This window comes from Coregonus clupeaformis, chromosome 31, assembly GCF_020615455.1.
Source record: "Coregonus clupeaformis isolate EN_2021a chromosome 31, ASM2061545v1, whole genome shotgun sequence".
NCBI classification, from domain to species: domain Eukaryota; kingdom Metazoa; phylum Chordata; class Actinopteri; order Salmoniformes; family Salmonidae; genus Coregonus; species Coregonus clupeaformis.
Window position 1 is genome coordinate 21,407,900 of NC_059222.1, and position 137,276 is coordinate 21,545,175.

The 137,276-nt window shown below is 42.4% G+C and overlaps 3 protein-coding genes and 1 pseudogene across 8 annotated transcripts; all 4 read left to right on the plus strand.

Moving 5' to 3' along the window:
• The first annotated feature begins 11,358 nt into the window (after nucleotides 1–11,358).
• Nucleotides 11,359–25,681, plus strand: LOC123482371 (annotated as a pseudogene).
• Nucleotides 25,682–32,017: 6,336 nt separating this feature from the next.
• On the plus strand, nucleotides 32,018–117,698 carry LOC121547208 (rab11 family-interacting protein 3-like). 4 transcript variants are annotated; one of them, XM_045209801.1, is made up of 13 exons: nucleotides 32,018–33,915; nucleotides 50,328–50,421; nucleotides 60,621–60,697; nucleotides 73,794–73,966; nucleotides 98,891–99,097; nucleotides 101,380–101,517; nucleotides 104,317–104,352; nucleotides 104,471–104,585; nucleotides 104,880–105,124; nucleotides 107,110–107,191; nucleotides 112,523–112,660; nucleotides 115,322–115,618; nucleotides 117,402–117,698. In XM_045209801.1, exons 1-13 carry the CDS (start codon nucleotides 32,245–32,247, stop codon nucleotides 117,516–117,518), a joined length of 3,390 nt encoding a protein of 1,129 aa, XP_045065736.1. In that variant the 5' UTR covers nucleotides 32,018–32,244; the 3' UTR covers nucleotides 117,519–117,698. The 4 variants fall into 4 exon arrangements, with proteins under 4 accessions (XP_045065736.1, XP_041714292.1, XP_041714293.1 ...); XM_041858358.2 differs by having other exon boundaries at nucleotides 104,495–104,585; XM_041858359.2 differs by lacking the exon at nucleotides 101,380–101,517.
• A 6,273-nt stretch (nucleotides 117,699–123,971) lies between these two features.
• On the plus strand, nucleotides 123,972–125,042 carry LOC121548068. The gene is made up of 2 exons (XM_041859462.1): nucleotides 123,972–124,092; nucleotides 124,240–125,042. Exons 1-2 carry the CDS (start codon nucleotides 124,059–124,061, stop codon nucleotides 124,905–124,907), a joined length of 702 nt encoding a protein of 233 aa, XP_041715396.1. The 5' UTR covers nucleotides 123,972–124,058; the 3' UTR covers nucleotides 124,908–125,042.
• Nucleotides 125,043–125,205: 163 nt separating this feature from the next.
• telo2 (TEL2, telomere maintenance 2, homolog (S. cerevisiae)) lies at nucleotides 125,206–136,483 on the plus strand (the record flags this gene model as incomplete). Of its 3 annotated transcripts, none has more annotated exon segments than XM_041858356.2 (20): nucleotides 125,206–125,456; nucleotides 125,730–126,086; nucleotides 126,775–127,055; nucleotides 127,236–127,304; nucleotides 127,417–127,564; nucleotides 127,678–127,780; nucleotides 127,913–127,981; nucleotides 128,061–128,202; nucleotides 128,452–128,588; nucleotides 128,886–129,082; nucleotides 129,221–129,309; nucleotides 132,384–132,475; nucleotides 132,566–132,682; nucleotides 133,340–133,411; nucleotides 133,512–133,685; nucleotides 133,832–133,923; nucleotides 134,130–134,229; nucleotides 134,427–134,491; nucleotides 134,607–134,722; nucleotides 135,856–136,483. In XM_041858356.2, coding segments are annotated over 19 exon segments (2,526 nt in total). In that variant the 5' UTR covers nucleotides 125,206–125,456; nucleotides 125,730–125,742.
• Nucleotides 136,484–137,276: the final 793 nt, after the last annotated feature.

The following is a 137,276-nucleotide window of genomic DNA, read 5'->3' on the forward strand; positions in this document are numbered from 1 at the left end:
CTTTGAAGTGCTCTGTGAGGGACGTCCTTATGCTCCTACAGGAGCTTTTCCAGCAGGGGCGGGCATTCTCCATCCACTTTGAAAGTGTACATGGCCGCTATCCCAACGTATCATGTGGGAATTGATTGAGCCACACCGGGGGCCCACCCTGGTTGTGCGGTTCCTAAAATGTGTCCGGTGCAAGCTTTACGCGCATTCATTGAACATACATTGAACGGACCGGGATATCCAGTTATATGACCAGCTTTTTGTCTATATTGCTAATCCAGCTCCTGGCAGCGCACTCTCTAAGCAGAATCACGCCCAATGGATTGTGGAGGCTATCTCCCTGGCATATAGCAGCAAGGGTTACCTAGTGGTGTACGCGCCAACTCCAGCAGGGGTCTTGCAATGTCTTGGCCGTTGTTTAAAGGGTTGACTGTAGGAGATATTTGTGCTGCGGCAAGTTGGGCATCAACACACACTTTTGTGAGGTTTTATAGCTTGATTGCCACTGCTCCCAGTGTAGCCCACAGTGTGCTTGCGGCTGGGACAGGGGAAAGTCACTAGGCAGCGCGCCGTGTGCTCAATACCCAGACTGCCGCATGGTGGTCTGCCATAGATCATTTAATTTAGTATCCGTTGGGGTTGGCTTGGGGCGTGATTATATTTCCCCGTAGTATGTTGTACCAAAGTTGGCAGACTGAAAGGGAACGTTATGACTATAACTACTGTTCCCTGAAGAAGGAAAACGAGGTACAACACCTGTTTGGACCCACTCCGCCCGTTCCTGGGCTCGGTGAAGAGCGGTACTAAATGGAATAAATGAATCCTAGCCTCATGCTTATCACCTGTGGAAAGCGGGGCTTCCAGCGAGATGCAGATTTCATTCGCCTTGTCAGGCGTGTTTGTAGATCCTTCAACCGAAGTCCTGAGAGTGCAACTCCCCATAGTATGTTGTACCTCGTTTTACCTCCTTCAGGGAACAGTAGTTATAGTCATAACATTACGATTTTCAATTATAGCTTGCGAAACATATAACTACAGAATAATGCTTGATTTCACCTGGTTGTCCAATGTTCATACATCTGGAGATGTTATTGTTATTTAACACTTTACACTGAAAAATGTACAAAAACTAATTTAGTGGAAGAACTGTGCAGAAGCAAACTTTGGTAATGAAATTACAGTGAAATCTCCATCAGGTTTTTACGCAACCACTCTTTCCAAAAACTCTGTTAAATATCTGCTCCAAATGAAGATTCAAAGATGTCTTCAGAAAGAAAGGGGTATCAGCTATGACATGGCACCTTGAGTTTGAAAAAATAAAATATTGTTTTTGAACTACAATAAGTGAAGTGGATTTACACCCGGTAACAGAATTATGGTAACCAGGTTACAACATGGTTCCCTGTTTTGTACTACACAGAAATGCATAACTATGTCATTTTCCTCATGTTTCACAAGTTTGGACAGCACAGCAGAGCAGAGTAGGTTAGGGTAGAGTAGAGTTCACTACAGTGCAGTGCAGTAGAGTACAGTAGAGTTCAGAACAGTGCAGTAAAGTAGAGTATACCTTACTCTACTGTACTGTACTATACTCTACTTTTCTTTACTGTACTCAGTACTGTACTGTACTCTACTGTGCTCTACTCACTGTACTATGCTATCCAAACTTGCTATCCAAACTTGTGAAACATACATCTATGATAGGTTCAGATTTGGTCTGTGGATATTAACGTCAAGTCAAGGGTAGACTGACCAAATTTCGACTACTATTCAAAATCCATGGACGGCCGGTCGGGCAGTGCTCAGTGGGGGAGGGTGCTGGTTAAAGTAAATGGAAAGAGAGGGGGCACATGGGTAGGTGTCACTTAATAGTTCATAAACAAAATTGATATCAGTAGGTCTACCATTACTTGTTACTTCTGTGAACTTTCATTATCCTCCCTCATGAGGGAGAGAAATTAGAAAATATCTTAACAGAATTACAAGGCACTATTTCTTAAATTTACAGAAGGTAAACAATTTCTCGAAAACGAAATATAAGTGTTGATGTTAGTTGGCAAGGGTCTTTATGTCAACATTATTGTGTTTTGATTTAAACCCCTTTTTCTCCCCAATTGGTAGTTACAGTCCTGTCCCATCGCTGCAACTCCCCTACGGAATCGGGAGAGGCGAAGGTCGAGAGCCATGCGTCATCCGAAACACAACCCTGCCAAGCCACACTGCTCGCTTAACCCGGAAGCCAGCCGCACCAATGTGTCGGAGGAAACACCATCCAACTGGCGACCGAAGTCAGCGTGCATGCGCCCGGCCCGCCACAAGGAGTCGCTAGAGCACGATGGGACAAGGACATCCCGGCCGGCCAAACCCTCCCCTAACCCGGACGACACTGGGCCAATTGTGCGCCGCCACATGCAACACAGCCTGGGATCGAACCCAGGTCTGTAGTGATGCCTCTAGCACTGCGGTGCAGTGCCTTAGACCACTGCGCCACTTGGGAGGCCCATTTTGATGTATTTCTGATACCTTTTAAGACTTTTTCTGGTAGATGTTTTCTAAGACCCCCTAAGACTTTCCATCTGTTTATCCAGAAATCAAAGCCTTTGCTTATTCCTAATTTTTAAGATGGTAAATGTTTGAAAAAATGTATCTATGCCGTCATTTACCAAACATATAGACACTTAACTTTCATTTGACACCCAATTTGATATGCTCATATGAACTTCACATGTTGGTGCTCATGGGTCCTTTTCGATGGAAGGACCAATGTCAATGTTAAGTTATATTTGAATGTGGATGAATGATCTTGAACAATTATGTAAATAATCCACCTTTCATGCCCAGATACTCTGAGACAGAATGAAATGGGAATCACTGTTATTAAAACAATCGTTTTGTTATGAATTGAAAACTTGAACATGACTTGAACACACAGGCTGACGCTCATTGCATGTATTGTAATGAGTACTGTATACTGTTGCCTCATCTGGCCATGATGAGACTCAAGGGAAAGGGTTTTCCCCTCATACTAGAGTTGTTTGTCATTGATTATACTATAAGGACGGGCTCATGGTAATGGCTGGAGCAGAATGGGTGGAATGGTATCAAATACATCAAACATGGTTTCCATGTGTTTGATGCCATTCCATTCGCTCCGTTCCAGCCATTATTATCAGCCGTCCTACACTCAGCAGCCTCCACTGGCCTATATAATATAAGCGCTTGGCCCTCAGGACCATACAATTACCCAATTGGCAATTACAACCAATAAACTGGTTCTACAATGTAAAAGGCAATTTCCACAATTGACTGATTTCCTCATATGAACTGTAACTCAGTAAAATCGTAGAAATTGTTGCATGTTGCATTTATATTTTTGTTCAGTGTATATATAACATACTAATAAAAAGACTCAATCAAGTACAAGCCATGCAGATAAAATAAAATAAGATATAAATGAAAATGAAAATAAGATTTTTTTTAAAGAAAAGCCTGTAGGGATATAGTAGGCTATGGATATTGTTATATGAAAGTATACACAGAGTATACAAAACATTAAGAACACCTTCCTAATATTGAGGTGCACCCTTTTTGTCCTCAGAACAGCCTCAATTTGTCGAGACATGGACTCTTCAAGGTGTCGAAAGTGTTCGACAAGGATGCTGGCCCATGTTGACTCCAATGTTTCCCACAGTTGTGGCAAGTTGGCTGGATGTCCTTGGTGGTGGACCATTCTTGATACACACGGGAAACTGTTGAGCATGAAAAACCCAGCAACGTTGCAGTTCTTGACATACTCAAACCGGTGCGCCTGATATCTACTACCATACCCCGTTCAAAGGCACTTCAATCTTTTGTCTTGCCCATTCACCATCTGAATGGCACACATACACAATCCATTTCTCAATTGTTCCAAGGCTTAATCATTCTTTAAGCTGTCTCCTCCCCTTTATCTACACTGATTTGAAGTGGATTTAACACGTGACATCAATAAGGGATCATATCTTTCACCTGGATTCACCTGGTCAGTCCATGTAATGGAAAGAGCAGGTGGCCTTAATGTTTATTACACTAATTTACATTACATTTACATTTACATTTACGTCATTTAGCAGACGCTCTTATCCAGAGCGACTTACAAATAGGTGCATTCACCTTATAGCCAGTGGGATAACCACTTTACAATGTTTTTATTTTTATGTATTTTTATTTTGGGGGAGGGGGGGGTAGAAGGATTACTTTATCCTATCCCAGGTATTCCTTAAAGAGGTGGGGTTTCAAATGTCTCCGGAAGGTGGTGAGTGACTCCGCTGTCCTGGCGTCGTGAGGGAGGTTGTTCCACCATTGGGGTGCCAGAGCAGCGAACAGTTTTGACTGGGCTGAGCGGGAACTATGCTTCCGCAGAGGTAGGGGAGCCAGCAGGCCAGAGGTGGATGAACGCAGTGCCCTCGTTTGGGTGTAGGGACTGATCAGAGCCTGAAGGTACGGAGGTGCCGTTCCCCTCACAGCTCCGTAGGCAAGCACCATGGTCTTGTAGCACTCAGTGTATATGTTTGTCATACTTCTGCTGTTGGGAAAAATAGGATGTTATGCAGAAAAAATATGTTGGTAGGACAAGGCTATGTATGTTTGTGCACATGGAAGTCAGTGATTTATGTTTACTATAGGTTAATGAGGCAATACTAATGTGATGTGACTAAAATATGACTAAAATGAAAGTGCATTTAGTTTACTAAAATGGCCCACTGTTTTCGTCATTTTGACAATAACTAGACTAAATCATTATTCAAATGACAAATATTTGACTTAATTATATTTTAGTCAAAATGACTAAGACTAGACTAAATCTAAGACTAGACTAAATCTAAGACTAGACTATTATTATATTATTATCTAAAAAAGAGTGCCAAAAAGTAACACTGCTCTGCTAGTGTTTTAAAGTGTAACCTGCCAACTAACACCACCTGGAGAGGGAAAAACATTTTGACCGCTTATGAAATGAAGAAAACGGAGATCAAATAAAACATTGTTTAACCCCCTCAGAGCTTCTGCAGGCTCTGACTGTCTCCCCAAAAAATATGTTACTTACCAACCATGTCTTGCGCTCTTGGTATTTGATTGATGTTCTCCTCTAGCATCAATCTCTGCCACATTGTTGCACTATTACATCACATCCCCTCACTCAACTTACTGTTTCCCCAAATTCAAAAATAATGGACCCTTTATCAGGAGACAGAAAACTGTTGATAAAACTGTCCAGGCTGGTATGCATTAATGGATACTGTAGGCATACACACAGCCTAAGTGCTTTGGATGGAATGGCCCTGAACTATGAGGGATCCATTTCACAGGGCTTTTCCTGTCAATAAAATCCCTAAGTACAGATTGAGAGAAAGCCATCCATCATCCTAATGTACTCTGATGCATCACCACTAATGCATCGATCCCGGAAACTCATAGCATTCACCAACTAAATCTGGTGTCAGTTTACCAGCAGAAACACTCCCTGGTGTCATCCCTTTCTAAAAATCTGAGGGTCATAAGAGATGACCTAAGGGATCAATGGTTTTCAACTTCCCTCTGATTTGGAAAAAGGAGTTAATGTTTTTGAAAAGTGGGAGGGAATACCAGGAACACTTTACGTCTGGTTATGAAGGGCCATAGGCCCTGTAAAAGATACACTGTTATACTGCGCTCCCTAAACATGCATAGATACATATATACTGAACAAAAAAAATTACGCAACATGTAAAGTGTTGGTCCCATGTTTCATGAGCTGAAATAAAAGATCCCAGAAATGTTCCATACGCACCAAAAGCTTAATTCTCTCAAATTCTGTGTACAAATTAGTTTACATCCTTGTTAGTGAGCATTTCTCCTTTGCCAAGATAATCCATCCACCTGAAAGGTGTGGCATATCACGAAGCTGATTAAACAGCATGATCATTACACAGGTGCACCTTGTGCTGGGGACAATAAAAAGCAACTCTAAAATGTGCAGTTTCGTCACACAACACAATGCAATTGGCATGCTGACTGCAGGAATGTCCATCAGAGCTGTTGCCAGAGATTTGAATGTTAATTTTTCTGCCATAATGTCGTTTTAGAGAATTTGGCAGTACGTCCAACCGGCCTCACAATCGCAGACCAAGTGTAACCACGCCAGTCCAGGACCTCCACATCCAGCTTCTTCACCTGCGTGATAATCTGAGACCAGCCACCTGGACAGCTGATGACTGTGGGTTTGCACAACCAAAGAATTTATGCACAAACTGTCAGAACTTGTCTCAGGAAAGCTAATCTGTTTGCTCGTCGTCCTCACCAGGGTCTTGACCTGACTGCAGTTCGGCGTTGTAACCGACTTCAGTGGGTATATGCTCACTTTCGATGGCCACTGGCACGCTGGAGAAGTGTGCTCTTCATGGATGAATCCTGGTTTCAACTGTACCAGGCAGATGGCAGTCATGGCGTCGTGTGGGCGAGCGGTTTGCTGATGTCAACGTTGTGAACAGAGTGGCCCATGGTGGCGGTGGGGTTATGGTGTGGGTAGACATAAGCTACGGACAACGAACACAATGGCATTTTATCGATGGCAATTTGAATGCACAGGGATACCGTGACGAAATCCTGAGGCCCATTGTCGTGCCATTCATCCGCCGCCATCACCTCATGTTTCAGCATGGTAATGCATGGCCCCATGTTGCAATTCCTGGAAGCTGAAAATGTCCCTGTTCTTCCATGGCCTGCATACTCACCAGAAATGTCTACCATTGAGCATGTTTGGGATGCTCCGGATCGACGTGTACGACAACGTGTTCCAGTTCCCGCCAATATCCAGCAACTTCATACAGCCATTGAAGAGGAGCGGGACAACATTCCACAGGCCACAATCAACAGCCTGATCAACTCTATGCGAAGAAGATGAGTCGTGCTGCATGAGACAAATGGTGTTCACACCAGATACTGACTGGTTTTCTGGTCCACGCCCCTACCTTTTTTTTAAGGTATCTGTGACCAACAGATACATATTTATATTCCCAGTCATGTGAAATCCATAGATTAGGGCCTAATTTATTTATTTCAGTTGACTGATTTCCTTATATGAACTTAAACTCAGTAAAATCTTTGAAATTGTTACATGTTGCATTTCTATTTTTGTTCAGTGTAGATTTTTTTTTAAATGCTTTGTATTCGTGAGTGTCCACCCAGAATATGATGTTACTGAAACACTATTGACAATGAGAACAATGACCTTCTTGTTTGTGTTTTTATCTGAAGGTCCTGTAGTCTCTCTAGAGACAGACCGGTTGCCTCCCACAATGTAACAATGTTCCTGCTCTTGCCTAGGTCTGGGGTCCCGAGACTAAAGGTCCTGCAGTGATTACATGTATTCATTCTGGCCTTGCGGGAGAACTTAGAAACATGTCTATCATGTCTGTGTGAGCCTTGAGGCATTTGTAGTTTAAGCATTTTGTAAAAAGAACACTAGATATCCTATCTCTGCATTGCTATGAATAAGCAAGGAACACATTTTCTATCCCCTGCATGGATGGGAAACTATTGTACAGCATGACAGCATGAGTGTGACATTTTTACTTTTGAACAGACCCCTCTCTCACAACATTTCCCCAAATGCACTTGTTGTCCTTTCACAAAAAATAGGTTTGACGTCAGGGCCGGATTAAGAAATGGTAGTCTCCGGGGCTTGTTTATGTATTTTTGCCTTTAAAAAATGCATTTCATGCAATTCTACGTCATTTACATGACAGAAGACATTAGCTGAATCTCTTTTAATACCACACAAATGACCAAAATGAGTGGCTACTCTGAAACTGACTAACTGAGATCAATCTGGTCTTGATTTCAAACAAATAGCCCAGGCCAATGAAGCGACACACAGATTGTACAATATTAGGAGGCAGAATATACAGTGCATTCGGAAAGTATTCAGACCCCTTGACTTTTTCCACATTTTGTTACGTTACAACCTTATTCTAAAATGGATTAAATCGTTTTTTCCCTCATAATGACAAAGCAACAACTGGTTTCTAGAATTGTTTTCAAATGTATTAGAAATAAAACAAACGGAAATATCAGACCCTTTACTCAGTACTTTGTTGAAGCCCTTTTGGCAGCGATTACAGCCTCGAGTCTTCTTGGGTATGACGCTATAAGCTTGGCACACCTGTATTTGGGGAGTTTTTCCCATTCTCTCTGCAGATCCTGTCAAGCTCTGTCAGGTTGGATGGGGAGCATTGCTGCACAGCAATTTTCAGGTTTCTCCAGAGATGTTCGATCGGGTTAAAGTCTGGGCTCTGGCTGGGCCACTCAAAGACATTCAGAGACTTGTCCCGAAGCAACTCCTGCGTTGTCTTGGCATTGTGCTTAGAGTCATTGTCCTGTTGGAAGGGGAACTTTCGCCCCAGTCAGAGGTCCTGAGCGCTCTGGAGCAGGTTTTCATCAAGGATCTCTCTGTACTTTGCTTCGTTCATCTTTGCCTTGATACTGAGTAGTCTCCCAGTCCCTGCCGTTGAAAAACATCCCCACAGCATGATGCTGCCACCACCATGCTTCACCGTCGGGATGTTGCCAGGTTTCCTCCAGACGTGACGCTTGGCATTTAGGCCAAGGAGTTCAACCTTGGTTACATCAGACCAAAGAATCTTGTTTCTTATGGTCTGAGAGTCTTTAGGTGCCTTTTGGCGAACTCCAAGCGGGCTGTCATGTGCCTTTTACTGAGGAGTGGCTTCTGTCTGGCCACTCTACCATAAAGATCTGATTGGTGGAGTGCTGCAGAGATGGTTGTCCGTCTGGCCTTGGCCACCTCCCTGACCAAGGCCCTTTTCCCCCAATTGCTCAGTTTAGCCGGGCGGCCAGCTCTATGAAGAGTCATGGTGGTTCCAAACTTATTCCATTTAATGATGGAGGCCACTGTGTTCTTGGCGACCTTCAATGCTGCCGGGATTGTGCCTCCGACACAATCCTGTCTCTGAGCTCTACGGACAATTTCTTCGACCTCATGGCTTGGTTTTTGCTCTGACATGCACTGTCAACTGTGGGACCTTATATAGACAGGTGTGTGCCTTTCCAAATCATGTCCAATCAATTGAATTTAACACAGGTGGACTCCAATCAAGTTGTAGAAACATCTCAAGGCTGATCAATGGAAACAGGATGCACCTGAGCTCAATTTCGAGTCTCATAGCAAAGGGTCTGAATACTTATGTAAAATAATAATACATTTAATAAATTTGCAAACATTTCTACAAACCAGTTTTTGTTTTGTCATTATGGGGTATTGTGTGTAGGTTGCTGAATAATTTGTTTATTGAATCCATTTTAGAATAAGGCTGTAACGTAACAAAATGTGGAAAAAGTCAAGAGGTGTGAATACTTTCTCCATCCTGGACAAGCATGCCGCACCCAGCTGCATAGCCTCCTCCTGAGGCGTCTCCTCCTTGAATCGGCGGAAAGCCTCCGGGCTGATCTTCTCCAAGTCATTAAGGTTTTGAGGCTGATGTTTGGCAACTCGAACCTTCAGCTCCCTCCACAGATTTTCTATGGGATTAAGGTCTGGAGACTGGCTAGGCCACTCCAGGACCTTAATGTGCTTCATCTTGAGCCACTCCTTTGTTGCCTTGGCCATGTGTTTTGGGTCATTGTCATGCTGGAATACCCATCCACGACCCATTTTCAATGCCCTGGCTGAGGGAAGGAGGTTCTCACCCAAGATTTGACGGTACATGGCCCTGTCCATCGTCCCTTTGATGTGGTGAAGTTGTCCTGTCCCCTTAGCAGAAAAACACCCCCAAAGCATAATGTTTCCACCTCCATGTTTGACGGTGGGGATGGTGTTCTTGGGGTCAATGGGCAGCATTCCTCCTCCTCCAAACACGGCGAGTTGAGTTGATGCCAAAGAGCTCAATTTTGGTGGACGTGTCTTTTATACAGGTAACAAACTGAGATTAGGAGCACTCCCTTTAAGAGTGTGCTCCTAATCTCAGCTCATTACCTGTATAAAAGACACCTGGGAGCCATAAATCTTTCTGATTGATCAAATACTTATTTCCCTCATTAAAATGCAAATCAATTCTGGATTTTTTTGTTGTTATTCTGTCTCTCACTGTTCAAATAAACCTACCATTAAAATTATAGACTGATCATTTCTTTGTCAGTGGGCAAACGTGGAGCAGTTACGGGCCGGGCCGGACTGGGAACACGCACCACTGGCCTGGTGCGGGGAGCAGGTATGGGGCGTACCGGGCTGGCGACACGCACCACTGGTTTGGTGCGAGGAGCAGGCACGGGCCGTACCGGACTGGGAACACGCACCACTTGCTTGGTGCGAGGAGCAGGCACGAGGCTTACCGGACTGGGAACCGGCGCTGGAGGTCTACGACTGTACCAGTCCTTTACTCTCCGCGCCCACTCCTCCTTGAGCCCCCACGAGTGCAGCGGTCGGGGCTCTTCTCTATCGATCCCCGACCACCCTTTTAGCCTCCCCCAAAAAATGTATTGGGGCTGTCTCCCGGGCTTCCTCCTCGGCCGACGCCTTCTGTGTTCCTCTCCTGCCTGGGCCTCCTCCTTCGCCCAGGGTCCTTTACCTGCCAAAATCTCCTCCCATGTCCAAAAACTCTTCCCCACCTGTGTCCAGGGTGTCTGCTGCTCCTGGGCACGCTGCTTGGTCCGATCTTCTGTCAGGATCGTTGAGAGACGGGTCAGACCAAGGTGCAGCGTGATATGCGAACATGTTTATTTACTCAATAAACATACAACAAAACAATAAACAACGGAACATGAAGTCCTCCGGCTATACACATACAAGCCAACACGGAACAAGATCCCACAACTAAGGTAGGCAAACAGGCAAACATAGAAATACAATACCTAGAACATAAACATAGAATTTCTAGCATAGATTCTCACGCCCTGACCAAACCAACTAAAGACGACCGGCCTCTCAAGGCCAGGCCGTGACAGCCTACTCTATTTATTTCTCAACTTTCCTAATATTAAGCACATTGATTATCTTTACAACAGGAGTATAGCCTACCTGGCTGGCATGAAAATAAACCACGGGAAAAACGTCCTCCATTCGCTATTTAAGTGCATAGATGACATGTATTTTTTCCCCTGCCCCTGTTTCGAGACAGGTGCATTATAATGGTCCATTCTAAATCAAAACACATTTCACACAGTGCATCCGGTCATCGAGAGATGTGTCGGTGTCATTGCACAGCATGCATCTTCCACTGCAGTCTGCAATGCATCATATATCCCAGCGATAGCTACATAGGAAACAGCACAACATTTGTGCCTTTAAAGTGCCTAATGTCTTTCATTTTTGTTCCAGCCAGGCTCCTTTGGATCAGTATGGCAGAGCCACAGAGGGTGGGAGATTTGCCAGAGGATGTAGACACAGATGACTGCATGACTGCATACACTCACATTTGCAGTCCAGATTTGCTCAAGTAAGTGGAAATACAACCTACATGTACCAACTCTACTTGAGCTGTGCATTGTCACTTGGAACAAACCAGTAGCCCTTGATCATGACTCTCAGTTCCATTATATTACACATAAATCATTGGACGAAGGCGTCTTCTCTGTACGGGGGAGTTTTGTTAAGAGCCCCTACCCTCTAATCTTAACATTAACATGCATCCCTTGCGGTACAGTTTTGGAAGCATAAGGACCTTATCTTTCATATCAACGATAAATAATTTTCAAAAAAACAAAAGTTAAATTGATACCCTCCTTGATAGGGTTATGGTTAGTGTTCCCACTCGGCCATATCTCCATGTTACAGTGCTTGTTTACGGAAGAAAAGAGGCGACCACCTGTACTAACTAGCTGTCTAGCATGCTCCGAACACCTGTGTGTAAGCGTAACTCAGCAGAACTCTGGAAGTGTATGTTTGTTGGATGGAGGCACCCATTGCTGTATGGATCTGTGCAAAACTGCTACAGTAAGTATATCTTTTTTATTTGAAGGATTCTTTCTCGCTGATGAAAGATGAGGGCCATATGTTTTGAAAACCATATCGCAAGCGATGATTATTGATGTTTCTAAACGTTAAAACACAGCGTCGGGATTGTAGTTCACATGAGGAAGTCGTGGGCGAAGCTAATGGCTGAGAACTGTAGGGCAGCAGTTCCCAAACTAGGTGTTGCGACCGCATGTGGGGTCGCCTGATATGAAAATGGGGTTGCGGGAGAATTTCCTAAATCCTTAAAAACTAAAATAAAAAAATATATAGATATTAAAATATTGTCTTTGTATCTCAAAATCATTGTAATGTGGTTAACCTTAAAAATCTAAATGAAAGTTATTCAAATCTAAAAGATACAATTCAACCAGAGAGTATCCTTAGATGATGGGGAAAGGCAGCACTTGACCGTTGCACTTCAATCATTCCCACAGATACGCTATGAAACCATAACAGAGACTTTGATATTACCGGCCGCAATTGATATTGTGAAAATTATGTGTGGGGAGGCAAAGGCACAGAAACTCACATCAATACCGTTGTCAGATAACACTGTTAAACAAATAATTGATGCTATTGCTAGAGTGATTTTCTGTTTCTGCTCTCCTATAAACCAATTTCGGTGTTCATGCAAGTGACTGATTGAACGAATCCTCACTATCAGTATCTGCAATTTCGCAGTACACCCAGAACCTTGTTTAGAGAAAGGGATATCTCAGTTTCAAGGTCTCAGCATGGAGAGAAGAAGCCTTGTGAGGTATTGGTCTGTCACATGAATGACCCAGTACTGGTCATCACATGAATTCAGCAAACATGAATTATGAAAGATGAATAAGCTAAATGATGCAAATATAACTTGTCAGTATATAAGGGAACTAACGGGACTGCCCCGTTAGCGCTCCTGACAGATGTTTACTATGGCGCATCAAGTTTGTTGGAACCTCTCCAGCGCTGATAATAAACAATGATTGATTGATTTCGAGTGTCCCTGTGTAGGAATTTCCACAACAATTTGTCGTCAACGAAGAGGATGATTGATTCTGCCTGCGGAGCTTTCAAGTGGGGGTCTGCGACAGTGGTGCATTTTATGAAGCGTGAGGGAAATTCCCGTCTGACCAAAAGACGACGAGAGCCGCCCAGACCAGACCCTTAATGTGAGCTGCCCAGGAGGAGAAACATCATCTGCGAACAATTGAGGGACGGCAACTGATTTCAGTAAGTCAATTTAAATGAATTTGTATTTTGAAAATATACAGTGGGGAGAATAAGTATTTGATACACTGCCGATTTTGCAGGTTTTCCTACTTACAAAGCATGTAGAGGTCTGTAATTTTTATCATACGTACACTTCAACTGTGAAGTCACATTGTATGATTTTTAAGTAATTAATTTGCATTTTATTGCATGACATAAGTATTTGATACATCAGAAAAGCAGAACTTAATATTTGGTACAGAAACCTTTGTTTGCAGTTACAGAGATCATACGTTTCCTGTAGGTCTTGACCAGGTTTGCACACACTGCAGCAGGGATTTTGGCCCACTCCTCCATACAGACCTTCCTCAGATCCTTCAGGTTTCGGGGCTGTCGCTGGGCAGTACGGACTTTCAGCTCCCTTCCAAAGATTTTCTATTGGGTTCAGGCCTGGAGACTGGCTAGGCCACTCCAGGACCTTGAGATGCTTCTCACGGAGCCACTCCTTAGTTGCCCTGGCTGTGTGTTTCGGGTCGTTGTCATGCTGGAAGACCCAGCCACGACCCATCTTCAATGCTCTTACTCAGGGATGGAGGTTGTTGGCCAAGATCTCGCGATACATGGCCCCATCCATCCTCCCCTCAATACGGTGCAGTCGTCCTGTCCCCTTTGCAGAAAAGCATCCCCAAAGAATGATGTTTCCACCTCCATGCTTCACGGTTGGGATGGTGTTCTTGGGGTTGTACTCATCCTTCTTCTTTCTCCAAACACGGCGAGTGGAGTTTAGACCAAAAAGCTATATTTTTGTCTCATCAGACCACATTACCTTCTCCCATTCCTCCTCTGGATCATCCAGATGGTCATTCGCAAACTTCAGACGGGCCTGGACATGCACTGGCTTGAGCAGGGGGACCTTGCGTGCGCTGCAGGATTTTAATCCATGACGGCGTAGTGTGTTACTAATGGTTTTCTTTGAGACTGTGGTCCCAGCTCTCTTCAGGTCATTGACCAGGTCCTGCCGTGTAGTTCTGGGCTGATGCCTCACCTTCCTCATGATCATTGATGACCCACAAGGTGAGATCTTGCATGGAGTCACAGACCGAGGGTGATTGACCGTCATCTTGAACTTCTTCCATTTTCTAATAATTGCGCCAACAGTTTTTGCCTTCTCACCAAGCTGCTAACCAATTGTCCTGTAGCCCATCCCAGCCTTGTGCAGGTCTACAATTTTATCCCTGATGTCCTTACACAGCTCTCTAGTCTTGGCCATTGTGGAGAGGTTGGAGTCTGTTTGATTGAGCGTGTGGACAGGTGTCTTTTATACAGGTAACGAGTTCAAACAGGTGCAGTTAATACAGGTCATGAGTGGAGAACAGGAGGGCTTCTTAAAGAAAAACTAACAGGTCTGTGAGAGACGGAATTCTTACTGGTTGGTAGGTGATCAAATACTTATGTCATGCAATAAAATGCAAATTAATTACTTAAAAATCATACAATGTGATTTTCTGGATTTTTGTTTTAGATTCCGTCTCTCAAAGTTGAAGTGTACCTATGATAAAAATTACAGACCTCTACATGCTTTGTAAGTAGGAAAACCTGCAAAATCGGCAGTGTATCAAATACTTGTTCTCCCCACTGTATGTGGAATGGTATCAAATACATCAAACACATGGCTTCCATGTGTTTGATGCCATTCCATCAACTCTGTTCCAGTCATTATTATGAGCCGTCCTCCCCTCAGCAGCCTTCACTGACATGTACTGATGTATATGTGTATGGTACCTGTTAGATATTGGGGGCATCCTGGGATGTGCTTTTGTATGTTATTCCTGTAAGAGCAGGTTATCTACCATGCTCTAATGGTCACATTAACTCCCTGCTAATTCAGTTATTTCCATGCTAACAGACGAATCACAAATCTACAGCCATCAACATACTGTTGTCCTGTACATCTAATGTGCTTCCTTCTGTCTATCGTCAGGTACTTACATTTATTGTATTTTGTAATATCTTTGCCATTGTTATGTTTGATTACAAAATACCCAGTCTGATATTGACATGCAAGCGACGAATCACGACTCTACAGCCATCAACATACTGTTGTCCTGCACATCTAATGTGCTTCCTTGTGTCTATCGTCAGAATAAACACCAATCAACTGGGCTCGCTGGCTGGACAGTCCTTTCTTTAAAAACACAACGCAAGAGAGTTACAAAGTACGATCACATCTGTTACACTTGACAAACAAACATTGTGCCCTCTGTATATTACCAGTACTGAACATAATTTTTTAACAATATCTTTCCACAGAGACCAAGTAGCATTAATAACTGGAGGGGGATCTGGAATTGGACTACGCATAGCTGAAGTGCTCACTGTACCTGTAGTGCCCGACGTACTCCCCTATGCTCCCTGAGACTGTACTTTAACCATATGGTTGTGATATCACAGCCTGTGTCTGCCTATCTTCTCACCTCTGACTGAAGACATTGAATGGGGCCTGTCAACTTTGACCTCTTGGTACATCACGTGTAGGATAGGAGAGGAAGTGGAGATGTAGGTCTAGGAGAGGAAGTGGAGATGTAGGTCTAGGAGAGGAAGTGGAGATGTAGGTCTAGGAGAGGAAGTGGAGATGTAGGTCTAGGAGAGGAAGTGGAGATGTAGGTCTAGGAGAGGAAGTGGAGATGTAGGTCTAGGAGAGGAAGTGGAGATGTAGGTCTAGGAGAGGAAGTGGAGATGTAGGTCTAGGAGAGGAAGTGGAGATGTAGGTCTAGGAGAGGAAGTGGAGATGTAGGTCTAGGAGAGGAAGTGGAGATGTAGGTCTAGGAGAGGAAGTGGAGATGTAGGTCTAGGGAGAGGAAGTGGAGATGTAGGTCTAGGAGAGGAAGTGGAGATGTAGGTCTAGGAGAGGAAGTGGAGATGTAGGTCTAGGAGAGGAAGTGGAGATGTAGGTCTAGGAGAGGAAGTGGAGATGTAGGTCTAGGAGAGGAAGTGGAGATGTAGGTCTAGGAGAGGAAGTGGAGATGTAGGTCTAGGAGAGGAAGTGGAGATGTAGGTCTAGGAGAGGAAGTGGAGATGTAGGTCTAGGAGAGGAAGTGGAGATGTAGGTCTAGGAGAGGAAGTGGAGATGTAGGTCTAGGAGAGGGAAGTGGAGATGTAGGTCTAGGAGAGGAAGTGGAGATGTAGGTCTAGGAGAGGAAGTGGAGATGTAGGTCTAGGAGAGGAAGTGGAGATGTAGGTCTAGGAGAGGAAGTGGAGATGTAGGTCTAGGGAGAGGAAGTGGAGATGTAGGTCTAGGAGAGGAAGTGGAGATGTAGGTCTAGGAGAGGAAGTGGAGATGTAGGTCTAGGAGAGGAAGTGGAGATGTAGGTCTAGGAGAGGAAGTGGAGATGTAGGTCTAGGAGAGGAAGTGGAGATGTAGGTCTAGGGAGAGGAAGTGGAGATGTAGGTCTAGGAGAGGAAGTGGAGATGTAGGTCTAGGAGAGGAAGTGGAGATGTAGGTCTAGGAGAGGAAGTGGAGATGTGGTCTAGGAGAGGAAGTGGAGATGTAGGGTCTAGGAGAGGAAGTGGAGATGTAGGTCTAGGAGAGGAAGTGGAGATGTAGGTCTAGGAGAGGAAGTGGAGATGTAGGTCTAGGAGAGGAAGTGGAGATGTAGGTCTAGGAGAGGAAGTGGAGATGTAGGTCTAGGAGAGGAAGTGGAGATGTAGGTCTAGGAGAGGAAGTGGAGATGTAGGTCTAGGAGAGGAAGTGGAGATGTAGGTCTAGGAGAGGAAGTGGAGATGTAGGTCTAGGAGAGGAAGTGGAGATGTAGGTCTAGGAGAGGAAGTGGAGATGTAGGTCTAGGAGAGGAAGTGGAGATGTAGGTCTAGGAGAGGAAGTGGAGATGTAGGTCTAGGAGAGGAAGTGGAGATGTAGGTCTAGGAGAGGAAGTGGAGATGTAGGTCTAGGAGAGGAGGATGTTGTGAAGTTGTGTTGTGAATACTGTTAAGACGCTAAGTACTGTATGTCCCTGCACCTCTCACCCATCATTTATCACTTTCCCATCGCCTTGTACCCTGCGTACACCTGGGACTTCTCACCTTACGCCACTGTGTTCCACCTATGCCCTACTTGTGTCATCCACAAATCACAATTAGAGACAACTCAAACATGTCATCACACACAGAACATCTTGCCCCTCACCCCTAACCTCTCACCTGTCATCAATCACATTTATTTATAAACGCCCTTTTTACATCAGCAGATGTCACAAAGTGCTATACAGAAACCCAGCCTAAAACCCCAAACAGCAAGCAATGCAGATGTAGAAGCACTGTGGCTAGGAAAAACTCCCTAGAAAGGCAGGAACCTAGGAAGAAACCTAGAGAGGAACCAGGCTCTGAGGGGTGGCCAGTCCTCTTCTGGCTGTGCCAGGTGGAGATTATAAGAGTACATGGCCATTAAGGCCAGATTGTTCTTCAAGATGTTCAAACGTTCATAGATGACCAGCAGGGTAAAATAATAATCACAGTGGTTGTAGAGGGTGCAACAGGTCAGTACCTTAGGAGTAAATGTCAGTTGGCTTTTCATAGCCAAGCATTCAGAGGTCGAGACAGCAGGTGCGGTAGAGAGAGAGAGAGAGATCGAAAACATCAGGTCCGGGACAAGGTAGGACGTCCGGTGAACAGGTTAGGGTTCTATAGCCGCAGGCAGAACAGTTGAAACTGGAGCAGCAGCACGAACAGGTGGACTGGGGACAGCCAGGAGTCATCAGGCCAGGTAGTCTCGAGGCATGATACTAAGGCTCAGGTACTCCGGGAAGGGAGGGAGCATACTTAAATTCACACAGGACACCAGATAAGACAGGAGAATTACACCAGATGTAACAGACTGACCCTACCCACCCAGCACATAGACTATTGCAGCATAGGTACCCACCCACTTTGCCAAAGCACAGCCCCCACACCACTACAGGGATATCAACAGACCACCAATTTACTACCCTGAGACAAGGTTGAGTATAGCCCATGAAGATCTCCACCGCACAAGCCCAAGCGGGCGCAAAACTGGACAGGAAGATTATGTCTGTGACTCAACCCACTCATGTGACGGCATGGAAGAGCACTAGTAAGCCAGTGCCTCAGCCCCCGTAATAGGGTCAGAGGCAGATAATCCCAGTGTAGAGAGGGGAGACGGCCAGGCAGAGACAGCAAGGGCGGTTCGTTGCTCCAGTGCCTTGCCGTTCACCTTCGCACCCCTGGGCCAGACTACACTCAATCACAGGACCTACTGAAGAGATGAGTCTTCAGTAAAGACTTAAAGGTTGAGACCGAGTCTGTGTCTCTCACATGGATAGGCAGACCATTCCATAAATATTTAGCTCTATAGGAGAAAGCACTGCCTCCAGCAGTTTGCTTAGAAATTCTAGGGACATTAAGGAGGCCTGCGTCCTGTGAACGTAGCGTACGTGTAGGTATGTACGGCAGGACCAAATCGGAGACATAGGTAGGAGCAAGCCCATGTAATGCTTTGTAGGTTAGCAGTAAAACCTTGAAATCAGCCCTTGCCTTAACAGGAAGCCAGAGGCTAGCACTGGAGTAATATGATCACATATTTTGGTTCTAGTTAAGATTCTAGCAGCCGTGTTTAGCACTAACTGAAGTTTATTTAGTGCTTTATCCGGGTAGCCGGAGAGTAGAGCATTGCAGTAGTTAATCTAGAAGTGACAAAAGCATGGATTAGCTTTTCTGCATCATTTTTGGACAAGAAGTTTCTGATTGTTGCAATGTTACGAAGATGGAAAAAAGCGGTCCTTGAAATATTCTTTATATGTTCGTCAAAAGAGAGATCAGAGTCCAGAGTAACGCCGAGGTCTTTGTTTCTTGGGACCTAGAACCAGCATCTGTAAAACATTTGCCGCCATCCACTTCCTTATGTCTGAAACACAGGCTTCCAGGTTAGGCAATTTTGGGGCTTCACCATGTTTCATCGAAATCTATAGCTCTGTGTCGTCCGCATAGCAGTGAAAGTTGACATTGTGTTTCCGAATGACATCACCAAGAGGTAGACTATATAGTGAAAACAATAGTGGTCCTAAAACGGAACCTTGAGGAACGCCGAAACTTACAATTGATTTGTCAGAGGACAAACCATCCACAGAAACGAACTAATATCTTTCCGACAGATAAGATCTAAACCAGGCAAGAACTTGTCCGTGTAGACCAATTAGGGTTTCTAATCTCTCCAAAAGAATGTGGTGATCGATGGTGTCAAACGCAGCACTAAGGTCTAGGAGCACGAGGACAGATGCAGAGCCTTGGTCTGACGCCATTAAAAGGTAATTTACCACCTTCACAAGTGCAGTCTCAGTGCTATGATGGGGTCTAAAACCAGACTGAAGCATTTCGTATACATTATTTCTCTTCAGGAAGGCAGTGAGTTTCTGCACAACAGCTTTTTCATTAATTTTTTTAGAGGAATGGGAGATTCAATATAGGCCGATTGTTTTTTTTACATTTTCCGCGTCAAGGTTTCACTTTTTCAAGAGAGCCTTTATTACTGCCACTTTTAGTGAGTTTGGTACACATCTGTTGGCTAGGGAGCCATTTATTATGTTCAACATAGGAGGGCCATGCACAGGAAGTAGCTCTTTCAGTAGTTTAGTTGGAATAGGGTCCAGTATGCAGCTTGAGGGTTTATAGGCCATTACTATTTTCATGAATGTGTCAAGAGATACAGGATTAAAAAACTTGAGTGTCTCCATTGATCCTAGGTCCTGGCAGTTCTGTGCAGACTGAGCTTTGGAGAAATACACAGGTTCAAAGAGGAGTCAGTAATTTGCTTTCTAATGATCATGATCTTTTCATCGAAGAAGTTCATGAATTCATCACTGCTGAAGTGAAAGCCATCCTCTCTTGTTGAATGCTGGTTTTTAGTTAGCTTTGCGACAGTATCAAAAATACATTTTGGATTGTTCTTATTCTCCTCAATTAGGTTGGAAAAATAGGATGATTGAGCAGCAGTGAGGGCTCTTCGATATTGCACGGTACTGTCTTTCCAAGCTAGTCAGAAGACTTCCAGTTTGGTGGAGCGCCATTTCCGTTCCAATTTTCTGGAAGATTGGTTCAGGGCTCTGGTTTTTTCTGTATACCAGGGAGCAAATTTCTTGTGACAAATGTGTTTTGTTTTTAGGGGTGCGACTGCATCTAGGGTATTACGCAAGGTTAAATTTAGATCCTCAGTTAGTTGGTTAACTGATTTTTGTACTCTGTTGTCTTTGGGTAGGTGGAGGGAGTCTGGCAGGGCATCTAGGAATATTTGGGTTGTCCAAGAATTTATAGCACGGCTTTTGATGATCCTTGGTTGGGGTCTGAGCAGATTATTTGTTGCGATTGGAAACATAATAAAATGGTGGTCCGATAGTCCAGGATTATGAGGAAAAACATTTAGATCACAATATTTATTCCATGGGTGTTACGCCCTGACATAGAGTTCGCTAGTTGGTTTGGTCAGGGTGTGAATATCTATGTGATGTGAATATCTATGTTTGGTATTTCTATGTTGACCGGGTGTGGTTCCCAATCAGAGGCAGCTGTCGATCGTTGTCTCTGATTGGGGATCATACTTAGGTAGCCATTTTGCCTACCTATGTTGTGGGATCTTGACTCTTGTTTGGCTTGTAGCCATTGTGAGCGTCACGTTACGTTGCATTTGTTGTTTTGTCGTGTGTTAACTTAGTGAATAAACATGTATGCATTCCACGCTGCGCCTTGGTCCAATCCTGTACTCAACGAGCGTGACAATGGGACAAAGCTAGATCCAGGATATGACTGTGGCAATGAGTAGGTCTGGAGACATGTTGGACAAAACCCACTGAGTTGGTGATGGCTCCGAAAGCCACCAACAATGTGAATATTATCTGCCATGACTACAAGGTCCGATAGGAATTCAGGGAACTCAGTGAGGAACCCTGTATACGGCCCAGGAGGCCTGTAAACAGTAGCTATAAAAAGTGATTGAGTAGGCTGCATAGATTTCATGACTAGAAGCTCAAAAGACGAAAACACCGGGAAAAAAGATTGTACATTGAAATTTGCAGTCATAAGTTTTAGCAACACCTCCACCTTTGCGGGATGCGCGGGGGATATGGTCACTAGTGTAACCAGGAGGAGAGGCCTCATTTAATACAGTCAATTCATCAGGCTTGAGCCATGTTTCAGTCAGGCCAATCACATCCAGATTATGATCAGTGACTATGACTGCCTTGGAAGTGAGGGATCTAACATTAAGTAGCCCTATTTTGAGATGTGAGATATCACAATCTCTTTCAATAATGACAGGAATGGAGGAGGTCTTTATTCCAGTGAGATTGCTAAGGCGAACACCGCCATGTTTAGTTTTGCTCAACCTAGATCGAGGCACAGACACGGTCTCAATGGGGATAGCTGAGCTGACTACACTGACTGTGCTAGTGGCAGACTCCACTAAGCTGGCAGGCTGGCTAACAGCCTGCTGCCTGGCCTGCACCCTATCTCATTGTGGAGCTAGAGGAGTTAGAGCCCTGTCTATGTTGATAGATAAGATGAGAGCACCCCTCCAGCTAGGATGGAGTCCGTCACTCCTCAGCAGGCCAGGCTTGGTCCTGTTTGTGGGTGAGTCCCCTCTTTGTGCCCCCCCATCTTTTGGGAGGAGCATAAAACAGTTTTCAACCAGCGATTGAGTTGTGAGACTCTGCTGTAGAGCTCATCACTCCCCCTAACTGGGAGGGGGCCAGAGACAATTTCTCGATGCCAACACATCGTTCTAGCTAATTTACACGCTGAAGCTATGTTGCGCTTGGTGACCTCTGACTGTTTCATCCTAACATCGTTGGTGCCGACGTGGATAACAATATCCCTATTCTCTCTACACTCGCCAGTTTTAGCCTTAGCCAGCACCATCTTCAGATTAGCCTTTATGTCGGTAGCCCTGCCCCCTAGTAAACAGTTTATGATTGCTGGATGATTATTTTTAAGTCTAATATTGCGGGTAATGGAGTCGCCAATGACTAGGGTTGGGAGGCTTAACGGGTGGAGGAGAGACCTGAGAAGGCTCAGCCTCTGACTAGTTGCTTAATGGGGAGAACCGGTTTAAAGTTTCTGTCGGCTGAATGAGCGACACCGGTTGAGAATGCAGACAGCATTTCTTTCCAGAAGCCTTGAGAACATTGTCCGGCTGCGGGTGCGGGTGGATTTATACTACTATCTGTACTTACTGGTGGCACAGACGCTGTTTCATCCTTTCCTACATTTAAATTGCCCTTGCCTAACGATTGCGTCTGAAGCTGTGCTTGCAACACGGCTATCCTCACCATAAGGCGATAGTTTTCCTGTATATTATGAGTACAGTGACTGCAATTGGATGGCATAGTGTTAATGTTACTACTTAGCTTTTTCAGCTAAAGTCCAGATAAAGCGTCCAGGGTGAAAAAGTTGAATGAGAAAAGTTGAGCGAGGAAAAAACTAAGACGTTGGTAAATGTATTCAAATTAAAAACCGAAAAGTTTGGCAGATAGCCAAGTTGCAACAAACAGCACAGCAGCACAGAGACAAGTGGCACAAGTCCGGAAGTGACATCTCTTTCAGGCACGGCTGTGACACAGTGATCGCCAGCAGAAACATGGAAAAGATTACAGATATTATGTAATAAGTAGACCAAACAAAAAACAATGTTGATTTTATGCTGAATAAACTTTAAATAAATGTTGATTTATAATTCTGATGTATAATCTGTGTTTTCTTCCAGGCTACTAAGTAGCTGATGGCAGCGACGGGACGCCACTGTCTCCCTCTGACCATTGACGTGCGACAGACGCAGACCATCTCCGCTGCAGTGGACGAGATGCTGAAGGAGCCTGGAAGGATTGATGTCCTCATTAATAGTATGTAGAACACACGTGTGCACAGACAGACATGCACACACACACATTTCAATCTTGGTTTAGTTTTAGTCTTTCTTAATCTGAATTTACTCTGCATTTTTACATGTTCATTTTAATACCCTATTTCTAATGGAAACGTGTTTAACATTGGTTGTTTGAAATATGTCTAGCACTCAATTTTATAGATGCTGTAGGAAACGTCCTGTGCCTTGCGAACTCCCTCTCCTTCAATGCCTTCAAGACAGTCCTGGAGATTGACACCATGGGTACGTTTTACACCAGCAAGGTGGTCTATGAGAAGTGGTTCAAGGTACAGCACACTCAGTATGCACTGAGATTTTTCAATCAATTTCCTTTAATCTAACTACCTACCTATTTGCGTGACTTGCATGGATATTCCTGTTTGTTTTTCATTGCTGTGCTATTACCTAAAATAGTCTTACACTACATGACTAATAGTATGTGGACACCTGCTTGTCGAACATCTCATTCCAAAATCATGGGCATTACTATGGAGTTGGTCCCCCCTTTTCTGCTATAACAGCCTCCACTCTTCTGGGAAGTCTTTCCACAAGATGTTGGAACATTGCTGCGGGGACTTGCTTCCATTCAGCCACAAGAGCATTAGTGAGGTCGGGCACTGATGTTGGGTGATTAGGCCTGGCTCGCAGTCGGCGTTCCAATTCATCCCAAAGGTGTTCGATAGGGTTGAGGTCAGGGCTCTGTGCAGGCCAGTCAAGTTCTTCCACACCGATCTCGACAAACCATTTCTGTATGGACCTTGTTTTGTGCACGGGAGCATTGTCATTCTGAAACAGGAAAGGGCCTTCCCCAAACAAAGTTGGAAGCACAGAATCGTCTCGAATGTCATTATATGCTGTAGCTTTAAGATTTCCCTTCACCGGAACTAAGGGGCCTAGCCCGAACCATGAAAACCAGCCGCAGACCATTATTCCTCCTCCACCAAACTTTACAGTTGGCACTATGCATTGAGGCAGGTAGCGTTTTCCTGGAATTCGCCAAAACCAGATTCATCCGTCAGACTGCCAGATGGTGAAGCGTGATTCATCACTCCAGAGAACGCATTTCCACTGCTCCAGAGTCCAATGGTGGTGAGCTTTACACCACTACAGCCGACGCTTGTCATTGCACATGGTGATCTTAGGCTTGTGTGCGGCTGCTTGGCCATGGAAACCCATTTCATGAAGATCTCAACAAACAGTTTTTGTGCTGACACTGCTTCCAGAGGCAGTTTGGAACTCAGTAGTGATTGTTTCATCCGAGGACAGAACATTTTTACGCATTACGCGCTTCAGCACTTGGCAGTCCCGCTCTGTGAGCTTGTGTGGCCTACCACTTTGGGGATGAGCCGTTGTTGCTTCTAGACGTTTCCACTTCACAATAACAGAACTTACAGTTGACCGGGGCAGATCTAGCAGGGCAGAAATTTGACGAACTGACTTGTTGGAAAGGTGGCATCCTATGACGGAGCCACGTTGAAAGTCACTGAGCTCTTCAGTAAGGCCATTCTACTGCCAATGTTTGTCTATGGAGATTGCATGGCGGTGTGCTCGATTGTATACACCTGTCAGCAATGGGTGTGGCTGAAATTGCCGAATCCACTAATTTGAAGGGGTGTCCACATACTTTTGTATATATAGTGTACTTCTGGTATAAATGTATGGATAGATACAATTGATCATGTCTGATGTTTGCGTTCAGGGTGCCATTGTGAACATCTGCCACCCTTGGCTACAGGAATCAGGCTCTCCAGGTGCATGCTGGCTCTGCCAAGGCCGCCAACGGTAAAAACATGACTATGTTACAAGTATATGATTGTTACTATATTGTTTTGTATTTATTTGATTCTATGTATTTGGTAGAAATGGCTCTAGTCTTTTAGTTTCACCACTATTTCTCGGATATAACCTAGCCCACTGATAACTTCCCTTCTCTTTCTTCATCCCACTCCCCTTTTCCTGTCCAAATCTCTCTCCCTCAGATGCCATGACCAAGCACCTGGCCGTTGAGTGGGGACCAAGTGGGTTAACACCCTGGCACCAGGTCCTATTTTGGGCACAGAGGGCTTCCGTAGGCTGGGTAAGGATCTGTGGCTGCCTGGCTGGGATTTGATAAACACGATTGATTTATTAAGCCGTGTGCCAAACACACACATGGCCACACATACTTTTTAGTGATTAATCTTGCCACTCTTCTCTAACTTTTAGTTAAGTAGGTTTTAGTATACACTTGATTAAGTAGGTCTGGGTAATGATGCGTTATTTCTATGCTAGTGAGGTCAAAGTTATCAAGAGCAGAGCCTGAGGAGAGGTAAACTAAATGAAGTCCTCAGTCTCATTTCTCTTTGCCCCAAATTCTGTTTCTCACCCCCCTCTCTCTTGTCCTCAGGTGGCAACAGAGCAGAGAGCATGGATGCCTTCTTATCCATCCCACTGCAGCGGGCAGGCAACAAGATGGAGCTGTTCCTGACCAGCCGCGCCTCCTCCTATTGACGGGCCACATCATGGTGGTGGACGGTGGGAGTTGACTCACCTCGGCCAATGATGTATCCATGCTGCTCGGTACAGATCCCTCTCAATCCGCTAAACTCTGACACGGACCCTCCCCCCGTCCCAGGTGTGTAGGACAGGAGAGGAAGTGGAGATGTAGGTCTAGGAGAGGAGGACATTGTGAAGTTGTGTTGTGGATACTGTCAAGACACTCAGTATAGTGCATTTAACTTTCATCTAGAAATACGTTTTTCTGGCGCAGTGGCATAGTTATAGGGGTGGTGTTTTGACCTGAGTTTGATCTAACTGATTTCCTAATTTGTTCCATTTCCTGCTGTGGCCTTGGATACATTAGATAGAGAAGCATTGACTGTTATTATTTAATATGCAGATACTATTAAATCAAATTGTGTTTATTTTTGTTTCAGGCTATTGGTCATTTTAACTGAAGAAAGACAAGTAGATGGTGAAGATAAAGTGGCAGATTATGAATAATCTGCAACGTATAAATCAAAGGATTTGCCATGTACAATCTTTGAGACTGGAAAGCTACCATAGCTGATAGTGGTTACGAGGAAAATAGGAGGTAAACACTCAAATATTGCCTAAAAAACATTGACCTAAAAATACTTCACATCCACATGTTGAAACTGGATAAATGGTTGGGTTTCAAGTGTTGGGTTAATTTGAGTAAATCCACACCAGTTTTAGATGATAGTTATTCAACAACTACTTTGGATTAAGAATCAAAATGTTGATGAACTCTTATAGTGATTAGTAAAATCGCCTTCTGTAGTATTTCATTGTAAAGCACTTACAATTTCCACATACAAAGTACAGAACTTTCCTAATAAACCTTTTTATAATGACACTTAAAAACTGTGCCTGCATATTGAACATCATAACATTTTCCCAACCTCTTAATCGGCGGTTGCAGTCCCTGAAAGTTATAATAATAATAATAATAATAATATGTACTGAGTTTGAGTATTGATACGGTAGAAAATTACTCCTCCAAGCAAACACTACGTTTTTACATAGGCCTGCCCTACACTATGTCCATATTGATCAAGATAAAAAGTGAAAGAAACAGTAGCACCAATAGTATAGCCAGAGATTATACAGATTTTGGTGTAGCACCTTTTCTTTCGTTAAATGAATATGCATTAACGCAAACCCACCTGAGGGGGGCGCCAATGTGCAATGCAGTTTAAATTGGGTCTTTCACCTTTAAACCAGGGAGAGGAGAGGTGGTTAGGCTGCAATGTGTGTAGATCAGTGGTAACCAACACTTTTGGGGTACTGTACCCCTGCCTGAAGTACCCCCTCATGCGCATGCGACCAGCGTGATTCCTAAATTAGGTGTACATTTGACAAAACATTTCTTTACGCACCCAGTCAAGATTGGCAGACTTGTTTTCAATGTCAGGGAAGTAGAAGTTGAGCTCACTGTTGAGTTTGGATAAATGTGAGCTTACTATTTACACCATAGGAGCTCTGTCAACATCACCTGTAAAAAGGTAAGCGTCAAGCTGCTGGAAACAACTTATATTCCCATCTTCACATTTCCTCTCCCAAAGTTAGTTATTCTTCATGAATCCACACACTTTGTCATACATGTAGAATGTGTGTCTTTACCTTGGAGAGTTTAGTGAACACATCAGCAAGATGAGCAAGGCGGGATCCCCAGTCTGTGTCCTCGAACACAGCCACAAGGGGGTGTGAGTGCTCAGACAGAAAATCACTTTGGCATGCAGCTCAAAAAGCCTTTGTAACGTTTTCCCTCTGGTTTGCCAACGGACGTCGGTGTGAAACAGTAGCTGCTGGTGCTCAGTCCCACTGTCATCACAGCGTCTGCTAAATGACTAAAATGTAAATGTAAATGTGATTCAGAGGCCTGGACATAATAAAGGCAACCACTTTTACTGCGTCATTCAAAACATAATGTAACTCAGGACTCATTCTCTTGCTGGCCAATGCCTCTCTGTGAATGATACAGTGGGATATACCTTTTTTATGTGGGCAATTTATCATTTCACTCTCACAGGCATTGATGCAGCACGATCCGTGCATACATAAACACAGGATTCCCAATCCTGATTGTGCTCTGATAAAAAGATGTCACCAACGTGAAACACATCCTCACCTGTAGTTCTCCCCGTTAGCTTCTAACAGAACAGAATGTGCTCATTCATTTCCGAAATGTCTCTGTATCACACAAACGCAATCAACTTGGCTTCCCCACTGACATCAGTCGATTCGTCCAACTGCAGAGAAAATGGACAGGATTTATAACTTTTTTTTCTCACCAATTGATCAACAATATCAACGCCCGTGTCATCGACCCTACCGCACACAGTGTTATTTGACAATGGTACAGTCTTCAGTGCATCAGCTGCTGTCTTATCAATCATAGTTTCAGCGAGGATAACAGCAACAGGCACTCTAGCGCACAGCGCAAAGGATCACATGCACTTGGCACGAGAAGAGGATCAAACATTGAGCCAATTTAGCGACTTTGTCGCTATATTTAGCGAGTTGTCAGACCCCTCTAGCAAAACATTTTCAAAAAAGCGACTAGCGACAAATCTAGCGAATTTTTCTGGTGTTATTGGAAACTTTTGGAGACTCTGATGTGAAAGCACGTATCGTTCATACTCTTCTCAACGAGCAGGCGGCCCAGTCCTCGCACAGCAGTCCCTCCCAGTCAGAGCAGGAGATGTTCACCCCTCCGCGTCCAGACTGCAAATGAATCGCGCATGTGTAACAGCGTTGCTTCCGTCCCTCTCCTCGCCCCTACCTGGGCTTGAACCAGGGACCCTCTGCACACATCGACAACAGTCACCCTCGAAGCACCGTTACCCGTCGCTCCACAAAAGCCACGGCCCTTGCAGAGCAAGGGAAACAACTACTTCAAGGTCTCAGAGCGAGTGACGTCACCGATTGAAATGCTACTAGCGCGCACCGCTAACTAGCTAGCCATTTCACACCGGTTACACATGCGGGAAGCCGCCGCTGGCTGATCCCGCCCTGAATGTACATGCTTACATTCAGGGCGGGATGTAAATGTAGGGTGTTTTTCACTTACTTTTTGTCTCTCCCACAACGTAATTCCTCTCTCCTACAGCGTCCATCACAATTACATGCACATGGCAAATTATGCAAATGAGGTGATGACGTCATGTAGCGACTTCTAGCGACTTTTAGGACAGCCAATAGCGACTTTCCTTACTGAGGAGTTGGCAACACTGCGGGCGGGCGTGCAGAGGCCAAGTAGACAGAGAAAAGCGCACATACCGAAACTGAAGTAAAAAATGAGGCCTATAAATATAAAATAACTAGAGATTTCACACCAGTGTCCTCAGTAAATGTTTTCCTGCCTATTAAAATTGAAATGACGTAAATATATATTTTGGGGAGGTTAATATTTTTCCCAATCTTTTTTTTCTTCGTACCACCGGTTGGGAAACACTGGTGTAGATAATTGCCTATTTTTGGTAGACACTAAAGTAAGACATCACATTTTGTGTTGCTCAGATGCTGAACTTCATTCTCAATATACCCTTTACATTAATCGTTCACCATTATGAGAAAAAAAAAGCCTAAGAAAACCACCAAGAACATCAAATGTATTATTTAGATGAGGAAGACAGGGTACCACTCACAATCACTGTTTGTGTTATTTTTTATTCTGGAGAATGAGCATAACCCCATGGATGTACAAATATCAGATAAACAATGGTTAGACAATGCTTTTAAAAGCCTACACAGAGGTACACTATATATACAAAAGTATGTGGACACCCCTTCAAATTAGTGAATTCAGCTATTTCAGCCACACCTGTTGCTGACAGGTGTATAAAATAGAGCACACAGCCATGCAATCTCCATACACAAACATTGGCAGTAGAATGGTCTTACTGAAGAGCTCAGTGGCTTTCAACGTGGCACTGTCATAGGATGCCACTTTTCCAACAAGTCAGTTCGTCAAATTTCTGCCCTGCTAGATCTGCCCCGGTCAACTGTAAGTGCTGTTATTGTGAAGTGGAAACGTCTAGAAGCAACAACGGCTCATCCCCAAAGTGGTAGGCCACACAAGCTCACAGAGCGGGACTGCCAAGTGCTGAAGCGCGTAGCGCGTAAAAATGGTCTGTCCTTGGATGAAACAATCACTACTGAGTTTCAAACTGCCTCTGGAAGCAACATCAGCACCAGGACTGTTCGTCAGGAGCTTCATGAAATGGGTTTCCATGGCAAAGCAGCCTCACACAAGCCTAAAAGATCACCATGCGGAATGCCAAGCGTCAGCTGGAGTGCTGTAAAGCTCTCCACCATTGGACTCTGGAGCAGTGGAAACGTGTTCTCTGGAATGATGAATCACGCTTCATCATTTGGCAGTCTGACGGACGAATCTGGGTTTGTTGGATTCCCGGAGAATGCTACCTGCCTCAATGCATAGTGCCAACTGTAAAGTTTGGTGGAGGAGGAATAATGGTCTGTGGCTGTTTTTCATCGTTTGGGCTAGGCCTCTTAGTTCCAGTGAAGGGAAATCTTAACGCTACAACATACAACGACATTCTAGATGATTCTGTGCTTCCAACTTTGTGGCAACAGTTTGGGAAAGGCCCTTTCCTGTTTCAGCATTACAATGCCCCCGTCCATACAGAAATGGTTTGTTGAGATCAGTGTGGAAGAACTTGACTGGCCTTCACAGAGCCCTGACCTCAACTCCAACCAACACCTTTGGGATGAATTGGAACGCCGACTGCGAGCCAGGCCTAATCGCCCAACATCAGTGCCCGACTCACTAATCCTCTTGTGGCTGAATGGAAGCAAGTCCCCGCAGCAATGTTCTAACATGTATTGGAAAGCCTTCCCAAAAGAGTGGAGGCTGTTATAGCAGCAAAAGGGGGACCAACTCTATATTAATTGCCCATGATTTTGTAATGAGATGTTCGACGAGCAGGTGTATTTTGGAGACTGCGGTTCGTTCTATGCGCGTGCGTGAAACATCACTGCTGTATGCGGCTGAGGGGGTTGGCAGGGGCATTTGCTGCTGATGAAAGTGTGAACGGCCTCTGTTGTACGCTAGCTAAATATTGGCAACATATTTTGTATATTTGACACATTCCGGAGCATCTTCTGACGGACATCATGTCTTTGGAGAGCGTTAGGATGGTAAATACATTTCGGGAGGCCGGGAATAGCTGAAGAAATTTTAAGCAAGCAGACTGAATTTGTTCCTGACACAGGTGGATGATTCTTGGAATAATGTTAAGTTAGCTATCTTGGATTCGAAACATCTGGATGAAAACACTAAACGCGGATGTAAATCAGAATTATTGACAAAACGGACAAACTAACTTTACTGGGAAGATTAAATTAGCTACATGTCCTCATAGCCAGTCTAATTTAGTTTCAGAATCAGAGATGGACGATTTGTCTTGTTAGCTAGCTTCTAGTTAACAAGCTAACGTTTCTAGCTAACTAAAGCGTCCTTCAGATATGAGACTGGTGGGGATGTTCGGAAGCGTTAACGTAACGTTAAATCAATGTTAATATTACATTATTAAACATGTTGTCAGTCAGCAAGCAAGCCTAACTATTTCAATCGTATGTAAAAAGAGTCACGCGTTGCTAACTAGCCAAGTTAGCTAGCAAGCTAACGTTATTTATTTACTTCAAGGTTGGCGTATTATCATCCTCTGACAAGCCCTGACGCATATCACATTGGCGAAAAGCTAGCTGGCTAGCCTGTTAAAACGGTCACACTTTGCAACCAAATTGTGGATAATCTAGGGCTAACATTTTGGACCTTGTTAGCACATGTTAACTAGTTAAAAGAACTTTAACGCGTTGGTGGTATTTATTAAATCCAATTGATAGCATGAATCCCATGTGCTGCTTAATATTTTCAGACTGAAGTGTTAGGCAGTCAGCTGTGTAAGCAAGAAGGTCCCCTCGCATTAGTCCCAATGCTGGAGATGGGGACAATTAATGTGTGTTTTAGATAACACGCCGTGTTTCTCATTTACTTCCTTTCTCCTTGGTCAGGTTTGACCATTTTCTAGCACGCTAAACTGATCAAGTCACTTACTATTACAGGAACTCATCTTTTTGTGTGATATCGCATCAACTTTTTTGTGTGAATCATATACATTTTATGACGTTAGCCTGTTGTTGCCTCAGTAATATGTTGGTTCTTAGAACATTTCTATTTAGTTTTAGCGTTATTTTGGTAAGTCACATGTCACCAATGTATTTGTTGCATTCCAAAGTAGAAATCAAAGTTCATAATCTGAAAATACACATTGGTTTAGTTGTTGATACCATTTAAAAAGTGCATGCTTAGACGGGGTAAATGCATGAGTAGTGGATTATTTAGGCAACAACAATTATGGCAAGTAGACAAATCAATAAATATGGGGGGGCTACACTAGTTGTAAGCACTAAGGCATTTACACAGTGCTAAGATTTCATAAATTAGACAGTGAAGGCAGGTGTTTTATTTACCATCATGCAAAATCTGCCCATGGATCTAATCAAGGATGTCGACTACCATGTGTAGAATAACAACAATATTGAAACTGAGGAAGAATTGGATGTTGACTTTGAAATAAAGGAATTATAATTTTCTAATTTGCTCAGGAATTAGCTATCTACTTAAATGGAACAGACTCTGATGTCTAGCCCTCTGGGGCATTCAGAGTGGGATCCAGAACGCATACCCTCCCATGGATTCCTCCTCATGGATTCAGACAAAGGAGCCATACTGCCTCAGAGAGAAAGTGGTCAGACAGGTTTGGATTTCCAGAAAGTCGACCAGGGTGTATCTCTAAGCCTGGAAGAGCTTTTTCAGGAGAACGCCTTAAATTTAGACAGCCTTTTCAGGACCTCCAGTTACTCTGGTGGAGATCAGATCTTGCCATGGAAGGGATATCAATCTAATCATTCCCAAGATGTTCCCCTGGGTAAACCTGCAGAGGTATCGCCTCTCAAATACAAAATTGAGGAACATAACAATGTCAGTGACAGTCCTCTACCTGGGCTGTTATTCTCCAAAATGGCTAATTTGTTCAGGGACAACTCAGCCTGCGAGGAACAAAATCCACCTGTGGGTGACAGAGACCCTGTTACCTGTCACAGGGAGCTGATAACACTCAGTAAACCTCCTTCTACTGTGAAGGTTTCAGATAGGACTCCGGATACCAACGCTGAGGCTTCCTCTTTATTGGTAGATCACCTCTCATCTGAACACTCCCCTTTTTCCCCCGGCCCTGCTCCTTCAGGTGAGGTAAACCCACAGGGTGTCAGTGAGAAGCTTTTATTCCCGTCAATGGATGAGGACAGAGGCCTCCCTCCTCCCTTGCAGGGTGGGGAGTCTGTGCCACCTGAAACCGGGGACAAAGGTTTATTCCTGGGACCTGTGACTGATCTGCCCACGGTCAGTAACATTACCGCAGAAGGTTTACCTGAGAGCAGCCTCTCACAAAACGCCATCCCTTTTGATTGCCCTAGCCTATTGCCAGAGGTTCAGGTGGGATCTGTGCCTTTGCTGGATCTGGAGGTTCCCGACTGTGGCCTCAGCCTCTGCCCTACTCATCTCGACTCACCTACCTGCACAGGTGCTACATCAGATTCACCTGCAGAGGATTCAGAGCAGGAACACACGCTAGCTACTGCAATCCTGACTCTCTCGGACCACATAGGTGAGGGGGACTCGTCCCTCTTTCTGAACTCCTCACCATTGATTGAACCCCTGTCACCAAAAGTCCTCTCCGACAGAGATGCTTCGATCCTGGGTCACCTGCCCAGTGGCTGCAGCTCGGAGGAGAATGGCCCCCAGGATTTGATGGAAGACAAAGTGATCTTTGATGTTACCAAACATGAGGGAGAGGAGGAAATGGCTCTGGATCAGTGCATTACCTCAGATGCGCTGCGCGATGAGGAAACTTGGCACTTGAAACCACCCGAGGCTATACAGGGTGACTGTATTCCTGCTTTACAAACTGAACAGAGTGATGGGGAAAGGTTGGCAGACTTGGACCTGTTTGCCGGACCCACGGATTGTCACAAACGGGATAGTTTTGATTACCCTGTTCTGGAGTTGAATGGTTCGTCTTCTGAGTCTGGATGGACTAGTGAACAAGCAGTGGAGAATCTGTCACTCTCTAAGATGGTGGGGTCTGACTCCATGCCCGTGGTTCCCATAGTGAATCGGAGAGAGAAAGACCCGTCACCTCTGATGGCCGTGTTTGACGCTCTGGACCAGGATGGGGATGGATTTGTACGCATTGAGGAGTTTATGGAGTTTGCTGCTGCCTATGGGGCTGACCAGGTGAGACACACCTCTTTTAGATTTTTGTCTGTGTGTTGTTTTTGCTATTCAGCTCCCAGTCAGTTGACAATGGAGTATAAGGTCATGGTGAATTGGCAATCTGAAAGGGTTCGGTATGCTTGTTAACCTAGAGATCATGAGGCTCATTCTGTCTAAATGACTTACTATTGATTTTCCACGTTACTTTAGAGAGCTTCCTTTAAAAGCTTAGTTAATTACATAAACTGAAATCCATCCCTCAGATGTCAGTGTTTCCTCAAAGGGTGAAAGGCTTTTATTTGTAGGCTATTTTGTAACAAAGACTAGGCAGCCAAGCAAACTGGTAGGCGTCTGCTAATGCTCATTATCACAACCAGTTTCAGATAGAGTAAGAGGTGCCTAGATTATAAGCTTCAGGTAACATTTTCTCACAGAATAGGCATATACGGTACTCTTATTCTTATTTATTCTTTTCCTTGAAGAGGTAGCTCACTGGGGGTTTACGTTACCCAGAAATGCAATAGAACCACAGAAACCTGAGCACTAGGGCTTTGCTGAAGAACATTAGGCTATTTTATAATTCAAACCCTAAACGCAAACCTCCAGCTTTGCATTTATTTTATCAGCAATAATAGTAAACTAGGCTACAAAGGGTTTGTGAACACCCTATTGAAACATGATCAGACAAGGCTTGAGAATATTTTCATGCTCTATAGCTTGGGTTTGACGTGAATTATGTGAGGATGGTCAGTGTTCAAGAGCTGGGATTTGGCATGAACATAGTGATAAGCCTGAAGGAAAACATGGGCTGAAATGGCCTGGTACCTTCATCCCTCTTATTCAACAAAGCGAGGCACGAAGATGACCACGTGCTGCTAGGTAACATACCTCATCCCATTGTACTGGATAATCAGATGCGAAATCTGCTCCATCCTGTGACCTTCACCCATTCTCCAATCCCATCCCAGGGATCTTGCGTTACACCCAGGCCTATCACTTCAATTATGTGGTTTTACTTAGGAAGTGTTGCCATGTCAAGAAAAACATACAAATGCCCTCCACAGCTGTTGGGCGTGAAAGGTGTCAAATAATTTGATTGGCATCCCTTTTGTGAAAATAATTGTACTTTGGGTGATGTGGGTATAGAGTTTCCCCTTTTTTTAATAGTCCTTTAGTTTTACTCAGAACCCACCCTGATTTATTCCACTGCAAGGCCATGGAGGCCATTTTATTATTTGGTCAAGAGGACAGGGCTGTGCTAAGGTTTTGGATGTGCTATTATCTGTACGCCAAAATCTTGGTTTAGTACATAAACAATAAAGTAAATAAGGTGTCAGGTTCCTCTGTTGTCCAACATTCTTGCCTTTGTGCCAGTCTCAAAAGTCTGTTCATAACAAGTAGACCTAGGCCTACTTCCAGTAAGCACCCAACCTTTCAGTTGCCAATAACAGGCGAAAGGTTGGATGCAAATACCAGTGTAACTGGTGACACATATGCGGTGCGTCCATTAGGCTAGGGGAAGCTAAACTTCTCCTACATTTTATTTAATTGCCGAAATTATAACCTAATTAGCCTACTCCTGTCTATACATAAATAAAATCATAAAAAATAGGCTTCTACACCAGAAAGCATGATTTGGCCACAGAGGATCATTAGCTTATAACAACAACAAAAAAGCTGGATTGTTTTAAATCGCATTTCCTACAGACGGAAGGGCCCGCAATTTGGGCAGCGTGGAGTGGCAAATAGCAAGATGATGGAGTTGTGACGGTCAGTGAAAAGTAGAGGCCCAGCCAGGCACATCGCAATGTTTCAAAATACAATCGCGGGAAAACACAGCTTTGAAAGCAGATGGCTATTGGTGTAAAGAGAAGACAATGACAGACTAATCTGTCTTTTAGTTATCAAAATTCTGAACTTAATTTGAGTGAACAGTAGGCCTATAACCTACACTATCTCTCTCTCTATATATATATATATATATATATATATATATATATATATATATATATTACACAGTGAGGGAAAAAAGTATTTGATCCCCTGCTGATTTTGTATGTTTGCCCACTGACAAAGACATGATCAGTCTATAATTTTAATGGTAGGGTTATTTGAACAGTGAGAGACAGAATAACAACAAAATCCAGAAAAACGCATGTAAAAATTTTTATAAATTGATTTGCATTTTAATGAGGGAAATAAGTATTTGACCCCTCTGCAAAACATGACTTAGTACTTGGTGGCAAAACCCTTGTTGGCAATCACAGAGGTCAGACGTTTCTTGTAGTTGGCCACCAGGTCTGCACACATCTCAGGAGGGATTTTGTCCCACTCCTCTTTGCAGATCTTCTCCAAGTCATTAACGTTTCGAGGCTGACGTTTGGCAACTCAAACCTTCAGCTCCCTCCACAGATTTTCTATGGGATTAAGGTCTGGAGACTGGCTAGGCCACTCCAGGACCTTAATGTGCTTCTTCTTGAGCCACTCCTTTGTTGCCTTGGCCGTGTGTTTTGTGTCATTGTCATGCTGGAATACCCATCCACGACCCATTTTCAATGCCCTGGCTGAGGGAAGGAGGTTCTCACCCAAGATTTGACGGTACATGGCCCCGTCCATCGTCCCTTTGATGCGGTGAAGTTGTCCTGTCCCCTTAGCAGAAAAACACCCCCAAACCATAATGTTTCCACCTCCATGTTTGATGGTGGGGATGGTGTTCTTGGGGTCATAGGCAGCATTCCTCCTCCTCCAAACACGGCGAGTTGAGTTGATGCCAAAGAGCTCGATTTTGGTCTCATCTGACCACAACACTTTCACCCAGTTCTCCTCTGAATCATTCAGATGTTCATTGGCAAACTTCAGACGGGCCTGTATATGTGCTTTCTTGAGCAGGGGGACCTTGCGGGCGCTGCAGGATTTCAGTCCTTCACGGCGTAGTGTGTTACCAATTGTTTTCTTGGTGACTATGGTCCCAGCTGCCTTGAGATCATTGACAAGATCCTCCCGTGTAGTTCTGGGCTGATTCCTCACCGTTCTCATGATCATTGCAACTCCACGAGGTGAGATCTTGCATGGAGCCCCAGGCAGAGGGATATTGACAGTTATTTTGTGTTTCTTCCATTTGCGAATAATCGCACCAACTGTTGTCACCTTCTCACCAAGCTGCTTGGCGATGGTCTTTTAGCCCATTCCAGCCTTGTGTAGGTCTACAATCTTGTCCCTGACATCCTTGGAGAGCTCTTTGGTCTTGGCCATGGTGAAGAGTTTGGAATCTGATTGATTTATTGCTTCTGTGGACAGGTGTCTTTTATACAGGTAACAAACTGAGATTAGGAGCACTCCCTTTTAAGAGTGCTTTAAGAGTAATCTCAGCTCGTTACCTGTATAAAAGACACCTGGGAGCTTTTTTTTTTTCACCTTTATTTAACCAGGTAAGCCAGTTGAGAACAAGTTCTCATTTACAACTGCGACCTGGCCAAGATAAAGCAAAGCAGTGCGATAAAAACAACACAGAGTTACATATGGGGTAAAAAACATAAAGTCAAAAATACAACAGAAAATATATATACAGTGTGTGCAAATGTAGCAAGTTATGGAGGTAAGGCAATAAATAGGCTATAGTGCAAAATAATTACAATAGTATTAACACTGGAATGCTAGATGTGCAAGAGATTATGTGCAAATAGAGATACTTTGGTGCAAAAGAGCAAAATAAGTAACAATAAAGGGATGAGGTAGTTGGGTGGGCTAATTTCAGATGGGCTGTGTACAGGTGCAGTGATCGGTAAGGTGCTCTGACAACTGATGCTTAAAGTTAGTGAGGGAGATAAGAGTCTCCAGCTTCAGAGATTTTTGCAATTCGTTCCAGTCATTGGCAGCAGAGAACTGGAAGGAATGGCGGCCAAAGGAGGTGTTGGCTTTGGGAATGACCAGTGAGATATACCTGCTGGAGCGCAGACTACGGGTGGGTGCTGCTATGGTGACCAATGAGCTAAGATAAGGCGGGGATTTGCCTAGCAGTGATTTATAGATGGCCTGGAGCCAGTGGGTTTGACGACGAACATGTAGTGAGGACCAGCCAACAAGAGCGTACAGGTCACAGTGGTGGGTAGTGTATGGGGCTTTGGAGACAAAATGGATGGCACTGTGATAGACTACATCCAATTTGCTGAGTAGAGTGTTGGAGGCTATTTTGTAAATGACATCGCCGAAGTCAAGGATCGGTAGGATAGTCAGTTTTACGAGGGCATGTTTGGCAGCATGAGTGAAGGAGGCTTTGTTGCGAAATAGGGAAACCGATTCTAGATTTAACTTTGGATTGGAGATTCTTTATGTGAGTCTGGAAGGAGAGTTTACAGTCTAACCAGACACCTAGGTATTTGTAGTTGTCCACATACTCTAGGTCAGACCCGTCGAGAGTGGTGATTCTAGTCGGGTGGGCGGGTGCCAGCAGCGTTCGATTGAAGAGCATGCATTTAGTTTTACTAGTGTTTAAGAGCAGTTGGAGGCTACTGAAGGAGTGTTGTATGGCATTGAAGCTCGTTTGGAGGTTTGTTAACACAGTGTCCAATGAAGGGGCCAGATGTATACAAGATGGTGTCGTCTGCGTAGAGGTGGATCTGAGAGTCACCAGCAGCAAGAGCGACATCATTGATATACACGGAGAAAAGTGTCGGCCCAAGAATTGAACCCTGTGGCACCCCCATAGAGACTGCCATAGGTCCAGACAACAGGCCCTCCGATTTGACACACTGAACTCTATCTGAGAAGTAGTTGGTGAACCAGGCGAGGCAGTCATTTGAGAAACCAAGGCTATTTAGTCTGCCAATAAGAATGCGGTGGTTGACAGAGTCGAAAGCCTTGGCCAGGTCGATGAAGACGGCTGCACAGTACTGTCTGTTATCAATCGCGGTTATAATATCGTTATTTCTGATTGAGAGGGGGTCAAATACTTATTTCCCTCATTAAAATGCAAATCAATTCATAACATTTTTTACATGCGTTTTTCTGGATTTTGTTGTTATTCTGTCTCTCACTGTTCAAATAAACCTACCATTAAAATTATAGACTGATCATTTCTTTGTTAGTGGGCAAACGTACAAAATCAGCAGGGGATCAAATACTTTTTTCCCTCACTGTGTGTGTGTATATATATATATATATATATATATATATATATATATATATATATTACACAAAAGTATGTGGACAACCCTCAAATTAGGGGATTCGGCTATTTTAGCCACACCCGTCTCCATAGACAAACATTGGCAGTAGAATGGCCTTACTGAAGAGCTCAGTGACTTTTAATGTGGCACCATCATAGGATGCCACCTTTCCAACAAGTCAGTTCATCAAATTTCTGCCCTGGTAGAGCTGCCCCGGTCTACTGTAAGTGCTGTTATTGTGAAGTGGAAGCATCTAGGAGCAACAACGGCTCAGCCGCGAAGTGATAGGCCACACAAGCTCACAGAACGGGACCGCAGAGTGCTGACGCACGTAGCGCTTAAAATCGTCTGTCCTCGGTTGCAACACTCACTACCGAGTTCCAAACTGACTCTGGAAGCAACGTCAGCACAAGGACTGAGTCGTGGTCAAATGTTTTGAGAATGACACATATTAATTTTCAGAAAGTCTGCTGCCTCAGTTTTTATGATGGCAATTTGCATATACTCCAGAATGTTATGATGAGTAATCAGATGAATTGCAATTCATTGCAAAGTCCCTCTTTGCCATGAAAATGAACTTAATCCCCCAAAAACATTTCCACTGCATTTCAGCCCTGCCACAAAAGGACCAGCTGACATCATGTCGGTGATTCTCTCGTTAACACAGGTGAGAGTGTTGACGAGGACAAGGCTGGAGATCACTCTGTCATGCTGATTGAGTTAGAATAACAGACTGGAAGCTTTAAAAGGAGGGTGTTGCTTGAAATCATTGTTCTTCCTCTGTTAACCATGGTTACCTGCAAGGAAACACTTGCTGTCATCATTGCTTTGCACCAAAAGGGCTTCACAGGCAAGGATATTGCTGCTAGTAAGATTACACCTAAATCAACCATTTATCAGATCTTCAAGAACTTCAAGGAGAGAAGTTCAATTGTTGTGAAGAAGGCTTCAGGGCGCCCAAGAAAGTCCAGCAAGCGCCAGGACCGTCTCCTAAAGTTGATTCAGCTGCGGGATCGGGGCGCCACCAGTGCAGAGCTTGCTCAGGAATGGCAGCAGGCAGGTGTGAGTGCTTCTGCATGCACAGTGAGGCAAAGACTTTTGGAGGATGGCCTGGTGACAAGAAGTGCAGTGAGGAAGCCACTTCTCTCCAGGAAAAACATCAGGGACAGACTGATATTCTGCAAAAGGTAGATGGATTGGACTGCTGAGGACTGGGGTAAAGTCATTTTCTCTGATGAATCCCCTTTCCGATTGTTTGAGGCATCCGGAAAACACCTTGTCCGGAGAAGACAAGGTGAGCGCTACCATCAGTCCTGTGTCATGCCAACAGTAAAGCATCCTTAGACCATTCATGTGTGGGGTTGCTTCTCAGCCAAGGGAGTGGGCTCACTCACAATTTTGCCTAAGAACACAGCCATGAATAAAGAATGGTACCAACACATCCTCCGAGCGCAACTTCTCCCAACCATCCAAGAACAGTTTGGTGACGACCAATGCCTTTTCCAGCATGATGGAGCACCTTGCCACAAGGCAAAAGTGAAAACTAAGTGGCTCGGGGAACAAAACATCGACATTTTGGGTCCATGGTCAGGAAACTCCCCAGACCTTAATCCCATTGAGAACTTGTGGTCGATCCTCAAGAGGCGGGTGGACAAACAAAAACCCTCAAATTCTGACAAACTCCAAGCATTGATTATGCAAGAATGCACTGCAATCAGTCAGGATGTGGCCCAGAAGTTCATTGACAGCATGCCTGGGCGGATTGCAGAGGTCTTGACAAAGAAGGGTCAACACTGCAAATATTGACTCTTTGCATAAATTTAATGTAATTGTCAATAAAAGCCTTTGACACTCATGGAATGCTTGTAATTATACTTCCGTATACCGTAGTAACATTTGACAAAAATATCTAAAAACACTGAAGCAGCAAACTTTATTCTCAAAACTTTTGACCACGACTGTATACAACAGGCACGATAACAGCTGAAAACTCCCTCGGGAGGTAGAAGGGTCAGCATTTGACCATGAGGTATTCCAAGACTGGTGAACAGCTGGTCGACACTTCCACCGCTTTTGAGTCTGCACACCAGCTGTTGTTGAAGGGGCAAACCCCTCCCCTCTCGATATCCCTGACTCCACTGTCCTGTGTATACAATGCATACATATCATGTAATTTTACTGTATATTCCTTATTATTTAATTTGAATTATCAAACTTCATCCAGATATTACACTGTTGATGTGCATGGCGTACAAAATTACTAGCTAGCTTGTATTCTCCGAACAATAACACTAGTGTAATATAGGTTATGGTCAAGAGAGGAGGAAGTGGTGGCTTGTTAGAGCACAGACATGGTTCTAATTTCAGTGGTACTCATGAGGACCCCCATAACAATTGAAATGTCAACGTGGCCCCCCCCCCCTGTTGGATAGGACAGAATATTACTCTGCTAAACACAGAAGTGCAAAATGTAGGGATTAACAAGTTTCACTAGCTATATGTGCCCAATCTCATCTAGCTAGCTAGCGAATTAAATCATAATTATGTTTTGCCCTTACAACTTTATCTGAACTATAGTTTACATGTTTTGATATTACTTGTGTATGTACTTGCAGTATGTTGTATCACATTTACCATCAAGCACACATTCCCTTTGACAGCTAGGTTTATTACTGTAGACACCTTGCAGTTTTGGAGACACCTATGTGTTTGGTCAAATAAAAGCACTGCAGTCACGTTAGTACTGGTAAAGCAGTGATTTACTCACTGAGATATATAATGAACTTAGCTACTTCATATGGATTTACTTCACCGCACAGTTACCCATACTATAGCTAGCTAAACATGTTAATGACCCATAGGCCTACTCTTGCTGCTACTGTAGCGCTGCCGTGCATAACATGTCCCCAGAAACGGCTATGTATCCCAGCTGTGTTGACATTTCACCTATCCACGTCTTCATCCACTTTTGATGTCACTAGCTAGCTATCCAGCTAATGTTATCTAGGTGACGTTAACCATGAAGCTAGCCAACGTGTGCCTTGCCAGGCTGCATACTATAGCCAAGTGAACGTCAGTAGCTCATCAGAATAATATTAGCTTTTTACTCACCGTTTCAGTTAGACCATCCAACAGCTCTAGATTGAACTAAGTGCATTATAGACAGCAGTAAACTGTAGCACCAGGTTGTAAACAGGAAATAATTAGTCCACACGTACATGTTTTTTGTAGGTGGTTCCAAATTAACTAATGCCAGCCCTCACAAGACACGTACAGTGCCTTGCAAAAGTATTCATCCCCCTTGGGGTTTTTCCTATTTTGTTGCATTACAACCTGTAATTAAATAGATTTTTATTTGGATTAGTAATGGACATACACAAAATAGTCCAAATTGGTGAAGTGAAATGAACAAAAGTAACTTGTTTCAAAAACTCATAAAACATAAATAACAGAAAAGTGGTGCGTGCATATGTATTCACCCCCTTTGCTATGAAGCCCCTAAATAAGATCTGGTGCAACCAATTACCTTCAGAAGTCACATAATTAGTTAGATTGCACACAGGTGGACTTTATTTAAGTGTCACATGATCTGTCAAATGATCTCAGTATATATACACCTGTTCTGAAAGGCCCCAGAATCTGCAACACCACTAAGCAAGGGGCACCACCAAGCAAGCAGCACCATGAAGACCAAGGATCTCTCCAAACAGGTCAGGGGCAAAGTTGTGGAGAAGTACAGATCAGGGTTGGGCTATAAAAAAATATCAGAGACTTTGAACATCCCACGGAGCACCATTAAATCAATTATTAGAAAATTGAAAGAATATGGCACCACAACAAACCTGCCATGAGAGGGCCGCCCACCAAAACTCACGGACCAGTCAAGGAGGGCCTTAATCAGAGGCAACAAAGAGACCAAAGATAACCCTGAAGGAGCTGCAAAGCTCCACAGCGGAGATTGGAGTATCTGTCCATAGGACCACTTTAAGCCATACACTCCACAGAGCTGGGCTTTACGGAAGAGTGGCCAGAAAAAAGCCATTGCTTAAAGAAATAAAATAAGCAAACACGTTTGGTGTTCACCAAAAGGCATGTGGGAGACTCCCCAAACATATAGAAGAAGGTACTCTGGTCAGATGAGACTAAAATTGTAGCTCAGTTGGTAGAGCATGGCGCTTGCAACGCCAGGGTTGTGGGTTCGTTTCCCACGGGGGGCCAGTATAAAAATGTATGCACTCACTAACTGTAAGTCGCTCTGGATAAAAACGTCTGCTAAATGACTAAAATGTAGATGTATGTAATCTGGTCAGATGAGACTAAAATTGAGCTTCTTGGCCATCAAGGAAAACACAAACCCAACACCTCTCATCACCCCGAGAACATCATCCCCACAGTGAAGCATGGTGGTGGCAGCATCATGCTGTGGTGATGTTTTTCATCGGCAGGGACTGGGAAACTGGTCAGAATTGAAGGAATGATGGATGGCACTAAATACAGGGAAATTCTTGAGGGAAACCTGTTTCAGTCTTCCAGAGATTTGAGACTGGGACGGAGGTTCACCTTCCAGCAGGACAATGACCCTAAGCATACTGCTAAAGCAACACTTGAGTGGTTTAAGGGGAAACATTTAAATATCTTAGAATGGCCTAGTCAAAGCCCAGACCTCAATCCAATTGAACATCTGTGGTATGACTTAAAGATTGCTGTACACCAGCGGAACCCATCCAACTTGAAGGAGCTGGAGCAGTTTTGGGCAAAAATTCCAGTGGCTAGATGTGCCAAGCTTATAGAGACATACCCAAAGAGACTTGCAGCTGTAATTGCTACAAAAGGTGGCTCTACAAAGTATTGACTTTGGGGGGGTGAATAGTTATGCACGCTCAAGTTTTCTGTTTTTTGTCTTATTTCTTGTTTGTTTCACAATAAAAAATGTTTTGCATCTTTAAAGTGGTAGGCATGTTGTGAAAATCAAATTTAATTCCATGTTGTAAGGCAACATAATAGGGAAAATTCCAAGGGGGGTGAATACTTTCGCAAGCCACTCTATAGTCGGATCTAAATGTACGTAATTTTATCAGGAAGCACACAACATGGATTTCTCTGTTCAAGCCCAAATACATAATACTTTGACGAAATGTATTGACTTAAATCATTTTGCAACATCATGGGTAAGCTCTGGGAATAGTCTTTCAGCTGAAAAAAGTGGATTTTTGCTGGTGTCGGCATTTTATGAACTTCCATTATAGGGCAATTCCATGGTAACGGAATTACTCCAGGCCTCAGATCTTTCACTTTAAAATGTATACCAAACAAAAACCATTGATTTCAAAGTTTAATAAACCATAGAACTCTATGCACAGGAGGTTGTTTCCAACAGGAATGGGATAGATTAGCAGGCTCTGTTGCTGGCTGACTAATTGCCTCTTTTAATCCCCTTCCCCCATTTTAAATTGCCCCTGTTCGGTCCTCTACACCCCCGTAGGCATCTATGGCTCCCTAGGCGGAGTGGTTAGGGAGGATTAAGAGTAGAATGTATCCGCCTGAGTCAGAGGGGCTGTAATGGGTAGGGTACCGCCACCTGCCAATGACCCCGTTTTCTGAGAGGGAGGGGGGCTGCTTCACTCTCGACCATCACTGTGAGGTACCATATTGTGTTTTTGTGGCACAAGATCAATTAACATGACATTTTGTAAACCTTCTCAGTTCGCTGATGTGGTCTAACGTAGTGTTATTCCATGGTGTTTGGTTTCTGATAGACTCTTCCACGTGAAGCTACGTAGTATCCTTGTGTCCATGTTTCTCAAGGATTTGTTTTGGATTGTGAACCAGATTGTGCAGATTGATAACCTCAGTGTCTCTCAATGAGCTGTGGTATTTACATGTCTGGTTTCCAAGAGCTGTGGGCAAGTTTGTGCCCTTCACAGCTAATTCAATTGCTGCTCAGATGTCCGCCTGGCCTATCGTGACTAGAGAAAGAAAGATAGGCTCAGACTTGTTTGCTTTCTTCATTTAGGAAAGTAATCAAGCAGTAGACATACCTCCAGAATTTCAATAATGATATGTAATGACCTTTTGAGTAGATTTGGGGTTAGTTGATTCATGGACTGTATGGTATCTGGCCTAGTTAACACAAATTCTCCACCCCGTAGGCTGGACAGCCCTATAGAGCCCACATAACCTAACTTTATAGCTTAGCTAACAAGAGTTAGTGATATCACAATGCAATTTTTGTTTCAGTAAAAGGACAATAGGACTAGGCCTAGGCTATAAACAGATAAAGCTTAGTTATTCCCTACTTGCTCAGCGGTAATACAAGTTTCTCAGTAATTAGGTTGCAGAAATGCAATGCTCTTTCTGGTGTCTGCACCATAATTAATGTGAATGTGTGAAAGGTGCCATGCCATGAACAAAATATAGCCTAAAAAGGTCCATACGGGACATAAAAGCATTAAGCATAACAGTATGGGCCTATAAAGTTTGTTTACAGCAACTTAGTTTCTGAACGTGGTAAATGTTGTTGTTCCTTGTGGCTTTTTATTGTGCCTGTAAGCTTCATAAATAATTGTATTTTCCTTGTGTGAAAGCTCTTGGCAAGTCTCTTGTGTGTAACTATAAACGTTTCACAAGTAGGTCTGAGCAGAGGAGAATTAATTTCTAGCCTAGCTAACTTCACACTGCTCGGCCTGTATAGGACATTCCCTGAATTGATCTTTGTAGATGGGTGAAGAAATTGCATGTACGGTGTGATATCTGATATTTGCATGGATGTCGTGATCCTTTAATGAGGCCTCAGAGTTGAATGCAAATCCCATCCCGGAAGTATTCCAGGAAGAGGAGCTAGTGATCATGTGGTGTGACAATCAGGCAACAGTGTGGATGAGTGGGAGGAGAGAAAAGTGAACAAGAAGAGGACAGATAATACAGTGCCTTCAGAAAGTATTCACACCCCTTGACTTTTTCCAAATTCTGTTGCGTTACAGCCTGAATTTTAAAATTGATTAAATAGAGATTTTTTTATCACTGGCCTACACACAATACCCCATAATGTAAAAGTGGATTTATGTTTTTTGATACTAACCTAATTGACAGAGTGAAAAGAAGGAAGCCTGTACAGAATAAAAATATTTTTTTTTTATGCATCCTGTTTGCAACAAGGCACTAATAATACTGCAAAGATTGTGGCAAAGCAATTCACTTTTTGTTCTCAATACAAAGTTATGTTTGGGTCAAATCCTATACAACACTGAGTACCACTCTCCATATGTTCAAGCATAGTGGTGGCTGCATCATGTTAGGGTATGCTTGTAATCGTTAAGGACTGGGGAGTTTTTCAGGACAAAAAATAAACAAGAATGGAGCTAAGCACAGGCAAAATCCTAGAGGAAAACCTGGTTCAGTCTGCTTTCCACCAGACACTGGGATATTAATTCACCTTTCAGCAGGACAATAACCTAAAACAAGGCCAAATCTACACTGGAGTTTCTTACCAAAAAGGCAGTGAATGTTCGTGATTGGCCGAGTTAGTTTTGACTTAAATCTGCTTGGAAATCTTTCGCAATACCTGAAAACGGTTGTCTAGCAATGTTCAACAACCAATTTGACAGAGCTTGAAGAATTGTGAAAATAATAATGGACAAATATTGCACAATCCAGGTGTGGAAGCTCTTAGAGACTTACCCAGAAAGACTCACAGCTGTAATCGCTTCCAAAAGTTAGTCTGTATTGACTCGGGGGTATTGACTCAGGGGTGTGAATACTTTATGTATATTATTTTATTTCATTTTCAATCCATTTGCTAAAATGTCTAAAAACATGTTTTCACTTTGACATTATGGGGTATTGTGTGTAGATGGGTGAGAATAAAATCAATGTAATCCATGTATTGACTCAGGAGGTTTAATACTTATCTAATCAAGATATATTCGTTTTATTTTTCATTTCATGTTTTTCAAAAAAAAAAAAATCGTCCATTTTGACAGAGTATTTTGTGTAGATCGTTGTCAAAAAATGACAATTAAATCCATTTTAATCCGACTTTGTAACACAAAGGAAAGGGGTGTGAATACTTTCTGAAGGCACTGTATATGCTAGAGCAGTGTTTCCCAACTCTGATCTTCGAGTACCCCCAACAGTACATATTTTTGTTGTGGCCCCAGACAAGTACACCTGATTCTACTTGTCAACTAATCATCAAGCCCTTGACAAGTTGAATCAGGGGCTACAACAAATGTGGGCTGTTGGGGGGGGTACCCAAGGACCGGAATTGGGAAACACTGTGCTAGAGGAGGCCCAGACCACTGAAGAAGGGTAAGGTTAGTTAGTGCAAGGGACTCAAATGGAACTGGGCTGAGGAAGAGGAATGAGAAGACATCGCCTTCAGGAAGATCCTGAAGAGAGGAGCAAATGAAGGAGATGAGACGGAAGGCAGGGATTCAGGATGTAGCCAGTCTAGCCAGCTCAGCCTTTTAGTCAGTCTCGCAGTTGATGTTTTGATTTCCCTGATCAGCAGATCCTACAGTAAATAAGTAGGCTAACTGATGTTGTGTAATGTACAGGAAGCCCTCCTTGCAGAAACCCAGCCATCAAGAGTCTGCAGCGTGCTCTGTTTGTGAATGATAGCTTCTCAGCCACAACAAAGCCTGCTGCGTATTTTTACACAACTCAGTCACAATCTTAACTCTCCAAAGTATCGCACATCGATTACCCTCAAAATAATTGCCCCTTCCAGGAGGTCACCCCAGGAGAGAAGACATGGCAGTATCAGGGAATGGGAAGATCACAAATTGGACAATGTCTTTTCAATCAAGACTCTAGTGGGTTTTGGCCCTATTTCCACAAAAAATCCTTGGCCCTGCATTGTGGTGGTGGCAGCCAGCTCTTGTCAATCCATCCACCTCCCCCTCCCTTCAGCCTCCCTCCCCTGTCCTACTTTTTTGTACAGCCCCACTAATCCTCAATGGAATTTCCCCTGCCCTGTCCCAAACCCCCCTCCTGTGTGTGTGTGTGTGTGTTCATGTCTGTTGTATTGTTGTTCACAAATAGACTTCCGTTAGCCCTAACGCTCTAGGCTATTGTTGATGAAGTGTCAGTAATAGTTATTCGACACTGTAGACTGTTTGGGAGGAGCTATTGTGAAACCCCCCCATAGGAAAAAGTATCTCACCGCCGGCATCCAACTCCCTGGGGTTCTGCACAACTGTGGTCTGTGTGGAGGCAGTCAGGCGTGCCCCAGCACTGATTAGACACAAATGGAGGAAACACAGCAAAACCACCATCCATCCTCACTGCCATACAATATGCTGGGGCCTTTCTCCCCTGCCTTTTTTGCTGTCAACCCTGTCATCACAGGACTACAAAAGCACAGCACTGACAGTTGTGAATCCCCCACCTACATGTGCTGGTCTCACCCACTCTCTCACTGGAGGTGTGAAGGGAGGTGTTTCCTGTGTGCTGTGTTGACCCTGCCCTCAGGTCGACTGTGGCCTGTTCTGAGGAGAATCAAGTAAAAAGCTCCATTGCAGGGGAACACCCACTTTCACCTCTGAAATGTCAACCTCCATGTTATTCACTGCGGTTAAAAAAAATCTGCAACCGCTTTAAACCACCCATCTATTCACTACCACCCACCCCCTGGCCAACCTAATTTATGGAAGATTTGAATAGCAGAGACGGGGAGCAGGAAGAGCTTGACTATAACATTTAACCTGAACTCTTACATAATTTTAGTGTTAAACCACAAACAAGGCAAGCACCTCCCATCTGGCCTCTAAAACGTCAGCTGAGTTGAATCGACTAGCAGGAAACGTATGTCGGTCTATCACCTTGAGGGCTGGAAATCTCAGGCTAAGTCAATCCACAGTCGGCTAAGAGTTTCAGCTGCTCCCTCTCTAAGCTGTTAGAGATGGAGCTCATGGTTGCTAAGCAGATTGACTGTTTGGGTGTATGTAACCGATACAAAAGTGCAGAACAAGAACGCCTGTTCACAAAGTTAAAGCCTCTGTTGAATGGCCATGGTAAACCCAGTCAGAGTTGTACTTTGGTTTTGTGTCATGTACTTTCATGTTGACGTTGAAGGTTTTCCCAAGGCCTCAGCTTGTGTTTTGCCCACGAACTTCCCTACCCTCCCAGCTAATTGTAAATGATACATGCATGGAATGACAGCGTAATAAGGATGGGATGTGTAATTGCAACATACCACATTTGTCTCTCCCATTTCTAGGAAAAGCCTGATCACATTTTGGGTTGCCAAGGGCACCACGGGTAATGCTCCAGGGAACGGCTTTTAAACTTAACCCCAAAAAAACTAGGAATGATTCTTCTTCTGAGCCTATTCTTAAGAAACCAAAACAATGAAGTGCATTCCATATTACACATTTCAGCCCCAAGACAATGTTTACAATGCTCTTGAGGTCTAGGCCTGTTACATCATCGGGGTGTAAAGCACACACACTTGTAGGCCTATCTCCTTGGATACCACCTCACTTGTTGCCAGGTTACCCGGGGAATGGATGTGGGACATCAAGTAACTGATTGATTGTGTGCCGGGTTAGGTGCAGTCTGTCTCTGGTTATATACATCTTTATTGCTGCAAGTTGTACATTTCATGTTGTGTAGCAAGGTTTTGTTTGTTTTAGGTAGGCCTAGAAGTGTTGGCCTTGTGTTGAGGGAGGCGACACACTTGGAGCTCAACCGACAAGCTCACCTTGTCTGAGGACACTGCAACCCTGTAAAATTGACGCACATATTTCTATGTACCTTTTATAACAGAGTTAAGAAATCCAAAATACTGTATGTCTACATACAAATTATGTTGTGTAGGTCAGAGCACTTTTTATTGGTTCCTATTGTCTTGTCTTGGAAAGAAACATACCAGTTGAAGTAGCCTAACCACAGAAGCCTCAGTGAGACCGTTTTGTGATTTCGCTGATTTTCAAGGATGTTTTTACAGTCCTAGACATATTTCCATGACGTGACTGAGCTCAATGAAATATCAGTAGTTTTAGGTAGTCCATTTTCAGATGTACTCAGAGTTAGCAAAGCCACAACCTTTCAATTTAAATGCTTTCCCCTGTTCCTTAATTCAATTTGCTCAGTTTTACCCTGTGTGTTCATTACCTGTTACGTCGTGTTAATTTGGACAGAATGCAATCTGATTTATTCATAAAGCACTCAGGCAACACAGCTGATTGAATTATAGTGTGAAGTGAGCTTTATGATTGATGTGTCTGTGTGTTTGAAAGGTCCCTCATGGTTGTCTCTGTATTACAGGTGAAGGATCTGACCAAGTTCCTGGATCCTAGTGGGCTGGGGGTGATCAGCTTCGAGGACTTCCATCGAGGAATCACGGCCATCAGCAATGGAAGTTAGTCAGAGGATCTTCCTTTCAAAGCTGTGTTGACCATGATTGCCATCATAGTTTGCACTTTTATTTGGAAAATTAGGCCTGTGTACTCTGACTGACATACCCCATTTTGTCCAATTGTCTTGGCATCTTTTGTCATACCTAGGGCTGTGGTGGTCATGATAGTTTGTCAGCCGGTGATTGTCAAGCAAATAACTGCCGGTCTCACGGTAATTGACCGGTAATTAACATAAACACATTTAGCATCTCCTGGCTTCCACACATAGCCTACAAGCCACTGATGCAGACCTACATTTTAAAAAGTCTAATAAATCTATGTAATATAGCCTACACCATCACAATAAATCCATTATTTATTTTAGACAGGTCCAAAGAAACATGATATGATGAAAATGTAGTCTATTTCAGAAGAACAGAATAGCATACTCTGAGTTGGCTATTCTGTGTTGAGTGGTTAACAAAGAAACAGGTACTCCTATATGCTTAATTTTGAGTTATTTAACAAGTGTGACAAGCACTTGATAATGCCTCGAATTTCCCAGCTGCATCCTCTTTGTGTGGCCGTAACACCCCCTAAAAAAATCCATGCCTTTTGCTGCCAGTGGCCGTTGTGCCTTTGGGCTGAATATAATAATTATAATTCCCTTCCCCAGCTGCGTGCCGAAGCACCTCTCACTCACATGGCTCTCAGTATGTGACCGGGTCTTTCTCACAGGCTACAAGTGAAGACAGACACATCGGGGACGCATCTGCGCGTGTCCTTATCCAATTCCGTGGCGCATATTGAAGATATTTGAAGAACTGTCCACATTTACTTTGTCAGCCAACAAGATGAGTAGGCCTAATGAACAGCAAAAGAACTAGCCTATGTCAATGTACTATCCCCCATAGTACAAAAGTTAATCTATTCTGTGCGAGAAATAAATATTCCAAACAGTCTGGGACAGTTGTGGGATGCGATAGATCCCAAATTAATACAACCACTAGCATCAAAAAAACTGTTTTAAGCAATGAGCCTGATGCAACAGATGAGAACATTTAGCTTAAAATGTTGATAAACTATTACACTATTTCTTCACATTAGCACAGCAATGCGCACACGGCAGTAGGCTATAAGCACGTATGTTCCATTAGCAGGAAAACACCATTCTCAAAAGTGACCACAAATGCGATTATGCATGTAATGCTTTTATTATAAAGGTGCATTTTTATGGTGAAAATGATCTTCCCCAAACTTGAAGCTCACGCGCTGCGTATGTATGTCAGTTAGGCTCTACACCCGTTGTTAAGCAGATTCATATGCTTCATTTTAAGAATTTATTTGGCCACTTTTTAGTTGTGATACAAACCTTATCAAAACATATAGGCCTATGGACTAGGCTACATGAGGTGTGTGACTATGATTTGAAAAAGTTGCAAAAAAAAGCATGCGCTGTTTGCCTTAAGCTGGGCATCATAACCAAGTGATAATATATCATTCACAAGTGATAGGCTAATATTGTCACATTTACATTACATTTACGTCACCCATCACACTATTCTTAATTTAATCTTGTCTTTACATATACAAAATAATATGTGTGTGAAATTTGTTATGATTTAGAATGGACCATTATCATGCACCTGTCTCGAAACAGGCGCAGGGGAAAAAAACATGTCATCTATGCACTTAAATAGCGAATGGAGGACGCTTTTCCGTGGTTCATTTTCATGCCAGCCAGGTAGGCTATACTCCTGTTTTAAAGGGAAGCAATGTGCTTAATATTAGGAAACTTGAGAAATAAGTATAGTAGGCCTAGCCTATAGAAAGCTGATGGGATCCTCTTTTTAATAGAAGCCCATCACTCTGTTTTCTCACTCAATTGCAAAGGCTATAGAAATGTTGCGCAACATCAGCTCATGGGCTCTCATGAAGTGTTTGATTAGATTTTCCTTACATTTGCATTTATGTCAGAGTGATTAGAGGGACAATAGAGTGCTGAGTACCAGGCAGTTAGCAAGTTTGGTAGGCTACTAATGACATTCAGCAGCATCAGTGCTTGGAGAAGCCTAATTACCATGACTAAACGGTCATGTGGAATTTGACTGCTGTCATGACTCGTGACCGCCGATGTGGCGGTAATACGGTCAAAGTAACAGCCCTAGTCAATCCGTAAGTATCCGTTTTGTTGACCGACTCCAATACACCATTTAAACTATTTGCAATTTCTGTCATCTCACTAAGTCTGCTACTTCTAACAATATGGAGAGCTTTGACGTTTTAAGATCAGGGCCTCCAGACCAGTGCCGTATGTTGGTCCTTTATCAGGCTCTGGCTATCAAATCAAATTTTATTTGCCACATGCGTCGACTACAACAGGTGTAGACAATGCAGTTTTAAGAAAATAAAAAAAGTGTTAAACAAAAAATTGATAATTAAAAAATAAAAATGGCAAATAATTAAAGAGCAGCAGTAAAATAAAATAACAGTAGGGAGGCTATATACAGGGGGTACCGGTATAGAGTCAATTTGCGGGGGGACCGGTTAGTCGAGGTGATTGAGGTAATATGTACATGTGGGTAGAGTTAAAGTGACTATGCAGAAATAATAAACAGAGCAGCAGCAGCGTAAAAGAGGGGGTGGGGTGGGAGGGACAATGCAAATAGTCCGGGTAGCCATGATTAGTTCAGGAGTCTTATGGCTTGGGGGTAGAAGCTGTTAAGAAGCCTTTTGGACCTAGACTTGGCGCTCGGGTACTGCTTGCCGTGCGGAAGCAGAGAGAACAGTCTGACTAGGGTGGCTAGAGTCTTTTTTTAGGGCCTTCCTTTGACACTGCCTGGTATAGAGGTCCTGGATGGCAGGATGCTTGGCCCCAGTGATTTACTGGGCCGTACGCACTACCCTCCTGTAGTGCCTTGCGGTCGGAGGCTGAGCAGATGCCATACCAGACGGTGATGCAACCAGTCAGGATGCTCTCGATGGTGTAGCTGTATAACTTTTTGAGGATCTGAGGACCCATGCCAAATCTTTTCAGAATAGGCTTTGTCGTGCCCTCTTCACGACTGTCTTGGTGTGTTTGGACCATGATAGTTTGTTGGTGATGTGGACACCAAGGAACTTGAAGCTCTCAACCTGTTCCACTACAGCCCTGTCGATGAGAGTGGGGGCATGCTCAGTCCTCTTTTTTTCCCCCTGTAGTTCACAATCATCTCCTTTGTCTTGATCACGTTGAGGGAGAGGTTGTTATCCTGGCACCACACGGCCAGGTCTCTGACCTCCTCCCTATAGGCTGTCTCATTGTTGTCGGTGATCAGGCCTACCACTGTTGTCATCTGCAAACTTAATGATGGTGTTGGAGTCATGCCTGGCCATGCAGTCATGGGTGAACAGGGAGTACAGGAAGGGACTGAGCACGCACCCCTGAGGGGCCCCCGTGTTGAGGATCAGCGTGGCAGATGTGTTGTTACCTACCCTTACCACCTGGGGGCGGCCCGTCAGGAAGTCCAAGATCCAGTTGCAGAGGGAAGTGTTTAGTCCCAGGGTCCTTAGCTTAGTGATGAGCTTTGAGGGCACTATGGTGTTGAACGCTGAGCTGTAGTCAATGAATAGCATTCTCACGTAGGTGTTCCTCTTGTCCAGGTGGGAAAGGGCAGTGTGGAGTGCAATAGAGATTGCATCATCTGTGGATCTGTTGGGGCGGTAGGCAAATTGGAGTGGGTCTAGGGTTTCTGGGATAATGGTGTTGATGTGAGCCATCACCAGCCTTTCAAAGCACTTCATGGCTACAGATGTGAGTGCTACGGATCGGTAGTCATTTAGGCAGGTTACCTTAGTGTTCTTGGGCACAGGGACTATGGTGGTCTGCTTGAAACATGTTGGTATTACAGACTCAGTCAGGGACATGTTGAACATGTCAGTGAAGACACTTGCCAGTTGTCTTCACTGACATTCTGGCAGGTGTTCCAGCTCCTTCTGGGGGTAGCTGCCATTGTTCATATGCCCACATCCATATTTTAGCGAAGGTGAAAGGTTTCGATAAGTAGCCATTTTAATTCAGGCTGCACTCAAATCACATTGTTTTTATTTCGCAGAATGTTTTCCTCTTCACCTCAGTTAATGAGCTGACAAGAAGTGGGAAGGTATACAAAGGCCTAGCCTATATACCTTTCTTAACAAAGCATGTGCCTGACTACTGAGTCATCAGATTTCTGGAGCGGTGTTTCCTGAAAAGCTTGCACAGGTCGTAGGGGGCAAACGAACGAAACCAGTGGCATCTTATGAGTCACTGTAAAGCTCTGATGAATTTATCCATCCCCGAAGTACCTCAAGCGTCAGTAATATTTCCATCATTATGCAAAGAATGTCACCCTGGTGCTATGCTGACATAATCATACAGAGAGAAAGTGTTGACATCACACGCTAGCTGTGTTTACATGCCGCACAGGTTTGTGTTGATGTCATCGCAATAGTGGGTTGCTGCCCTGGCTGCCACCACAGCTCTTTGCTTTGCTGTTGGTTTGTGTTGTGGAGTTTTCCCCCTGTGCTTTCTGTGTTACAACAGCCCCAGTTACCCGGATCGTTAATAAGTAATGTGCTGGAAAGCATGAGACACGAGGCACATGGACTTCTGCTAGGCCAGGTTTTTTGGGGGAGGGAGGGAGGGAGGTAGAAAGAGACTGGGCTTCAGGGTTGGGCGATGTCAACCTTTGTCCTTTCATGATTAAGTACCCTAAAAACATTGCGATATACGATGGTATCGCGCGCTATTGGCTGCCATTGGCCACCTACCTTGCTAATTTATTAAAAATAAAAAAAGATACCTTATTTACATACGTATTCAGACCCTTTGCTATGAGACTCGAAATTGGGCTCAGGTGCATCCTGTTTCCATTGATCATCCTTGATGTTTCTACAACTTGATTGGAATCCACCTGTGGTAAATTCAGTTGATTGGACATGATTTGGAAAGGCACACACCTGTCTAAGGTCCCACAGTTTCTTATATGTATTGAAATGGGTTATACATTCGATAGCAAAGGAATAGGACACTTGACATGGCCCTGTTGTGGGCTGCCCAGTCAGGTCTTTACTGTTTGGTGCCAATCAAGTTGAAATGGGCTATACATCGTCTGTCACATCACAATGTCGTCACCATCGATGATGGCTGTCAATCATCTTCGATATCCGATACTATTGCAATCCTACTGGGCTAAGGCAGTTAGGTCTTATTCACCTGAATAATTCAGTGTTTCTCTGTCACTCTCTCTTTCGCTCTCTCTCTCTCCCTCCCACTCCTATCTGATCGTCTCTCTGCCTATCTCCTGTCCCACTTCAAAGTTTCTCTCTACTGCCGCCAGCTCCTTATCAGTTTCAGGAGACCTCACACAGGACAGGAGAGAGAGACGGTAGTCAGGCCATGTGAACACTTTTCTAGGCTCACTGTAACAAGTCCATGATTTAACCTAATTATTTTCTGTAAACCTTGTCAAATTATTTATTATGAATACCTAACCTAGCTAATCAATCTGTATTTAACTGTTATGAATTTGAGTTGCATTGAGTAGGAGTGGGTGTTTTGTTTGGAATCAAGACTCTAGTTTGCCATGAATGTGTGAAGATCAGAGCACTGATGTAACTTCCCAGGCCTCTCGCACTTCCAGTCCATCTGTCTGTATAGGCAGCATGGTGCTTTTAGCGAACCTAGCGCAGGGCTACCAGTATTCAGCACCAGTCACCCTCACCTTGTTTCCCTGGAGTCACATCAGAAAACCTGCTATTCCAGCTCCAACTGTTCTGCCAGTTCAGTTTCAATATTGACTTACTTTAATGCACCTCCAACTTGGTTTATCTTTGTCATTTCTCTGTCGGTTACTGGCTGGAGGTGCCTTTTTAATAAAGAAAAGCCTGTTGGCAGTGGAAATAACTTACCCCCTGGTGTGCCAATGGCATGTTTAAAATAGCTAAGCCAGTCTAGCACAGGGAGACGAGTTGAATAAAGCCAGTCAACTCTCGGTCCATTGTGACTCGAGCACTCTGCAGCCCTATACAGAGGGACAGGCAACCTTCTCAAGCGAACCTCCGCCAAGCACAAAATGAGACTTTTTTATATTCTACATAACTGCCCAGTAATATGTACCAGTCTTGAATAGCAGCAGCCATTATGTAAGAGCAGGGTACAGCGGCCGCTGCTGTCAAGAGCACTGTTTTGTGTTTTTAGCTCAGCAGCAGGATGCTATTCAGAGCTCTGTTTACTAGATACAAGAGCCTGCCCGAGTGGCTGCCGGGAGTCTGGCCAGACGCCCTATTGTCCGCTTCCGATTTATCCGTTTTGGGTTTCACAGCACTTATCTGCAGGTTCTTTCACAGGAGGCTCTAAATTGACACATCTGAATTTGGTGTTGTTTTGTTGTTTGATTTATCTGACACACTTAACACATCACATTGTACACGGTAGTCCTTGAAATGTGACTGTTACATAGTGGTCATTATCACTTGTTAAATCCACTTCAGTTAGTGTAGATGAAGGGGAGGAGACAGGTTAACTAAGGATTTTTAAGCTTTGAGACATGGATTGTGTATGTGAGCCATTCAGAGTGAACGTGCAAGACAAAAAATGTAAGTGCCTTTGAACGGGGAATGGTAGTAGGTGCCAGGTGCACCAGTTTGTTTCAAGAACTGCAACGCTGCTGGGTTTTTCACGCTCAACAGTTTCCCCATGTGCATCAAGAATGGTCTACCACCCAAAGGACATCCAGCCAACTTGACACCAGAGTATGTGAGACGAGCGTAGTAGGAGCGTAGCGAAGCGTGCCCAATTTCACTGGAGCGCGGCGCAAGTTTCCAAACGCGTCAACCTTCTCGCCTGCTCCAATTTCGCTCCAGTAGTGCTCACTTCACGAGCTCAGGGCATGCCCGGCCCAGCATGCATTTGTAGGCTACTTGTGTGTTGCTATAGCCCCTTGCTTTAGCTACTGTTATGGAGTTCGCTAAATATTTTCATTAAGAAACTGATAAAAAAACATAAGTGCAAAATCAAGGTGAGTTACAAAGATGAGGACCAAGAGAAAGAGAGGGAGTGCAGTGATGTAGTATCCACAACTAAAGAATCAATGTAGAATCTGAAAACTAAAGAAACGTATGGCCTCCATCATATCAGAAAGGAACGAGGTGGGTAGCAAGGTATTTATAAACAAAAAATCTGATCTCTTAAAAGTTTTCATTTTCGTTCTATTATTTATACAATAGGCTAGCATTGATTTTTGCCTAATAGGCCTGACATATGACCTCCTTCAAGGAACTTTCCGTTTTGATAGGGTTATTTTGCCTAAAAACCTTTAGGCCTACCTAAAGAAAAAGAAAAAAACAACTCCACATCCCTGCCCAACCCGGCAAGAGTGGCTCGAAGGGTGTTTAGCTTCCCCAGTGGCTCTGCAAGCACGGAGAGGGTATTCTCCGCTGCTGGCCTGCTCTCTAGGCACCATCGCATGAGCCTGAAGCCACAGACTCTGTCCAAACTCGTGTTTCTAAAAGTTAATTCAAAGGCACTGATCCTAATAAGGCATTTTTTGTTTTCATTTGTATTTAATTCTAAGTCAGTCAGCCTATATGCGCAATTTATAGACTAATGATTTAATAAAACAAAATGTTTAAATGCTGAGTGCTTAATGTTCCTGCCAGCCTAGTGTGTCGCACTCACATATGCTTAACCATTTATTTAGTTGTAGACTATAAAATTGAAATAATAGGCTAATAATAATATAGCCTAAATAAATGTTAGTTACTTCTTAGGCCACCTGTCTGGTTCCTAACCTATTTAGAGTGTTCATATGCTGTTTTAATAGATGTAGCCTATTTGAAAGGATGAGTGCTTTTTACAGTCACCTTTTCATGTTTATTAAAATACTTTGTATTCAAATCATATGGTTTGGTTTCAATACTTCAAAACCAAATGGTAGGTCCAGGTAGTCACAAAATAGATGGTTGTTAAATGGTGAATTTGGAGCAGCGTTTTTTTTTCTCCTGTGAGCGAGGAGGGGTTTTTAGCGGAGCAGTTGGAAAGGATGTGGAGCGGGAATTCCGACAGCTCAACTCTGCTCACATATACTCTGCTTGACACAACTGTGGGAGGCATTGGAGTCAACATAGGCCAGCATCCCTGTGGAATGCTTTTGAGAGTCCATGCTCCGACGAATTGAGGCTGTTCTGAGGGCAAAAGGGGTGGGATGCAACTCAATATTAGGAAGGTGTCCCTAATGTTTGGTATACTCTGTGTATACCTTTAAAGTTTGCACTTGTAATAAAAAAAGTTGAAATCCTTTTTTTATGCACTTGACTTAAACACAATGCAGCCTATTTTTCATTCTCTAACTCTGTGATATTTCTTCTTTTTTTAACCAAAACTTTAATAATCCAGATTATTGTATGGGACAATATACAAACATTTTTGAGAAAGATAATTTGAGAAAAAAAAAAATCTATTGAGTAAATGTATGTATTGGATTCTTTTAATTTAAATTTTGATAATTCTTTCCATTGTGGTTATTTGTTGAAAATGTAAGGTTGTGTCATTAGAGTTGGGGTGTTGTCGCAATAAATTTTAGCGGAAAAAATGGGCTCTTTCCGCTGAAAAGTTTGAATACCATAACTTACACTACCAGTCAAAAGTTTGGACAAACCTACTCATTCAAGGGTTTTTCTTTATTTTTTACTATTTTCTACATTGTAGAATAATAGTGAAGACATCAAAACTATGAAATAACACATATGGGATCATGTAGTAACCAAAAGTGTTAAACAAATCAAAATATATTTTATATTTGAGATTCTTCAAATAGCCACCCTTTGCCTTGATGACAGCTTTGCACACTCTTGGCATTCTCTCAACCAGCTTCACCTGGAATGCTTTTCCAACAGTCTTGAAGGAGTTCCCACATACACTACCGCCATTCAAAAGTTTGGGGTCACTTAGAAATTTCCTTGTTTTTGAAAGAAAATCATTTTTTCTGTCCATTAAAATAACATCAAATGGATCAGAAATACAGTGTAGACATTGTTAATGTTGTAAATTGCTATTGTAGCTGGAAATGGCAGATTTTTAATGGAATATCTACATAGGCGTACAGAGGCCCATTATCAGCAACCATCAGTCCTGTGTTCCAATGGCACGTTGTGTTTGCTAATCCAAGTTTATCATTTTAAAAGGCTAATTGATCATTAGAAAACCCTTTTGCAATTATGTGAGCACAGCTGAAAACTGTTGTGCTGATTAAAGAAGCAATAAAACTGGCCTTCTTGAGACAAGTTGAGTATCTGGAGCATCAGCAATTGTGGGTTCGATTACAGGCTCAAAATGGCCAGAAACAAAGAACTTTCTTCTGAAACTTGTCAGTCTATTCTTGTTCTGAGAAATGAAAGTTATTCCATGCGAGAAATTGCCAAGAAACTGAAGATCTCGTACAACGCTGTGTACTACTCCCTTCACAGAACAGCGCAAATAGTACCCGCAAAACACCAGTCTCAACGTCAACAGTGAAGAGGCGACTCCGGGATGCTGACCTTCTAGGCAGAGTTGCAAAGAAAAAGCCATATCTCAGACTTCCCATCTTTTCTTTTTATTGGCCAGTCTGAGATATGGCTTTTTCTTTGCAACTCTGCCTAGAAGGTCAGCATCCCGGAGTCGCCTCTTCACTGTTGACGTTGAGACTGGTGTTTTGCGGGTACTATTTAATGAAGCTGCCAGTTGAGGACCTGTGAGGCGTCTGTTTCTCAAACAAGACACTCTAATGGATTTGTCCTCTTGCTCAGTTGTGCACCGGGGCCTCCCACTCCTCTTTCTATTCTGGTTAGAGCCAGTTTGCGTGTGTAAAGCAGTCAAGGCAAAGGTTGGCTATTTGAAGAATGTCAAATATAACATATATTTTGATTTTTTTAGCACTTTTTTGGTTACTACATGATTCCATATGTGTTATTTCATAGTTTCGATGTCTTCACTATTATTCTACATTGTAAAAAATAGTAAAAATAAAGAAAAACCCTTGGATGAGTAGGTGTGTCCAAACTTTTGACTGGTAGTGTAAATCTTTGTTTAATTTGAGTTGACCCTATTTACTCTGTTTACCTAACTACATCTGTGTAGTGGCAGTGTTCTATTGTTTTTGTGGCATATTGGCTCTGTCTTTACAATAGCATTGTGTTGACTTTGTTCTGTATGTGTTTGCAGGTACAGAGCCCCAGCTCTACGATGTGCACTTCAGCCCAGGGGACGGAGCAGTGGGCTGCCCAGAGGAGTACGATGAGGTGGGTGATGTTATTGGATATAGTCATCACAGTTATTGGTTACATTAGTTAATACTGGTAATATGACCACTCAACACATACTTAACTACATTATAATAGCAGTGTGACTGCACAGCATATGAATGAACCCCCAACATAAAGCAGCATGATATGGGTGATCTAATATGAATGAGCAGTCCTGTATAGTGGTATAGCATGGTATACCACTGTGATTGGCCATTTGTAATTTATTATGACCTTGTGTGGTCCAGTTCCCATTGTCCCTTTGAATACAGAGTTCCCAGGCTGAACTCTCTGTGCCCACACACATCCCACAGTAATTCAGTGAGTGGCCAGCAAAGCTAGCATTACCACTCCATGAATATTCCGCATGCTGAACACTACAGTTTGGCACCGGTCGTATGACATCTGGCTGATTTTTCACATCGTATTTTTCTTTCGACCATATATTGAATGGTTAGAGTTTCTGGTCGTACTTTACACATGAATGCTATTATGTTTTTTCAGCTGCGGTGAGCATATCTGAAATTCCTGGCTCATCTCGTGCGTGGACTTTAACAATCCTTTCTGCTGCCTCCTCAAGATTAAACCTTTTCTTTCGACCGTTATTCAGTCCGTTTGCTTTGAGCACTGTAGTATGAGTGCACTGTATGCTGCCTAAGTCAGTGAGACGGCACACTGTGCAGATTCAGCGCCCCCCATTGGTATGGCTAATTAGTGCAGTCTGTAGTCTCAGTACAGTAAACAGCCTTGGTAGGGCTGTCCGACCCCAAAAAATATTGGTCAACTGAAAGTAGTCTGTTTTTTTGACCAAACGATTGGTTGAATTTTTAAACGTGTATTTTTCCATATATAGACACATCCTATGTGTTTTAATAAAATCAACTATATATGCATTGAGCTTGTCTGATGCTTTAAGCTCACTGTTTGATGAAATAAGACACAAATTATTCAAGAGGGAGCCAGAGATAAAAAATAATCTTAACCTGTCCCGACCATCCTCCTCCTGCTCCTACTGGCTTTCTCAGATTCTGCCATTTATCTCCTGAAGTTTCCGGTAATAGGCTACACAAGGAGTCGGCAAACTTTCTCATGTGGAATGCCAATTTATCTTACCTTTTCTACCGATCTCCGTGCCAGTTATGTTTTCATATGCACATTTTCATGTGGTTAATCAAAATTCTATCCAAATGAAAATGATAACCTAAAAAGTAACTTCCATTGCCAACTAGGCTATGTAAAAAAAAGCCTATAATGCCAACAAATTAAAACATTGCAGCCTGCAGGTAGAAGATATCCAGATTAAAAATAAATATCCTATAAATCACATTGGCTACGCATGGCCTGTCAGCAACACACTTTAAACATTGTATCAACTATTAACTTGGGTCCGGCCTGAAGCTCCTTGCTACATTGTATAAAATATTCTGGGCCCTAGAGTTTCCAGCGCCAGTGAGTTTGGGACAGACACAGCTGTAGGCTATTTGCGCAAGGAATAAGAAGTAATCAGGTAGGCCTATTTTATGACGTTTCCACTGAATCAGAGCATGACATTTTTGGTTATAGAAAGGAAGAGAGCTGGAAATATTATTATTGTCTTAATGGATGTAAAATCAGACTTCATTTGCTTGCGGTTTGAGGTGAAGAAAACATTACTTTGAGAAGCTCCACATTTCATCAAATCCCCAAATGTTCAAAATGATTTGCCTACATTTGTGAGCAGGCCAGGTAGCCTATAGGCCTACTTCTATGCGTAATCAGGTGCGTGTCCTTACTCAACATTGACAGGAGCGCTCCAAACAAAAGACTGACTAAATTGATAAAACTCGTAAATGGGATTAAATAAACCAAAACTTGTTTCTCACAAGTGTAGCATAGGTTGTGCGCTTTGCAAACAATGTGTCCACTCCAACAATGAGAACGGTAAAAGACTGGAATAATAATATATTGAATGCATTAACAGCCATTACCGTAACCAAACAAACACTGTAGATTAGAAATTATAGGAATTAACGGTAAATGTACTACTGGGGATATAGCCTATTTAATGGGGAATTAATAGACACTAACAATCAAACGCAAACAATTCACACAATGAAGTTATGAAACAATGAATGTGCACAAATTGGCGGGAGAGAGCGCATTCTGGAGAGAGACGTGCATTGTGCAGCCACACTCCCCTTCTTCTTGGACTGTGCCATCCCCGCGGCCTCCGCAATGGATTAGTTCACTGAGATGGGTGCGAATAAGACAGGTGTCTTGTGTGCCATAAAAACAACAACAATAAATATATATATATATATATATATATATATATATATATATATATATATATATATATACACACACACACACGGTACCAGTCAAAAGTTTGGACACACCTACTCATTCAAGTTGTATTTTTTTTTTATATAAAAAACGACTATTTTCTACATTGTAGAATAATAGTGAAGACATCAAGACTATGAAATAACACATATGGAATCATAAAGTAACCAAAAAAGTGTTAAACAAATCAAAATATATTTTATATTTGAGGTTCTTCAAATAGCCACCCTTTGCCTTGATGACAGCTTTGCACACTCTTGGCATATGTATATACTGTATTCTATTCTACTGTATTTTAGTCTATGCCACTCCAACATTGCTCATCCTAATATTTCTAATATTTATATATTCCTTAATTCCATTATTCTACTTTTAGGTTGTGTGTATTATGTGTATTGTTGTGAATTGTTAGATATACTGCACTGTTGAAGCTAGAAACACAAGCATTTTGCTACACCCGCAATAACATCTGCTAAACATGTGTATGTGACAAATACGATTTGATTTGATTAACCTGTGTATCCACTTATCCTTCAGACAAGGAGGTGACTGAAAATGTTGTGTTGTTTGATGCAAAATAACACTTTACAATATAAATGCATTATTATTCCCATACCATTATTACGGAGAATCAGGCAAATTATGCTACCCTCTGCCTATTGGCTACTTTCTCAAAACACCACACTGCCCCTTTAAGACATCATAAAAGCTGACTGGCTTTTAAAAGATGGCTAGAAATGCACAAATGTTGTGCTCTTGTAGGAAGCAACCACTCCCCCATTGTTGACTAGAAATTTGCTATAACTGGGCTAATAACTTACTAACTAGTAAATAGTATGAACAAATGTGCACAGGTGGCTACATGTAGCTCTCGCTTTGATCTCAAAATAATCACATCTACTAGCAACTGCTCATGCTGTAAACACAGTCCAGTTCAAAGTGAATGGCACTGCAGTTTAGAGGGAACATTTGCTCCAACCCAGCACTAAAACAATTTGGTCTTAATAGCTAGAGCCTGGAATTGCCACGATACAATATTATCACAATGCTCAGGTGCCGATACGATATGTATTGCGATTTTCACAATTCTATATGTACAGTGCATTCGTAAAGGATTCAGACCCCTTCACTTTTTCCACATTTTGTTACGTAAGTATTTTTCTAAAATTGATTAATTTACACACAACACCCTATAGTGACAAAGCAAAACCAGGTTTGTAGACATTTTGGCAAATTTCTTACAAATAAAACACAGAAATACATTATTTACATAAGTATTCAGACCCTTTGCTATGTGACTCGAAATTGAGCTCAGGTGCATCCTGTTTCCATTGATCATCCTTGATGTTTCTACAACTTGATTGGAGTCCACCTGTGGTAAATTCAATTGATTGGACATGATTTGGAAAGGCACACACCTGTCTATATAAGGTCCCACAGTTGACAGTGCATGTCAGAGCAAAAATCATTCCATGAGGTCGAAGGAATTGTCCATAGAGCTCCGAGACAGGATTGTGTCGAGGCACAGATCTGGGGAAGGGTACCAAAAAATGTCTGCAGCATTGAAGGTCACCAAGAACACAGTGGCCTCCATCATTCTTAAATGGAAGAAGTTTGCTTCAACAAAGGACTGAGTAAAGGGTTTGAATGCTTATGTAAATGCAATATTTCGGGGGGGGGGAATTAAACCTGGAGAAAAAAAATTGAGAATATTGAATTTGGGAAAAAATTCTAACAGATTTTATAGGTCCTTACTTAGGGTGTACAATTATAAACACCTATTTTGACCAATGGGTAAAGTAATATGTTAATTGTGTACATAATCCTCTAACAAACCTCATGTCTCTATCATAATCCGTTCAAAAGTTATTGGAGTTGTTACCCTTGTAGGATGGCCAAAATTCGAGGCCAGAAAACAAAAGTGGTCAGAAATTACATAGCATCACGTCAACTAGGCTGGATGCTGTGTGAGGCTACCTGACAGGCTCACTTTCCCGTTGAACTCGACATCTTTCTTCTAGATTCCGCAAGACATAAAACAATATAGAGGTAAAATAGATATTGAATTTCAGACATGACAGGGTATTTTCATATTAATGCGAAATTCCTTTTTCTTTTTAGAAGATTTCTCACAAAAACAATCAGTGAAATGTCAACGGAGCACTGATCGCACCGCAAGCTTTTTATTTTCAAAGTCTTTTACATTTAATTCAGCTCGTGTCATGGTAATTAAACTTTTTGCGACCTGGAAAAACAGCTTTGAAAACGACCACCACAACATGTATATCCTCAAAGGTTGCTGCACTGCTCTGTCAATCTACATCATTATAGGATGTATTGGGTTACGAAATCTGACTTTTTACATATACTGTTAATTAAATGTTAGAGAAAGACCCCATTGAACGATTCAGAACATGAATAATGCAAGTGAAATGCTAGTTTTCACCCACTGGGCAGAGTGTGTGGACACCCTACCCTACTGTAGTTATTGCACACAACTCAACAAAAACACAGTGAAGTGAGTTACAGAAACTGGTCTGTCCTCTCCATAACATTGAACTAAACATAAACTGCTGCATCTCTACAGTATACATTTTAATCAAATCTACTGCCCTAAGAAATAGCAGTAGCTGAATTGGATAGTTTGGGGAGAGTTGGTGCTTCTGAAGTCGACGCCACACCTGTGTCCCTTAACTCGTTTTTCCCCCTGGGGTCCGGGCAGTGAAGGTTCCTCTCTCAATGGCCACGCTGTTCTAGGCTCTCAAAACAGGAGAAGTGAGGTAGCTGGGCGGAGGACCTGCTTTCCTTGAGAAAACCAAAGGCCCCACCCTCCTTCTCCTACTTTTCCTCTTCCTTTGCCTTCCCGCTCTCAAACAAACACCCAGCCAGTGTGTTGTTACCCCCTGTCATTGTGAGAGAATATCTCTCTGCCAGGACATAGTCATTGTATATACATACATAGCCCCTCTCCTCAGCCTCCTCCCCAGCCAAAGGGCTCCATCTCTAAGCTTATGTCATGCTGGTTTTGTCTCCTTAAGGTAAACAGTGAGTTTATGGCTATGCACATACAGTGAGGGGAAAAAAGTATTTGATCCCCTGCTGATTTTGTACGTTTGCCCACTGAGAAAGAAATGATCAGTCTATAATTTTAATGGTAGGTTTATTTGAACAGTGAGAGACAGAATAACATCAAAAAAATCCAGAAAAATGCACGTCAAAAATGTTCTAAATTGATTTGCATTTTAATGAGGGAAATAAGTATTTGACCCCCTCTCAATCAGAAAGATTTCTGGCTCCCAGGTGTCTTTTATACAGGTAACGAGCTGAGATTAGGAGTACACTCTTAAAGGGAGTGCTCCTAATCTCAGCTTGTTACCTGTATAAAAGACACCTGTCCACAGACGCAATCAATCAATCAGATTCCAAACTCTCCACCATGGCCAAGACCAAAGAGCTCTCCAAGGATGTCAGGGACAAGATTGTAGGCCGACACAAAGCTGGAATGGGCTACAAGACCATCGCCAAGCAGCTTGGTGAGAAGGTGACAACAGTTGGTGCGATTATTCGCAAATGGAAGAAACACAAAATAACTGTCAATCTCCCTCGGCCTGGGGCTCCGTGCAAGATGGAGTTGCAATGATCATGAGAACGGTGAGGAATCAGCCCAGAACTACACAGGAGGATCTTGTCAATGATCTCAAGGCAGCTGGGACCATAGTCACCAAGAAAACAATTGGTAACACACTATGCCGTGAAGGACTGAAATCCTGCAGCGCCCGCAATGTCCCCCTGCTCAAGAAAGCACATATACATGCCCGTCTGAAGTTTGCCAATGAACAACTCGATGATTCAGAGGAGAACTGGGTGAAAGTGTTGTGGTCAGATGAGACCAAAATGGAGCTCTTTGGCATCAACTCAACTCGCCGTGTTTGGAGGAGGAGGAATGCTGCCTATGACCCCAAGAACACCATCCCCACCGTCAATCATGGAGGTGGAAACATTATGCTTTGGGGGTGTTTTTCTGCTAAGGGGACAGGACAACTTCACTGCATCAAAGGGACGATGGACGGGGCCATGTACCGTCAAATCTTGGGTGAGAACCTCCTTCCCTCAGCCAGGGCATTGAAAATGGGTCGTGGATGGGTATTCCAGCATGACAATGACCGATAACACATGGCCAAGGCAACAAAGGAGTGGCTCAAGAAGAAGCACATTAAGGTCCTGGAGTGGCCTAGCCAGTCTCCAGACCTTAATCCCATTGAAAATATGTGGAGGGAGCTGAAGGTTTGAGTTGCCAAATGTCAGCCTTGAAACCTTAATGACTTGGAGAAGATCTGCAAAGAGGAGTGGGACAAAATCCCTCCTGAGATGTGTGCAAACCTGGTGGCCACCAAGTACTAAGTCATGTTTTGCATAGGGGTCAAATACTTATTTCCCTCATTAAAATGCAAATCAATTTATAACATTTTTGACATATGTTTTTCTGGATTTTTTTGTTGTTATTCTGTCTCTCACTGTTCAAATAAACCTACTATTATATTATTAGACTGATAATTTCTTTGTCAGTGGGCAAACGTACAAAATAAGCAGGGGATCAAATACTTTTTTTCCCTCACTGTACAGTATATGGCATTCTCTGTCCAATCATACAAGCCTATAAATATTGGTAGAAGAGGCGGTGGCTTAATGATTCACCCTGTCAAATTTGTCCAGGAACTAGAGTCATTGAAGCGGAAAAATGTAAAGGGGACATTGCTCCCTCTGTTTCATGTGACATTTTGACCATCAAATTCAGTGAGAGGAGTAGATTAGGTGGTAGTAGAGGTACCGTAGGCTATACTGTTGCCTTCCCCTGCCCTTCGGACTCTTTTCAGTCTCCAGACTCCACCCCTTTAGAGAACCCACTGGAGCTGACATAGGTGTTGGGCATTCTATGTTTTTCACTGTATTCTGAGAGTGAAAGGGAGGAAGCGCTAGTGGGAAATTACGGGGGGTCGGTCTCATGACAGGCCAGTCTTCCTGCCTGTGAGCCCCACGCAGACATCATGGTTTTGGGCATGGTGGACAGCCCTCTGGGCCCGGTTCCTCCTGGAGCAACACAAAGACAGGTAGGGGAGGCTCTTTGACTATTGTCCTTATGTCCTCGGTCACCTAAGCTAAAGTTAGGCCTGATTATGAATAACCAGACAATGTCTATGAAACCAGGCAACATGTATTTATTGATTATAATGTGAGATTAGCGATGTATTAATTGTTGATCAAATGCAAACGAGAGGAGACGTATGAGAGTTTGTGCGTGCAAAACCTATTGTTGTGTGTTGCCCAGTATATAACGTTGTTCATTTATTTAGGATCAGGAAGTACAACTGTGATGTAATCATGTTTGACTATTACATCGTGAGGGTTAAGCTTAAATGTAGACGCTTACCTTGTTATCCTCGTTTATTGAAAAGGATTTTGTTCATTTCCTGGTCTGAGAATTGATGGGCAAAAGGGGTGCGTTGAGCGCATACTTAATGAATGGTACAGGTGAAGCAGTAGCTTATCCCGGGGGACGTACATCTTTATGTCCCAGGTTGTATTTATGCTTAAAAGCATGTGTGGCACCTTTATTGATATGTTTGCTGGAAGTAATTCATGTATGATTGTGATTTTGATTTGTATACTGAGTAAAAATGTTAATTGTATTTGTTGTCTGTAGCTTATGCCTGCCCAAGCCATAATCCCACCGCCACCATTGGGCACTCTATTCATAACGTTGACATCAGCAAACCGCTCGCCCACACAACACCATTCACGTGGTCTGCGGTTGTGAGGCCGGTTGGACGTACTGCCAAATTCATTAAAACAACATTGGAGGAGGCTTATGGTAGAGAAATTAACATTCAATTCTCTGGCAACCGCTCTGGTGGACATTCCTGCATTCAGCATGCCAATTGCACTCTCCCTCAAAACTGGAGACATCTGTGGCATTGTGTTCTGTGACAAAACGGCACATTTTAGAGTGGCCTTTTATTGTCGCCAGCACAAGGTGCACCTGTGTAATGATCATGCTGTTTAATCAGCTTCTTGATATGCCACACATGTCAAGTGGATGGATTATCATGGCAAAGGAGAAATGCTCACTAACAGGGATGTAAACAATTTTGTGCACAACATTTGAGAGAAATAAGCTTTTTGTGCGTATGGAACATATCTGGGATCTTTTATTTCAGCTCATGAAACATGGGACCAACACTTTACATGTTGCGTTTTTGTTCAGTGTATATATATTATACGGTTTCGCTGGCTATATCAATTCTTAACCTTCTAAATTAAAAGCCTCACTTTGGCAACAAAAAAACATTGACTGTTAAAATCCAACCGCTGTTTGGACGCTGCTCTAATATGGTCTGTTCTGAAAATAGGCTACTCTTTCTTTCCTCATTAACTGTCGATGATTGGTGATATTACACTGTGACGTGAAAAGAGTCAGTTTAAAGTAATTTCCAGATTTCTATAAAATATGACCTATAATGAATTGCAATGGGTGCTGCCCATCTGAGCCCTATTCACATACACTGACTGTTCAATAGATCATCTCTGGCTGATGGAGAGACGTGATGGAGAGTGTTTTTGGTGGTAATCAGCTTTGAAATCAGCATATTTTGCATTATGGTTTGCATATCATCACAAACAAAGTACTACAAGTAGTGAATTGATGTTAGTTTCAGTTGTAAGCTAGGTATCTTCTTGCATTGCAAAGTGTTGTAGCGTGCATGCACATTGTTTTGCAAACAGTAATTACGTTTCTAAAGTTGATCTGTTAGACACATTTTCACAGAAGTACCGAAAGTAACCAAAATTCTAGTACGGAACCATTTTTCTTGTTCTAGTATCGAAAAAGTACAGAGGTTTCGGTATACAGTGCAACACTACTACCGGTCATAAAAAATATTAATGCGAGTAGACTGCTGATTGGCCAGCTCTTCCTCCTCAGGAGGATGACATCATCTTCTGAGGAAATAATTAGGGTTTTTGAAACGGTCTGTTTGCGATACAAGTTTGAGGTTTTTGTGTGTTACGTGTTTTTTTTCTCTCCAATTTATGCTTTGGTCACATGCGAGTATAGGAAGAGTCAACAACATTATTTGGTTATGAGTTAACAGAATATTACGTTTTAAAAGTGAGATTTTCACTGGACAGTTACTTTAAGTCTTGTCAGTGCAGCTACATTATGTGATGCTGTAAAGTTTAACAGACTTATCTCTATATTTGCACTTTGGCCTCTAAGCAATGCACAATGTCCATAATTCATCTGTGCTGCTTCATCTGGTTTCATTATACAGTCAGGTCCAAAATTATTGGCACCCTTGAAAAACATGAGCAAAAAAGACCCCTTGACTTTTTCCACATTTTGTTACGTTACAGCCTTATTCTAAAATTAATTAAATAGTTTTTTCCCCTCATCAATCTACACACAATAACCCATAATGACAAAGCAAAAACAGGTTTTTAGAAATTTTAGCTAATTTCTTACAAATCTAAAACTGAAATATTACATTTAAATAAGTATTCAGACCCTTTACTCAGTACCGGTACTTTGTTGAAGCACCTTTGGCAGCGATTACAGCCTCAAGTCTTCTTGGGTAAGACGCTACAAGCTATGCACACCTGTATTTGGGGAGTTTCTCCCATTCTTCTCTGCAGATCCTCTTAAGCTCTGTCAGGTTGGATGGGGAGCGTTGCTGCACAGCTATTTTCAAGTCTCTCCAGAGATGTCTGGGCTCTGGCTGGGCCACTTAAGGACATTCAGAGACTTGTCCCGGAGCCACTCCTGCATTGTCTTTCTTGGCTGTGTGCTTAGGGTTGTTATCCTGTTGGAAGGTGAACCTTCACCCCAGTCTGAGGTCCTGAGCGCTTTGGAGCAGGTTTTCATCAAGGATCTCTCTGTACTTTGCTCCGTTCATCTTTCCCTCGATCCTCACTAGTCTCCCAGTCCCTGCCGCTGAAAAACATCCCCACAGCATGATGCTGCCACCACCATGCTTCACCGTAGGGATGGTGCCAGGTTTCCTCCAGACGTGGCGCTTGGTTTGTGGTGGTGGCAGCATCAGAGTTCAATCTTGGTTTCATCAGACCAGAGAATCTTGTTTCTCATTGTCTGAGTGTCCTTTAGGTGCTTTTTGGCAAAATCCAAGCGGGCTGTTGTGCTTTTTACTGAAGAGTGGCTTCTGTCTGGCCACTCTACCATAAAGGCCTCATTGGTGAAGTGCTGCAGAGATGGTTGTCCTTCTGGAAGGTTCTGCCATCTCCACAGATTAACTCTGGAGCTCTGTCAAAGTGATCATCGGGTTCTTGGTCACTTCCCAGGCCGTTTTGTCATTATGGAGTATTGTGTGTAGGTTGAGGGATTATTTATTTTTTAAATCAATTTTAGAATAAGGCTGTAACATAACAAAATGTGGAAAAGGGGAAGGGGTCTGAATACTTTATGAATGCACTATATATAATACAAATGCTGACCTATATTGTGTGCTCATGACGATTCACCGATACGACTCAAATGTTTAAGATATGACTGCATCGTTCCGCGGACCCTAAACCGATCCAAATGTAGTATGCATTGGTCAGAAAATGTATTCAAATGTTACGAATCACAGATTCACTGAAATGTTTTGCTCATATGACTTTCTTTCTTCCTTCGGAAAATACCTAATCTTTTGTGACAACTGATGTGTCCTCTCCTTCAGTGTTGAACTAAGCATGTAATTGTGTTGACAGTCATTGATCTACAAGTAATTTTTCATGCCGTCCAACCCCAGGGAATTTAAGTAGCCTAGTCAAACTGCACACTGTACCCAGCTTCACACGCTGACCAACATGATGATCAATTGAAACAGGATGCGCCCAGCTTCACAGGCGGCCTGTTCCTGATCTTGCACATCTGCGTGGCACCTTAAGCATTCAAATGCTAAAATGGCTTGCGTGATATTAATCTGAGAGTGTTAATGGGGTGATAGATGTCTAGTCTCCCTTATGGCTCAGATCAGGTGCCTACGCAGTACATACACCATAAACATGCTTAATCTACACACGCACACAGTACATACACTATAGACATACATCATTTACAAACACACACACACACAGAAAAGTCAGCTCAGACAGAATATGAATGTGTTTATGTAACAAATGTTAGTGCATCGAATTGTATTGCATTGAACCGCATCGCATTGATTAATTCTCTAATCACACCGAATCGTTTCAAACTAAAACGTATAGTTCCATGTATCTAGATAGGTATCGAATCGTCTTCAAAGGGAAAGATGCACATCAGGCAGGCCAAAACTTGTTTTTGACTGCACTGGACCTTTAACAAGTTATATAATTTCCCCTCAAAGATAAGGGTCAGTGATTGCACTCCTGTTTTCAATACATTTTAGTACCTCACCTTGCGAGGATAAGAGCACTGAGCCTTTTTCTTAAATGTTTTTTGAGATTGGAGAACACATTGGGCGTTCCTCCATACAGAATATTTCCAAATCCGACGCCAAACCCACCACTGGTGTGCGTGGCCAAATAAATGAAACGGCATTGGCACTTGGATTAGAACCAGTGCTATGGTCAGATGAAAGGAAAATAGAGCTCTTTGGCGGTGCACACCAGTGATGGGTTTGGTGTCGAAATAAGGATCCATAAACAGAAAAGAACCCCATACCTACTGTAACATATAGTGGTGGATCTTTGATGTTATGGGGCTATTACACCTGCCCCAATGCGTAGTGCCAACTGTAAAGTTTTGTGGAGGAGGAATAATGGTCTGGGGCTGTTTTTCATGGTTTGGGCTAGGCCCCTTAGTTCCAGTGAAGGGAAATCTTAACGCTACAACATACAACGACATTCTAGACGATTCTGTGCTTTCAACTTTGTGGACGGCAGGAAGCATGACAATGCCCCCGTGCACAAAGCGAGGTCCATACAGAAATGGTTTGTCGAGATCGGTGTGGAAGAACTTGACTGGCTTGTACAGATCCCTGACCTCAACCCCATCGAACACCTTTGGGATGAATTGGAACACTGACTGCGAGCCAGGCCTAATCGCCCAACATCAGTGCCCGACCTCACTAATGCTCTTGTAGCTGAATGGAAGCAAGTCCCTCCAGCAATGTTCCAACATTTAGTGGAAAGCCTTCCCAGAAGAGTGGAGGCTGTTATAGCAGCAAAGGGGGGACCAACTCCATTCTTAGATTAATGCCCATTATTTTGGAATCAGATGTTCGTCGAGCAGGTGTCCACATACTTTTGGTCGTGTAGTGTATGTCATAACAGGTCAAAATGTGTCATGACAGTGTTATGACCATATTATAACAGGTTATGACCGTGTCAATGTGTTATGACGTTGGGTGTCAAGTAAAGTTTTACCTGTATTATGTGTAGTTTATAATGAGTCATAATTTATATCAAGTCTGTCAGCAAAGTTACAGCTAGAAAAAAAGTAAGGTGTAACATTCAAACTGGTGTACAATACAGTCTACAGAATGTAGTCATCAGCTCTCAACTGGGTGTGTTTACAGTTGGTTAGCTAATACATAGTCCACCCACACATCGGCTACTGTACCAGCCCTCATACTGCTATTTTTAGTCACCTGTTAATGATTTCTCAAATCAAACGATGTCCATTTAACTCTCTCTGTGTCCCAGATACTTTGGACCACTCTTGTGAAGTTATAGGATTCCCAACTTGATCTAATAAGATAACAAAAATGGTCCTATTTCCCTCCTGTAGCAGAACGAGGTGACGGATAGTGCCTACCTGGGCTCGGAGAGCACCTACAGCGAGTGTGAGATGTTCACCGACGAAGACACGGGAGCCCTAGTCCAGCCAGAGATGCACGAGGATGTGGAGACGGACAGCGGCATCGACGCAACGCTGCACGACCCCGAGGACAGCAGCAACAGGTCAGTTCTGACCTCTTTACTCCATGTGGAGCATAAGGCTGCATGTCCTTTGTGGTTTTCTTTGCTTCTCCTCAGGAAAGGCCCATGGCCCAATAGTCAGTCCTGACCGTGACCTCTAATCTTAACCCCGATTCCTTAACCTGACCCACATACTGTAGGCCAAAGTCGAACCCTAAGCCCATACCCCTAACCCTCCTACTTAGAACTACCATAAACATTAACCTTGAGGTGATGTTTTAATACCACCTAAGTTGAGGTGAGCCAGATGAGGCAGAGGTGGGTCAAAGCTGTTAGTGATGCGCGGGTTGACTCATGTCCCGTGGTTATATCCGTGGGGCGGGCGGGTGGGTTTAGGGTCATGAAATATTGTGTGGATGAAGGGCGGGTGGGTAGCGGGAAGCTTGAATAAAGAGAAAACAATACATAAAAAATACATTTGTAAAAATCTTGTGAAATTTATATCTATAGGCTACATTGAGATCTTTCTTTAATTGTTTTTAGGCTATCTGGCATTAGTGCATAAGAGTATAAGCTTTAGTTGCCCAACTGTACACTCGACAAATAGCGTACACGCAAATGCTTTTGGGAAAGGGTAGAAAATGTAAATGTTGATCCACTGAGGCAAATGGGACAATGTCAGAGTTTAATTCAATAAGAGAAAAGCTACAAAATGGAGAGTTGAAAATAATGAGAAGGCAGTGCCAGAAAAGTAATGTTTGCGAAGGATTTGGTGAAGTGGTAAGAGGATGATAGCAGTGCTTCCTATGTTGTGTGTGATGATTGTGAGATGCTATACAAATTCAACAGTCACAAGACGGGGACTTCAAATAGGCCTATGGCACATCAAGGGAACTGTAGCCTACTATTCAGATGTTTTTAAATGGAAACTGTAATCTGGACACTGACTGTAGGTCTGTAACCTTTCACATAGCCTTAATATTAACTCATGCAGAATTAAGCATTTCTTGCAGCAAAATTATACACCAAATGTGACCTGTTTCAGGAAGCTAGGCGAATGTCGCACGTCACTACTTCACAGGAGAGGCTTTTGAACAGAAATGCCTTCTGGAACATGTGAACTTTCATGTGGCTTAATAACAAACTTGTATTCCATCTGTAAATACGAATACAATTGTAAAATTAAGAGCGTAGTTGGTTTAGCCACGGAAAAAGACAGGAATCTTGATTGGCTGCGCTAATGGATGGGCTGGACATGCCGGGAGATGTGTTTGGATTTGTCTGCCATGTAGAATGCTTCTGTCTATAATGTGAGCTGCTCAGTATGTTGATAACCCTTTCTACCGCATATTTTTTGAAAGATATAACGTTAGCCATCGAGAACTACAAAAGTTTTGCTACTTTACTCAACAATATTGATGCCCTGAATTTAGCAGGCACTATCGACAGATCTGTTGGAAAAAGTTGTGATGGGCTACTTTCTGCACATGCCATGGTCAGTGTGAACCAGAGTGACTTGACACAACGCTGGCCAAACAAGATGGAGTTAAATGGTTCCAGTCTGCCGTGAAGCTTTCATCCATAATAATGTTCAGATGTTATGTTTCAAATTTTGTCAACGTTGTTTTCATTGCAAGTTAAAGCATACTGTTATGTGTATGACCTGTGTAGTAATATTTTTCTAATCAGAAATCCATTTGCATTGCTAGTTATAGCCTAATGTTAGCTAACTAGCTAACATTGAACCTAGTTGGTTAGCTTTAGCTACCTGCAGATTCATACTACAGCTATGACAATCAGTTTGTATTGGTAGTAGTATGAGTTGAGATTTTGCCGGTTCATTGTTTAGCTAGCTAGATAAATGTCTAAACAAAAGACTCCACTTAGCCAGATGATTACATGACCCATCAAATTAGCCAGGTGTGTCTGGGGGAGATTACGGCCATCTATTGTATTTCATGAACATGTGTACACTACCGGTCAAAGGTTTTAGAACACTTACTCATTGAAGGGTTTTTCTTTATTTTTACTATTTTCTACATTGTAGAATAATAGTTAAGACATCAAAACTATGAAATAACACATATGGAATCATGTAGTAACCAAAAAAGTGTTAAACAAATATATATATATATACACTGCTCAAAAAAATAAAGGGAACACTTAAACAACACAATGTAACTCCAAGTCAATCACACTTCTGTGAAATCAAACTGTCCACTTAGGAAGCAACACTGATTGACAGTAAATGTCACATGCTGTTGTGCAAATGGAATAGACAACAGGTGGAAATTATAGGCAATTAGCAAGACACCCCCAATAAAGGACTGGTTTTGCAGGTGGTGACCACAGACCACGTCTCAGTTCCTATGCTTCCTGGCTGATGTTTTCGTCACTTTTGAATGCTGGTGGTGCTTTCACTCTAGTGGTAGCATGAGATGGAGTCTACAACCCACACAAGTGGCTCAGGTAGTGCAGCTCATCCAGGATGGCACATCAATGCGAGCTGTGGCAAGAAGGTTTGCTGTGTCTGTCAGCGTAGTGTCGAGAGCATGGAGGCGCTACCAGGAGACAGGCTAGTACATCAGGAGACGTGGAGGAGGCCATAGGAGGGCAACAACCCAGCAGCAGGACCGCTACCTCCGCCTTTGTGCAAGGAGGAGCAGGAGGAGCACTGCCAGAGCCCTGCAAAATGACCTCCAGCAGGCCACAAATGTGCATGTGTCTGCTCAAACGGTCAGAAACAGATTCCATGAGGGTGGTATGAGGGCCCGACGTCCACAGGTGGGGGTTGTGCTTACAGCCCAACACCGTGCAGGACGTTTGGCATTTGCCAGAGAACACCAAGATTGGCAAATTTGCCACTGGCGCCATGTGCTCTTCACAGATGAAAGCAGGTTCACACTGAGCACATGTGACAGACGTGACAGAGTCTGGAGACGCCGTGGAGAACGTTCTGCTGCCTGCAACATCCTCCAGCATGACCGGTTTGGCGGTGGGTCAGTCATGGTGTGGGGTGGCATTTCTTTGGGGGGCCGCACAGCCCTCCATGTGCTCGCCAGAGGTAGCCTGACTGCCATTAGGTACCGAGATGAGATCCTCAGACCCCTTGTGAGACCTTATGCTGGTGCGGTTGGCCCTGGGTTCCTCCTAATGCAAGACAATGCTAGACCTCATGTGGCTGGAGTGTGTCAGCAGTTCCTGCAAGAGGAAGGCATTGATCCTATGGACTGGCCCGCCCGTTCCCCAGACCTGAATCCAATTGAGCACATCTGGGACATCATGTCTCGCTCCATCCACCAACGCCACGTTGCACCACAGACTGTCCAGGAGTTGGCGGATGCTTTAGTCCAGGGCTGGGAGGAGATCCCTCAGGAGACCGTCCGCCACCTCATCAGGAGCATGCCCAGGCGTTGTAGGGGAGGTCATACAGGCACGTGGAGGCCACACACACTACTGAGCCTCATTTTGACTTGTTTTAAGGACATTACATCAAAGTTGGATCAGCCTGTAGTGTGGTTTTCCACTTTAATTTTGAGGGTGACTCCAAATCCAGACCTCCATGGGGTTGATACATTTGATTTCCATTGATAATTTTTGTGTGATTTTGGTGTCAGCACATTCGGCTATGTAAAGAAAAAAGTATTTAATAAGATTATTTCATTCATTCAGATCTAGGATGTGTTATTTTAGTGTTCCCTTCATTTTTTTGAGAAGTGTATATTTGAGATTCTTCAAAGTAGCCACCCTTTGCCTTGATGACAGTTTTGCACTCTCTTGACAACTGCATTGTATTATATACCATTTTCTAGCTCTAAGTCTACTTTTATCCAATGTAAAAAAAAAAAAAAAGAATCCAGGTGGTGGGTCACAAATGTAAATTTTGACTCGGGAACAGGAGTGGAGAAATATGATTTATTTATTTCAGCATCTTCAGCGAATGTAAATGCGCAGTTAGGGATGTCTGTAGAGGTGCTATCTTTATCAGCATCATAAAAGCTGATATTTCAACCACGTAAAATATGCATCCAAGCCGAACTTAAATATTATCAGAAACATGTTGGGTCATTTTCACAGCTTTCTATTTCCTTAAAACTGGTCAAACTGATGTAATTTAGAAATATTGCACATAAAATCGTTCGCATTCTTTTGGGGGGTTATTGCATTTTCTCCTCTGTGCCTAAATGTCTTTGCTCTGCGAAAGAAGCAGAGATGAAAAGAACTAGATTGAAGCATTCATTCTATCGATTTATGACATTCTGGTGACATTCTGGTGAGCAAGGGCTTATTTAGTCTTCTAGGGCAACATATAATGACAGAAGAGAAGCTGCTTGTATCTAATGATAGACAGTTGCCTAACAAATCGAGATCTTGAGACTATAAGGTTCTATCTGCAAAAAGATGATTCTGATATAGTTGGCTTTAAAGTTCCGAACTCTCATTGGTTTGAATTGTGTCAGCAATTTTTATCTTGTATTCTTTGAAACTTATTAACATGTATTGGGGTATTTAGTGTACTATATAGGTAGAGACCATTGAACAGAACAAGGCTGTGTCAATAACACATTTTTGACAAAAATCTAGATCGAACGTTATAGTCCCAAGCTCTCGAAATAGCCTACAAAAAATGTGGAAATTTTAAGCAGAAACATATCTAAGTTACGCAAAAATAATCCTGCACCACCTGTCAAAAAATCGTTCCGCTGTCTCTGACTGTAGGCTACAGCACATTTTCTATATTAGCGGGTTAGGGTCGGATGCCGGTCTCAGATTTTCACTTTATCATATATAGTTGGCGGTTGCGGATGGGTTATTAGCAATTGCGGTGCGGGTGAGCAAAAGCTGACCCACGCACCACTAAAAGCTGTCCTGAAACCACGATATCATTGTTCATCACTCAGACACCAGGGTTTGCACTGTAACAAATAGGGTTAGTATGAGGCCTTTGACTAAATACTAATGGTGACCAACTGGGATAAGTCAAAGTAATGCTAGCTCCAGCCATCACAGCCTATCTATCATCAAGCCTCTGTATCTCATCATAGATTCTATAGACGACTTGGAGTCTATTGCTGCTTTCACATAGGATATATATATATTTTTTTTACCACATTCTTGCCTCCATACGCCTTTTATACCTTCCGTGTGCATGCCAGTGACTAGTGGTAGTAGTGGTATGCAGATGTGGGCGTCTATTTCAATAAATAGACTAATAGACTGATTTTATGTTACGTCCAAATTAATGAAATCAATAGTCCATTATTTTGTTCATTAAACAGACAAGACACACCTACCCGATCACAGTCAACACACATATATTTTGTAGTAAGAATATAATGAAATTTAACAGAATAAAATACAAATAATATTTTTCACACACAACTTGCATCATGGCAATGTGTAGAACCGCTGTCATATAAAAAAGTGATATTTTGAAACGGAGCCCAAGGCAAGCCCATGCTTTTTTTTATCCACGTTTCATCCCTTAGGGAGCAGGCATAGGGTGTTACATTGAAAGTATCTTCATCATGAAACCGAAAAATAAAATAAAAAAAAGCAATCTATATTGTCAAAAGCATGTAAGTCTCGTGTTATAATCTAAAAAATAATCTACTTGTTAAGCTTCATAACATGCTGACAATGTTCTAATCAGTGCTAATAATTGAGCCAACTAGACGAGATGACCATGAACAGCACTCACCTCCATTTAGCTAACATTTCTACAGCCTAATTGTAGCCTAACCCAATATCCAAACCGAGATTCAGTGAAACAAAAAATCGGACATTGATTGATTTATCAAGATGAGTCCCCACGCTTGTCTCAAAGCAGCATGATATGGTGCTGAAATAGTTGAACACACGCGAATAGGCTATTGCTTCAAATGTATTCTAATAATTGGATGACTTTTGGAGTTTCAGTAAGCAACAATTTCATGCCTTGTTTATTCCAATATTTCTGTCATTTAGTGATATTTATTCTGTGTAATTCTTTTATGGATCCATCCAGTTGTGGTTAAGAAAACAGTGCATGTGGTGGGCTATTCGAAGAGATGGGTGAGGTGACATGCCTCAAAGTTTAGAACTGGCAAGAGGACAGTAGTAATGGGTGCTGCCTAGCAACCATCAAGAGCGTAGTGCGTGCCAATGCCGCCTCAGCATTACGGCTACATTTCATACTAAGCCGTAGGCAGAACTTTACCGCAGTCATGACTAGGGGTGTTGGCGAAAATACAAGTAGAGGCTTTGCCGCCGGCAATACCTTTCATATGTAAAGAATAGTCTGCAAAAACGTATTCGTTTGAAAGGTATACAGTGGGGGAAAAAAGTATTTAGTCAGCCACCAATTGTGCAAGTTCTCCCACTTAAAAAGATGAGAGAGGCCTGTAATTTTCATCATAGGTACACGTCAACTATGACAGACAAATTGAGAAAAAATAATCCAGAAAATCACATTGTAGGATTTTTAATGAATTTATTTGCAAATTATGGTGGAAAATAAGTATTTGGTCACCTACAAACAAGCAAGATTTCTGGCTCTCACAGACCTGTAACTTCTTCTTTAAGAGGCTCCTCTGTCCTCCACTCGTTACCTGTATTAATGGCACCTGTTTGAACTTGTTATCAGTATAAAATACACCTGTCCACAACCTCAAACAGTCACACTCCAAACTCCACTATGGCCAAGACCAAAGAGCTGTCAAAGGACACCAGAAACAAAATTGTAGACCTGCACCAGGCTGGGAAGACTGAATCTGCAATAGGTAAGCAGCTTGGTTTGAAGAAATCAACTGTGGGAGCAATTATTAGGAAATGGAAGACATACAAGACCACTGATAATCTCCCTCGCAAGATCTCACCCCGTGGGGTCAAAATGATCACAAGAACGGTGAGCAAAATCCCAGAACCACACGGGGGGACCTAGTGAATGACCTGCAGAGAGCTGGGACCAAAGTAACAAAGCTTACCATCAGTAACACACTACGCCGCCAGGGACTCAAATCCTGCAGTGCCAGACGTGTCCCCCTGCTTAAGCCAGTACATGTCCAGGCCCGTCTGAAGTTTGCTAGAGTGCATTTGGATGATCCAGAAGAGGATTGGGAGAATGTCATATGGTCAGATGAAACCAAAATATAACTTTTTGGTAAAAACTCAACTCGTCGTGTTTGGAGGACAAAGAATGCTGAGTTGCATCCAAAGAACACCATACCTACTGTGAAGCATGGGGGTGGAAACATCATGCTTTGGGGCTGTTTTTCTGCAAAGGGACCAGGACGACTGATCCGTGTAAAGGAAAGAATGAATGGGGCCATGTATCGTGAGATTTTGAGTGAAAACCTCCTTCCATCAGCAAGGGCATTGAAGATGAAACGTGGTTGGGTCTTTCAGTATGACAATGATCCCAAACACACCGCCCGGGCAACGAAGGAGTGGCTTCGTAAGAAGCATTTCAAGGTCCTGGAGTGGCCTAGCCAGTCTCCAGATCTCAACCCCATAGAAAATCTTTGGAGGGAGTTAAAAGTCCGTGTTGCCCTGCGACAGCCCCAAAACATCACTGCTCTAGAGGAGATCTGCATGGAGGAATGGGCCAAAATACCAGCAACAGTGTGTGAAAACCTTGTGAAGACTTAAAGAAAACGTTTGACCTGTGTCTTTGCCAACAAAGGGTATATAACAAAGTATTGAGAAACTGTTGTTATTTACCATAATTTGCAATTAAATTCATAAAAAATCCTACAATGTGATTTTCTGGAAAAAAAATTCTCATTTTGTCTGTCATAGTTGACGTGTACCTATGATGAAAATTACAGGCCTCTCTCATCTTTTTAAGTGGGAGAACTTGCACAATTGGTGGCTGACTAAATACCTTTTTCCCCCACTGTATATGTGGGTCACCAGACAGAGAGATTAAAGAGAGGCACTAATAGCCACTATTAATTATAATGTCCCTGGGCTTGAAATACCCTCAGTCTACAGAGAGAAGTAAGTCTTATCATATCAATCTAACTGAAGGTGCCTTTTGTTTAAGGTTGCTCCTGCCTGGTCCTCAAGTGCATGTGGGCGCTCACATCCCTCTAGTCTAATTAATATGGCTTGTATTGATCAGTTGACAAATTGCATAGATAATGGTATTTTCTTACTATTGGACAATTACTGTTGGCCAGATGTTTTGGAATCTTGAATTTGAAATGGGACCTTCAATACATGTCAGAAAACGTACAGGCCTAGATAAATAGTTTAGAAGTGGTTATTGTGATGAAATACAGCACATGGTTATTTGAGGAACAAAGCCTGAAGATCCTAGTTATTTTCAGTGACAATTTAATTTATTTACTAAGGACCAGATGGTAGAGAGAACTTAGGTTCTTATGTCGTCATCATTATTTTCAAAGGCGTAATAGATGAATTATAGAGTTGAAAATGAACTGGCTTATCCTACTGTTAAACTATGCTGGGGTTGTTGAACATTATGCCCTTGTTTTTTGTTCTGGTGCTGCACAACACTTAGATACAATGTAAAACCCAGAAGTGGAAAAACAGAGATACTTCTCTGTTACAGCCAGTGTGTGCCCTGATCTATCCACTGTATGTTTGAGTTTGTCTTTGGGTTGACTATGAACTTTAAAACCAGTTAATCTTTAATGGCCAAGAGTTATGTGTTGCTGCAATGAGTTAATCTTCTATAATGACCTTTAGGCGGTAGGCCAACGCATCGTATCTGCTTTAGTTTTTGAGATGATTGGTCCCTGGCGAGGGAGGAGCCGGTTTTTACATATTGTGTATATTTATTTCTTCTGAACACATTTCCGTTTGTTGGAAAATTTTGTCAAAATAATTACTTTTATGTTCGCTAGCTGGACAGGCAAGTACTAAACAGTAAACGCTGCCAAGTACTAAACAGTAAACCAATCAAAACTCATGTACTATCCAGGTACCATCTCTGCTGATCATGTCTGCCAATCACGTTCTCCGTACCTAAAGCACTAAACACACCGTCCGACAAACTGCTATCAGGTAAAGTATTTTTTACATGTGTAATCTATTTAGTTATTGAAACGTGCTACCGTCAATGCAAGCTGTAAAATAACTCCCAACTATATTTAGAACGTAGCAACCTTAGCAATGTAGCTAGCTAGCTACACCAAGTAGTCCTGTTGCTAGCTAGCAGAAGCAGATAGCTTTATCACTAGCATGCCGTTCTGGGACATAGCTTTAGTTATCATTATTCAAAGTAGTAATTTATGTCTACAAAAATATATAGGACAAGTATTGTAAAGGTAATACAGTCATCAAGGCAGGACTCACTCATTTCATTCATACTGACAAATAAGAAATGCCACATTATCCCTGTCAATAGGCCTAGTTGGAGTAAGATGCAGAGCACCCTGCCTCTTTGCCAAGTACCTCAACTCCTCCACAGAGTTGATCGCAGACTAGAGTTTTTTTAATGAACCTCCGACTCCTTTGAGTCGCTATGTGTAGATACTTAAAACATGTACCTTCTTAATCCTTTACTGTGTACCTATGTTTGCCTTTCTTTGTTTGCTGAAATCCGTACTTTTAATAAAACGTAAATCAAATGCAACCAACAACTCTTTCCTTGTTGAGATTCAATTGGCACTTGCGCATTCGTACTGAGATTGGTAAAAATCTAAAAAGGTGACATACATTGAATAACCCTTTAAGCATGGTGAAGTTATTAATTACACTTTGGATGGTGTATCAATACACCCAGTCACTACAAAGATACGTGTCCTTCCTAACTCATTTGCCGTAGAGGAAATAAACCGCTCCAGGGTTTTACCATGAGGCCAATGGTGACTTGAAAACAGTTAGAGTTTAATAGCTGTGATAGGAGAGATCAACATTGTAGTTAGTCCACAATAGTAACCTAAATGACAGCGTGAAAAGAAGGAAGCCTGTACAGAATAACGAAATATTCCAAAACATGCATTACTGATTACCACTCTCCATATGTTCAAGCATAGTGGTGGCTGCATCATGTTATGGTTATGCTTGTAATCATTAAGGACTGGGGAGTTTTTCAGGATAAAAAAATAAACGGAATGTTAATCCTAGAGGAAAATCTGGTTCAGTCTGCTTTCCACCGGACACTGGGAGATTAATTCACCTTTCAGCAGGACAATAATCTAAAACACAAATCTACACTGGATTTGCTTACCAAGAAAACGGTGAATGTTCCTGAGTGGCCGAGTTACAGTTTTGACTTAAATCTGCTTGAAAATCTATGGCAAGACCTAAAAATATGTTTTCAGTTTGTCATTATGGGGTATTGTGTATAGATGGGTCAGAAAACATTCATATTTTATCAATCAATTCAGGCTGTAACACAACAAAATGTGATAAGGGGTATGAATACTTTCTGAAGGCACTGTAGGTACACGGTAAAGGTTTAAGAAGGTCAGAGGTTCATTTTAAAAACTCTAGTCTGCGCTCAACTACATGGAGAAGTTGAAGTACTTGGCAACCTGCTTCTATCCTTATTCTGGTAGCCTAGTTGTTATTTTTTAGACTGTCAGGATGTTCATTTCTAGCTCAAACTACAATCCTTTGCTGTGGTGATTTCTTTGATTCATTCCGGTCTCTCACTTTTGTCTCCCATTATCTATTAATCTCTCCTCTTCTGTGTCCTGCTCCCGGAGATCAACCAAGTGCTATTCACCAAGCATGGGCTCAGCTGATTCACTCACCTGTGAGGAGAACTATCCTACTGCAGTTTGAACTAGCCCTGCCGTCATTATTAGACATTGAGACCACATATGCATTTTCCTGCAGGGCTCAAAACTGCAACAAAAACACTCGCTTTTGCGACCCTTTGACTTGGCACTGCAACACCAATATTTAGTGTGTCGCTAGTGTGCCAGTGACATTTTTTTGCTGGTCACGTAAAATTTTTTTTTAGCATGATTTATTCAAACAATGTGCATGCAATTGACCAAAAATAAACCATATGAAAGTATCTGCCTGTCCCTGTTTTGCTGTTGGTTGAAATCTGAGCGAGCCACTCCCTCTCCCTACTCTGCGCACGGAGGAGAGAGAGGTGCATTCTAATAAGCACTGCTGCTCAAAATTCAGTTGTGGGATAAATACAGTTTTCAAAGCAACTACTGTTCTAGTTACAAAGAGGATAGTCACAGCTTTCTGTGAGTATAATTTATTTCTCACCTCAATATTGAGTTCATAGCACCACTTTACAACCAGAGTACACTATGTAGTAAATGGCTTTTCATGCGCCCACGGAGCTGAACCAAGGGGAGTGCGCCATTTGCATTTAAAAGGCCTACATCAAGTAGCCTGTATAGGCCTAGCGCTGGAAAGTTTTTGTAGGACATTACATTTACTGATAGATTAATCAATTAGCCTACATGGCTATCTAGCAACATGATCATATTTAGAGTTAGCAATCTAGCTAAGTATTTTGAGTTCCCACTTCCTCAGGTGGTAAATAATAGATCCCATTTCGACAGATTGCAATTAAAATATAAATCATGCATTCCCTGGATGGCTTACTTTTTTAATCTTACCATCTCAGTTGTCTTACTTGTCACTGGAAAATAAATGGTCTACTGGCTACTGATGTTAGTCTACAAAAAGAAAACTACAAAAAGACACCTAGCATTCATCTTGGCTAACAAACTGTAGACATATCAATATCACATTTGGAAAGCAGTCTGTCTTAATGGGGCAACATCTTATTTTGAGATGTAAAAAATATCTTAAAATGACAGGCCTACTTTAGAAACAAAAATGTATGCAATTAATGCAATGCAATTCTAAAGAATAGAGTAATGTCAAATGTAGTCTATTACTAACTGAATATAGAGAGAGCATGCACCCCAATGCATTTATAAACTACCAGTGTGTAAAAAAGTGAAGGTTGAACCCTGAGTAAATCTATCCAAATCAATGTAAGAACACAGGGGCATGCTTATTTAAAGGATGGCTAGTCATTAGTTGCCTGGTTCTGTTTTGAATGCAGGTACGTTATGGGACACAGGCAGTGTTCAATTTGTAAGTCTTTTTAGATTTAGTCTAGTCTTAGTCATTTTGACGAAAATATCAAGTCTTAGTCACATTTTTGTCATCTGAATAATGATTGTCTAGTTATTGTCAAATATAGTTTTCTGCATAACATATTATCTTCCCAGCAGCAGAAATATGGCAAACATATATAAGAATTATATTATATAAGACTTTACGCACCAGCCAAGCTTCTGGGAGAGTGCGATGGTTCTCTTTTGATTAAAAATGATCTGGCCTGTAAATTCCTAATTCAGCCAACATGGATATTGCACATTACATACAAAATAAACAGAGACACACAAGCACACAGAGAGAGAGTAGCACAATCTCTAGTTTTGGCAAAGGAGTAAAGGTTGCACCTTCATCACTCGGTCGCGTCATTGCCATTGTTATCAACGTTCCACAGATGCTGCAGCAACATTAATGTCCAAAAGTAGAACGGGGGCTAATGACTGTTTCAACCAGTGATGTAGTCGAATCACTACACCTCGTCCGAATTGGGTCTCAAGTTCCCTGTGCTCGAGTCCGAGTCCAAGTGTCAGTCACCAATGGTCAAGTTACGAGTTGAGTCACGAGTCCCTATGGCTGAGGTCTGAGTCCCAGTGCTCGAGTCTTGGTCCAAGTGCTCAATTCTGAGTCACTGGGTCCACATTAACTCAAAATAAAGTTATTTACCCAGTCAGATATAGCGTAGTGGCAAGAGGAATTTAGTCAAATTGTTTGCTATCCCTTTTCCTTTCTTTTTGTGCCATCAAATGTTTGCATATTACCAGGGCCACGTTCAGTGGAAAAATGCTCTTGAACGTTGCAGATAGAAAACCATGAATAGAGTTGACATTATTCCTTCAACATGTCAGAGGCATGTTTGTTCTACATAGCATATTTCTATCTGAACGTTCCAAAACGTTGCGTCTTACTGAGCGTGCCCAGGTTGTTAGCTATAGCTAGCTAATGAGGTAACATGACTGAACAAGGTGTAGTCTAAACTAGGGCTGTCCCCAACAAATAAATATATATTTGTCGACCGAGAGTCGTCTTTTCTTTCGACCAATCGATTGGTTGAAATTTTAAGACTTTTATTTTTCCATATATAGACACACCCTATGTGTTTTAATCAAATCAACTATGTACTGAACTTGCCTGATGCTTTAAGCACACTTTTTGATTAAATAAACAAGACACACAAATGACTCGAGGGAGCCAGAGATCAAGATAGCCAAACCAGAAGGGGGAACAAAAACTGTTCTCAATCCACCACCTGCTGCTGCTGGCCTTCGCAGATTCTGCCGTTACTCTCCACCTTTTCCTTTGGGAGTGCCAATTTATCTTACCATTTCTACCAATCTGCGTGCCGGTTTTCATATGCAAATTTCCGTGGAACAGTTTCATTTATAATAAACTTTTTATCTCAAAATCATTGTCTGTTGTTAATGATACAAATCTAAAAGTAACTTTTATTGCCGTTGCCAACTGTGTAAAAATAGCCTACATAAAGCCAACAAATAAAAACATTGCAGCCTGCAGGTAGAAAATATCCTGATTTATAAATATATATATCCTATAAATCACATTGGCTACGCATTGGCCTGTCTGCAACGAACTTGAAACATTGTATAAACTATCAACTGGGTCGGCCCGAAACGCGCGCTAGCAAACTTGAATAAAATATTCTGGGCCCTCAGTTTCCTGCGTCAGTGAGATCAGGATAGACACAGCTGTAGGCTATTTGTGCAAGGGATAAGAAGTAATCGGGTATTTTATGATGTTTCCGCTGGATCAGTGTATTACATGCCGAGTGGTTATTGAAAGGGTGAAAGCTGGAAATATTTTTTCAAGAATATTTGTCATTCTCAATTGATTCTAAAAACATACTTTGTTTACTTGCTGTTTGAGGTGAAGAAAACATTTATTTGAGAAGTTCCACAGCTCGTTAGTAGTGGTAAGTTAAGACAATCAGAAATACTATCAGACATCCCCAAATGGGGATGGCCTACATTTGCGCGCAGGCCAGGTAGACTAGTCCTACTTCTATATGCGTAATCAGGTGAGCATCCTTACTCAACATTGACAGGAGCGTTTCAAACAAAAGACGATTAATACATTTACAGAACTCGTAAATGGAATGTAATAAACAAAAACGTATTTCTCACAAGTGTAATATAGGTTGTGAGTTCTGCAAACAACGTGTCCACTCCGACAATGAGAACGGTAAACGACTGTAATAATAATATATTTAAATTACTGTAACCAAACATTGCAGATTAGAAATTATAGGAATTAACGGTAAATGTAGGCTACTACTGTTGATATATGTAATGGGGAATTGATAGACACCGCAAACAATGCACACAATGAAGTTATGAAACAATGAATAGGCACGTAATGGCGGGAGAGAATGCATTCTGGAGAGAGACGTACCTTGTGCATCAGAGCCACACTCCCCTTATTCTTGGACCGTGATATTCCTGTGGCCTCCTCAATGGATTAGTCCACTGAGACAGGCGCAAATTAGACAGGTGTCTTGTGTGCCATAGAAAAACAGCCTAACGACCAGTAGACTAAATGTGGTCAGCCCTAGCCTAAACAAATGGTTAACGGTCCAGTCCGCAAGTAGCATAGTTTTAGAACAGCCCGTGATAGGCTTTATGAATGTAAAATTCGTCCTGCCAATGCACGACAGAGGAAAATGTGGAGACTTGGCTACGTTGGCTACAGAAACCATATATGAAATGCAGTGGGAAAAGTGGGAGAGTTGAGCGAGACTACAAATTCAAAGACAGACTACTTTTCTATAGCCTACTCAAGGGAGAGAAAAACATAGCTAGACTGTTGTTTTACTATTAAACTCGTAAAGCAGCTTGTGTTTCTTAACCAGGCAAAGGGTAGCTAACTAGAAAGCTGGTGGTGACTGGTTAGCTAAGGTGAAGCAAGAGAGTCTCCTGCGCGATTTATATAATCGGAGGCGGAGCCATAGTGGAGCATGTCTGCCCACACATCGCTTGCTCCCCCGCAGCTCATCATGCGCTGCGCATCTGTGCTGCTAATAATAATTGTGCTTCTCACTGAAAAGCTCTCAATCTCTCCAAAAACTATTGTCCAGTCCACTTAATAGTCAGATTGTAGTCACAGAGATAATCTTGTCTCGTTTTATTCAACTGAAATAAAAATACTTTTCGTTTAGTTCGAATTTTTTCTGTGTCTATTTAGTCAGTTATAGTCTCACCAATTGCAACTGAAAAAAGGTGTTTGACAACATTTTTCTTGACAAAATTAACACTGGACACAGGTCAAGTCATTATTGCCGGACCAAATCATTTGCTGGTGACATCAACTGAAAAAGAGTTGAAGAACACCAACTACAGATACACATGCTTGTTTGATTATCTAGAATACTACATTCAATATAGAATCAGTTAGATTTTTTAAAAACTATTGTAACATGCAGTGATGTGAATTCTATTGTCCCTGTCAGGAGCCCAGGCTTTTGCCGTATATGGTGGAGTTCTCGTCTCTGGACCACACGATCTTAAGATTACATTCCGCTAAGGCACTACATCGGTTGGCTACATTGGTGACCAGGGTGTGATCCCTTCGATACACCTATGGGTCCTGGGCACAAGAATGCTCCTAGAGAGAGGGGGGAATACTGAAGCATGCATTTATGACAGTTCTGCTGTCTCCATCAGAGGTTCAGGATTTTGGCATAGATGGAAATGCTCTAATTTCTTGACTGCGATGTTGTAAGATTGTGCCCCCAACGGCACTTCTCTCTATATATACGTTGATTGGTAGTAGGACTGGGAATTGCCAGGGACCTCACAATACGATATTATCACGATACTTAGGTGCCGATACGATATGTATTGCCAATCTCACTATTCTATATGTATTGCGATTAGTTTTGATCAGTCATGGAAATAAAAGTGCTGAAACCAAATTGGGTCCCTATTTAAAAGGAAGATGGAGAACAAGCTATGAAGTAAAAATACTGGAGTATTTGTCCAGGTACTGAAAACTAGGAAAACAATTATATTGCGATATTGTCAAAACTATACAATCTATAGTCAAAAATAATATCCAATGTGTAACTATATTTAAAAAATACCCCATCACTAAGTGGTAGGTTACACTATATTTAGATATTTCAAATACTGTCTGAGACACCTTTGCTATATCTCTCCGTTCTCAATAAATGGTGAAACAGTAAATGTGATGTTTTTTGTTTGAATGTATATGCATGAAACTTACATTATGGAAAACATGGTTAGTAGTAGAATAATGGATTGGCATGAATTTGGCACCATCAACTTTTAAGAGGTTAGTAGGAAAGTTAGCCTAATCATTTAAACTACCTAAATATATTCACATTCACTGAACATTTAGTATTTGAAACTCAAACATTAATTTCCCAACTGCTTTTTCTATAATGTTTTTTCTACAATCATTCTCCATACCTTATATTCCAATGCCCACCATAGTATTAGGCAGTTGCTGACATTTTAAGAACTCATCTGGTTTAGAAATCAAACTGGTCATCTTATTGCAGAGCACATTGTATACATTTTACCCAGTGGTTTTTAGGTATGCTACAGTGAGGGGAAAAAGTATTTGATCCCCTGCTGATTTTGTAAGTTTTCCCACTGACAAAGACATGATCAGTCTATAATTTTAATGGTAGGTTTATTTGAACAGTGAGAGACAGAATAACAACAAAAAATCCATAAAAACGCATGTCAAAAATGTTATAAATTGATTTGCATTTTAATGAGGGAAATAAGTATTTGACCCCCTCTCAATCAAAAACATTTCTGGCTCCCAGGTGTCTTTTTATACAGGTAACGAGCCGAGATTAGGAGCACACTCTTAAAGGGAGTGCCCCTAATCTCAGCTTGTTACCTGTATAAAAGACACCTGTCCACAGAAGCAATCAATCAATCAGATTCCAAACTCTCCACCATGGCCAAGACCAAAGAGCTCTCCAAGGATGTCAGGGACAAGATTGTAGACCTACACAAGGCTGGAATGGGCTAAAAGACCATCGCCAAGCAGTTTGGTTAGAAGGTGACAACAGTTGGTGCGATTATTCGCAAATGGAAGAAACACAAAATAACTGTCAATCTCCCTCGGCCTGGGGCTCCATGCAAGATCTCACCTCGTGGAGTTGCAATGATCATGAGAACGGTGAGGAATCAGCCCAGAACTATACGGGAGGATCTTGTCAATGATCTCAAGGCAGCTGGGACCATAGTCACCAAGAAAACAATTGGTAACACACTACGCCGTGAAGGACTGAAATCCTGCAGTGCCCACAAGATCCCCCTGCTCAAGAAAGCACATATACAGGGCCGTCTGAAGTTTGCCAATGAACATCTGAATGATTCAGAGGAGAACTGGGTGAAAGTGTTGTGGTCAGATGAGACCAAAATGGAGCTCTTTGGCATCAACTCAACTCGCCGTGTTTGGAGGAGGAGGAATGCTGCCTATGACCCCAAGAACACCATCCCCACCGTCAAACATGGCGGTGGAAACATTATGCTTTGGGGGTGTTTTTCTGCTAAGGGGACAGGACAACTTCACCGCATCAAAGGGACAATGGACGGGGCCATGTACCGTCAAATCTTGGGTGAGAACCTCCTTCCCTCAGCCAGGGCATTGAAAATGGGTCGTGGATGGGTATTCCAGCATGACAATGACCCAAAACACACGGCCAAGGCAACAAAGGACCACCCATACGTAAAAATGTATGCACACATGACTGTAAATCGCTTTGGATAAAAGCGTCTGCTAAATGGTATATTATATTATATTATAAAGGAGTGGCTCAAGAAGAAGCATATTAAGGTCCTGGAGTGGCCTAGCAAGTCTCCATACCTTAATCCCATAGAAAATCTGTGGAGGGAGCTGAAGGTTTGAGTTGCCAAATGTCAGCCTCGAAACCTTAATGACTTGGAGAAGATCTGAAAAGAGGAGTGGAACAAAATCTCTCCTGAGATGTGTGCAAACCTGGTGGCCAACTACAAGAAACGTCTGACCTCTGTGATTGCCAACAAGGGTTTTGCCACCAAGTACTAAGTCATGTTTTGCAGAGGGGTCAAATACTTATTTCCCTCATTAAAATCCAAATGAATTTATAAAAGTTTTTACATGCGTTTTTCTGGATTTTTTTGTTGTCATTCCGTCTCTCGCTGTTCAAATAAACCTACCATTAAAATTATAGACTGATCATGTCTTTGTCAGTGGGCAAACATACAAAATCAGCAGGGGATCAAATACTTTTTTCCCTCACTGTATATGTGTATGATATGCTGTGTTGGCCAATATGCATATGCAACTGTAGTTTTTAAACACACACACACATCTTTCTATTTATATCATTTTATGTGAGTGGACATCTAATTAGCATAATAAAAACATCCCCATAAATATCTGTCAGTTTACGCTAGAGATTTTTTTATTTCTAATTTTTTTTCATTGGATGTGTCTCAATCCACCGCATCCGCCGATGTTGCACTTCCGCATCTGCGGTGAAAGGTGGCAGAGCTAGAGCGGTGTTTGTCAGACCATGAGACATCCCGAAAATCGGTCTTCTCACAAAATTGTCTGTAGCGTCCGAACAGTTTGGCCAACAAACTATTATGACCCTTCTATGGAAAGTTTAGACTCACGAACACGATGGTTCTCCGTTTTGCTATACGACCCCCACAAGCGTCGTGGAACCCGTCTGAAGTCGGTACAGCCAATCTGCCAACTTCTGTCTGTAGCGTCCGAAACAGTTTGGGCTGCACACTAATGTACACACCTCTGTGGAAAGGTGAGACTTTCACGAACACATACATGTCGGTTGTTTTGCTCTAGAATGCCCACAAGCCTCACCAGACTCGTCTGAAGGTCCCCCGGGACCAGTTGAAAAAATGGGTAACACTTTACTTGACACCCAACGTCATAACACGTTATGCCACTGTCATAACTATGTCATAGTATGCCATAACTGCTGACATAACTTGTCATGACACATATATTTAGATTTGTTGTGACATATATTGCGTTATTTTATGGCTGGTTATGACACCTACATAAGTGTCGAAACCCACAAAACATTCCATTACGCCATAGTGTGTGTATATATTTTAAAATTGACCATATTAAATTATCATTGTAATTGCGCACACATTGATGTCAGACATGCACCTACCCCAATGCTCTGTTGCTGATGACTGGGATGAATGCAGGATCAGCTTTTTGGAGCAGGACATGACACCCTCTTTTTAACTGATGACTGATATAAGGGCATGTATGTGATAGGCCTGTCTGGCTCATATGATTATGATGGTCATAATGCTTCTTGACAGTGTCATAAAGTATATTTTCTTAGTCTAAGTAAAGTGACACAGGATGTTCATAATGCTTCATGCAATAAATGTTAGCAGACTCCAAACATTGTCATAACATGTTATTTAAAATATGATGGAGAGAAAAAAAAGATTTCATTACAACAACTAAGGATTTAAGAAATAAACTTTCAAACTAAAGGAAACTTCTTGGCAGGGAAAATACTAATTTGAATAAATGTGGGTTTTGACACACTTATGTAGGTGTCATAACCAGCCATAAAATAATGCAATATGTCACAACAGGTGTAAATATATGGGTCATGACAGTGTTATGACCATATTATGACAGTTTATTACAAGTTATGTCAGCTGTCTGTCCTGTATCTCTCAGATATAGGACAGACACTTCAGAACAACTTCCTTTAGATGTTTTTTTGGACTATCTGTTGTTCCATGTAGTGAATCTGTTATTCAATGCGTTTGTTTGGGCTAATAGACACATTTTTTCATAATCATTTTATATATATATATTATTTTAAACTTCATGGGGTCTTAAAATGATCTTTGGTATGACCTTTTTTTAAACTATTCCATATAGCTTAGTAGAACCCCGTTAACAATGTTTTCTGGTTAGCGTACGGCAGGCAATAACATGACACCTTTTGCCTGTTGAACTCTGTTTTTGGAGTATTGTCAAAAGCCCAACAAATTTGATTCAAGTCAATGCAACTTTAGTTGTACCCTTAGGGGCAATAACTAGACATATTGCCCCTTAGGGCAAATACTGAAAACATATTAACATTGTCTTGTGCTCTTTATCTGAGGATTTGTTTGGGTGGGGTTTGTCCACCCCTAATGAATTAATTGGGTCAAATGTTAGAATGAGGAGATGATGATTAGTCTAGTTGTGGGCACTGTGTAGTGTACCCTCACCCCCACCCCCTGATTACAGCCAGATTAGTGGTCGCCACCTGTTTGGAACAGCCACTTGACAACGTCCTTTTCACGGGCAGCACACTGTGTTCCAGATATCTCTGTCAAGTGTTTGATACCTAATTGAAGAAATGTAGCCTACATCAAGTCATTTTTGATGTAGGCTACGACTATAGTAACTTGATTTTACTTTAGGCCTATAGGTTGACCATATCAATCTGCTCTAAGAAAGAGAGAGGGTGTCTGCCCTCAGTGTAAGTAAATACAATAGCTGCTGTTTGGGGCTTTATTCTGAGTGTATTTATGAGTTGGTTTTGCATGTTGTGCGTAGAGTCAGTCTCGAGGGAGGAGGAAGTGTAGGGGAATAAGGCCTATCTGCTGACTGCGTGACCTGTCTCGCCGGCTTGATGATGGATCAGGGGGGTCCAGTTGACAGGGATGTGTTTGGACTTCCCGTTCCCAGCTGAGCCTTGAATTCCAGGAAGTGTGGAGTTCGCTCTTTTTCGCTTTTTATTTTTTTTCTGGAGAGGGCCCCATCTTCCCTCCTCTGCTCCCTGACACCTCTTTCCTTCATGCTGATGGGGGCCAAAGCCCCGGCCGGCAGAAACTCTGACACTTCCACTTACTCCTGTTTCAGCAGTCCTGCGCTGTTAGCAATTTGGCAGTAATTATGGAAGGTTGTCCCCTGGCTCTCCAGGGCTGAACTTCCCCTGAAATAAATTACTTTCAGTCAATTTGGACCTTTCGCTGGGCTGAATCTTGTCAGTCAACTTGACACATTTTGAATGGAAATATATTCCACTGCCAAACGTCTATCTGACATCCCTTTTCTACTCTGCTAACTATATCTGATCATGCTCCTGTTACTCTTGCCATACAGGTGTTTTCTTATATAACTTTCTAACTTCAGCTTGCTGCGGTTATCTCAGGCCTTACCTATCCAGTCTTCCCTGAGGCAGATTTGTCTGCGTTTCAACTCAGTTCCTTCTTTAAGTTCCACATTTCCTGTGTTGTCCTGTCTGTCACTGATGGGTCAGAAGAAAACCGCAGATGAATTACAGAAACAAACGACAACAACCATTTTGAGTTGATGTCACTGTGAAAAGGTTTACAGTTGGTGGCAGCGGTGGGATCATCAGTCACCTTTGACCATCAGAGGTAAAGATAAACAAAACAAATTAAGCAAATCAGCACAATAACAACACACTCCCGCCTCAGTCATGTGCTCTTGCATTAACAACTAGACTAATTTCTACACACGTTGACTCAACACTGTGTCAGTAACGTTTAACAATGGGGCACTCCAGTCCCCTTTTCACTTCATTTAACACCAGATCTACTTAACAAAAGGCACATCTCAACAGGTGGTCCAGGTAAGTCATGACATAGCACAAGTGGGGGGGTGGGCCTTTGCTCTTTTGTTCTCTATTGCTCCTCTATTGTTCCTCAAGCAAGGGGGGAGGCCGATGACATCACGACTTCCCATCAAACCAAGTCCTTGAATGCCTTGGCTCTATGTTCTTGGCTGGGGATTAGGAGTTTAACAGGATTACCCACCCTACCCCATCGACCTGTCCTGTCCTACCCCAGCACCCCCTCACTTGACTGGGGCCTGGCCAGTCACTGTGCCTGCCTGGTGTCCCATGTTTAGCCCTAAATCTGATTAACCCTCAGCCACTCACAGCCTGCCTCCCCATCTTGCCTCAAGTCTACGAGGAAGAGCCCATGGTAACAGGGAATGACCCACTGGTCACTTGTGAGTACTGATCATTTGTGAGGACAGAAAACACATGATGAAGACTTTCTAGTCGCCCACGTTGGTGGTAACCTGTTAAACGTTCACTGCAAAGAAAAATAGTGTGCAATTTTCAGTGGGCAAATGTTCTGGGAACAGTGGACTGATCTCTTGAGTGGACAAGGTCTTTGGGATTGTCTCTTAACTGGAGAACTGGGCAGTACTACTCTTGGGTTGGTGTAGCCAGTGAGCGTTCAGGATTCCACTCTGATTGGCTGGAGGTCGTCTGTCTCCAGTTGCTCCGAGGTTGAGACGTGGGGGCAGCGGACAGCGTTTAAATATGCGGTCTCTCTCCTCACCCGCACTCTATGTGCTTACTAGGGACCTTACTAGGGACCTTAGGGACCTCAGTGTTGGGCTGAGTAGTGGGTAAGTGGGTCCGAATGTTGGGTTGAGTTGCTACTTGCTTGTCAAGCGTATTGAGGTGGTGATTTTGAGTGCTATGCTAAAGTGTTAGTGTTATGGTGTTAAAACGGTTGTGCATTCTTTGGATCTGAGCATTGTGCTGAATCTGTGTTAATTGTTTTTGAATGTTTAGTTAACAGATGCTGAGCCGTACCGGAGCGCCAAGTCTAGGTCCAAAAGGCTTCTTAACAGCTTCTACCCCCAAGCCATAAGGCTCCTGAACAGCTAATCATGGCTACCCGGACTATTTGCATTGCTGCTGCTCTTTAATTCTTATTTTTAAACTTTTTTAAAAACGTATCTGTTTTTTACTTAACATTTATTTTCTTAAACTGCATTGTTGGTTAAGGGCTTGTAAGTAAGCATTTTACTGTAATGTCTACACCTGTTGTATTCGGCGCATGTGGCAAATCAAATTTGATTTGATTTGAAGTGGATAGGTCTGTGGGATCACTGATTAAGTGCAGGCTACTGTGTCGGAGTTAGCGTAAAGTGAATTTGAGGGCAGGATTGAGTGGGTTAAAGTCTGTTGACTCTACAGACATTAGTTTAACATTGCCGGTGGAGCACAGACATTAAATCTCGACCAATGAGTCTGTGGGATTAATTAATTAGCAGATTACCCTTAAAGATAACTGATTGTAGAACTTGTCCAGATTGCCGGGCACTTTGCAGGGCTGTCTTAATCTGTGATGCCAAGCGCTCTGTTTGTTGGATTTAGGCTAGTTGCTTTCCAGGCGTCTCAGTTCAACCCAAACAATGTGCTAAAATCTGAATATAGAATTTGGCCCATATCTACACTCACACTGTAATATTTTTGCACAAAAAGCTTATTTCTCTCAAGTTTTGTGCACAAATTTGTTTACATCACTGTTAGTGAGAATTTCTCCTTTGCCAAGATAATCCACCCACCTGACAGGTGTGGTATATCAAGAAGCTGATTAAACAGCATGATCATTACACAGGTGCACCTTGTGCTGACGACAATAAAAGGCCACTCTAAAATGTGCAGTTTTGTCACACAACACAATGCCACAGATGTCTCAAGTTTTGAGGGAGCGTGCAATTGGTATGCTTACTGCAGGAATGTCCACCAGAGCTGTTGCCAGATAATTTAATGCTAATTTCTCTACCATAAGCCACCTCCAACATCGTTTTAGAGAATTTGGCAGTACGTCCAACCGGCCTCACAACCGTAGACCACGTGTAACCACGCCAGCCCAGGTCCTCCACATCCGGCTTCTTCACCTGCGTAATCGTCTGAGCCGGTGCTGAAGAGTATTTCTGTCTGTAATAAAGCCCTTTTGTGGGGAAAAACTCATTCTGATTGGCTGGGCCTGGCTCCCAAGTCTTGGGCCTATGCCCTTCCAGGCCCACCCATGGCTGCACCCCTGCCCAGTCATGTAAAATCCATAGATTAGGGCCTAATGAATTTATTTAAATTGACTGATTTCCTTATATGAACTGTAACTCAGTAAAATCTTTGAAATTGTTGCATGTTGCATTTATATTTTTGTTCAGTGAAGATCAGCCTTGTTAACTAAGGATGCCACTGTGGTCTGGAGGTGGATGAACCCAGATCTGTTTTTATAGAAGCAGTGATAAACAGTAATAGATGCAAGTCAAGTGAAGAGGAGACTAAAGTTAACTCCAACCCTAACTTTAGCTAAAGCCTCAAATGTGCAAAGGATTTGTGGAACGGGCTGTTCACAATCACACACACTGTGCATTCGGAAAGTATTCAGACCCCTTTACTTTTTCCACATTTTGTTACGTTACAGCCTTATTCTAAAATGGATTAAATCGTTTTTTTTTCTTCATCAATCTATACACAATACCCCATAATGACAAAGCAAAAATAGGTTTTTAGATTTTTTTGCAAATGTATTAAAAATAAAAAACGGAAATATAACATTTACATAAGTATTCAGACCCTTTACTCAGTACTTCGTGGAAGTCTTCTTGGGTATGACACTACAAGCTTGGCACACCTGTATTTGGGGAGTTTCTCCCATTCTCCTCTGCAGATCCTTTCAAGCTCTGTCAGGTTGGATGGGGAGCGGCGCTGCACAACTATTTTCAGGTCTCTCCAGAGATGTGTGCTTAGGGTTGTTGTCCTGTTGGAAGGTGAACCTTCGCCCCAGTCTGAGGTCCTGAGTGCTCTGGAGCAGGTTTTCATCAAGGATCTATCTGTACTTTGCTCTGTTCATCTTTCCCTGCCGCTGAAAAACATCCCCACAGCATGATGCTGCCACCACCATGCTTCACTGTAAAGATGGTGCCAGGTTTCCTCCAGACGTAACACTTGGCATTCAGGCCAAAGAGTTTGACCTTGGTTTCATCAGACCAGAGAATCTTGTTTCTCATGGTCTGAGAGTCTTTAGGAGCATTTATTCTCCTATTTTTCGCTCTCTTTTATACACACACATTCTTATCCCCCCTTTTCCCTCTCTCCCTCAGGTTCTCCTTAAGCTCAGAGCTGCACAGCCACTCCATGGTGACAGTGATCGGCAGGGAGGAGGAGGAGCACTTTGAGGACTTTGGGGAGAGCAACACCTCGGAGCTGCTGCTGGACACCACTGAGGAGGGGACAGAGGGAGAGGGGGACTCGTCCCACCTCCAGACTCTGGACCAGAACAACTGCTCCTCCCTGCTACTCTCTCCCAGGTACGGACCACCCTTAAAGAACGGCAGCCAGTCAATAGCCCACACTCAAGAGTCCAACTAAGCACTCAAGGGATGACTGTGACGTATAGGAATGTGTAGGCTAGGCTTAGTACTACTAATCAGTTGAAAACGGACATGTCGGATGAAGGTCACCCACAGTATCTGCCACATTGTTACCAACGACAACATCATTTTATCCTAGGGTATCATCTCTAAAGTCAAACGCACAGTGTAGTTGTTAGTAGTCGTCATCATTGGCTCCTGTCAGGGAACAGGGAAATTGTCCTGTTGGATAGAGTAGCAGGGTAGATTTAATTAGCTACATTCTAACAGCCACAACCTCCCCCGGTGCTGTTATAACCAGACTGACTGGCTGTATGTTTGGAAAGACTGGAGGTCAAACATGTTAAGAACTCTGGCGACGTCCTTCCATTCATTCCACCCCTACTGCCTCCTGTTCCTGAAGGGTGAGATAAAAGAAAACAAGGGCAACGTTCACTTACTCACACTCTCTCTCCCTGTTGCTGCTTACTCTGTGAAACTGAGGACACGGGCTGGATTCCATTCCTAAAAGCGCGCTCCCTTCTCTCTGCCCTTCATTGCTCGCTCTGAGGTATCTGAAAGGACTGGGCAGGTGAAAGCAATATGGTGCAAACTCATTTATACTTACACACATCCAGTCCCCTTGAGTTTACAAGGGCATGTTATTAAGGGGAGACATAACCATGTTTCTGGAATGGAATTTAGCCAAAGTTGAAAGTTCCAGGCTTTCCATAGGCTCCAAACACAAAGCTGAGGATTGAGCCGGCCAATGAGGATGTGTCTCTCATCTGACCACACCTGTACACTCACTCCCCTCTCTCCTTCCTCTGACACAGTACTGCTCTGCCTGAACGCTACTGAGCACTTCCTCTCCTTTTTCTGCAGTCACTCCACCCCCTCCTTCTCCTACACTTTGTTTTCAGAGACACTAAGCCGGATAATGCGTAATTCCCGTTTGGGTGATATTTTCCCGATCGCTCATGCCAGGAAGCGCTTAGCCAGCTAACTGTATAGCTTTTCTCGCTCTGTCACAATATGGAAATAAGCTGGCTAAATGGCTTTAATGATTCCTTCCGAGTTACCAGTAATACTAAACCTTTTTCCCTCTCTGTAATTCAACCTTACAACCATAACTTCCTTCCAACTAGAATGAATGGGCACTAAGGCAGTTTGAATGAGTCCATTGTGATTTCCAGTGTGTTGCAGGAGCATTGTGGTTAGTGCAGTGCTGTATGAGGTGATGCCGAGAGACATACTACTGGTCAGAGCTGAAGTGTAAAATTGCTCTGACATCCTTCACACTGATGTGTGTAAACGACACCTCTGTACGCACAGGATGTGAACCACTCTCCTCGTCTTACTAGACACACACACAAACACACACACCTAGACAGTACACTGCTGCTTCACTGCCACTGTCTACAAACACACACTGTTGCATATACTACTACTGCAACACACACATATACACCCTACTGCAGCTGTTACGTCACATTAGTGTCCTTCACTATACCTTCCTAATATTGAGTTGCAACCCCACCTTATGCCCTCAGAACATCCTCAGTTTGTCAGGGCAGGGACTCTATAAGGTGTTGAAACCATTCCACAGGGATGCTGGCCCATGTTGACTCCAATGCTTCCCACAGTTGTGTCAAGTTGGCTGGATGTCCTTTGGGTGGTGGACCACACACAGGAAACTGTTGAGCGTGAAAAACCCAGCTGAGTTGCAGTTCTTGACACAAACCGGTGCGCCTGGCACCTACTACCATACCCCGTTCAAAGGCACTTAAATTCTTTGTCTTGCCCATTCACCCTCTGAATGGCACACATACACAATCCATGTCTCATCTGTCTCAAGGCTTAAACATCCTTCTTTAACCTGTCTCCTCCCCTTCATCTACACTGATTTAAATGGATTTAACAAGTGACATCAATAAGGGATCATAACTTTCACCTGTATTCACTTGGTCAATCTGTCATGGAAAGAGCAGGTGTTCTTAATGTTTTGTACACTCAGTGTATAAAAGTGAGCCCAATGACAGGACGAAACCTCGGTTGCAACAACGCTTTTAGATGGTATCAAACCTTTCAGTAAACCCCACAGCCCAATTTTGTCTCACTTTTCACTAACTCTGATAATCCTGCACTCTTGATTCCCAAAGCTTCCTCTTCTCCATCACTGTGCACCCCACTTTTCTGTCACTCACTCCCTCTCCTCCCCCCCCTCTTCCTCTCCCCAGCGCCCCCACTACTCTCCCCGCCAGCTTTCAGAGCTTCCTCAGGGAGGAGGCACTGGACTTTTTCTGTAACCAATGTCACAAACAAATCTCTCGCCTGGAGGACCTCTCCACTCGCCTCAATTTCCTAGAGATAAATAGGTAACACGTCCCACCACCACTATGTTTACCTGTGTGTGTGTGTATTGCCGTGTTGACAAGGTAACACACACTGCTCTCGTTCTGTATGACAGTGTGTATGTTTTTGAATAGGTTCGTCACACACATCTCACTCGCTCCACTAATCTTCACTCTTCAATGCACGTTTGTGTGTGAGTTGCGTTGTGTTGACAGCATTGGTGTTTGGCTTGACTCAGCTTGCTCATCGTATCTGTACTGTATTGTTATAATAAGATTCGTAAGGTTAAAGGTGCATAGTTGTTTGTAAAAGTGTGTTTGGTGGACCGTCGTGCTAGGTGGCCAACAGAAGGTTTGCCCAGAGTTCCCATTGCTCATATCAGTGCATGCCTTATACGTTTCATATATACATACTGTATCTCACATCCTGTCAAGCTCATGGAAAGAATTCCGTCTGTGCAGTGACAAATTGTAAAAAAGAATGCTAAATCTGAATTAACTTCACAGGTGAGTGGTGTCAATTGCAATGGTTTGAACCTTTGTTTTATCAGGGAGTCATACTGAGACCAAGGTCTCTTTTACTATTAGCCCTGAATTACAGAAAATACACACGTCAAAATATAAATACAAAATGCAAGCAGAAAGAAAGAAAAACACAGTAATTAAAAACAAAGACATCAGTAATAAAGTTCTCAATCAGCCTTCTGAATTGCGCTAGAGGCACCAGAACATCAAATGTAAGAACATTTTGAAGATTGTTCCACAAATAAGGTGCAAGAAAACTTAAATCTGATTTACCTAACTCAGTAGAGACCAAAGGAATTTCCAGAGTTAGCCATCCCTGAGACCGGGTGTGGTAACTCGTATGTCTAAAGTTTAGTAATGATGTAAGGTACAGTGGGACTTTATGTAAAATGACTTTATAAATTAAAACATAGCAATGTATCAACCTACGTGACATCAAAGAGGGCCAACCAACTTTCTTGTTGCAGTGATGAGCACAAAAATGTTAGCCCGTAATAAAGCGCAGTGCGCTGTGATAAACTGCCTCTTATGGCTTTAATGAAGTGGCAGCTGTGTTAATATAGATGATGTTGCCATAGTCTAGGACCGATAAGAACGTTGACTGAATAATCTGCTTTCTACTATTTAGCGAGAGGCAGGACCTATTTCTATAGAAGAAGCCCATTTTTATTCTCAGCTTCTTAACAAACTCATCAATATGCTTTTTAAAAGACAGCTTTTCATCTATCCAGATGCCCAGATATTTGTAAGCAGGGACACGATCAATATGGACACCATCCAAAGTACATATGCTTAATCATCAGACTTATTTTTATGCGCTCTAGAGAACAACATATACTTAGTTTTACCTGCATTCAGTACTATTTTCAGGTCAATAAAGTTATTCTGTAATACAATGAAGGCATACTGTAGTTCAGATAGAGCCTGGTCAACTGTGGGGCAATAGCATACACAACAGTATCATCGGCATACAAGTGCAGGTTACAATTTTTTAAAGAGAAGTCGATATTGTTAATGTAAACAGTAAAAAATACAGGACCCTGAATCGACCCCTGCGGGATACCTTTTGTAATATCCAGGAAACCTGATTTAACACCATCAGTAGATACATTGAGTTCTAGCTGTCAAGTAATTTTTAAACCAGTTACATGCAGCCTGATCTAGGCCAATTTGAGGAAAGCCTCGGAATTAGCAGTATCAAAAGCCTTTGACGTGTCAATGAAGAGGGCAGCACAATGTTGCCTTTTATCCATACAGTTAACCACATTTATAACTAGGGATGCAGCAGAGATAGTGCTATATGATCTGGTCTAAAACCCGACTGATATACATTTAGAATACATTTCAAAGATAAGAAAGATCTTAGCTGAGAATTAATCAAGGATTCTAATATTTTAGCTAGGCAAGAAAGTTTAGAAATAGGCCGGTTTTAATTATTCAGGTCACAAAGGTCACCACCTTTGTGAAGGGGGAGTACATTGGCCGCCTTCCAAACCTTGGGGATAGTACCAGAGATAATCGTCAGGTTAGAAATATGGGTTAATGATTCATCAATCGGGGGCAGAGAGCTGTAGTAAAAATGGATCGAGCATATCAGCTCCAGTAGATTTCTTTTCTCCATCAATCTTAAGCAGGCATCTAGCATATCACAGATAGTAAATTATTGAAATGATAAAGATTAACTTGAAGCTGACGGGTTAACCGTCGAGTCAGCTAGAGGCTGGCAGAGGGAAGAGCAGTCGATTGACTGACCAGGGTCAACTACACCACCGTTTCTCTCAAATAAAAAGCCTGCCGAGATAAAATGATGATTGGTGTCTGGCTTATGTGATTGCTCTCATGTTCCATTTCAAGTAGTCCATTGCAACCTTACAAATAGACTGAATCGTCTTGTGCCTGTTCAAAAAATTAACCTTTTTGTGCCTGGGTTTTGTTCATTAGGAACTCAACAGAAGAAAATGGACTGAAACAGGGAGGGACTAGGCCTACCTCAGACTTGTCCAATAAGAAACACGCATGTTCGTTTTCTGTTGCAAAACATTTTAAAATGTATTCTGTTGCGTGCCCTGATGAACACGACCCTGGTTGTGTGTGTGACTACTCAGATGTACATGTGAACATGTACCATACTTTAGGACCCTATCCTCCCAGTATGACAACCTCTTTATCCCTCTGCTTTTTGGAGCGAGGGATGAGGGGATGGGGAGTAGGAAAGAGAGACACCAGGAGACGGACAGTGTCTCTTTCCTCTTATCCTTTCTCTCTTCCTGACTGGTTTCCTGTCTGGTTTCCATTCAGCTCCAGCAAGAGGCTGTCCAGCAAGAAAGCAGCACGGTAGGTCAAAATGTATTTGTTGAATTAATTCTGTAGAATAGTCTTTTAAATTGAATGTGAAAATATGGTGTATTTTTGGGATAAACATGCCAAGCTTTCTTTATGATAACCATTTTAGCATATTTCCTCTCCGGTGTTTCAGACACCTCCGGAACAGCTCCATGACGCTGGGCAGCATGGGCGAGCTGTCCCGGGACATACTGGACCTGGCCGACACCGACATCACTGACAAGGTCAGAGTTCAACATCACAACATGGCATCGGAACATTATACAGCATCATACAGAGTTGATCAACAGTGTCAAACAGCATTATACAGCACTGAATATGAATGTAAAGAAAGAGTTCAATAGTTCTCAATAACATCACTTAAATGCTACAAAGAACCTGTCAGTTCCACACAGTGTTGTACCACATAACACCTTGTAAAGACTTGGAAGATTAGCCCCCCCCCGTTGTGGGCTAAAAAGATCCTATTAAACAAACAACACTGCTCTGTTCTAACCCTTACCCCGTCCCTCTCCCAGGTGCTCCTGCTGGAGCGTCGCGCGGCAGAGCTGGAGAAGGACTCCGAGGCCAGCGGGGAGCAGCACACACGGCTCCGCCAGGAGAACCTGCAGCTGGTGCACCGGGCCAACGCCCTGGAGGAGCAGCTCAAGGAGCAGGAGCTCCGCGCCGAGGACCACCTGCACCAGGAGACCCGCCGCCACAAGGACGCCCTCACCAAGCTGGAGCGGGAGAGGGACCTGGAGCTGGAGAACTTGCAAGCTAGGTCAGTGGTGTGGGGTGGGTGGGTGTTCAGTTATGTGTGCATGTGTGAGAACTACAATAAGTTGACCTATAGAAGCGAATAGGGCAGGTCTGTTTGTATGTCTGTAAGTGTATGAGGGACCTGGGGGCAGGTGTTTGAATGTGTATCTGCACTGTGAATGTGCAGATACACAAAGCAATGTTTAGATTTTTATATACAAATACAGCGAGGGTGGCCAGCAGTTGTGCCTGTTGCGTGGGTCTTTAGAGGCTGTGATTGTGAACACTGCTCATGACTGTGTATCTGTCAATTGCAATGTGGGACATGACTGCCACCTACTGGTCTAGAGTACCTCTGACCCTTGCATATCCTTTGAGCCCAAAGCGGTTTATTTTAGGAGAGTAGACACAGGTGTCACAGCAGGTCAGTTTTATTGTACTGTGTCTGCTCAGCTGTGAATGTCAGTGTGTGGAACAGAATATGAATTATTTGAATAGATTTGATCCAAACACATTAACACAGTCGTGAAGAGGGCACGACAACTCCTCTTCGTCCTCAGGAGGCTGAAAAGATTTGGCATGGGCCCTCAGATCCTCAAAAAGCTCTACAGCTGCACCATTGAGAGCATCTTAGGATGAGCATGTGCATCTTCAATATGTACCCATCATTCCTATTTAGTGCATTTAACAATATGTCGCAAGTAAAAGCCTTGGGTAGCGAGTTGATACAATTCCAAGTCTGGAAGGTTAAAACCACCTTCTGACTTAGGAAGATGGAAAAACTTTCCTTTTTATTCTATGAATTGTATTTGTCCATATAAAGTCTGTTATGGCATAGTATACTTTTTTAAAGAATGTCTTTGGTGGGGTATTTGGTATTACTGAGAATAAATATAAAAACTTTGGAAGCCATGCCATTCTGAAGAGGTTTATTCTACCTGTAAGATTTATGGGAAGATTGTTCCGTTTAATTAGATCTGCTTTCATATTGTTGAGTAATGGGATAAAGTTATCTTTATATATTTGTCGTTTCTTGTCACTTATTAAAGTATTTTATATTTTTTGTGATCTACTTAAATGATTGCTGTAGATCATGAGTTATTCTTTTTCCTATTGCCATTATTTTGTATTTTTCCACGTTCATTTTATGTATTTTTTTTTTGTTGAGTATTCTGATTTTTTTTGGGGGGGGGGGGGTTGACTTTTCAATATTGGTCAGGTATATCAGGAGATCGTCAGCAAATAAGTTTAGTTTATATTCATACCAATACTGAGACCTGTTGCGTTTGGGTCCTGTCTAATTATTTCTGCAAGTGGTTCAATTGCCTGTGCAAACAGGAGGGGGGAGAGGGGACATCCCAGTCTTGTGACCCTTTCTAAAGCAAATTCATCATATAATGTGTTATTTGTGTATTTTTGCTTTAGGATATTTATATAATATTTTTATTAAATCTATTGTTTCAGATGGAAAGTTAAAGGCTTCCAAAGTTACCCGAAACATTTGACCCAAGTTAAACAATTAAAGGCAATGTTGCCAAATACTAATTGAGTGTATGTAAACTTCTGACCTACGAAAGCTGAAATAAATAATTCTCTCTACTATTATTCTGACATTGCACATTCTTAAAATAAAGTGGTGATCCTAACTGACCTAAGACAGGGAATTTTTACTAGGATTAAATGTCAGGAATTGTGAAAAACTGAGTTTAAATGTATTTGGCTAAGGTGTATGTAAACTTCCGACTTCAACTGTAGCCAAGTTATCGTTACTCAATGTGTATCTATTATTACATGTTTTACTTTTCTATTATTTCACTGTTTTCTTTCTCTCTGCATTGTTGGGAAGTGCCCATAAAGTAAGCATTTCACTGTTAGTCCACACCTGTTGTTTATGAAGCATGTGACGATTACAATTTGATTTGATTTTGAATAGGGGTTGTCAATGTGTACTGCAATGTGGCTATATCATTGGTGTATGTTATCAAACTGTTCTGCTTTCTATCGTAGGCTGCAGCAGCTGGATGAGGAGAACAGTGAGCTGAGGTCCTGTGTGCCCTGTTACCGTGCCAACATTGAGAGACTAGAGGAGGTAAGAGCACTGTCTTTTCTCCTCCTCGTCCATCTCCCCCTCCACCTCCCTTTCCTCTCCTTTCACCTCCATATCAAGCCATTTCTCTTCTCTTCCCTCATCTCTTTTCCCTCCAATCCCTTGTCTATTTACCTCTCCATCCACCTCTTCTCTCCTTTATGACCCCCATTTCTCCAGTTTCCATCTCTTCCCCTCATATCTCATTTCTCTTCCCTCCCATACCTTGTCTATTTACAGTGAACTCCAAAGGTATTGTGATTTTTATTTTATTTTTGCTCTGTACTCCAGCACTTTGGATTTTAAATGATAGAATGACTGCGGTTAAATTGCAGACTGCCAGCTTTAATTTGGGGGTATTTTCATCCAAATCGGGGGTACCGTTTAGAAATTACAGCACTTTTTGTACATAGTCCCCCCCATTTTAGGGGACCAAAAGTATTGGGACAAATTCTCTCTCTTTCTCTAATATATACAGCTCTGGAAAAAATTAAGAGACCACTGCAAATTTTTCTTAAATCAGCTTCTCTATAATAATAATAATAATATGCCATTTAGCAGACGCTTTTATCCAAAGCGACTTACAGTCATGTGCGCATACATTTTTACGTATGGGTGGTCCCGGGGATCGAACCCACTACCCTGGCGTTACAAGCGCCATGCTCAGTTGAGCTACAGAGGACCACTGTAGGATCTCTACATGTATGACAGCCATTCCATTCCAGTGTCTGTTGAATTCCAACACAGGCACACCTCATTCTACTGAATTAGGTACTGATTAAGTGATCACCTGAACCAAATCTTATTTAACGAGGAAAAGTATAAAAACCACTGCTGTGGTCATCACTATCCTCTTGCAATAGGACCGGCTGGATGGCAAAAACAGTGCTAATAGTACCTCAAAAGGAATATTAATCAAAAAATAACTATTGACCATGCCAAAAGAGTTGAAAAGGAAAGTTGAGTGAGGAAAAGGGTTCAATTCTGGCTTTACTGGCAGAGGGATACAGTGAGCGTCAGGTTGCTTCCATCCTTAAAATTTCAAAGACGGCGGTTCATAAGAACAAGGTCAAGCAGCAGACATTTGGGACAACAAAGCTACAGACCGGCAGAGGGCGAAAACGACTCTCTACTGACCGGGATGACTGCCAACTCATTCGAATGTCACTCAACAACCGTAGGATGACATCAAGTGACCTACAAAAAGAATGGCAAATGGCAGCTGGGGTGAAGTGCACGGCGAGGACGGTTTGAAACAGGCTCCTAGGGGCAAGGCTGAAGTCGTGCAAAGCTAGAAAAAAGCCCTTCATCAATGATAAGCAAAGAAGAGCCAGGCTGAGGTTTGCAAAAGACCATAAGGATTGGACCGTAGAGGACTGGAGTAAGGTAATCTTCTCTGGTGTGGATGGAGGACCACCAGATCAAGACCCTGTCATGGCCAGCCCAATCTCCAGACCTGAACCCCATTGAAAACTTCTGGAATGTGATCAAGAGGAAGATGGATGGTCACAAGCCATCAAACAAAGCCGAGCTGCTTGAATTTTTGCGCCAGGAGTGGCATAAAGTCACCCAACATCAATGTGAAAGATTGGTGGAGAGCATGCCAAGACGCATGAAAGCTGTGATTGAAAATCAGGGTTATTCCACCAAATATTGATTTCTGAACTCTTCCTAAGTTAAAACATTAGTATTGTGTTGTTTAAAAATGAACATGAACTTATTTTCTTTGCATTATTCGAGGTCTGACAACACTGCATCTTTTTTGTTATTTTGACAAGCTGTCATTTTCTGCAAATAAATGCTCTAAATGACAATATTTTTATTTGGAATTTGGGAGAAATGTTGTCAGTAGTTTATAGAATAAAACAAAATTGTTATTTTTACCCAAACACATACCTATAAATAGTAAAACCAGAGAAACTGATAATTTTGTAGTGGTCTCTTAATTTTTTCCAGAGCTGTGTATATATACACACATATACACACAGTGCCTTCGGAAGGTATTCAGACCCCTTGACTTTTTCTACATTTTGTTAGGTTACAGCCTTATTCTAACATTTTTGAAATTGTTTTTTTCCCTCATCAATCTAGACACAATACCCCATAATGACAAAGCAAAAACAGGTTTTTAGAATTTTTTGCTCATTTATAAATAAAACAAAACTGAAATATCACATTTACATAAGTATTCAGACCCTTTACTCAGTACTTTGTTGAAGCACCTTTGGCAGCAATTACAGCCTCAAATCTTCTTGGGTATGACACTACAAGCTTGGCACACCTGTATTTGGGGAGTTTCTCTCATTCTTCTCTGCAGATCCTCTCAAGCTCTGTCAAGTTGGATGGGGATCGTTGCTGCACAGTTATTTTCAAGTCTGTCCAGAGATGTTCGATCTGGTTCTCAAGTCCGGGCTCTGGCTGGGCCACACAAGGACATTCAGAGACTTGTCCTGAAGCCGCTGTGTGCTTAGGGTCATTGACCTGTTGGAAGTTGAACCTTCGCCCCAGTCTGAGGTCCTGAGCGCTCTGGAGCATGTTTTCATCAAGGATCTCTCTGTACTTTGCTCTGTTTTTCTTTGCCTCGGTCCTGACTAGTCTCCCAGTCCCTGCCGCTGAAAAACACCCCCACAGCATGATGCTACCACCACCATGCTTCACTGTAGGGATGGTGCCAGGTTTCCTCCAGACGTGACGGCATTCAATCCAGGCTCTGTTGTAGCCGGCCGCGACCAGGAGACCCATGGGGCGGCGCACAATTGACCCAGCGTCGTCCAGGGTAGGGGAGGGAATGGCCGGCAGGGATGTAGTTCAGTTGGTAGAGCATGGCGTTTGTAACGCCAGGGTTGTGGGTTAGATTCCCACGGGGGGCCAGTATGAAAAATAAAAAAATAATGTATGCACTCACTAACTGTAAGTCACTCTGGATAAGAACGTCTGCTAAATGACTAAAATGTAATTGATGGAGTGCTGCAGAGATGGTTGTCCTTCTGGAAGGTTCTCCCATCTTCACAGTGGCACTCTAGAGCACTGTCAGAGTGACCATCGGGTTCTTGGTCACCTCCCTGACCAAGGCCCTTTTCCCACGATTGCTCAGTTTGGCCAGGCGGCCAGCTCTAGGAATAGTCTTGGTGGTTCAAAACTTCTTCCATTTAAGAATGATGGAGGCCACTGTGTTCTTAGGGACCTTCAATGCTGCAGACACCCTTCCCCAGATCTGTGCCTCGACACAATCCTGTCTCGGAGCTCTACGGACAATTTATTTGACCTCATGTCAACTGTGGGAGCTTAAATAGACAGGTGTGTGCCTTTCCAAATCATGTCCAATCAATTTAATCTACCACAGGTGGACTCCAATCAAGTAGAAACAGCTCAAGGATGATCAGTTGAAACAAAATGCATCTGAGCTCAATTTCGAGTCTCATAGCAAAGGATTTGAATACTCATGTAAATGTGATATTTCTGTTTTTTTATTTTATAAATGTGCAAAAATTTCTAAAAACCTGTTTTCGCTTTGTCATTATGGGGTATTGTGTGCAGATTGCAGAGGATTTGTATTTATTTAATCAATTTTAGAATAAGGCTGTAACGTAACAAAATGTGGAAAAAGCCAAGGGGTCTGAATTCTTTCCGAAGGCACTGAATATATAGAGACACACATATCATACATCCAAGACATGATAACCTCTCACCATTACAATAACAGGTGAGTTTAGAATTTATTTTGGGGTATGATATTTGTGCGTCTGTAATTTTCTCACCCAATATTATTCATAATTCATTCAGGATTACCCGTAATCATGGTAGCATCCACATTAATGTAGAAGTCTTGAGAAACATATTCTATTCTTATTTACAGTAAAAGTGACTCCAAAATGACACAATACATTATTTACCATTCATTTCTATTAGGCACAAAATAATCTCAAACACAACCAAAACAAACAGCAAATTCATCCAACAAGCTTGATGTAGTCATTGCCTGCTATGAATATGGGACCAAGTACATAACTTTTTACTACTTTAATATGCATAAGTGAATTTGTCCCAATACTTTTGGTCCCCTAAAATAGGGGGGACTATTCACAAAAAGTTATATAATTTCTAAATGGTTCACCCGATATGGATGAAAATACCTTTAAATTAAAGCTGATGTAATGGGTTGAAAATAAAGTCACTAAAAACAGATGCCCCCTTTTTTTAACCAATTCGTTTTTTTGTCTTAATTAATCTAAATGATGTACTCTACATGCTTGAGCATTAGTAGTCCATCATGCCAATAGATGGCGCTGTTGCACTGTGGTAGTATGAGAAACAGCCAAGCGCGCACCATTCTTCAGAATAAATAAAGCGCCAGAACTTTGCAGATGTAAACTTGTCCGTTCTCTTTACTATTACAGGTATGTAACAGAACTTCAGAAAATATGTAATAACATGCTATTAAACAACTTTGTCAAGGTGTTATCACGCTAGGAAAGGTTTGGTGTTGTTTTTTGTGTCGAACTGAGAGAGAAGAACGTGCGTTACAATGAGTGAGAGTATATGTTAGCTTGATGCTAGCAGTTACAGAGACTGTTGACTGAGTAGCTTGTACTGGATTTATGTTAGCTAGATGCTAGCAGAGGTAAAGTCACAGAGACCGTTTACTGATTAGCTTACTTGTACTGAATTTTGTCTAGGAGATTTTATAAAGAATCCATTTGTTAGGGATTTCTGAGTTCGTTTAACATGTTATTGGTTTTGTGTAAAATTGGGCTCACGAGCTGGTAAACTCGCCGCGCACGTAGTGCGGGTGCATGAGAGGGAGACGATTTTAGTGAGGTGCTACTATCTTAAAGCTGAATGTATTGGCCGTTTTCTATATTGGTATAGGTATATAGAAAAACAGTCATTTCTTTTTGTCTTTATATATGTGTTTCTATTGTATGAATGTGAAGTACATTTTGGTTTTCATGTGAAATAATACAGTAAGACAAGGTTATTTGTGGAACATTTTTGAATTCTGCTTTAGGTAAAGTGCATTTATGTTGTGCACTTGTTTGATGTGAATGTTTTTCAAAGTAAGAACAAGAGAAAAAACATTATTCAGAATAAAGAAAGCGCCAGAACTTTGCAGATGTAAACTTGTGTCTGTTCTCTTTACTATTACAGACCATCTCAGCTACAGACTGAGGCTGGTAACACTGACAGTCTGCACTTTAACTTCATAGTCACTGTATCATTTCAAATCCAAAGTGCTGGAGTACAGAGCCAAAACAACCAACAAATTGTCACTGTCTCAATACTTTTGAAGCTCACTGTATCTCTCACCCCTCCTTCCTCTTGTTTGCCCATTAGGAGAAGAGGAAGCTAGAGGATGAGGTGGAGGATGCGACTGAGAGGCTGAACGAGGAGCTGGAAACCCGCAGGAAGACTTCCGACAAGCTGACCCACGAGCGCCACCAGAACCAGAAGGAGAAGGAACACACGCAGGAGGTGAGGTCATGAGGTCACACCTGTACATCGTAACCCACTGTACTAGTTTTGCTCTGTCAATGAGTGGGATTAGGGTTCCTTTTGGCTTTCGTTATTTTTCATCTGCTGGGTAGAATAAATAAAATAAATAAATAGGGCTGTTAACGTTAACACGTTACATTTTTTTATGTAGGTAATTATTTTGATGCCGTTAATCGCATCTCCATTGCTTCACCGTATCAACCCTTTTTAAGCAAGTGTTTCTGCACGGACTCTATTAAGCGCAACACACAACACAGCGTTCACTCGCTGGCAGCAGCTTCTGTTATGTAGCGATGTCTGTCTGACTGTGGTGCTTAAACATTCACTATATGCACGTCTTTGAGCAACAAGAAAAACGTACTGAAAGTTAACGATAAACACATTCCCAGGTGTTTCTTTAGATAACCGCAAAAGCATCATTTGTACAGAAGTAGCTAGCTAGTTATGCTCAGTGCTTAATTTGAAAATCGGGAGGTGCCGAAACAAACAGTGAGCATGAGAAGGGGATGACCTGGGGAGTTCTGAGGTACCAGAATGCATAAAAAAAAATAAAAAAATCCTTTATAATAAATCATTGTATTTAAATCATCGCTTTTGCGTAGTGGCATAGAGCAGTAGAGTAGAGGCACTTACAGAAGTTGCACACATGGGGCACATTTTTAGTAGCATTATGTCCGAAGAAAGTTTTGACCTTTTTATAAACACAAATGATCGAAATGGCAGGCTACTTTGACGATGACAAACTGAGAATCAGAGATCAATAAAAATGACCTTGTCTTGAATCCATCAATTGTCTAGGCCTAGGTGTGTGGAGGCACATATTGTAGGCTACAATATGAGAAGGAAATAATAGTCCTAAAAATCCTTTCCAGTTTCACTGACTCACCCAATGATGCGCAGCTCACTCACTGGTGATGGCCGATGCACTCGTGCCAAAAGCCTATCTCTCTCTCTTTTGTAAAACAATATTTGGAAGTTGATCAAATATTTTGGTGGCCTACAGCATATAGTCTAAATAAATGATTTAAGTGCAACGCTTGAGAGATGAGAGTTCAGGCTCATGTCTATCGGAGCAGAGAGGGAACTTGATTTAACTCCGATCACTTTTTGAAAAACATATTACAGTGCAAACAGTGAACAAATTGTATAAATAATTCAGTGTGAGGTACCGTAGCTGGGCAAATAGGTGCCAGAACAAATTAGGTCAAATCTGAGAGGTGCCAGATCCTGTTCCGGCAGGATCTGGCACATATATTAAGCACTGGTTATGCTAACGTTAACCAAACTAATGTTAAACATGGTCATCACTGAATGCCTCTTTATACAGTGCCTTGCAAAAGTATTCATCCCCCTTGGTGTTTTTCCTATTTTGTTGCATTACAACCAGTAATTTAAATAGATTTTTATTTGGATTTCATGTAATGGACATACACAAAAATAGTCCAACTTGGTGAAGTGAAATGAAAAAAATTACTAGTTTAAAAAAATTCTAAAAGATAAATAACGGAAAACTGGTGCGTGCATATGTATTCACCCCCTTTGCTAAGAAGCCCCTAAATAAGATCTGGTGCAACCAATTACCTTCAGAAGTTTTTTTAATTAAAAAAATAAAGTTAAAATACCTATCACATTTCACATTTAGTAATGACAGAAACTTCACGCACAGTAAAACTTGTGTATGACTTAATACAATTATTTCAAAAAAGGTGCTTGTACATTGATAAGCATACCAAAGCACACCAAAGACGGCATTAACGATAAGTAATAAAATAAAGACGGCACTTCAACAAGCCTATTTCACACCATAGCCTGCTGAATTTGCAAGATAACTTTTCTTTCATTTTGATTTCAGCACAAATTAAAATGTGGCGCTGACCCGCCCATTGATTGATGTTTCAGCATTGTCTCAATGCATGCACAGTTACAAGCCTGCTAGAGTTAGCAGCAGCCGGACAAGGAATATCCACCGCCGTAGTGTGGATTAAGCCTGAGCTTGAACCTGAAGCTGGCTAACTTTAGAAAACCCTGAGTAGATCTAGCTTCAATCATAGTATACCCCTCTGGCTGATCTGTTGTTATTGTCGTCTGTGGAATTCATAATATTGTTGGACAGGTTGAAATGCTCTTTGTATCCATAGAGCCAGTTCTTTTTTTTCCTATAGGTAATCTTCCAATCAGAAATTGGGAGAACACTCATTTAGAATGCCTGAAGCTTTAACAGTACGTGTGTGTGTGTGTGTGTGTGTGTGTGTGTGTGTGTGTGTGTGTGTGCGCATGAGAAATGTTTAACTTCAAGAACATTGATAACAGGGAGTAGGCCTACTTAAACATTGGGAGCATTTTGTTTCTGATAGAGATTATTTTGTGTTTCCGTCCCTTACAATAAAAGTATGCCTTCCTTTAGGGACAAATTTGAGCAAATTCAAAAATTGTGATTAATCGTGATTAACCATAGAAAATCATGTGATTAATCGCATTTATTTAAATCGTTTGAGAGCCCTAGTAAAAAAGGATACCTACAATTGTTTTATTTTTCTTTCAACCAACCCCTCCAACGGTTTGTGACTAGTTGCTCTTGCAGAATAGACTATTGCGGTATCTCTCTCTAACAGCAGTCTCTCTCTCCCCTCCCTCAACCAGCTGATTGAGGACCTGCGGAAGCAGCTGGAGCACCTGCAGCTATACAAGCTGGAGGCGGAAGCCAGGAGGGGGCGCTCTCCCAGCGCCGGGCTGCAGGAGTACCAGAGCCGCACCCGCGAGGCCGAGCTGGAGCAGGAGATCCGACGCCTTAAGCAAGACAACCGCAGTCTGAAGGAGCAGAACGACGAGCTGAACGGCCAGATCATCAACCTGAGCATCCAGGGAGCCAAGAATCTGGTGACGGCCTCCTTCTCCGAGTCGCTGGCGGCCGAGATCAACTCTGTGTCCCGGGGAGAGGTGAGTCACAATATAGATAGTAGACAGTAGATGCACATATACAGTGCCTTCAGAAAGTATTCACACCCCTTGACTTTTTCAACATTTTGTTGTGTTATAGCCTGAATTTAAAATGTATGAAATTTAGATTTTTTGGTCACTGGCCAGCACACAATACAACATAATGTCAAAATGGAATTATGTTTTTCGAAATGTTTACAAATTAATAAAGAATGAGAAGCTGAAATGTCTCGAGCCAATAAGTATTCAACTCCTTTGTTATGGCAAGCCTAAATAAGTTCAGGACTAAACATTTGCTTAACAAGTCACATAATAAATTGCATGGACTTGAATGACTACATCATCTCTGTACCCCACACATACAATTATCTGTAAGGTCCCTAAGTCAAGCAGTGAATTTTAAACACAGTTTCAACCACAAAGACCAGGGAGGTTTTCCAATGGCTCGCAAAGAAAAGCACCTATTGGTAGATATATATATATTTTTAAAAACAGACATTGAATATCCCTTTCAGCTTGGTGAAGTTATTAATTACACTTTGGATGGTGTATCAATACACCCAGTCACTACAAAGATGCAGGCATCCTTCCTAACTCAGTTGCTGGACGGGAAGGAAACACCAGTGGTGACTTTAAAACAGTTACAGAGTTTAATGGCTGTGATAGGAGAAAACTGAGGATGGATCAACAACATTGTAGTTAATCCACAATACTAACCTAATTGACAGAGTGGGGAGGTAGAAAGCCTGTACAGAATACAAATATTCTAAAACATGCATCCGGTTTGCAACGAGGCACTAAAGTATTACTGCAAATAATTCACTTTTTGTTCTGAATACAAAGTGTTCTATTTGAGGCAAATCCAATACAACACATTACTGAGTACCACTCTCCATATTTTCAAGCTTAGTGGTGGCTGCATCATCTTATGGGTATGCTTGTAATTGTTAAGGACTGGGGAGTTTTTCAGGATAAAAAATAAACGGAATGGAGCTAAGCACAGGCAAAATCCTAGAGGAAAACCAGTTTCAGTGTGCTTTCCACCATACACTTGGAGATTAATGAACCTTTCAGCAGGACAATAACCTAAAACACAAGGCCAAATCTACACTAGAGTTGCTTACCAAGAAGACAGTGAATGTTCTTGAGTGGCTGAGTTACAGTTTTGACTTAAATCTGCTAGCAATGATCAATAACCAATTTGACAGAGCTTGAAGACTTTTGAAAAATAATAATGGGTGTGGAAAGCTCTTAGAGACATACCCAGAAAGACTCACAGCTGTATTGACTGAGGGTTGAATACTTATTTAATCAAGATATATTAGTGTTTTATTTTTTTGTACATTTATTAAATTTTTTATAACTTCCACTTTGACATTGCAGAGTATGTTGTGTAGATCGTTGACACGAAATGACAATTACATCCATTTTAATCCTACTTTTTTAACAACAAAATGTGGAAAAAGTCGAGGGGTGTGAATACTTTCTGAAGGCACTAGATATACAGAGAAGACTATGCATTGATATACAGGCCATAAATATACTGTATATCTCAGTGAGACTAACTTTGATGAATAAAGATGGAATAAAATACATTTCTTACAACTTCTGGTGCCCATATTACGGCCCCCATCAAAATTCTGAATCTTAAATGTAAATAGCTGAAATCTGTATCGTATGTCTTGTGTCCCTTTTTACCTTCTTGAATAATTGTTCAATGCAAATGAAAAGTTCATATAAGTTACTATCCTTCTAAACATTTGATCTGTTTTGTTGTTTGCAGTTGATGGAGGCCATCCGCAAGCAGGAGGACGTCAACTTCCGACTACAGGACTACATCGACCGCATCATCGTGGCCATCATGGAGTCCAACCCCTCCATGCTGGAGGTCAAGTACTAGAGACGGCCATCTTGGAACAGGGCAGCCTGGCGGCCTCTCCGCCTCACTGGACTGCCATACTGAGAGAGACTGGCTAAACACTTAGACTGGCTACTGAGACTGACCACAAATATGTGTGTGTATGTATGCATGTATGTATGTGTGTGTGTGTGTGTGTGTGTGTGTGTATATATGTGTGTGTGTGTGTGTGTGTATATGTATGTATATACACTACCGTTCAAAAGTTTGGGGTCACTTAGAAATGTCCTTGTTTTCGAAAGAAAAGCAATTTTTTTGTCCATTAAAATAACATCAAATTGATCAGAAATACAGTGTAGACATTGTTAATGTTGTAAATGGCTATTGTAGCTGGAAACGGCTGATTTAAAAAAAAATTGAATATCTACATAGGTGTACAGAGGCCCATTATCAGCAACCATCAGTCCTGTGCTCCAATGGCACGTTGTGTTTGCTAATCCAAGTTTATCATTTTAAAAGGCTAATTGATCATTACAAAACCCGTTTGCAATTATGTTAGCACAGCTGAAAACTGTTGTGCTGATTAAAGAAGCAATAAAACTGGCCTTCTTGAGACTAGTTGAGTATCTGGAGCATCAGCAATTGTGGATTCGATTACAGGCGCCTCACAGGTCCTCAACTGGCAGCTTCATTAAATAGTACCCGCAAAACACCAGTCTCAATGTCAACAGTGAAGAGGCGACTCCGGGATGCTGACCTAGGCAGAGTTGCAAAGAAAGAGCCATATCTCAGACTGGCCAATAAAAATAAAAGATTAAGATGGGCAAAAGAACACAGACACTGGACAGAGGAAGATTGGAGAAAAAGTGTTATGGACAGAAGAATTGAAGTTTGAGGTGTTCGGATCACAAAGAAGAACATTTGTGAGACGCAGACCAAATGAAAAGATGCTGGAGGAGTGCTTGATGTCATATGTCAAGCATGGTGGAGGCAATGTGATGGTCTGGGGGTGCTTTGGTGGTGGTAAAGTGGGAGATTTGTACAGGGTAAAAGGGATCTTGAAGAAGGAAGGCTATCACTCCATTTTGCAACGCCATGCCATACCCTGTGGACGGTGCTTGATTGGAGCCAATTTCCTCCTACAACAGGACAATGACCCAAAGCACAGCTCCAAACTATGCAAAACTATTTAGGGAAGAAGCAGTCAGCTGGTATTCTGTCTATAATGGAGTGGCAAGCACAGTCACTGGATCTCAACCCTATTGAGCTGTTGTGGGAGCAGCTTGACCGTATGATACATAAGAAGTGCCCATCAAGCCAATCCAACTTGTGGGAGGTTATTCAGGAAGCATGGGGTGAAATCTCTTCAGATTACCTCAACAAATTGACAACTAAAATGCCAAAGGTCTGAAAGGCTGTAATTGCTGCAAATGGAGGATTCTTTGACGAAAGCAAAGTTTGAAGAACACAATTATTATTTCCATTTAAAATCATTTCTAACCTTGTGAATGACTACATTTCCTATGCATTTTGCTATATTTCCTATTCAAACTCATTTCATGTATGTTTTCATGGAAAACAAGGACATTTCTAAGTGACCCCAAACTTTTGAACGGTAATGTGTGTGTGTGTGTGTATATTATATATATATATATATATATATATATATATATATATATATATATATATATATATATATATATATATATATATATATTAGTATACTGTGTGTGTATATAGTATACTGTGTGTATATATAGCTATATTAGGTGGAGAGAAAAAACACTCCAATTACCCTTAAAGAAGATTTTTAAAGAAATTGAAAAAATAGGATTTATCAATTTATTTTTTGTCACTGTTTGTGGCTGTTACAAGCTACATGGTTTAACATCCCTGGGATTTGAGCTTTGCTTTGTGTGCGTGTCTGTTCCCCCTGAATACAGCAGGCTTAGGTTTTGATGACTTCGCTGCATTTGGGTATAGGGACCTGAGTTTCCCTTGTGTGTGCGAATATGTTTTCTATGCACAAACTCTTTCGAGAGTGTGACTGCATGGAAGAGCTGATTAACTTGTTGCTGTCCCCTTAAACATATTTTGGCCAATTATATCTTATGAGCCTCAACGCTAACTTGGTTCTAAAACGTATTGTCCTTAAACTACATATCAGCCTATACCATCTTTCACCATGAGATCAGTAAATGAATGAACTCATAGGATGTTTGGCAGCGTTCTCCTGAATTAGACTGAACCGTGTTTAAACCACGTTTAAACCGTATGAAGCACTGGTCAGGAGACGAGGTCAGATGAAGTCGACCCTGGCTGCTCTCTTGAATACAAACTTGCCGTGCTGCCTGCTACATTAACCGTGTCACGTTTGCAGTGTGAGTCTTTATCCTGATTTGACTTTGATTATTTTCCCAGTGTGAGTTAAGGCAACCCAGGTGAGGGACATTTCCTGGGGTAGAGGATGAGAAATGACCTGAGGGTTAGTGGGTGTGTGTGCGGGCGCATGCTTGTGTGGATGTAGTGTTTTACATTCCTTTGCGTTGTGTGTTGCTTGCAATATATGGTTTTGAAAAAAGGTTTGGTGACTACAATGGTAGTAACACGAATGGCATGTTCATTCTTGTGAGCCTCAATGTCTCCACAGTGAAACTGGGTGGCTTATTGTTTACTGCATCTCCATTTGTTTTTACAATGAAACAGAGTCTTAGGGGGTCAGGTGAGCTAAATACTCCAATAAGAGAACACTTCTCCATCACATCACTCCCTCTAATGTAAGCTCTGACTTTGGGGTAGTTAAAAACGGATACTGATAAAGATACTGACCTAAATGATGCTCATACTGACATTAAAGAGTTGGATGGTGTAACTTAGACACTACATCAAATTGAGAGAAAATGTTGCTCTGACTAGTTTGTATTTTTGTATTTGCACTTAGTGCACTAGGAAGTGTAGTTCTTTGGAGTGTGTCAGACCCAACTGATCCTTAGTGGACTCTTGCTGAGTGAAAGCAAAAAGGGAGCCATCTTATCCAGTGGGAAGTACATGTCTGGTCTGCTTGTTACCAATAAAAAGTGACTTACTTTCCGTGAAAATGTTAAGACTAAAAAAGCTGAATATATTTGACTTGTCTTATTGAAAGAATGGAATCGGTTGTATTTTTGCACTCATTTGTTTTTTGATGAAGACAAAAAGTAGTGTTTGTAAAAAAAAACTTATAAAAAAAAGTTGATTGTGAAGGAATGTAATCCTAATTTGAAGATATCTCTTGTTTTAAGACCACAATGAATTACTTAAGAATACTGAAATTATTTGAAAACTGACTTACTTGTGGCTAAGGGAGAGTTTAAAATCGTTTTGGATCTTGTTACTCTCCCACAGCTTTTTTATTTAAAAGAAAATGTTTAACACTTCGATGAAGCAATAACGTTGTGAAGAACAGTGGGGAGCGATGGACAGACCTCACAAACAGATGTCAACAAACTGACAAAACTCTCTTCTTTACTGTAAGAGCCTCAGTTGACTAAGCCCCAATCTGAATCTCCTGAACTTTTAACCACATTTCTGGACATAAGCAAGAGGAAATGAAAATGGCAGACTATTGATACACATCATCAGTGCTGCCTATTCACCAATGCACTCTCTGAGACTGTTGAGATACTTGACATATTGAAGGATATTACAGGTGCTGTCTCTTAACTGCTGGAACTGCAGACAGCTTGTAGTTTGTCCCTGGGTAAAAGAAATGGACAGCATGGCATACTGTATCAACCAACGTAGCAATACTAAAAACAAATGCAGCCTCTTCCACCTTCTACCACCTATAAAACTCTTGCTCTGTCACTACGCTTTTCTCCTTTTCAGCGCTCCATGAAAAAATGGCCTTGGATGTAAATAACTTGTACATGTCAAGTTTTTTTCTAACCTTGTAGATTCTAGGTATTTTTATAGTTGAGGAAGAAAAGAGAATTGTTATTTTCTTTTCTTTTTTGGTCTTCTGCTAAGAAATAATATGATCCTCCCCCATGGGTAGGTATTGTGTATGCCACTATAGCATGTAGCGCGTATACATAATTTTCTCCCATCTGTGAATCACATACATATATTTACATACTTCACACTTTGTTAATGATTCTGCTCCGTTGTTTCTCTCTAATATAAGTTGTGTTTTAGGGAAAAGTTTGTAAATAGTTTGGGCATTTCTGTATTCACAAGGGATTCTGGTATTTAATGGTTGAATGCTACTCAAGGGGGGAAATTGTTGAATTGAGAGAAATATTTAGAGATTTAAATTGTTGTCTTGTACTCAAGGTAGCACACAGTACATTTCAAAAGTGTTGTATTGAGTACCCATTGACTTGGCAACAGTGATGTGTTTCAGTCTGGTCTGATTAATTCAAAATGGCTTTTTATATGGTGTGGTCATTCCACTTCAGCCCCACTGAAGTGTGATCCACTGTAATGCTGAGGTTGCAGACAGTGACCTCTTAAAGGTCATTGTAGTTAACATCAGTGACACATGCCAACTCAGTTATTTCCCCAGCTGAGAACAGGCACTGTACATAACTACTGATCTCTTCTGCATATCACTTTCTGAATCTTTTAAACTGATCATTAGGTTGACTCATCCATATCATATGGACGTCAGTGGAGTTGCACTATGCCTGATGCCTGGGGACAGGTAGTGAGGTCTCATAAAGCCAGCCCACATAGGGCTGAACTACACATTCTGTCAATCATAAACCAATGCCACTGTCTAATTGATTCAAGTAATTCTGCCTTTGAGTGTAATTGATGGCTTTCCCCAGCAGATATGAGGCTCACGAGGCTTCAGACAATCATTTACCACTACAGTACCCAGCAGCCAGTGGTGCATTACTAGGAGGATACCGTAAGATATTACCTGGATACAGCAGTAGGATTACCCAATTTTTTGTTATTGTATTATTCCTTGTTTCCTTCTTTATTTCAGACTGTCTAGTTCAGACAGCTAGTTGTGAGACTTTGCATGATTGCTAGCTGACTGATTAGACAGAGTCCTGTCCAGGCATTCCCTTTTGCGGGGTTAAACTTGATTCAATGGGATTCTCTTATGCACTTTAAACAAGTTCCAATTGATTTTTAACCCCCACATTTTCAAACTGACCAAAGAAGTAGGTTTTACTTCTAACTGACCATTTTAACTATCGGCTCACACACTCTCCTTCGCTGTAATTTGAAAACATAAACAAAAAAGTTATTCATTGTCATTGCTAAGCCCAACGCTGCCCTGAAGAACTGGCCTGCTAGTCTTAACACTGTGCCTCTGTCTCTCATACTTTTGCCTCTTACTAACTTGATGATGAGCCCTGGGAAAGTACTGACCTTATGTGACTGTCAGTTTGTTAAATTATAATTATAAAAACTTTAATGTGTATATAAATTGTGAACTTTTGCTCTCACATTAGCGTCCAATGTCCAAAGAAAGTTTTGCTCAAGGCACAAACATCACTACTGAAGTAGTGCATGGCTTTCCATTTAAATGACATAGGAAGGAGAACATTTTTTGAATATTGTAGAAACAAAAGTTGTACAACTGAAGTTTATTCTTACTCCGAAGGATAATGTATACATTATGATAACAGTATTGTTTACTGCTGTATATTTTTCATTGAATATCCCCTGAAAGCTGTAATCCTTATTGTCAGGGGTGCAACTTTCACTGGGGGGTGGGGGGTGACATGCCCCCCCACCCACCTACCCCCATATTCTGAAATTGCATTTTTGTCCCCCCCAGTTTTAGCATTGGAATGCTAAAACTGGTAGAGCATGGGGTTGTGGGTTCGATTCCCACGGGGGGTATGAAAAATTAAATAAATAAAAAAAAATGATGTATGCACTCACTAACTGTAAGTCGCTCTGGATAAGAGCGTCTGCTAAATGACTAAAATGTAAATGTAAATGTAGACGAAACGAGGAAATGGTGTGCTTTAGGACCATGCGGACGCCTCCGAGCGTCGGGGAGGCTGATTAGTGTTTATCTGACTGGATAAAATAATATTTTATGTCCCCCCCTCTTCTAAAACCAAAGTTGCGCCCCTGCTTATTGTGATTGGGGAATTATAATTTCAAATCATTGTAAAAAGGTCAAAGAAAACAGTGAAGTAAGAAGATAAGAAAATAAATCAAATAATAAAATGATATTTTGTTTGAACTTCATATTTTGTATAATATCGCTCATCACATTTCCATTTACTAGATACAGCATACATGAAGGCATATGCGCGCACCTACTGACCAGAGCACCCACCGATGGGATCGGCCATTTGTATTGTCTTTGTATTGTTGTTGTTTTAATCAAATACAAAAATTAAGACCTACATAATGAAGAAGACACTGGTATCTCGTAACCAGGGTAAGGATGTGGTTTCCATGGAGAAAAAATGCAGTATCCTTTGAAGTGTCTTGACCAATAGTATTTGTGATATAGACAATTATATTTCCTGGATTGCTGCTTATTGGAGAATTGTACCAGTAATCAATTTTCTCACATCATTTTGCTGCAAATCCAGTGTTTTCTTTTACCAGATTAAAAAAAGAATGTCCCTCTATGTGACAAGAGAGAACTCAAATGGTAAGTTCCTTTGTAAATTGTACAGGCATTCTAAAATTTGCCAAGTATTATCTTCAGGTAATTAACAGTAGCCTATATGTCTAGGTTCTGGATGAAAAACAACAACTTTGTCTAATACAGCTCTCTTGTGTCGTCCATTCTATTCAGAGGAAGCCTTTCCCCCTCTATCCCCCACGCCGCTGTACCATGGATACCTTTTCCATTCGCAGAACCTCCCCAGCCAGGTCCCTGCCTTTTTCCACTATCAGCCTTATCAATACTGGAGCCCTTCATCACCAACCCATCATACCCACCTGCGGGCAATGGACATGTACTACCAGAGCCCACAACAAGCCTCTGCCCCCTGGGAACAGCAAAGTCTTAGCTATACTGGCTATACACCATCCTCTCATACTGAGCAACAGTATGGGAACTTCTACAATTATCCCTTGTCCCATGGAGATCACTACCAAACCATGCAGTATCGGGGGGCTCTATGGTCGCCACCACCGATAAAGGTACCACAAACCCCCACCTATGACAAGCGGGTGTTGGAACAGCTAGGTCCTGTGTGTCCTCTGATGGTAGCCATGATGGTGGCAGGTATACCAGTGGTCCCTGTGGTTGGGATAGGCTTGGGCAGTGTGCGGTTAACAGCCCAACGGTTCATGGAAAGGAACCCGAGGATGGATGTGCTTTGGAAGGAGGAGATAGAAGATATTCTGGCATCATTCGACAGTTCTGAGGAGGAGAGATACTGGAGTGAAGGATCATTCCTAGCACAGCTGTACAGCAGTCCTATTCCTCTTGGCCAGTTTGGCCACTTTGTCTGTTAGGGCTAGGAGAGGCTTGTACAATAAAACATCTTTAGTACAATATTGAGCTTTATGTTGTGGAAAGTAGCCACCTTCCTCTGGATGTTGAACATTGCTTTTACTAAATTGCACCGGTATGTTTATTAATGTTTTCAATTCAGGTTCACACAGAATGAAATAAAATTCTGAATAAAAAGTCTGACTTGTTACAAATATGTTGGACTGTTGAATGTTACTCAAAAGTCCTTACACGGAACGTTTCTTGATACACAGTGCGTACTTTTATTCAGTACGGACATATTTTGTTAGCGCACTCATTTAGCGCAGCAGGCGATACTTTTTTGTATTGTGAAAAAGTAGCTAAGACTAGCTAGAAGAATAAAGGGAGTTTTTAAAGCAATTTGAATCTTAGTTTGTTTTGGGCTGTAGTATTTGTTAATTTACATTAATTCACAGCTTGAAACCGTTTCAAATGTGTAGTTTATCACCCGGTGAGTAGACCAGAGGTGTGGGAATTCAACCTGTTAGCCTGGCTAACGGTGGCTACTGGCTAGCAAGCTAAACATTCAGGTGAGTGCCTAATGTATTGTCTTTCATCAGTATCCCAACATGGGACCTCTTCTATTGACGTCTGTGTGAATGTCAGTAGTTAATTGGTCCAATAATAGCAATTATGGGATTGGGCTGTCAGCAGTTAGCTAGCTAAGTAAAATCTCATGATGCTGTTACCAGATTTTATGCATTTCTTACGTACCTAGCAGCTCGGTAGGTAGCTAGCTCTCTAGCTGTGATTTGAAAGTAGTGGTGGACCACGTGAACTATATAAACTAATCTGGTCCCCAGCAGGTGCTGGTGAATGATGCAGTCCCTAACCCCAGATGTTGAAGTTCGACTCTCAGTGGGCCAATGCGTCCGAACTCTCACTACCTCCAAAGAGAAGGAGGAGGTGACCAAAACTCTACACACACTAACCAGTTACCTGGACGATGGTCCTCAGAGTACAATCACCTCAGCTCAGCGAGCAGAGTTCAGTCGAGCCCACTACACCCGGACCCTACAGTTTCTCATCAGTAACATCAATGCTGATTGGCTCCATCTTCTTACCGTTGCCCAGTGCACAGAATTGTGGGATGGTTTGTTCCTCAGAGGTCCTCCAGACCAGACTCTGTTAGTGCTTATGGATGGTATCAGCTCAATGAGGTGAGAAACATGTTTGAATATGTTAATAGTGGATACTTAGTCCTCAAGAATCCAAGGGGCTTACCCATACTCATTCTAACCATGTCTAAACGTTAATAATGCAAGTCGGTTTTGGAAACCTTTGGAAGTTAACTTAATAATTTTACAAATATAAAATATACACTTACTGTACACCTTTTAAACAGTTGCAGCTGACAGTATTTTTCAGTTATATTTTTCTGGCTTTCTTCCGTTACACATAGGCGTTCAGAGATGCTGGATAGCTAATGAGAACAGGCGTTTGCCTCTCTGTTCCGTAAACAAGCTGGAAAGTTGGTGTAACATGGAAATATGGCGGTGTGGGATTTGTGTTAAAACGATGTCCAGTAACTGTACCTTTAAAAGAAATGAAAAAAAATCTCAATAATATTACATTTCCAAAACCATATTGCAAGTGAGGATTGTTAATGTTTAAACAGAGTGTCTGGGCTGTTTACACATTCCCTGCGACAGCAAGACAGGAAGGTAAATTGACATTGATGCATTACAATGCATTGACAGTCATTATAATGGGCTACTTGATACTATAAAGAACTGTGTCTTTACCGCTGGCAACCTGTGTGGTAATGATATACTCATCCTTTACGTTTCTCTGATTCTCGCTGTGTGTGTGTTGTGTGCATGAATGTGTGTGATCGTCTATCTCAAGCAGCCCCAGTGCAGGTCTGGACCGTTTAGTCAGCATCCTAGAGCGGTTCCTTCAGAGTGGTCGCCTGACAGTCCTACTGTGGTCCCGCTGTCAGGGGAACGGTCCCTCCGACTCTCCCCAGCTCAGAGAGACTCTGCTGGGTCGCCTGGTGGCTCTGCCTGACCTGACTGCCAACCAGCTGCACCACCACAACAAGACCCTCTTCTTCCCCCAGCAGTACTACCCCCTATTGGCCAGAGATATGCTCACCGTGCTAGAGAGAACCTGTCAAGCTCTGAGAGGTTTGTATGCCAATCCATCAGTTTGTCTACTTTATCTAATGCAGAAGATGGTACATTTTTACATATAGTACAGTACATTCTGATTAAGGGCCTATTCATGGCTGTTTTAACTTTAACTGTTTTATCGGAAATGTATGTTATTATGTGTGTAACTCACTGTCAATACACTGTTGTTCCCAGATGGAAAAGACTGCTCCCTGACTTTTGTGGCCCAGACACTGGGGAAGGCCTGTGTTCAGGGACACAGTGGTAAGCAAGGCTGCAAACAGTATGTGTTCCTCCTGCATTGATGATTGTCAACTGCAACGCTTTCCCATTGTTTCATCAGAAAGGTTACATAATTGTGTGTCTCTCTCTGCAGGGTTAGTATTTGGGGTGCTGGCCCCTCGCCTCTCCTCCTGCACGCGTTCAGACATGGTGTGGCAGAGGGTGTGCTGGAAACTGCTGGAGAGCGTCCCAGAGCGGTGGCTGGAGAGCGTGCTCACTGGGCTGGTGCAGGCTGTCAACGGGTGAGGGATGGAAGATAGCTAGAAATTATCAAAAGGTGTCAAAAACAGACTTTTTAATACACCGTCTTTGCCCCCCTCTTTCTCTCGTAATGTAAGTGTTATTTTTCCCCTAGACCTGATGCTCTGTCCAGGATCATGGGGAACCTGGTGTTGAAGAACAAAAAGGCCCAGTTTGTCATCACCCATAAACTGCTTCTGCTCCAATACAAGTATGAGGTGAGACGGTGAACTGATGGTGAACTGGGAAGTCAGTCATTCATTCTGTACTATGAGTCTAGTCAATCTATCATTGTTGGAAATTGAAAAAGCTTCTGTTATAGCTGAAGTCTTTAACTTCCTTTCTCCCAGACTCGTGTATTGAGTATTATTCTGGGCTACCTGGCTAAGGACAGGGAGAGAAGGCCACTACTTATACAGGTGAGTGTACAACGTATAAGACTTGTGTTGTGATGATATATGGGTATTTATGATAATGTTGTCGACTGTGTGTGTCCAGGTGCTGCGGTCACTGTGCCAGGCCTGGGCCAACCCCAGTGCAGTCAGACACACCCCTCTGGAGCAGCAGCTCTATGTGAGCCGGGCTCTGCTGCTGTGTGTGGGACTACTGAGTGATGCAGAGCTACAGGCGCTACGCTCGGGTAACACTCCCAACACTACGGCACAGTATTATGTCACATGATCAGAACTGTTCACACTACTTTCTGACCTGTCCGTCTCTGGGTTTTGTTCATTTGGGCATGTAATAGAAAACATTTTCCTACGGAAAACAACAATGAGCTACTATTATAGGACGTGTCCATGAAGTCCCACCCTGATTTAGTCTGTTTTCTTCCGTTTGGTGCCTAATGAACATGACCCTGATGTCCTTTCTCCTTCCTCCCTGTCAGAGCTGCTGCAGTGCATGCTGGGAGGGATGCAGAGCCACCTGGACAGCAGTGTAGTGCGTGTGAGGCGCATGGGCATGGTGGTGGGGGAGTGTCTTAGCTCCCGCATGGACGTCAACGGAGCCAAGCTCAAATTCGAGGTACAGTACAGTATGGCACCTTACCCAAGGTTTTGGGTGCATCTCAATAGTCTGAAGTGGCACACTGTCCCTATTTTCTTTTCTGTAGTCATACTGATCTGAATAAACTGGACGGGTGAAAACAAAAACCATAATGCTTATCTACTGTTCAGATCAGTGCAAATGAAAGAAAGGAGATAGAGGAAGCCGCTGTAGACTATTGAGGTGCACCCCTACAGTATGCTATGACTGTCTTATTATGAGTCCTCTGTAGGACACAGGGAAGGGTGTGTGTTCATTGGTGTTTCTCCCCCTCAGTATGAGCAGGATGAGGAGACCAAGGAGCTGCTCTCACTGATGACTCCACTGTCTGATGACGAAACAGAGCTGCTTGATGACAGATTGGATCTTCCTCAAGAGGTCAAAGGGCAGACTGTACCCTGTCAGGCAGTACCATCCCAGGCTGCTTCCGTGGCCCAGAAATCAGGAGCTGACCCAGACTCAGAGCTGGATAGGTAAGAGATAGCATTATCATAATCAAACCCATAACACTCTGTAATACCTCTTGTTATACACTACATGTATTAACATAATGTTGTCTGTGAGACTGAAGTTTTATATTTAGAGTCTTCCCATGTGTGTGTATGAACCAGTGATGATGAGCTCACCCCCTACGATATGTCAGCTGACCAGGAGATGAGCCAAGCTGCCCCGCCTCGCTACCTCCGAGACTGTCTGGAGGGTAAGATACAGTATATACAGTGAGTGAAAAAAGTATTTGATCCCCTGCTGATTTTGTACGTTTGCCCACTGACAAAGAGATGATCAGTCTATAATTTTAATGGTAGGTTTTTTTGAACAGTGAGAGACAGAATAACAACAAAGAAATCCAGAAAAACGCATGTCAAAAATGTTATAAATTGATTAGCATTTTAATGAGGGAAATAACTATTTGACCCCCTCTCAATCAGAAAGATTTCTGGCTCCCAGGTGTCTTTTATACAGGTAACGAGCTGAGATTAGGAGCACACTCTTAAAGGGAGTGCTCCTAATCTCAGCTTGTTACCTGTATAAAAGACACCTGTCCACAGAAGCAATTAATCAATCAGATTCCAAACTCTCCACCATGGCCAAGACCAAAGAGCTCTCCAAAGATGTCAGGGACCAGATTGTAGACCTACACAAGGCTGGAATGGGCTACAAGACCATCGCCAAGCAGCTTGGTGAGAAGGTGACAACAGTTGGTGCGATTATTCGCAAATGGAAGAAACACAAAATAACTGTCAATCTCCCTCGGCCTGGGGCTCCATGCAAGGTCTTGGGTGAGAACCTCCTTCCCTCAGCCAGGGCATTGAAAATGGGTCGTGGGTGGGTATTCCAGCATGACAATTACCCAAAACACACGGCCAAGGCAACAAAGGAGTGGCTCAAGAAGAAGCACATTAAGGTCCTGGAGTCTCCAGACCTTAATCCCATAGAATATCTGTGGAGGGAGCTGAAGGTTCGAGTTGCCAAACGTCAGCCTCGAAACCTTAATGACTTGGAGAAGATCTGCAAAGAGGAGTGGGACAAAATCCCTCCTGAGATGTGTGCAAACCTGGTGGCCAACTACAAGAAACGTCTGACCTCTGTGATTGCCAACAAGGGTTTTGCCACCAAGTACTAAGTAATGTTTTGCAGAGGGGTCAAATACTTATTAACCTCATTAAAATGCAAATCAATTTATAACAGTTTTGACATGTGTTTTTCTGGATTTTTTTGTTGTCATTCTGTCTCTCACTGTTCAAATAAACCTACCATTAACATTATAGACTGATCATGTCTTTGTCAGTGGGCAAACGTACAAAATCAGCAGGGGATCAAATACTTTTTTCCCTCACTGTAGGTCTCTCCATGGGTGGGAGATGGACGAAGCACTGCCGCAATGCGTTGTATTTTACAGCAAAAGCGGCAGCAGAAGCTAACTCCTTTGTCGTTCGTCCTCGCCCGCATGTGCGCGACTGGCTGGGGAACAACGCATTTACGCTGATGGCTCTGTGGGGAAACTTGTTTAAACCTGTGTTCACTTATGCCCTAAAATTGTATTTGTTCATATGGGAAGAATGTTGTATATGAATTAGTTTATATGGGCAGAATAAAAATGCCCTGCATTCGTTGCCTTCCTTTTAGACAAAATAAATAAAACAGGGTTGGGCGAATAACTTAAAATGTAATCCATAAGCCTTCTAATACATTAATTAATTTAATACGTGCACATATAAATACATTTGATTTCAACCTTGTAATAAGTATTAGGCTATAGTGATCGGCACCAATAGCCTGTGTAAAGTCTATCAATAGGCTACCAGTTGCATTTTTTTGGATATGAAAAGGAGAGGGAATTATGACTGACCTGCGCTGCACATAGGAAAGTGTCCAGACGACTGTGAGCTGATTGACCAGTAGGCTAGGTGTGAATGTTATCATCTTAATACGAAACCCATCGACCCATTATGGGCCTAACTTGCGTGGTTCTTCAATAGGCTATTCGTAGGCTAATAGACCTACTTGTTGGGTGCTCATTTGGTATCCAGCTGTTTAGTTAGACCTAGTGATATTTTCGACCATCATCAGCCGATCCAGGAAATGTTTTTCTGAATGACAGTCAAGTGACAAACAGCTGTTGTGATGGGCCTATAGCACGCAATGCAAAAACAGCCAGTGCGGGAAAACGGTGTTCGGAAGAATGTCCAGAATATTTTGATGTCTTGTTCATTGCACCAGTGAAAACGGTTGGATTCAATCTAATACCCCTTCATTTATGTTGATTATCTGGTTTGTCTGCTGGATTTACAGCAGGGTCTAGAAGATTTAACAGAGAAAGCATCAAGGTAAAGAGTTAATGTTTTCATATGTTTCTGTGTGTCGGATAGGACACTGAGTCTAGGCTACTGTGTGCAATTGTGTAGGATAGCCTAGGCTATTGCACGGAACACCCAAGGTATTTCCTTTCTGTTATCCAGGACATTTAATGACAACAAATGAATAGCCTAGTGGGCTTCTAAACCAAGTGATTTGGTGAATTTGAATGATGTAAGTCATGATGATGGTAAAAGCCCCAGTAACAGATTGACTCCAATCCCTTTCATCATAGAGGCTATTGTTACTTTGTGTCTCTAAAATCCCAATGTTTCCATTTCTATGTATTTTCTTATTTGAAACCATCAAATGTCGGCTTTTTAGCAAATCCAAATATTTTCGCATGAACTGTTTATAGACACAGTTTCACATTTGTTGACAAAAGACTCAAATAGAAACAGGCAATAGGCTACAGGTTGCTTCACAGTTTCCCCGCCAAATAGGCCTACAAGGAAACTCGATGTACTGTAGCTCGGGGACGGTGACTGCGCAGGGGGTCTGTACGCAGGGTAGTACCTTCCACAAAAAGTTTAGCTTGACAAAAATACACGTACGGAGAGATGGGGCGGCAGGTAGCCTAGTGGTTAAGAGCGTTGGGCCAGTAACCGAAAGGTTGCTGGTTCGAATCCCAGAGACGGCAAGGTGGAAAGATTTCCTGTTCTGCCCTTGAGCAAGGCAGTTAACCCACAACAACAACTTCTCCCCGGGCGCCGATGACGTGGACATCGATTAAGGCAGCCCCCCGCACCTCTCTGATTCAGAGGATTTGGGTTAAATGGGGAAGACATATTTCGGTTGAATGCATTCAGTTGTGCAACTGACTAGGTATCCCCCTTTCCCATTTAAACTTACCAATGCTCTCTTTATTTTACTAACTTGTTAAATGATTGGTCCATCCATCCCTCCATCTCTCCCCAGCCTTCCTCTCCTCTGAGGACCCAGTGAGGGTGGATCTCAGTCTAAGAGCCATTGAGGGCTTGGTGAGGAAGAACACCTCTACAGCCCGAGAGGTGAGCGGTCACACACTGTTTACTACATTCATATGATAAGCATATAGTTCCCATGTTATAGTTGTTCCCTTAATGTTTGTCGCTCCTCAGGTCAGTGTTGAGCTGAGCAAGGTGCTGCTTCACATGGAGGACAGGTACAACACTGTGGGTTTCCTGAGTCTCAGGCAGGCTGCTATGGTGGCCCTCACTGTCACCGACTCTGTCCCCGTAAGATATTTCACCTTAGTCTTAACCATTTACCTTTTATATAATGGTTTAGTTTCATACACTGAGTGTACAAAACATTAGGAACACCTGCTCTTTCCATGACATCGACTGACCAGATTAATCCAGGTGAAAGCTATGATCCCTTATTGATGTCAAATCCACTTCAAGCAGTGTAGATGAAGGGGAGGAGACAGGTTGAAGAATAATTTTTAAGCCTTGAGACAATTGAGACATGGATTGTGTGTGTGCCATTCAGAGGGTGAATGGGCAAGACAAACTATTTAAGTGCCTTTGAACGGGGTATGGTTTTAGGTGCCAAGCGCACTGGTTTGTGTCAAGAACTGCAACGCTGCTGTGTTTTTCACACTCAACAGTTTCCCGTTTGTATCAACAATGGTCCGCCACCCAAAGGACATCCAGCCAACTTGACACAACTGTGGGAAGCAATGGCGTCAACATGGGCCAGCATCCCTGTGGAACGCTTTCAACACCTTGTAGAGTCCATGCCCCTACGAATTGAGGCTGTTCTGAGGCAAAAGGGGGTGCAACTCAATATCAGGAAGGTGTTCCTAATGTTTTGTACAGTCAGTGTATATGACCAATATTCACTGCTAAATGCACCATGTCCTTTTCAATTCTCATCCCTTTCATTCACAGGTGACTGAGTATCTGACCACAGAGTTCTACTCCATGAACTACAGTCTACGACAACGGCTGGATATTTTAGAGGTGAAGAGAACACGGTTCCTCCCTATTAGCTTTTGTGAATGTAGAATGCCTTTATAAAGGCTTCATAACTATTTATTAACTGTTGTCTCCCCGTTGTCAGGTCCTCACTATGTCTGCGCAGGAGCTCTCTCAGCCAATCACTGACAAAGGAGGTCCATCCAAGGCCATTCAGCAGGTTACCATGGATACACCTCTTTACCCCAGCGATGACCCAATACACTGGCGACAAGTGGTGGAGAGGCGAATTCAGAGCAAGACCAAACGGCTCAGTAAGGTAGGCTGCACAACAGTTTCAATAAAGTTATTTCTTTGCCTTTTAATTCCAGTTTGACCGAGTATTATTTAAGACTCAAACCATACAGTAGCTCTATCTGATTCCTGATCAATGTTAAGATGGGTTCTGTTCTGCCATCATTTCAGGGCGTCACTCGCCCCCCAGCCAAGCCCACCCCAAACCGTTATGCCCCTGTCGCTGGCCACTTCTTCTTCCCTCTGCTCAGAAACTATGACAGGTTTGTGTGTGTATGGGTCCCTAGCAAGTGAGTGTGAGGCAATGAGAGAGTGTGTGTGTGCGCCCTTGCATGGTGTGTGTGAAACAGCATTCTTAATTTGAAGTACAGTTTATTTGTGTTACACCTTACAATAGTATTTGAGATCTTGTGTGCAAGTGAACAACGTTGTTGTTCCACTAACATTCCTCCTTGACCTTGACTCCTAGGCCTCAGGTGACCTTTGACCTGCTGGGCGGTGACCACCTGGTCCTGGGGAGACTGATCCACACGCTGGGCCTCCTCATGCACCTAGCAGTCAATGCTCCGGTAGGCTACAACGCCATTTATTCTGGTGTCACCTCATAAGATGTCCCCCTTGCTGTGACTAGACTAGTATTTGACTTAGTGAGGTGTCTGAAACATGTCCATTATTTCCCTACTGCATATCCTGGTGTCACCTCAGAAAATGTCCCCATTGCTGTGACTTGACTATGTGATCGAATGGGTTGTCTGGTGTTTTGCAGGTGGCCACTCAGATGGGCAGAGCTCTGTTGGACTTTGTCTGGGCCGTACGCTACCACGTTGACCAGTGAGTATATCTATACACACGTCATAAATAGGAAACTGTTTTAGTGTGGGTAGGAAGGGAAGGTCTTTCGTCCGATTGGTCTATGGCTTACCCAACCACTGTATTTCCAACACAGGACGGTGCGGCGAGGAGTCCTATTTGCTGTCTGCTCCGTCTTTCTGAGCATGCCCAGTCAGAGTTTGCTGGTGGAGCTCAGTGATCAGCTGTTTGAGACCAGAGCATGGCTGGCAGGTGAGAATACAGGACAGGGCAGAGCAATAAAGTATCACTTCTGTTACTATATGCAAAAGTTGAGACCAGCCTACCGTATCTCAACATACATGGCAGAGTTGTTCATTTAGTCTCACCCAGTCAATTCAGGAAGTACAGTTCATTGACATTAGTAGTAGTTTATTATGATCACATGTAGGCCGTACTTGGCAGCTAAAGCTGAATTGCAGTACACAGCACATATAAGTAGTTTTAAACAAAAACCAGTAAGTAAGTCAGAGTTGGACGATGGTGGAAGATGGTCAATCAGTTGGCTGCTGGTATAATGGTCTGGGAGAGGTTAGTTTGGGTACCAGCCCGAGTCGCGTCAACTTGCTCTCTGGCCCGAGGTCATCCTCAGTCCTCCTCAGCTTCTATGCAGCCACACTGGACTTTGCAGGCATACTCCTCTACTAATGTGCAGCACCCACTTGGGTGATGCTTAATCTGCCACTGGCGCTAAAAAGCTCACCGTACATCAGTTAAAAGTAGTGGTCATCTACGAGTCCTTTGCCATCTCCGCACTGCAGTCACACTTTTCAAATGGGTATTACTGACCCTAACCCTACCATTGGGTTGCTAGCATGTCACATCAGCGCTGTAGGTTTTACACACCCTTGATGGCATCATTCAGGGCTGACCTTGGCTTATGTGTATTTTAGGGATGTGCAGAAGAATGTGGTTAAAAAGAGCACAGTCCAGATGTTCATGCAGCTGCTCAGTGTGTGTCAATCAGAGATGTCACTTACACACGCACATACACACACACACACAGCTGGGGTGAGCATTGCTGGGAAATGTAGGGAATCCAGGATATCCTGTCCAACGCAGACTGTCTGTGACGTCATTCACTCATCCATGGGAATTTCAATTCTCCCAAGGATATTACCAATAGTCAAGAAGACACATGTACCGGTATGTTAAAAACGTTACAGAATCATGAAAACGTTTGAGTTTTCAATGTGAATCAACTGTGTTGCGTTTAAAAAAGCCTTGCATTTAGAAAATACATTCTTGTTTTATTGGTTGAACAGCCTCATTGCTCCTTATGGTTAATTTCTACCTGTTTATGGTAATGATGGTACTCATGGTCTGACCTGTTGTGCTGTTGACAGATGTAGCTGAAGGGGACCCTGATGCAGACTGCAGGAACCTGGCCGTGCAGAGCCTGGTGCTGCTGGAGAAGAGTCTGAAGACTGAACTGAACCCTGCTGCGCTGGGCCTCCAGTCATGATCATGACATGATGATACACAGTGGACCTTGAAGTCCTATCCCTCTGGTGTACACAGGGCAACAGACAGCTAGTGTATTGGTTGTGACTGCCGGTGTATTGGTAGTGACTGCTTTAGGACACTGGTTGTGACAGGAGTACAAATTATGCTTGCCACCAGGAACTGGCTGGCAGGCGGCCCGAGGATGTGGCGGATCCTGGACACTGAAGGATGTCCTTTTAGCTAGAACTGCAGGTGCTGCTGGCCCACCATATCCTGAAACTAATAAATGCATGCCAAAGGAAAGAAGTGTGTGTGTGTGTGTGGGAAGGAGGAGTGTGGAACAGTGCCACACATGCACTGAGTGTACAAAACATTAGGAACACATTCCTTTTGCCCTCAGAACAGCCTCAATTTGTCAGGGCACCTCTACAAGGTGTTGAAAGCGTTCCACAGGGATGCTGGCCCATGTTGACTACAATGCTTCCCACAGTTGTGTCAAGTTAGCTGGATGTCCTTCGGGTGGTGGACCATTCTTGATACACATGGGAAACTGTTGAGCGTGAAAAACCCAGCAGCGTTGCAGTTCTTGACACACTCAAACAGGTGCGACAGGCACCTACTACCATACCCCGTTCAAAGGCACTTAAATATTTTGTCTTGCCCATTCACCCTCTGAATGACACACAGTTCATGTCTTAAAGGCTTAAAAATCCTTCTTTAACCTGTCTCCCCTTCATCTACACTGATTGATGTGGATTTAACAGGTGACATCCAATAAGAGATTATAGATTTCACCTGGGTTGAGTCTGTCATGGTTAGAGCCTAATGTTTTGTACACTCAGTGTATACTTGCAGACATACACACACACACAATCTAATTTATTAAGCAGTTGAAACATACAAAGACTGGAAAGGAGGATGTCATTAGACAAAAAATAAATGACATATTAAAATGTTTGTGGAGGATATCTTTTTTGTTTGTTTTTCCTGACCAGGAACATCCATCTGTACTATAGGTGTTTGCTTACACAGGAAGTCCTGTAAATGATGTTTCCTTACAAACGTGTCCAGTATGCATCCTTCCCCCGGAGAAAGACCATGCATGTGGACTTGTGTACCTCAACAAGTGATTATTTGGGAGATTCATTTCTGCTGTCTGTAATGGCAGAATCCTCCATAATTAAAATATATATATACAGTACGAGTCAAAAAATAGTAAAAATAAAGAAAAACCCTGGAATGAGTAGGTGTGTCCAAACTTTTGACTGGTACTGTATATAAAATAAAAGAGAGATAAACCACTAGCTCAGTAGCCTGTGTG

Coding starts and splice junctions, on each gene's coding strand:
- LOC121547208 (XM_045209801.1), top strand. CDS start 32,245: ATGGAACAGACTCTGATGTCTAGCCCTCTGGGGCATTCAGAGTGGGAT. Junction 50,422..60,620: donor CACGGCCATCAGCAATGGAA/GTTAGTCAGAGG, acceptor ATGTGTTTGCAG/GTACAGAGCCCCAGCTCTAC. Junction 60,698..73,793: donor GCCCAGAGGAGTACGATGAG/GTGGGTGATGTT, acceptor TCCCTCCTGTAG/CAGAACGAGGTGACGGATAG.
- LOC121548068 (XM_041859462.1), top strand. CDS start 124,059: ATGTCCCTCTATGTGACAAGAGAGAACTCAAATG. Junction 124,093..124,239: donor GACAAGAGAGAACTCAAATG/GTAAGTTCCTTT, acceptor CATTCTATTCAG/AGGAAGCCTTTCCCCCTCTA.